We start from the raw sequence: 144,179 nt of genomic DNA, 5'->3' as shown, positions 1-144,179 counted from the left end.
GACCATGGCTTAAATACCATTAAACGGGTATATTCTTTTGCAAGGAAGATCAAGTGATTTTGAATAAGTGGGCTGCACTGAATCTGCAGATCAAACCAAAGAACACACACAGAGCTTTAGCATCATCCAGTGATCTTGAACAAACATGTGCAATGTTTGTATTGCTCGGCCCTGTTCTGAGGTTATAAATGGATTTCACCTAGTTGGCACAAGATAAAGTTAAAATACAAAGCTGCTTTTCAGTGGTCCAATATCGTGGAATGACTCATCAGATCAAGCTATCAAGCTAAGACAGTAGGAATAATGGTACACATCATGCTGTAAATATAGTGAACAGTGCCTCTATTGGATGATTACTGCCTCTCTGGGCTCTAGTTTCGCAGACCAGGCGAGGCGGGGGCGTAGCGCAGATGCTTCGCTAACTGGGTGTGGCCAGGCGGATTTTCCAAGTTTGGCACGCCGGTCTCGGTGGCGCAAGTACTCCGCCGTCCCTCCTACCGGCGGAGGGGTGGAGAGAAGGCATGGAGTGGGTTTGACACAGCCGATTCACATGTAGCCAATCAAATGAGCCCCTGTCCTTGCCTTTAAAATGCGCTCCGTGAAGGCGTAATGTAAGTTTACACAGCTGACATGGAGGTCTATTGCCGCAGGCGGAGCGGAGCTCAGGAGACAGGCGCGGAGCGGAGACCGGCGAGCAGTGCGGACACGTCACCAAAACCTCACAGGCAGGCTTCCGGAATGTCAGACACATGAACAATGCAATAAATACCGAAAAAAACACTATTCAATGCTACGATCACAATCAGCACATACATATATCTCCATATCAACTGTCCCGTCACAGCTGATGTCAGATCAAAGGAGATTGGCACCGTTTGTGCTGATTGTGAGGTTTTGGTGATGTGCGCCAGGCAGCCAAACTTCCACTGCGCCGGCTCCGCTCCGCCTTGCGCTGAAAGTAGACGTGGTTTCAGATGGCGAGCTTTTGGCGCACCTCGGCGAAGCCTTTTGGCACGAAACTGTCACTGCGCCAAGCCGAATCTGTCGGCACCTCCCCCCGCTGCGCCGCCACTCCCATCTCGGCGAACCTCCGCCTGCGAAACTTGGAACCTGTCCGCCTCTGCCGTTTCGCTGGTCGAAACTAGCTCTGCGCGGGGTTCGCCTCACTGCGCCACCCCGCGCTGCGCCGGGAAACTAGAGCCCTCTGTGTGTGCTGTGTTAGTTATAATGTTATTCTTTGCTTGATGTGTTGGTGCAATTTCTGGTTCTCCTGTCCAACCAGGTTCATACTGATAAATCTAACAAACACCTTCTTTAATATCTTTATATGAGTGTTAAGACCTGAATATATTTCCAAATTGGCTCTGTGCCAATGGATTAAGTGTTGCTATTACATTTTTATTTCAAGTAACAATGTACACACCTTTAATGGATTTTTATGACTGCCGTATAAAACAAAATAATACACCAACATTATCTTGGCCTTTGTTCTTACTGAGTTATCCTGAACTGACTTTACCTTTTTTTTTTTTTTTTTTTTTTTTTTTTTGGGCAATGGAATTGTATGCAATCACATTCGTTAATATCCTGTTTTGACAGTGAATGTCATTAAATTTGTAACCGTTCAGATTTCTTATTCTGAATATGGCCAAGAATATACTGTGAGGCAAGGTGTGAGAGGCGGAGGTGTGTGTGTTCAAGACGATATGATTAGCCCAGCCAGCTTTTAAAAGCAGCTAATTGGAGCTAAGATGAATGCCTAGTGGGGAGCAATCTCAGGTTAGGCCCCAGCTGGCCCTCTCTTACTCAGATAATAACCGCAACAGGGCTTTAGTCTTAACTAAAGATAGCAATGGCCTATACATACGTCTCCAAGGTCAAATCAATACAGCACACACCAACATTACACACATCACGCACAACAACATTACTTGATTTGGCAGTGGCTGTTTGTGGTTTATATTTGCAAATCCTATGCATTGGGTTTTGTTTCAAGGTCGCTAGGGTTAACATGGTTCTTGTTGAGGGTAATTGGCTTGCTTTGGTTGCTAATCTCAAAGGAATTTACATATGTTAAATGTCAGTTTGAACAATGTGTTTGTTCAAGGCGAAGCGGTAGATTTGCTGTTTTGCCTTCATGCTTAATTTGGAAACACTATATATACTCATTACCTAGGATTGGACTTGTAATCACTTGTAGTAGATTAACAGTGTGCCTAGATGTAATAACATAATTCTAGACAGAACACCGGAGAATGTTTGTGCTACATTCGAATGTCCCATTACTTTCTCATAAAAGGCCTCAGGTTTGAGCTGTGCTAAGATTTGTAAGGGGTGCTCTTTTATCTGAAAATTACAGTGATGCTCTATAAATGCCTGTCAAGCCAGGAGGAGTAAAATGAGACAGGCTGGCCATTTGACTGGCAGCTGGAATAAAGGACGACATCAAATCACTGAGACAGCGTCCAAGTGACCGTGACAAATTCACAATCTGTAAAACAAGAACAGCGGAGGTTTTATGGTGGGTGTTCGTACAGGGAGGGTGAAAACACGTCTGTGTTTCTGCCAACAGAGACTTCAGCTCTTGCAAAGCCAGATGGCCGGTGCTGGTGCTGTCTTGATATGCCTATCTGGGGCAGCTAAAATAGATAATTGCACACCTTCGTGCCAAAAACTGACTGCCACACATCCGCTTTGGTGAGTGGTACTGCTGCACTTAGGTAGCAGACTGAATGAGATATCCAGCTGAAATACAAAGTGCTTTGAGCACTTGGCAAACTGATGTGCACATTAGGCATTCCATCTGTGTTATTCCTACCACAGCTATCCATTACTGAAACTGGATGGTAAAATAATAATAATAATGCTAATAATGATGATGATATTAATAATATTAACTAGGACTACAACCAGTCATGAATGGGACTGGCCTGGGTATCTGGCTTCAGATCAGAGCAGATTGCAGGTGTAGATGACTTAATTAAGTAAGAACAAATAATTAAGACTGTGACTGACTAAGAGCCAGTGTAGAACTGGGATGATGTGGTCTGTTCTTTTGATGCTAGACTCTTGAGTTTTGTACAAATTACTCATGCTTCATGGTCTTTTTAGTAAGTCAGGAGCCCATAGCAGCAGTTAAGGTTACTGGAAATAAAAGCATGATTTGAAACAATTTTTTCATGTCATGTTTAGTTAGGCTTTTACATGACTGTTAAAACTTAGGTCAGAATTGATTAAAACACCGTGGTTCTTAACCTGGTCCTTTTGATTTTAGTCACTTGGGCTGTATGTGAGCAGCAACTTCGAGCTTCTCATCTTTGTTGGCAAATGAAATTACCTTTGTTTTATTTTTGCTTAATCAAAGGAAGTTTTGATGCATTGATTTATGTATTTGATCAATGCACTGGCATAGTGACTCTATGAGGCTGGAGTCATTGGATGAGAGAGTAACATAGATTTATGCATCATCAGCATAACTATGATAAGCAAAATTGTTGTTCTCAAGAATGTGGCTGAATGGGAGCATATACAGATTAAATAAAAGGGGCCAAGGACTGAGCCATCAGGGACACAACAAGTAAAGGCTATGTGTTACGAGTTGTGCTTCCCAGGGTTGAAACAATACACTAAGATAATCGCTTGCCTAAATTGGAATTAAAACGCATATCATTTAAAACCTTTGTAAGCACAGTCTTGGTGCTCTGCTTGGCACAAAAGCCAAATTGACGTTTGTCAAATGTAGCTTAAAATCAGGATTTGTGTTAGCTGATGAATTGACAGCAGGAGGATGAATTACAGTGCTGCAGTGTTTCTAGAAGTGTTCTATTAGTGAATCTGTTGATGGGACTGAACTCTGACCTTCTTGTTATTGGGAATGGTAAGTTTATAGTTTGTTTCGAATGTGAGACAACTTCTTGTCTGATTCTGGCAATTTTACTTTTGAAAAAGGATGCAGATTCATTGCAATTATATCAGCTGAAACAAATTCAGGGGATATTTGCAGAGAGGGATTTGTTAGCCTCTCTACTGTTGCAAATAACACACGGCCATTGTTTACAATACTGGAGGAGAATGATTGTCTTGCTTTGCAAATAGTATTGTTGTGGAAGTGGAGCTTATTTTTGTAGATGTCATAATGTATTTGAATTTTTTTTTTTTTTTTCCGCCATCTGTGTTTAGCTTTTTTGCATTCCCTTTTCCTAAGTTGTACAACTGGGTTTTGTATAACCAATAATCACAGTTACAGTCAAAGAGATTAACAACCCAAATATTTTGAAACAATAAATTAAAGCACCTAGGCATTTGACACCTTTATCCAGACTGAATACCAAAACAGTCATTCAAACTTACTATTTCTAATATCTCCTACATTCATTTTACAAAAAAAAAAAAAAAAAAAAAGTTTCATTGAAATAAAGTGTTAAAACAAAAGCATAGTGAGAAGAGGGATAGTGTTTTAAATAGTGGAGACATTTGCAGTAAGAATCTCATTTCACATCACATGAGATAGGAGAAAGTCTATTCTAAGAACCACTTTTTTCTTTCATTTCTCTTTTGTCAACTCTCAATATAGAGAGCAGGTGTGGTCAAAAAAGTAATACCTTGGATATGTAAAAAGGAAAAACATTTACAATATATCGCCTGAGGCAGGGAGAAAAGAGGATTGCGCCGCTCAACTCCACAATGCACTACTGCAAGAATAGTCTTCAATATAAAATGTATCTATGAGAGGAAATAACAGTGGTCCCATCTGTTTTTCCTACGACAAAGGGCTTGCAGCATTTTTTTTTCATATTTAAACACTATTCAGCACTGTGGCAGGAGCTGAGTTTATTTCAGCCACACTACTCTTCCCCAGTCTTTATACATACTTTAAAGGAAAAACTGGGCTGCAGGTCAGAAAGGTATTTCCTTGTCCCTGTGTGGGAAACAATAGTCTAATAAACGTCTCTCTGGTAGCGTGCAGCATCTCTGTTATGACTGAATGCACCTCTGACTCTTACAGTAGGCTATTGCGAACAAGGCAAGGAGAGCCCATAGAGCCAAAATGAGCTGCGGGTCAGGAGGTGTTTAGCTTACTTTCCCAGTGGGAGACAATACAGAGCCTAATAAATGACTTGTTAACCAGGAGAGGAATCTTATGAGCAGCAACAGTGCCTCACAAAGCCCCAGGGTTCACCACAGTGATTCTACAGAGATCAAGAGGTCTTTGGTTAACTCTCCCAGTGTGGTGCCATAATAAATGAGAGTCTACTGAGAAAAGGAGAAGAGATGGGCCAGAGGTCTGGGCCTGTTATATTGTGTCAGCTGTGGATTTAATAATAACTATATGTTATAGTGACTAGCACACACTTTACACTAGGATAGGAAAAAGTAAACTTTACACTCCTAATTCACCAAAATTCAAGGAACACCAATGAGCCACAACTTCCACAACTCTTCCCATGAGGCAAAAAATACATTTCCAAACAAATGACCAGCCAGTGAGATACTCCGTCTTTGTTATTACCACTTCTTTTGAACAATAGCACAGGGAGCACTAGACCAGGGCAAGCCAAAATGCAATACAACATTTCAGCTCAGGAGCACTACAAGGGAGCGACTTATGTTTCACTGAGTCCCATTCGGTGATACAGCAACTAACAAATCACCAGGCGACCTACATGCTCCATCTTGGATATGAGTATGTCTCAGAGGTGAAGTCATCACAGGAGGACAAAAAGGCTTCCAGAAAGTCCTCACCGAGACATCTGTCTTGCCAGGTGTGGCTCATAATGGCTCTTTATAAGGTGTCTCCGAGGAAATATCACAGCTAATTGATAAGGCTTCTGAGTTCAAATGCTTCTTACATCTCAGTGGGCTTTGGTATGAGCCCAGCTGCATTTTCACCCATTAGAATTGTGGGAAAGCACAGTGAGTGGTTAAAAATTAAATACTATCTCAATTATAGGAGGTAAGGATATAGCATCTTATTTTGATGTATGACTGTATGCTGTATGCTTGATCAAAGGCTCTTGGGATGATTACTGACTATAATGTTCAAGATGCATTTTTGTAATTACACTGGAATTCCTAATTATGCAGCACTTCACATAAAGATCAAATGGATATGATTTTACCAGTAGACTACCATAGTGCACATTGCCAGTTCAAACAGTCTTTTGTACTCTGCTGCAAAATTAATAGTATCCCTGGTTGTGTCAGTTTTTTCAAGTACGATTCAAGTACGATTGCACACTTTTGCTGGAATCTATGTTATTTATTTATTTATTTATTTTTATTTACTGATGTTGCTCACCCTGCTCAATTCTTCTTCTATTGTGCATGTTTTGTTTTTTGATCATAAAGTTTCATCTGTATCAGACACGAAACAGGTTTCTTCTTACCTTACATGTTTCGGCGGTAAGCTTCCGCCTTTATCAGAGGTGTCACTAGGTGGTGTGTGACGTGTCTTTATCAGCTGATGTTACGCTTAGAGGCGCTTAGCCTACCTGTCAAATTTGACAGGTCGGCCACGCCTCTTGCCGTCACTCCACTGCTTGAGTACGCTGTCCCAGGTTGTGGAAAGCATGTAGGCCCCCTCGTCCTCGTCCTCTCGTCGTTCGGCTTACCGCCGAACTGCTAGGAAACCACTGCTAAGGAGAGGCAACAAGCAGAAGAGATTTGTTTGGGCCAAGAAACACAAGGAATGGACATTAGACCAGAGGAAATCTGTGCTTTGGTCTGATGAGTCCAAATTTGAGATCTTTGGTTCCAACCGCCGTGTCTTTGTGAGATGCAGAAAAGGTGAACGGATGGATTCCACATGCCTGGTTCCCACTGTGAAGCATGGAGGAGGAGGTGTGATGGTGTGGGGGTGTTTTGCTGGTGACACTGTTGGGGATTTATTCAAAATTGAAGGCACACTGAACCAGCATGGCTACCACAGCATCCTGCAGCGACATGCCATCCCATCCGGTTTGCGTTTAGTTGGACCATCATTTATTTTTCAACAGGACAATGACCCCAAACACACCTCCAGGCTGTGTAAGGGCTATTTGACCAAGAAGGAGAGTGATGGAGTGCTGCGGCAGATGACCTGGCCTCCACAGTCACCGGACCTGAACCCAATCCAGATGGTTTGGGGTGAGCTGGACCGCAGAGTGAAGGCAAAGGGGCCAACAAGTGCTAAACACCTCTGGGAACTCCTTCAAGACTGTTGGAAAACCATTTCAGGTGACTACCTCTTGAAGCATGTTTGGCCAAAAACAATTTTTTCTCCCTGGGACAACTTTATTTTCTCCAGGGGGAAAATTGTACTCACCTTATACTATGGGCTCTGTTTTCTTTCTTTTTTTTTTTTTTTGTTTGTTTTTTACCAGCGTTAACTGGGCGTTATGCACCAAGTAGGCTTAACTAGGATTTTGGTATTTTTTACCTTTTACACCTTTTTGGGTCCAAATGACTGATAGGGACATTTTTTTGTTTGTTTGTTTTTTAGGTCCCTATCAGTCATTTAGGCCCCAAAAGGAGGAGAAATACGGTCCTAGATGAAGAATACCGGAATTATCCTTTAACACCGGCGAGTTGCAAATTTCACCATCTCTTAACCAGCTTTGACTGTTTGGCCCAGCAAAGAATGCCTAACCCCCTGCGATGAAAATAGGGCCTCATGTCCGTTCTAAACAGAAGAATTTCTAGCTAATAAGCGGTCATGTACTGCCCATTCCATTAATAAGAATAACCCTGACATATGTTTTCTATGATTCCCACTTTGAATATTAACCAAAACTGTGCATCTGGGGACTCTTAAGACTATTTATGTGTGCATCGTTATAATTAATAAATAAGAAAAGGATTTAGCACTGTAAAAATGTAACTTAACTGTAAGTGTAACAGTCAATCTTCACACCGTATCTGCAAATTTCCACACAACTCCCACAATACTCTTCCCATACTTAGGCAAGAATATACGTCATTGCCAAAATGCATTGTGGGACTGTACAGAATCTGCCCTTGTTTTCTACAAAGGCAGTTCATGAATGTTCCATTATTGTTATGTCAGTTCTTTTATGAGCTCTTTATAGATGGTTACCCAGTCGCTCCCATTACATTTGACAGGTGCTGAAGTCCACAGCTTGGTATCATTTGACGTTGTCTCCCTGAAGGTAGAATTTGTTTTGTGCAGGAATGAATCGAGAATCATGCTGTAGACCTGTTCCCCTTTTTCCAAACTTATTGGTGACATTTCTAATTCATGTACCTCGCTGCAGTCTCCCTGAGGACATCTCGCTTTCTCTCTTTTATTGATATTTATGGTGTGATGCTGTCTGGGTGCAGGCGCTGTGACAGCTCACTCTCCAAAGCAGCGCTTGGATTGTTTGCTGCTGTGCGCAAAGCAATAATGTATTTGTCATCCACTGCCAAACGAAATACACTCCGCCGTTCATCTTTTTGTGTTCCATTTTCTGTATAACAAAGCAAAAATATGTCCTACTTTTACATGGCAGGTATTGGAATATATGAGGATCCAATATCAAAAATCTTTGGTAAAACACTGAGCCATTATTATTGAAACAATTTGCTTCATATTTTCAGTCACAAATACTGGGGCTGTACTGTTAGAGAGACGTAATCTGATACAGCAAGAAATACAAGTGACAGAAAGCCAATGTCATCAGAAACCCCAGAAACCAGAGGCAGATTCAAGTTTCAGTCACATGTGCGATATGTTTTTTTTTTTTTTTTTTTTAAAGGGGGGAGGCAAACTAGGTAGGAAAACTGGAAAGAAATTACTATTTATGAAATGTTAAACTTCAGTTTGAGATGCAGTATCTGTCATCTCCACTTTTTCTCTGTCTGCAACATCAATTCAATGGAAAGCTGAGGAAAAAGGCTTTTAACAATGTAGAAACACAGCATGTGGTATTGTATCAATTCAGCAATCAATATACTACACTTGCCTCTCTTCACTGACCAGCTGTCAAAGAGGATTGGGCCAAATGTGACTGCTGATAAGATTCCATGAACTGCATGTATTTTCACTTTGTGTGTGTCCGTGTGTGTCCATGGAAGTGTACTTGCATGCAGTGCGTGCAGCGCCATTCGCTGCCTTTGATGTAATTCAATTGGTTGGAGGCAGATCTATCTAAAAGGAATCTGTGAATTCTTGGATAGATTAAGTAGAGGGCTATTTATAGAGAGCTACTTAAGAGGAGGCTATTCTGTGTGTGGCAGGGTGCATTAGGCTCTAACAATGGTTGAAAGGACTAGATTTGCTGGAGCAGAAAGATAGGGACTTTTGCAGGAAGGGCTTGCAATGGAGTGGGAGCCACGGCAATGATGTCATGACATTCAGATAGAGATCATGGGGTTGGGCCTTGTTAGAATATTTCTCTTGTAAAAATGAAGCCCTGTCAACAGAAATGCCCATTCCATCCATTTTTGCCTCTTCAGGGTATGGGCCTAATAACTGAATACATTAAATGTGATTGGTTGAATTTTGTGCAGATGCATCTCTCTTCTCGTGGATTCCATTCCTGTAATGACTGAGCCAATTAAATTGGATAGATGAAAGTGAGAGGTCTGCCACAGTTTCCCAGTAGTCAGAGCTATTATGTCAGTTTTTGTCACCGGTGGCAGGAAGAGAGAATATTGCATGGTTGAGGCATCAGTGGTTGGTTTGGTGCAATAAAATGCGTCCCTTTTTTCTGCTAGTGTCTTTAGTGTAATCACTGAATGGAGTAAACTTAATTGGTGAAGCCAAGGGCTGAGCTGTGTTAAAATGCAGCAATATATTCATGTCATATCTGTTTTCCAGTGGAACAAGAAGCCATTTTTAATGACAAAAACATTAAAACAGAGTTGTGGTGTGAAGATGTGAAGAGACAAAAGAAAAGGGAGTCTTCTGTTTTATTTATTTTTCCTGTTACATTTTCTGTCAAGCAGTGCAAAACTTTTAACAGCTCGAACAATTTTTTTCATTTCAAAGTTTAAACAACAAATAGCATTTTTGCTGAAAGCATTTCTTCCCAAGCAAATCGAACCTTTTCCATTTTCAATTCCAAGTGTTCTGTGGCTGAATGACCCTGTGATTCTATGAAGCGTTTCACACTTAGAATATTGCATGAAAATGCCTTTTTCTCTTTGGCTATTTTTTTTTTTTTTTTTGCCTGGTAATACCTCCCCACCACTGAGAGGATTTGACTGCCATCTCAAAGTAATCCTGCCACAGCTCTCTGTCCTCAGCCCTCTGTTGTGGCGACCCTGCCTGCTTTGGATATTGGGCTGGCTGCTTGTCTTTGTCTATATTTTGTGTTGCAGATGCCCCGCTGGTATGGCCGGCTCATCATCAGTTAGGAACGCCTGGGCCTGGTGTTCCCAACAGTATAAGAGCGTTCTCCATTTGGTTCCATGGGGCAGAGAGGGAATGACAACTCTGCTCCCCCTGCTCGCAAGTTTCATTTTTTTTCTTGCACCACACAACACACACTCACAATGCACTCATCCATGCACACACACTAACACTACTGATGTACTGACTGACATAACAGCCTTTTGACAGTTTCAGTTGTTTCGGTTCGGTATTTCTTTGCTTTAATTCCTTGTGTCACCTCCTGTTATTTGTCATGGTTTTCAGCCGGCCACGACTTTGTCCATAATTGAAAACATGCCAACGTTAAATAGCATTTGCAAATATTTCCTATTTTTTGTGAACTAAATAGATGGACATTAATACATGAGGACAATCCAGATAGTGTCAATTGAGTGCATTTTCATTCAATTATTGTTTAAAATATTTTTCTATCATTCCAAGACCTTTTTGCTGATAATAGTTCTATGTGACAACATTAAAGAAAGCAATTTTAATTATTTGCAAATACAGTTTTACTCATATCTAAACTACGTTTATAGATGATTGGCTAATACCCAAGTGCCTCTTGAAAATAAAAAAGATGCTGCTTTCTTATTCAGGTTAAATAGAGCCATTCCAAATACAATTAAAATATTTCTTGAATGAACGGGTAACCACATAAAAATTGAGGTGTAAATGCGCCCAAGATGCAGTGGAGAGAATTAAAATTTGATTGTTGGAACCACCTGAGGAGATGGTTTGAGATGCATTGTGGTTGCAAAGTAGCCAAGTGTAAATAGAAATATTTCTCAAAGGCACAGTATATGTGATCTCTACCCTCCTCCCCAAACAAGAGAAGCAACGTAAGTGGAACAGAGGAAGCAAACACTTTCAGGTCACACACAGAAACACACAGGATAAAGTGAGACTCGTGGCAAATGCAAAAAGAAATTCACTGTCACTGTACTCAGAATTTGCATAATGTGGGGGAAAGCATGTTAAAAAGGCCATTGGCTTTCTGTCTGGCAAAATATGCATTTTTGATAACAAATGTAAAAGTAACTTGAATAAAATAAACAGAGTAAGAGAGAGACAGAGAGAGAGAAAGCTTCCTTGATTTATGCAAAACATGAATATTTGGAAGTGCGGTACATTCACAACCTCCTTCTTAGAAATATGTATATCTTCAAAATAGTTAAACACTCCAACACAGAGAGTGTGAGGCATTTTAATCACACAGGTCTTCCTCAGGCGGTCTAAAGTAATTTGAATGAAATGCATCCAATATCATCTGGATGCAAGTTGCATTCCGTTCATTTCACTTGATTGAAGGTGTCTGTCATGGTTGTGTATTGACTTGTGTTTTTAGACTTTTTGCTTGGACTCTGTTTGCTTTCTGTTCCTCCTGGTGTTTGTGCTATTGGTTTTCTGAGCCTCCTCTGTGTCTGTCTGCTTTGCCCAGCCCAGCTTCCCACACTTGCCCTGAGTTCAACTCATTATCCCTGATGGTCCTGATCCCTCCCCAGTGTTTCCTTGTTAACCAATCCCCTGCCTTGTCTCCCGCGCCTCAGTTTGTATTTAAGTCGTGTTTTCAGTTCAGCTCTTTGTCAGTTGGTTGTCATTGTCTCCCAGACTTCCTAGTGTCTCTGCTCCAAGTGTTCCCAGTGTTTGCCTTCACCTGCCTGGTCCTGAGGTCTGTCTTCTACCTGCCTTCAGTCTCCATTAAATATTCTTCACCTCAAGCCTGTTTGCCTGTCTGGTCTCCTGCATATGGACTCTCCTTCTCCGCTACACACGACAGTATCATGTGGATTATCTAGGATACCAACCAAAACCAGAGCTGTAAACAAATCAGCGTGTTACTGCTTTGTTGTCAAACATAGACACATTTTTTTTATCAAAGTAATAAGTAAATAAGTTTAATGCCACAGGTATTGAGTTCAGAAGTACGTGATGGTGTGCATTTATGGAGGACAAACAATGCTATGTATTTTATTTTAATCACCACCCTTCAGTTCAGCATGCATAATACATATTACCACCCGACTGCATTTATTTTCATATAATTTAAATTTTTTAGACGAGATGCACCAGCTATTCCTACACTAGTCCTCCACCAAGTATATGCTGCTGAGCCAGTGGGGGGTGAAAAAATGCGAGCTGTCTGAGGGATTATACACATATCAAATTTACCAGAACACCCTTCCATACCGTACCCTAAAAAAAATAATAAAAATCAAATGAAATAAAATAAAAAAATAAAAAATTCTGGCTTTATTTTCTGAGGCATGAACTTTGCCAATAAGCAAGGCAGAAACAAACTGACAGATTTTTGAATGGACACTGGTCACAGAGAGCAGGAAAGACCTTGTTTGACTGACATTTATATACTTAAAGAGTGGCTGGATCAATGACTGATTTCAGTGCTGGATGGATACATGAATGGATGTATGGGCGGATGGATGGCTACCTGGCTACTGAGCTGCAAAAACATGTGATGAATGACTGGCAGGCTGGCTGGCTGACTGCTTGAATGGATTACTGCAATAAATGCCTGGTCAGTGAGATGCTGGCTGGTGGCATGTGCCAAAGCAAAAGGCTAGCATTTGTATTTCGGATATTTAATTTGACACTAAACACGGGGGCCTTATAATCTGAGGGAATCTACTGTAAAATAATGCATATATTATTTAGTGTGTGCTATAGGGCAGGAGAAGAACATTCTGCAGTCATTAGAAGAAATATCAAAAATATGACTAACAAGGCAAAATTGCCCAAGCCTTAGAAAAACCCCATGCTTGGATCTGAGTAAGATTTTAGGAAAATGTGTTCTCATGCTGTGAATACCATTTGGTGAAATCTGAGCTGACAACTTGATGTGGATTTCATAGCGCTGTATTATGGGTTGGCTGAACTGCTTGACTAATGAGCCCAACGCACGGAAAAGTAACTCATTTGTCTCCCAGCACCTGTCCGCCCTGAGCTGCTGACCCTGGCCTGATGCTTGGGGAGTTGATGGTCTCTTAATCTCAGCTGCTCTCACCTTGCCAACTCAACACAGGCCCCCGTGCTCTGCCCAGAGCCACACACAGAGCTTTCAGGCTTCACACACGGTAATCGCTGGACTGCCATGTTGGCTGCCTCTGGTGTTCTCCACAGTTAAAATCACTAGTGGCCTCCTTGGCAGCAGTTAACAGGTATCAACATAAAGAACAGGCTGCTTCCAGATCTCTGTAGTCAGACTTTGTTGCGGTAACGTGTTGGCTTTCAGCCTTCACACTTTGTAATCACTGGCTAGACTTAAATTCGCTGTTGCTGTCACTCTGCCCAGGAGGAGACATAAATAGTCTATTTTAGACGTGGTGTGCCATTTCTGGAACTGGGAGCTGAACAATGTGAGAGTACAAGCCCACTAATGAATAAGCTGCTATAAAATATTTTGCTGGTATGTGAAAATAGGAAACATGACAACATGTTGTCACATGTGATGTATTAATTTTTTAGACTAATCGTTTAAAATGATGTCGCCTAATGCTTGTATCATATAAGCAGAGCACGGTCTAATCTGTGAATGTGTGCTGCCAGACGTCAACCAAGCTCAACTCTAACCTGACAGCTGCTCATTTTTTTTTTCCAAACCCGGCCCACATGCAAGATCACACATGCACATACACAAAAAGAAACTAAGGAAAAGTGAATTAGATCAGAACAGCTTGCAGCCCTTCGTTTATATTTATACATGCATGATGTCAAAAATAAAAATACATAGCTAAAATCTAAAATGAATCCTTCAACAGGATCAAATCCCATTGGGCTTGGGTTGGGTTGCAGACCTCTACCTCTGATTAATTTTGACTGAACTTGTTGAATGGTCCATCTTGCTGCTGTGTTTGCCTTCATTAAGCCAGTCAGTTCGTGGGGATAGCAGCATTTCTTTAAGCAAATATTGTGAGTTGGACTTAGATTTTCAAATTCTGACTTTTAGTTATAGTACTTTTGCAGCACTTAATGCTTTTAAATTACAGAATGCATTACCAAAATATGTTATCCTATGTTTCATTAAAATATGAAAACGTGTCTGCTTTTGCCTCTTTTTGTCTTGTCTGTGTTATCCCATGAGGTAACAGTGGCAACAGCAGTGCATCAGTCTCCTACTTCCAAACATTGTGGCGGACAGTGAGGAACAAGAGAGCCCACATGTTACTTAAAAAATATATTCTGTAATGCAGTTTTTGTACACATGAAAGATATGAGTGTAGTGGATGCTTGCTCTAAAAATACAAAATAAAAAGACATATGTAATCTTGTTTCTTTGGCTGACATTTCACCCCCCCCCCCCCCCCCCCCCCCCCCCCCCCCCCCACACACACACACACACACACACACACACACACACACACAGAGATGACGTGTTAATATACAGATCACACTGCAGATCACACTAGAAACTTTGTTGTCATATTTTTTTGAAGTGGAACAGTAATTGCATTTTGAGAGGCATTTCAGTGAAAAATGTCTTACATCTAAAATAAATAAATAAATAAAATAAGACATAAAATTGCTATTAGTACAGTATGGCTCTAACATGATTTAGTATGCAGCAGAACCCTACTGATCTGTATGATTGTGAGATTCTTTATTTATTCGCCAGCTACATCATGCATATCACAATTAATTGCATGGCTCATATAAATGAGCATCCTCTATTAATCCGACAGGGTGTTATAAAAATAGTCACAGCCTAGTAGCTCAGCTAACAGGGTCTGATCACAGTGTGTAAAACTAACACCAAATTTATCATACATCGACGCACATGCACAGATATGGTTACGACCACACATACATACACACACACAAACAAAACTCCAGTATGCACAAACTTTGCTGACTTAAAGACTTAGAGGTGATTTTGTAGCGGGTCAGTGATGCATGTTGGAGTGTATTCCCACAGGGCACTTTAATTAACACTTTAAATATTATAACATGGCGCTTTGTTAGCGTCTCAGACGTAATGTGACCCCCTTTCTCAGAGTGTGTGCTTGAATGTGTGGGTTTGTGTATATGCGGCCAGATCTCCCTTGAAAATGAGATTTTGGATTTCAATGGGACTTCACCAGGTCAAATAAAGGGTAAGTACACACTAATACTAATAATGGATGAAGTAATGCCACTTAACTTCACACTACCAGCACTACCTGCTGGATCAGCCATCTTGAGTCACAGTATTGTCAACATTGTGGAATTTAATACTGAAGGAGGGCTGCACCCTGCAAATGAAAAGTTGAGCTGTTTGTCAAATTTGTCAAAACATTGATTTATTACTTCAATAAATCAGTGTTTTACCTGCTGAACATGAGTGTAGATGATGTTACCCACTTCATCAGTGCACCCCGAAGCATCTAGAAGAAGAAGAGAGGATGTGCCAAAATGGATTTACTGCAGCATAAATGGCTCAGCCAGCTCAGTATTGGTGTTACCGTCATGACAATAATTAATTAATTACTGGAAACTAATCACAGTGGTTTTGAAGGATTTTAAAACGGAGACAGTTTGTGGTGGCTAACGGCTAACATAGGCTAATGTAGTGAGCTTATGATAATGCAACTAGTTAGTGTTAGACATTAGTTTATTGTTGTTGTTGTTAGAGTTTATTGGCCAGCCACATTTTTATATATATGATCTGAATGCACTAGTGAGCACTGAAAAACGTGACAGAGACTAGAGACACCCTCCAGCCAATCAGATCGAAGTGTTCACAGTAGCCATGTGATGAATTTAAGTTCCTTAGAATATCCCACTCGTTTATCTCATTTGAACATATGAAGTGCTGGAAATATGTCAGCCGCAATTACAGCCAACTGCCAAATAGCACTGAGGAAATGGCACCTGAGTTTTTATTTCTTTATTTCTTTATTTATTTTGCCTTGGCACCTTTTGAATTTGGCATTGTGGTTTTGGGACGGAAAACAATAGAAGGTTCTGGAACACATTCTGTTGAGTTGCAATATGGTTAAATATCCAAGGCCTTCAAACGGCGCTATGATCACATGTTCTGCTGATTGAGCTTACGTGTCGAGTTGATCACTTATCAGGAGTACAGATACACAGTCTGTTGAAAGCAGGAGCAGCCAAATATGCATGACTCAACGTAGCTAAAAATAAGACAGGTCAGCAATGAGGCAAAAATACAAGCAGGAAACAACTGTCTATTTTTCCAGCTCAGTCCTGCTTCTCAGGTGTATCAGTATATAAATGTGTCAGATCTTAATTTTAAGATATCATTTCTTGCATGTCTTCCCTCTCATCTTTCAGTGTAACTTATTCAAACTAGATATATCAAGTCTTCGCCCTCCCATAGCAATAAAAGTTCACAGCATTACATACAATGCAGTACATATGCTTGCTTTTCATCAGCTTTTGTGCTGAGGGGTTTGTTAGGCTCCTCTAAACATCAGCTTTCCTAATGTGTGGCTCGCAAAAGGTTTCCACTGTAATGGACAAAGCAGCTGCATGCACTCTTCTTCCACAAACGTCAGAGGAAGTGTGTATACATACACACCTATAAGTGTGCACACTAGCACGTACCCATACAAACAGCCTTGAAATTCAATAAAGTTCCTTGTCCCATTTAAATTCCAATTGTAAGTTATCTATTGATTTTGTGTAAGTTCACAAACTACGAAACCACCCGAACAAGCTCCCATACGATGTATTGATAGATGACTGCATAGGGAAAAGAGGAAGAGAGCAAGAGAGTGAGATATATGAGCCTGTGGGATAGAAAGAAGAGAGAAACATAAAGAAAGAGATGCAGAGAGAGAGAGAGAGAGAAAGAGAGAGAGAGAGAGAGAGAGAGAGAGAGGCTGGGGCAATAACAAGAGAGAAAAGAGAAAATTAGATGATATATCTGGAAAAACAGAAGTTTAATGTGTCCCTTACCAGCTAACTCCGTGAATTTGGGAATTTCCCAGTTTGGGATCAATAAAGTATACCTGTCTATCTATTTATATGCATACATGCATGCTCATTATTATGCTGTGTATGTGTTTGTGTGTGTGTGTGTGTGTGTGAGGGTGCCTATATGTCTGTATGTCTGGGAATCTTTGTTTTCTCTTCTACTTTACAAGGCAAATAGTACAGATAGATAGCACAACCCTCAGCACCAGAGTAACAAAACATACACCAGAATGAAACTGAATGTAGACCAGCCAGCACTCATCATAAAATGTTCTGACTTAAAAAACTTTACTGGTTCCCATAACGATTCCCGGAATTTCTCATCTGCATTCATTTTGCTCAGTTGTGTGCACTGAAGCAACTGTGGTGACGTCATGTCACCTACAAGAGGGTGGATACGCCCCCACTGCACCGCTATGAAGAATGTCGGACTGTCATTATCAAGCGAAGCAGGAGGAGGAGTGCAGCCCCGCAGCGTAACCAAACAATGTCGAAGCCAGAAAAACGCAAACGCACTTAACTAGGGCCCTATAATTTCTGCGAACACAGAATCGCGGAATTAGAAAAACAACTGCACCGGCACCGTACGAGTCCAACAGGCAAAGAAACTTTCCAGGCTAGAGCAGCGCACTGACATGGATTGTCTAACAAAGTGAAGAGTTGCCACTCCGCTCTATTTTCACTGGCTAACAGCAGCACGCTGACAGCTTAGCTTGTCTATTCAGAGAAGCAGTATCACTTCGGCTTATTTTTCATATTCAATCTATGTTATCACAGGCATACTACTGCTCATTCATTGGTAGTTGAATTGTTAGGTCTGCTTGATAAGTAATTTACATTTTTAAAACAAATAATAATTTAACATATTGTTAAATTATTGGAGTCAAGCTTACTGGTAAACATCTACTCCTTCAAGATAATTTATTATGTTCTACAACTCATAAACATACACTAACACTACATTACTAACTCTACTTATTACTTGTTTGTTTCAAGTACAATGGTGTCATAAAAAAAAAAAAAAATACAAAAATGTATATATTTGGAACCGTTATCGGAACCGGTAGGAACCGGAATCGTTGAGAGGGAATCGTTTAGGAATCGGAATCGTTAAAATCCAAACGGGTCCCGACCCTACCTGCAGGTAAGTGCCTTGCACAGTCACATGCTTCCAGAGTGTGGTCCTCATATGTGTCAGTTTCGAAGTGAATTGGATGCTGATGGGGTCAAGAAACTGGTAGACTCAAGAGAGGCTTTGGTCAAGCAAGTGTCAGGAGAGTCTTTTATTCTCCAAACTGCTGCTACTATGCTTGCAGCTCAGTAGCCATTCAGTTGTGCTTGGCAGAATCAGAAGGCAATATTATTCCATGGGGAAACTGACGGGTCCAGCTCGTCCCAGGATTAATAAGTATTCCTAAGCACTGGGCTTGTTCCAGTGTGTGGCAGCACTAACAAGGTTAACAAAATATTTAATTCATGTGTAGCCTTAGCTATTACAGACCTGAGACTCAAAAAATGCACCTTGATATATTCGTGCACAAATATGGCACTATTCTTATGAGCATGGGGACCAGATAGAATGGGGTAAAATGGGGAATTTGTGTAAAAGTGTATCTTATCATTTTTTAAATATTGCATCTATTTTCATTTCAATCAAACACCATCTCATGACACAATGAGACATATGGGTCTAATGCTCATAAATGCAACCAAATTTTATACAATATGAAGGCCACACATAGCAAGACGCTGCTGTGGAAGTAATGCTTCAGGCGTTAGTAATGCCTCTTGTGTAAACAGAAATAGATTGTGATGACATGTAAGCGCCAGAGCTAACAACTTTGGCCCCAGGGATCTGAAAGGGTCAAGTAGAAGGGCTTGACCTGCTAGATAAGCCCAGATTTGGCTGAGGTCCTGCAGTGGAAAGGAGTCAGGAACTCTGGAACTAAGTTCAAGCTGGTTCCCTTCTGCGAGGCTGTAGGCATAGTGATGCCTAAAAAGTGGGTACTGCCCTGGGCAGTGTGTACCAGAAAGAGAAGGAAACAGCAAATAACTAAGCAAACGAATGACTAAAGAAAATGAAAAGCAAATGCCGAAAAGGTGGAAAGGTGGAAGTTATGTTATTGGAGCTATCACATTGGCCTCTCCTTTATGAATATTTCATTGGGTTAGTTCTATTGCACTTACCTAGGATTCAGCAGTAAATTATGGTATCCCAGAACCACCCATTTCCCTCGTTGCACTCAGCACTCGTCAGACCTAAATTCACCTCCTCTACATTTACAGTCCACCAACACTGCATCTACATTTGACTCACACTTGCACATTTCACCTTACAATTTCCACACTCAATATCAGTCTGAACAACAGCAGCCTAATGGACTGGGGTTCTCACCCCTGTGACTTAAAATGGCCTTCTTACCAGTGGAGATACTGCATAGTACAAACACACGTTAAATGGATGACTGATCCAGTGGGCTGGAAACTCTGTAGTCAAAATATTTGCAGTTGTATAGGCATCTCAAATCAATATAAATGTTTGAGTGCACCTGTTCGGCTATGGCTACAAGTGCACACAACACTCCATCTTACAATCCTTAGATGATTGCATTTCAAAACACTACTTGACTTAAACGGTTTTCTGGCTGAAGGATTCATTCATCAGACTCAAATCTACCACAATGTCCTTGCTGTGATTGCAAGCTTTTTTTCCCCCTGGATTTTGTTCAAGAAATGTGAGGAAAATGAATGTGTTTGTCTCGCTTGTTAATTTACAGCCCAATTACAGTATAATAAATTCCAGCATTTACATTAAATCGCTGGTGTCTCTTCACTTGTGAAATTTTTGGTCATATTTTGCCTGAGGGCAAGCTCTCTCTGTTCTCCCAATATTCACACTAATAAGTACATAAATATTGCGAGGAATGGATCTGTTTTGCTTTATTTTTTTCATATTGTAGTAAATCACTATACCACAATTTGAAAGACAGTTACTCTATCTTAAATAGATTTTTTGATTAGGGAAAATACACTGATTCTCAATGTCCTCACCTCAAATTATGGTTAAATACCAAACTCTGCTCTTATTGTCATTGTCAGCCTTCACTTTGGACCTGTCCATTCATTTTGTTAGGCCACGTCAGCCATAATAACAAGCTTGCTGCTGCTATTGTGTGACTTGCTCAGCACGGCGAGAGACAAAGTGATGTTTGGCTCAGTTGAGTTCACTGAGAGAAGAGATAACACATTAAATGTCCTTTTACTAATCTTGTTAAGGCGATAGTGGCTACAGGACACAATTGAAGCTGGATCAGCCTATTGTATACGAAAGCTTGTAGTATTGTTTGCTCCACAATGCCTGGCAGTGTGCATCATTCAGCTGTGTTGCTGAGAAAATCATCCCAGCTAGTGGCAACAATAGAGATACACATGGCTGATCTGATTGCAGTGCAGGAACGCTCGCTTTCAGACGTAATGCTGGAAAACAGATCATGTAGCTGGAGCTCTTATCTTGGTGATGGATGCTGACAGCCAACACAGTCCCAATGTGCCTCCTTTTTTCCCCCTCCCACCCTTTATTCTTTCATTTCCCTTTACGTGTGCCTCACCTTATACATCTCATCCCTTTTCCCACTGTTCTTCTTTCAGTCCTTTCATTCCTACTTTATTCCCTCACCTAGTTCCCCACCTGCTTTGCCTTTCTTCTCCCCATCATTTTGCTCCCCCTCTTTTCTCCTCTCCTCCTATCTCCATGCAAAGTTCCTCTTCATCATTTTTGACCTCTCTTATTAGTCCCTCAATTGATACTGCACCCCTTGCTTCCTTCTCCCCTGCTTACTTACTTTCCCATCCTCCAGTGTCTCACTCTATCTGTAACACTTGTAACACTATACCTGCTTTCTCAGCTCCTTTTTACCACCATCTTTTATCCTAATTCAATACCTTTCCTGCTGTCTACTCCGTTCATTATCTTTTTTACATCCCCACTCAGTGTCCTCCCCACCTTGTCCATCCATTTCTTGCTTTATCAGTTTTTTTATCACAAGCACGGGTCAGCTCTGAGAGCCACATACAGTATCCACAGTGCCTGATCTTGAGGAGATAGCTGATCCCACTGATGCTATTTTCAGCATCTCCCTCCTCCCAACCCTATTCACAGAGCTGGCAGCACAAAGAAGGACATGAAACATGCATTCTTCCCTCACGCACAGACTTTCTGTACCTGATTTTGACTTTGAAATCAGCATAATTATCCACATTGTCAGGGGAGAAGCCTCTCTGACAGAAATAGCCGGTTTATGTCCGTACTGCCATTGCTAAAGATAGATTTTTGCTCATTATTCCACTGTCTTGAAGTTTTTCTTTTTTTGGATCAGTTTGATTATGTGTCTTTGTATGTGTGTCATCCATTCAGAAAAAAAGACCAGTTCTATGTAAAGACAAACTATATGCACAAATCATGTCTATCAAGTCATTGTAGTGGAAGGACCCGAACACTGCCTGTGCATCACCATAATTTCTTTGTTTACTTTGTAACTGGTATTTACAGCATCTTGCAGCTCTATTTCTGACCCAACTTTTCCATCCTGACTGAATTTCCAAATTGGTCTGAGTTGATTTTCAACAGATATGGGGGGATTGGCTCTGACAGTCGGCCAAGACAATCTAAGCATCGTGTAAGCAGGGTTAAAGCCTCAGGCTCTCTTCTTCCAGTCAAGTAGCAGACCAGTCAAGGCCGCTGACAGAATTTCAGACTCGTTTGATTCCCAGGACTCTAACTAAATTTGTACAAAATAAATGAAATATCAGAGCTGGAGAAAAATACAAGCAGGACTTGACTGTTGATCTTGACTGATGGTCTCTAGGAGCTTCCTCTACAGCTTGAATGAGTAATCCTTTAGTGAATATACTAAAAATCCTCTTAAGAATACTTTTACACTTTTTGAGTTGTGGGCTTCCAATTATTATTTTTCAGAATGAGTCCAAATTGCCATAAAAAAGTTAGGTTCTAATCACACAACTGGCAAGTTTTAAAGAGATACCATTCAGAATTGATCCAGTTGGGTTACAGGCTCCCGATTGTTTTTTGACATGTCAAAGAAAACATTTGGGCACTGTCGGCTTGACTTCATCAACTGAGAGAGGTCATGCGAGCAGAAAATTCAATTTCACATTCAAGCAGAAGGCAGCTGAGGGCCAGCAGTAAGGTAAGAAAAAAATAATAAAGGCCATATCATATATACTGTGTTGCTCATGTGAAAGATGCAGTTATTATATTGCTTTCGGCCTGTCTTGGGGTTTTGAGGTGCTGAGCAGAAAGATCCTGTAGTGTCCAGTGTACTTACATGTGCTTGCAAAACTTGTATTCACTGTTGCTGTCAATGAAATTGTTATTTAATGCCATAGTAGTAGGCCTAAATAATAATAATGATCAGAAGACATCACTGACGTTGTTTTCTAATTTTTCCCTCCCTAACTCACTCACTCCCTCTATATAGGCCTATGTTGTTGTTGGTGGTGGTGGATGAATGGCATATATCACTGCATCTGTCATAGTTGTAATAAAGCATCATCATATCATATGTTTGCCAGTTGGCAATCAGTAGCCTGTGTACTGTATGCTAACATCTGATCAGCTGCCACAGTAGGACCTCATTACTGTAAAAGGACATCCAAACTCCCATAATGCCATAAACTGTGAGAAAATAAACACCAGGATACTATTTTAAAGTCAGTGTCCCATAATATGACCATTTACCACCTTTACATGTATTTATATTTGATAACAAACAAAATATTTTACTAATAGCATGAAGCAGGTTGAGGTGTAATTAGGGTACTGTTCATCACAAATTCAAATCTTCTCCATTTGACAGTGGGTCTCCTGAAAATATGTCACACAGCAGGTAATAAAAATCCTGTACAGGGGCTGTTTGGTGTTTGGATCCACAGAGCCCCCCTGGGATCAGCTAAAAAAAATAGTAAATCTGTACTCTCTGTTTAGGAATCTGTGTGCACGGTTTACAAACCATCCTCTTGGATTCATAATCCATGCACTCAGTTTACAAACCCACTGCCCACGGATTTGTAAACTGCGCCCTCATATTTCAAGGGCAAATCCGTGGGAATCCGAGAGCATGGTTTGTAAACCATACACACAGATTCCTAAACCAAGAGTGCAGATTTACTTGTTTTTTCTTAGCTGACCCCAGTGGGGAGCTCCATATGGATCTGTCTGCTCTACTTTGTACGGTATTTTTAGGATCCAGCACCTATCCTATCGGGCATTGGGATGTGCATGTCATTTCTGTCATTTCTTTCTTGAAAACAACCAGCTTTTAGAATAAGATGAGAATAATCATAACTCAAAGGTCGTTGTACAGAATGTCTTGTTTATTGGTTGTACTCATACATTTTTCAAAATTACTATATGCTTGGTATCTAAAGACTCTCAGATGAAGTGGTACTGTCTCTAAAGGCAGACTTAGTAACAGGACGTCACGCCTGGCGCACAGGGCAACTCTCACCACTGATGTTTTCTTAGAAACCAAAGATGTGTCATCCACAGATGTAGTCAGTTCATACTTCAGGAAATGTCAATATAGTTTACAAATAAGACCAATTGGACATACAGCTATCCCAATTAAATTATGTAATTAATAACCATTATATTATTCAATTAATATTGTTTGGATGATTAATAATGAAACAGTATATGTAAATGACCACAAGCAGTCTCATAAATTTAGTTTGATTTTTTCCATTTGTTTGTTTTGAAAATACGCCTGGTGAGTGTCACTGTGCTTTGCAGGAGCTCAGTCACATTACTGAGTCGACTTTTTTTTTTTTTTTTTTTTCTGAAATTTCATAATGCTATACACCTGTGGAGGAACAGCAGACACTATCAACACATTTGTGCTTATGTTTTTTTATGGTAAATATTTTCAGCTTTTGACATTACCTTTTTTTTCACAAGAACAGACTAGATTAATCTGTAATAAATTTTGTATACCAACATGCTCACAATGTTTCTGAACCCTTTTTTCTTTTTTTTTCTTTTTTTTTTTTTCTTTTTTTTTCTTTTTTTTTTTTTTTTTGCATCAAAACAACATACACCAAAACAGACACCCTTTTGTTTCAAACTGTATGTGCTGGGTCTACCATAGTGGTATCAGTCTAACGTGATTCTCTTTGTGGATCACAGATTCATAAAAGGCATGTAATAAGAGGAAAATAACAGGGCCTGCATTCATGTACAAGGACTTTAGTAGCTGAGCACTATAACAACTACTTCAGAAAAGAAAAAAAATAAAATCATAGACTGTAGTCGGGCACTCCAAATAACATAAAATGGCAAACTTTCATCTCTTTAGAGTCTCTCTTCCTTGCCATATCACACATTTGATTGAAAACACATTTGCAGTCATACTCTATTATCGGTTTCATTCATTTGAACATCACTTTTGATTCACTTCAGCTCAAAGAATCAAATATCAGACCATCTCACTTATTGTGAGGACAAAAACAGGTCAGCTCACAGTAGTTATCTACAATACAGCAATACTCATAAATAAAAATCTTTCTCTCTCATGACATACAGTTTCATATATTATTTGTGGCTGTGTTGTGCATGTGAGGTGGTGATTATTAACATATTCATCTTTTATTCAAATACTTTCCTGTTAGTGTTTCTTTGTTAACTTTATACATTGTGCAAAAACAGCTGCGGTCTAATCTAGAAGGCCACCATGTGTCTTGGTATTCAACTTCACTGTTCATCAGGCTTTTTTTTATATGAAAATCATCCCTTATAGTTTTGATGACTGATTTACCTTTGCGTTTAGTACCACAGGCACAATAGAAACATTTCAAAGTAAGCAAAAACATCTTGAAATGGCAGGCAGAGTCAAGCAAACACTTAAAAGCATCTGAGAGGATCTCAAATATTTTTGCTGACTGATCGGGTGAATGTGAACAAGCCTTAAACTTATCTGACTGATGAAAAATGCAGAAAAACGCTATGCAGCAATTCTGTTTTTACAGTCAGTGACTTAAAATTTAAGCCATGTTCACTACAAATATGTTTGGAACAATTCATTTAAAAACTGAGTTTACTTCTTAAATTTGTTTTTTGTTTGTTTGTTTGTTTGTGTTTTGTTTTGTTTTGTTTTGTTTTTTTGTTTGTTTGTTTGGGCAGTTCAGAATAACACTTTTGAATCCAGGTGGCAACAAATAACCTCACCGAAGATGCCTCAACTGCAAAAATCTTAAAAGGTTATTTAGTCTCATATTCAATAATATATATTTTTTTTGTTGTTGTTGTTGTTGAAATAAATGAAAAAAAAAAAAAAATAGCAAGAGGGATGAAATAATCTCACTTGTTTCCAATGTAGTTTCACACAACAAGTATAAATATGCTGAGACAAGGTAGAATAATACAGATCAGCCCACTAGTATCAACAAAATGTCACTAGATTCAAGAAAATTCCGGAAACAAGTTGACTAGCAGACAAATGGGACTATCTCAACCCTCTGGCTGATTTTTTTTCCCTTGGTTTTGAAAAAAGCAAGATTTTTAGACTCCTTAGCCGGCTTTCTCCTGTTGTGCCGCTGTGAGCTGGGCCACAACACAAGCTGGGCCTCAAACCGCAGCAACAAAAAACATCCACATTTCCACTGTTGCGCTGATTGCCCCATAGTCTTGCCCTATAACCTGCCGACCACATGCCGCCTCGATGTAAACGTCACACATGCATGAGTTGGAAGTAGGAAGCGAGTGGATAAAGTCTGCACACCATGGCACCAACTATCTACTGCAGAACGACATACCAGGGGATTTTTTTTTTTCTTTGGACACCACTTTGTGCGTTGTGTGCTTCAATAACTGCCATGTACTGAGATCTCAGTTTTTTCAGTTTTTGGCAGACCTGTCCTGTTGTGTGTGGGCCAGCTCTCTCACTACATATTGCATAACGTCCTCATTTCAGCAAACACCGTCGATTTGACGTTGGACATTATCCTCTGCCCAGATAGTGAGCAGAGCCCTGATGTCCTCATTTGACCAGGACTGCTACTTGTTCTACATTTGTCTTTTCTCTGTTATTTCTCTGCTACAGAAGCGAGCTCCTCTGCAGACACCCGTACTTACCAGCTGCATCGTCTCCCCACTTATCACCCCTAACTCCTCCTCAGACCTTGGTTAGCCCTCTCTGGCCCATGGGTATTCGGTGGGCCATTAGCACCTAGAAACTGGCCTCGACATAGCCCCACTGAAGTCCTATCAAAGGCTGGAAGTGACGGTGGAAATGTAACTGGCCTTGGCACACACTAGCATGACAGCGTTTGGCACAGCAGCGGAAAGCCGGCTACTATGAGACTTAAGCGCTTATTAAGATGGTGCACTTCATTCAGAGTGAGAACTTTTAACCGACTAAAGAAAACAACTCCAAAACAGGCTCAGTTTTATAAGTTTTATGTATAAGAAGACAGATGATCCTCAGGTCCTCATGCTTTGAAAGCCCAACATAACACAATGAACTCAAGACTATTAGCTCTTAACTCTTACGAACAACAGAGAGGGTGAATTACAGCAAAGAGTGACAAGCGCATCATACTTGTCCAGCTTCCCTCCCCCACGTCTCCCTATCCTCACGTAAACTCTCTTCCCCCGCAGAGCGACCAGTTCACCAAACTCTGTTCAGCTTCTACTGAACTACCACTACTACTGATGAATCCAGCTACTTGTGAATCCATTTGACTTTGGTTTACAAGAAATTGTTTTTCTGTAAATGGATAGTGAAATGAATATTATGATCTAAATGAATCAAAAACAAAACACAAGAAGATAAAAAAGTGGCTATATTTTGAACCAAAGAAAACAAACTAAAGATGTGGTCGCGCCGTAAATGTAGCTGCACAAATGTACAGTCTGTGACAGCATCAGCGTTTCTATATAATAGTTCCATAGTTGCGTTTGACCAGGCTGCATCTTTGCATCTTTGCTTTTGAGTTCTCAGCAAACCTTTCCATCAGTCATTGCATGTGATGGATAACCGTGTGGCCGTGTGTGAGACCTAACCAAAACTTTAATATCGATTGCACAATTGCTGCACTGATTGCTGAATTGTGGCAGCCTACAACGACTGTTTCTGAGGCAATGTCAGACAAAGGTGCTGACAAACCATTTGTGGCACGGCTTTCTGGCAAAAGAACCACCTTACTATTTGTTATGGTCATATGTTATATATGTTACAGGCAGTGTTGGGGAGTAACTTGTTACATGTAACTAGTAAATAAATTACAAAGTAAATGTAATTATAATCCATTACATGTAATGTAATTAAAGTACAGCTACAAAATCAAAATGGTGATTACTGAGGCCTTACATCAGGATATATTCTTTTCAGTAAAAAGCTTGTGTAGAATATGACATTAATTCTGTCACTTTGCATCTTTTCGCCGTGCAGGAATGTCAGCATATTTCCAGACAATGTTAGGACAAATCTGAGTGCAACACCATCAAGGGTAGGACGTTTTACAAGGAGCTACATGTAGACAGGCTCTGTTCATCCGGCAGCAGGCCATCAAATTTGAACGTCGTTTTTTTTAATAGTTCTCTTCTCTGTGGATTTGCTCCGCCTCTCGTCTGCCAATCAAATCGACGCTCTAAGCAGTTGATCTGCCATGCCGGCGACCGGCCGACCACGCCAAGGTGGTTTATTGTTTGTGATCTACATATTTGTCATTTGTTTTGGTGTTTGTGCTTTAAAATCAAATCATTCCAATCTTAATTCAAGCTCTGCTGTTCAGTACTGTTGTGATATATACACTGTCTGGCTTCAATTTATGCTTTTAGGACTTTCCAGCTTTATTGCCCAATTTAAACCATTAGTTAATAATAAAAAAAATGTAATAAGTTACATTGCTTTGATGATGTAATTTAAATAGTTACATTACTAATTACATTTTTATAGGGTAACTAGTAATTTGTAACATATTACATTTCAAAAGTAACCTTCCCAACACTGGTTATAGGTGTATACTACTTCCTCCCATAGCCCTATTGACCCAAACTCTAAATATTAAAAACATGAAAAGCCGTATTACATTAGCATCAGTCTACTGCATCACCAAGAAACAGCGTAGCAGCCACACCTTATGGATCTGCATTTTCTGTTACATACATACAATAGAGTATAATACATTATTGGGGTTATGTATGATGGATGACATCTATGTACATATGATATGTGGTCTGGTTTAACATATTTCAACCAATAAGATAGATGACTCTGAAAGAAATGGTAATATTCCAGCAATGTACAAAAATAAATCATATTCATTGTATTGACATGAACAAAATGGTTCATTTGTATGTAGCACCTATTGCAACTGACCATATATTATAATAAACCATAGCAGACATATGGGCACCGTTAAATATGTTCAGAAATCTATTATTTTCTTAGTACCATGCTCAATATTTAATTTGCATGAATTGATTCCCTGACAGGAAATATATTTTATGGGCAACATAAGGGGATTAGATAATCTCTATGAATTCATAAGCCTTTAGATAGAAAAATAAGTGTAATAAAACATACAGTATTTTTCTTAATTAAGCATTTCTATTAACATATCAAGGATATTTTACTAATAAACTGATCTGTTATTAATCTGGTGAATAAGATATTGTACATATGTTATACTTAAATGTGTGTGCTTTTGATTTAACTCTATTATTTGTGCTTTGCAGAAAGCTATGATTGTTTATTAAGCCCAGTCCTCTGCAATGATGCAGTTCAGTTAACAGTTTCTCCTTGAAAGTGCGATCCATCTCTTTTTCAATTTCATTGTCCTTCCACCAAACAGCTCTTTCTCAGCCTTCATCTACACCTGACAACTCATTAGGATTTATAACACTATTTACTATAACTATTTAAAACTTTTATCTATACCACAGCCCACTGCAAGTACTCAACAGCTTTCAGTCGTGCTCTTCACAAATACCTTGAGTTTTAACTGAAGCCATGATTATCAAACACATACATCTGTTACCAGTAGATTAACAATGCACAACTTTTGCAGCTACCCTGTACCTCAGCCCTAGATAACAAAAAAAAAAAAAAAAAAAGTCTTAGCAAGCCATATGTACATTAACCATGAGGAAGAGAGCATTTGGAGGCCTCCTTTTCTTGTATTTGTTGACAGGACATACTTTATTTCACAATTATTTTCTTTTTGTCTCTCATCATCGTCCAAATCTCACTATCACATCGGTGGTTTTATAATTAATAATAATAATGATATTTAAGCATGACATGTCTGTGTGCTTTTGTGTGGTCATTTGCATTCAGTATTCTCATGCCATTCATATATTACCAACCAGTCTTTTCTTATATATCTTTATGACAGGGGTGCCACTCTGCATTCACACGCTGCTTCCCGACGGGAGTGACCACCTGAACCCTCTCCCTTGCCGGGTGTCTCAATCAGAGAAGTCAGGATTCTGGAGGCAGCACAAAATTTTCCACTCGTGATGTAATGGCTATTTCCAACATGACCAAATAGAGCTTGGAAATGTTAATTCTATACAGTCAAGGTGAAAAATAACCACAAGGACTAATTTCAGATACATGGATTTTCCTTGATAAGTGATAATCAGCTTCCTGTGGTATTTATGTACTAACCCACAAGCAAGTGAATGCAGAGTCCAATAGTGCTGTGGACGACTGAGAGGCTGCAGGTCGTCCTTCCAGCCAAATGCCTCACCACTAAAGAATTTCACTGATTAGTCCTTACTCTCAGGTTAAAGCCGTGTTAATCAGTGAAATTACTGATTAAGGTGTTTGGCTGGAAGGAAAATGTGGCCCGTGTGTGACACCGCTGCTTTAAGGCACCGTGATATGATCCAACTAGTGCCTCGAATAAGAGTAAAACATCAAATTTCAATCAATTCCCCATCAGGGAAAAATACAGGGTGTTGTGGAGCTGCACTGCCTGCCATGTCTGTTTCATTACCACCATTGCAATACATCCTGACGCTGACACAGACAGTGTCAGGATTACATAAATGACTACATGAAAGATGGCTGATATATATTGAATACATGGTACAGTACATCTTTGTCGATAACCCACAGGCTTCATTAATAACTGTAAACACTGGACAAGAACCACATCTATCAGCTCTATTGCCAGACCTGATCGTCTGTAACTATTGATTACCGCGTCAACAGGGAGGGCAGAGAGCATCACTCTGTTATGGGAGGCTGAGAACACGCAGCTATCCTTACTCATTTTATCTGTTTTTATTACATGTGTCATATTGAGCTTGATTATAATGAGCTCATGATCGATTGCTGTGTGTGCATGTATCCCTCACTCCCTGCTCATGGTGTCGGTGCTGTAAGCGTGCCTGTGCATGTGTGCGTGTGCTAAGAGCACGCTTTATCTGTGTTACGCCTTAGTATTTCCCCCGTGGTTCTGCCACCAAATCAAATCCTTCGGTCCTTCGGTTATCCCTGACAGTTTAACCTGGACTTTGCTCTGCATCCAGCCAACACGGTGCAAATCTATTTAAGTCACTGCAGTTTGATCCACTTGGGGTAGGTCTGCGATACCAGTGATAATAGAAGGAGTAAATTAATTGTGGTGGTGATGAAATCATAGCTCCTCCTGCCTCTGAGGTCCCCCAGTGTTTCCAAAAGTGTTTGAATCGACCCAGCTGTTTATGCCACCCTGGCAGCAGAGAGCTGCGGGTGTATTTATAGTGAGAGCGCTGTCGGGACAGCATGAATTATTAATGGGTCCTGATGCAGATTTATCTGTGACCTCTAGGCCACCTGGGTGTGGACACACACACACACACACTTAATTTGTGTGATCTGTGTGGACTAAAATTGTGTGTGTTTGTTTTTTTTTCATGGATTTCAGTGGTGTGAAATGATGGTGGATGACACTGTGCAGCCAACTTGCAGTAACCCGCAGTGTACCCATTAGAAAGCCTTCGGTTGGTTGATTCATCAAGCTATGCAACTTTGATTGGTCCTCAGGGATAAATTTTTCAAAGTCTAAAGCATTCAGCAAAGTACAGCACATACTTACATACAGTAGGCTACATACACACACATACATACTGTACATACATCAATAAGAGAACAGTCTGGTCTTAATGCATCTTGCTAGCTTCTGTGTAGACTTTTGACCTACTAGCATTTAGGTGACTGTTCCCCCAGACTCTGGATTTGAACAAGAGTACTGTCATCTTCCTTTAGTTGCAAACATGGTCAAAAAGCATGTAAACTGATCCTTGGCCTCATATCGCTGTGAGACTTCAGTCCCTGTTTTCTGCTTTCTACTTCCTGTGTCCCGTTTCCTGGATCAGAGGCGATACTTTCTGAGCAGGTCGGCCTGCCACATGTACTTCCTCTCAGGGAACCTCTCGGGGATCTTGATCTTGCGGAAGTCTTGAATGCACTTTTCAAGCTCCTCCTCGACGGTCAGCTTCTCTTTCGCCGGCCTCTTCTTGGAGGTGCTAGTGTCACGTGAGCTTGCCGTTAGCGTGCGCAGCAAGTCACTCTTCCGCCGTTGTTCAGACTGTTGGAGCATCGCAACCGGGCCTTTCTTCAGCGGCCGGTCCAGAGTCTGGACGTGGGAGTGGGGGTGTGGCTGGCGGCTGACTGGCCCACAGATGACCGTTCCCTGGGGAGAGCTGGCCTCTGACTGGCTCTCGGAGCTGGAGGTGGAGAGCTCGTTGAAGGAGGTGACGCTCTCGCCCTCGCCATCACCCTTGTGGTTCTTGCAGCAGCAGTCGCATGGAGGGGAGGACCAACGTGATGGACCACCTGGAGAAAGAGAGGCAGAGAAACAATGAACATAAGAGAAAGCAATTGCTTCTCTCCACAGCACCTTTGCTTTCTAGGTCATCCAGACAGACGTGCAGGGAGAGAGAGAGAGAGAGAGAGAGAGGGCGAGAGGCAGAAATCAGTCAGACACAAGAATAAAACGAGGGTCAGAAAGCGTAAGGGCAGACAAAAGAGGGGAAGTCAGCTAATGCCAAAAGGCTATCACCTAGAACAAAGTGACACAACATAGAGGACAATTGGCTGGTGTCCAGTCTAATAATGGAGGTGAGCTGGCTGACTGGCTGACAGCCTGTATTGTTCAGAGAACTATCCTCATGAATCCTAACTCACACCATGTAAAGACTGCTCTGTCACTGCACATACTGTGCAAAAAATTTCCATCTCACCACATTATTTAGCCTCTTTCAGTGGTAAAAAGACTATTTTTCTTCCAACAAGTGAAAAAAATCCGCTAGTGCGATGAGATACCCCCACCTCAGCATCAATGTAGTTTCACTTGTTCCAGAAATCTGTGTGAAGAAGTATAAATTTGTTGAAACAAGTCAGAATACGGCAGATCTGCCCACCAGTATCAAGAAAATGATCCTCAATTCAAGGATATCCTGGGAAACAAGTTGATAAGCATTCGAAACAAGTCTGTCAATTTACAGATAAACTCTAAGGCGGTTAAGTAAAAACGTGTAGCTTGGATTATTTGCTATGCTGTCACCAGCCTACACACACAACCACAAACTCAGTGAAACAAAACACAGACACTTCCACTGCAGTACCAAGTGGGACTGATGAGGGCTAGGGTCAACTCAACACATCTGTTGAGATCAGAAGCATCAGTAATTGGAAATTATTGATAGAAAATTATCCAAATTTGTCTACATTTTCAAAAAGTTGTAAAGATAAAAGTCTTATGAGTAGTCAAACATTGTAAAAAAAAAAAGATTTTTTTCTGTCTCTTCATTTTTTTTAAGTGCTCTCTTTCAGTCTCCAAAATATGCTAAATCTTATGTAATCATGATGTAATTTTTCTGCAAAGGTTGTGAAGTGCCAGTGTTTGGCAGGGCTTAGATGGAGCTGCTTGCCTCTCACACATTCATCCATTCAATCCTGACCCCATTTAAACTGGACGACTGATTCCACCTGACCTTGATATTATACAGTGAGTTCTTATCGAATCAGTTACAGAGAATTCAGTTGACAAGCGCAGTTATCAGGAAAAAAAAAAATGTTGGCATTTTATGATTCCGCAGATGAAGGATAAGTTGAAATATCTTATTGTAAAGGTTTGTTACATAAGTATAAGGTCACATGACATTAGCACAGGGTCTAAATGTTTCAGTGCAACGTATTATTTCTTCAGAAATCTTGACATTTCAGTGTATTTGTTAGTTTGCAAAAATGTAAAACGCTAATATTTTATCCTGGTGATTGGGGTGGATGAGGACAAGGAGGCCGACTGCTAGCTGTGGTCTTGACAATATCACAGCAAAAGCAACAATCCTGATCCACTGTAATAAGGAATCAATTGTACAACCTAACGATGTCAACGTTACACAGCACTGCAGGCCAAAAGACACAGAGGAGCCAGAGCAGCACCACACCTTTCACTGCAGGAAGCGGCCATTTATTTTTCATGCTAACCTCTTGAATAATTGAAGGGATATCTATTGCTGATGGATTCCTCTCTGTTTAGTGAGGAGGAAGATCAAAACCCATGAAGTACACAGGCAAATGCGCCCCCCCACCCCCTTCAACAAACACAAACCACACACACAGAAGCACAAACACCAGCTTCCACTTTCCACCCATCTTCTTTTCATCAAGTTCAATAGCGCCGCATGTTTCTTTTCATGTGCAGCTTAGCATTTCACTTCAAACAGATAATATGTGACCATAAATAACGCAGCTTAAAATAAATGCCCGTGCTTTTAATTCTGCTTATCGTCAACAGCATACTTATCTTGTTTTGTTTCGAAACAGCAGAACAGAAATCAATTCATCCACCCAATATTTGTTTCCATGTCTAACTGTTATAAACAAGTCTCAGGCCACCACATATCGTGGCACAGTGGTAACTATGTTTATGTGTGTGTGTGTGTGTAAGTGGATGAAATATTTCACGGACAGCTTTTACACAGACCTTTTCACTGTCGGAGTATGAATGGCAGGAGGTGTACAACAGTGCATGGAACTACCTTGGAACATGAACACACACACACACACACACACATTTGCATGCACACATTCTGCCATCAAAGGGACTGACAGAAATAGAACACGGTGGCGCCCCTACTAGCTCTGGATCGCTTTAATTACCGGTGGCGTCTACAACTTCTATCAAGCACAAATGCAAACGTGCCTCCACACACGCACGCACACACACACACACACACACACACACACACACACACACACACACACACACACACACACACACACACACACACACACACACATTTGCATACACTCAAAAGCCTCACAAAAGTACAGGCAATAGGTAGTATTTATAGCTGGATAATGTGCAGGTAAACACAAGCCTTTGCAGCTGCACACATGTATGAGACTGAAACAAGAAAAGAAAATAGGTACACTTCAGCTAAACGGTGAATGCAATCCCCCGACGAGTGCTGTGGTGTCTCCTCCCTCCTTTGTTTAGGAATGCAGGAATTAATTTGTGTCACTCTGAGTGAATAGGGGACCCCTTGATCGATGAGATGCAGGCTCATAATTGGTGTTGTGAAAAATGGCCTCGCTACCTGCTGAATTGTTAAAGCTGCCAGTAACCAATCTGCCTGTCCAAATAACATTAACACAATGGGACACAGTAAAGCTGCAGTGATAAATATCATAACTTACAGAAGCTTTGTGTAAATGTGTGTGTGTGTGTGTGTGTGTGTTCATGTGAGGGAGAGAGAAAGATGATGTGTATGGACATTTGTACTGATGATATATTAGATTCTGTTCAAATTCCTGTGTTTAGTAATTACAAACGCCTCTTAGCTCTTCATATGTCTTGACAGGGACACGCTATTATAATTTACAGGTACTGTGTGCGGCTATTAGCCTCACTGACAGTGATGACTACCAAAGAGGGATTTGATCTGCCATTTTTGCCAGCTGGATTTTCTTTCAAAGCTTAGGCCTCATGACTAATTGGCTGGTAAATAATTGACTGTGAAAACCACTTACACTGAGGTGCCTATTTCTACTTAGCAACCCAATCATCGATAGCTGGGATTTGTTAAATAAGTCTTTCTAATTGAGTGGTGTCTGTTCTCACCTACGCAGCGATAAATATGCTCTTTGTTTAGTTTTCCCAACTGGAGGTATCATTATGCAATGATGATATTTTGTAGTGCATCAACCAGTGTCAGTTGCAAATTCATTATCTCTCACTAATTGTAGTGAGAAACAAAGTGTGCAGACCTGCAATCGCTCCTTTGCATTTCTACTCTAGGGTTATAATTTCTCGCTAATTATGGTGAAAACTAAACCATTGTTTTTGTCTTTTCAATTCAAACAAGTTTTTTTTTTCCTTTTTTTTAAACTCTGCAATGCCTCTCTTTCCTGTAATCCCAATCACTTAACTCACATCACAAAGATTTGTCACACCTCAACTTCTGAGTTTGTGACCCCAACACAATAAAAAAAATAAATAAATAAAAAAGGCAGGGAGAAATGAAGATGAGCCTGTACACGCCCGCCCATGTGTCCATCCATGAAATCTCAATTAAAATCTCAAGAAGTACCACTCTGGTTTCGATGAAACTTGGAGGGTTGATGCATCTTGGCACTGAGTTCCAGTGTTTCAAAAAATTGGCACCAAAATTATAGGTCAAAATATTTAACTTGAAAATGATATCTCATACATCACTGGTGCGATTTTGATCAAACTTGGAGGGATGATGCATTTTGGCACCATGCTCAGGTTTTTAAAATCCACACTGATGGAGGTGCTATAATTTAAAGAGCACAATTTTAAGCTCTGGCAGGCCAAGACTCCTACATCACAGGTCTGATCTTGATGAAACTTGGAGAGGTGATGCATCTTGTTACTGACTGGCCCAAGGGATGCCTGCACAATTCGAGAGGGACGACATGTCTACATGTAACTTTGCCTGTTTTCCCTCTACATTAATGATCTCTGTCTCTCGCTCTCCCTCTCGCTGTCACCTTCCCATGCCAGGCTAATATTATTTAAATTGCACATACTGTGATGCATATCACTGCATCTTGCCTCTATACCCAAAATAATGAGCTAAATATCCTTTCCAACCAGTTCTGCAATTCACCGAGTGGTTTGATGTAATGTATATGTGCTGTGTGTGTTAAAAGACAGCATGTATATAAACACGCATCCTTTGATGTGTGTATATATATATGCATCCTTTGAAAAATATTCCCATTTGGCTATGTGTAATTGCACTGCATTTTTTCTCTAAAACGTAAGCATGCATGGTGATGGAGAAAACAAACATTATTTTTAAATAAGACCACTCCCACAAAGTGCTCTAACATTAAAATGTCTCAATATAGTTCACATATTTCTAGCCTTCATGAGTAAGATTGTCAGCATTAAATATTAATAATTGTTTGAATATGATAATATTGTTCCTTATGGTTTAATAATTATGAGAGTTCCAGGAGTCGGTCTTTTCTTTTCTGATGAAAAAAAAAGTACTCAATGCTCACTGTTCATATTAAACAGTAGAGTTCTTGAGGAGAAGGCATCCTCCTACTTATCGGTCATGTCCTCTGTGTCATGTTAAAATTTCTGAAGGATGTCAGGTCAGAGGCAGGAGAAAGGAGGGACAGCAAGCAAAGGAGTGGTTTTAAATTTTAACTCAGCTCTAATGTCGTTTTTTTGTGATTTTTGCCAGCTTCAACATTTAAAACATAGACTCCTGCTGAGTTTTTGGCCACATTTTTTGGCACAGAGGGGCTATAATCCACATTTTGAACGATTTTTTGGAATGATAGGGATTGCACACAGTTCCAGATTGTTTTTATCTTTTTGCTTAATGACCCTATCGGCAGAAGAAAGAGGCACAGCTAAAGTTGGACAACGAAACAAACCTGACAGTGATGCTGAGTGCAGAAAACTCACGGAAAAGCAGACACCAAAGGGATCATAAAAGGAGACAACATATTAAAGGGATACTTCACCTAACAGTTATTTATTTTATATGATGCTCAGCCCGAGCTGTCTCGAATATCTGGTTAAAAAAAAGTTTTTGATCCCATGGCTCACTGAGAGCAAAGGTTCCAAAATCTGGAGCCACTGAAGTCTGACTCAGTGCACTGGCCGAAGTGTCAGAGCAGCCAGTGAGTGAATACAGCAGCACTCCTCGCTGGAGGCAGGCCTTCAGTTCTGGGAAGGTGCAGGCCAGCTGTGCACAGGAGCTCCTGTATGAGGCATGTCCCAGTAGTGGTTTACTCAGCAGTTTATTTTGCCATAATTACATTGGTGTAGGGCATACTACACATATACTGTAAATGGAGAGACCACACAGTACACCACGGGTTTGAGAATTTGAAAGGAAGTTTTCATATCCTTAAGCTGCTTAGCTGTGTAGGCCCTAGTAATATATTGTTTTTAGTTTGTACCTTTTTAGTCAATTTAAGTTATGGTTCCTTTTTTATAACCAGCTCAACTAATGAATTATTGCTAATTTCTGTGGTTAAACTCATGATGAACTCTCTTACTGTACATATGACCAAACTAAACTCAGCTGAACTAATACTGTTGGATACAAATGCATGAGATTAAAAACCTTTTCTTGTCAGACATTCAGAGGCACTGGTGGTGAGTACATGATGAAAACTGAAAATAATTTCTTCAATTATGGAGCTTTTGAAGACAGTACATAGAGAATCGATTTTACAGATCCTGGATGCTGAGGTAGGTTGGCCTCATCCAGTGACCTGTAATCTTATGAAATATTGTTTTGCTTCAGCAATACAGAGGCAGAGGAGCTTAAAGGCACTACACTGTAACCATAACATCATGACTTGTCAAAGGACACTTGACTGCTCACTTATCATAGCATGTTCATTAGGCCATAGCTACAATGTAATGCAAATGCAACATCTTCAACCATAAGTGTCACAGTCACCTCCTGCTATTCTAAGCCTACTGACTGATCGGTGGAATCTGTGTGTGTATGCATGTGTGAATTTATCTGCGTGTATATGTAGAATCCCTATGTTTACACTCGCATGTGGGCAAGGACAAACTCCCCTTCAGGGCTGGAAGCGCATGTGTGTATGTGTGTGTAGCTGCGTTTCTGTGCATATCCATACTTCTCGCCTTACATGTTTGTATGTGTTCACATGTGCATGTGATTTATTTGTGTGCACCCATGGCTATGTTTGTGCATATGTCTGTGCACCAATGTAGGTCAGTGTGCATGTATGTGTGCATGTGCATTTCTCAATATGTGTGTAGGTGGATGTGTACAAGGGGTGAGCGTGTGAATGTGTTTAGGTGCTTATGTACAGCCTCCTCTCATATTCGTTACATGCATGTTTTTGAGGGTGCATGTGTGTGTGTGTGTGTGTGTGTGCGCCTGTGGTCATCGCGCTGTGTGTAAGTGACATTGGCCTTGGAAGTATTATCTGTTTGCCGCTGGGCAGAGAAAAGGAGGCTGGTGTCAGGTGGGGTTCCCCCTCCGTGTCATCAGAGGTGTCAGACTGTCGGCCGTGCCCCTGGTGAGCATCACTCAGCACACACACACACTTGTTTTGTATGTGTGTGTGTGTGTGTGTGTGTGTGTGTGTGTGTGTGTGTAGGGGGTTGATTCATGTGTTCTTATGTCGTTCCTCTTCCAAGGAGGTAGGAGGAAGTCTGACAGAAGTCTAATGACTGTCACATGCTATTACCACACCACACACACACACACACACACACAACACACACACACAAGCACACACACAGTGCTCCTTGGCAGGGGCTTCAGGCTCTGATGTATTGATCTCAGCATGGACCTCCACAGTTTCAGTTAGCCCCAGCCAGTAAAGTGACCTGGCTGCCACACACTGGACTCACACGAACACACATGCACACACATGCAGACAGACAGACACACACACACACACACACACACACTGCCACAAACACCGCCACACACACATATACCTCATTTTTCATCCATCTTTCTCACCCCTCCATCATTCCCTCACACTGGCCATCATTTATTTCTGTCATCATCCACTCATCCTCATGTCAGTGGGAACATCACTGATCAAACAGAGCAGAGAACCAACAAAGGCATTAAATGACCATCACTTTTCTCATGCAGCAGCATAGAGATAACAACCAGCTGGCTCTACATTATCCCACCTATTACACATCTACTTATGAAAGATAAAAAATAATGAGACACACATATTGTTGTTTTTCATGTTTAAAGATGAAGGTGTCATTGTTGGCTAGGTTCACTGACAGCAGTAAATGGACTGGACAAAACAAACCCGCTTGAGGCAAGTGTCCGTATATGGTCAGCTATGACAATGACAAGTGATTATGCCGAAATACTGGAGCATAGAATGCAGAAATGAGAATTGCACTAAGCCATGTAATAAAGGTAAATATGAGTCTTTGGAATTGTGAGTACAGAAGATCTATATTTACATATTCATAACATGTAGGATTATTCTAGGTAGAGTAAATGGTAATTTCTTCTTGTGTAGTCTGGCAAGCAAAACAAAGGAATGGGCTATTCCTGTGTACAACCTGACTGTGTTTGATGGTAAATAAAAAAAAAAAAAAAAAAAAAAATCAGTGGAGTTTTTCCTCTCCTCTCCATCGATGTTTGCACAAGTGTCTACCGTCATTAGCATATATGTAGCACTGTAGAGTGCACTAGAAGCATGTACTATTCCAAAATATACAGAAAAATCTGAAAACAAAGCGGAAGCGAAGAAATGAATGGTCGTCGCCTGACAGCACAGGATGACATTAGCGTCGTTTTGGAAGTGCTAAAGCAGAATTTAGTTGTGCGTGCTGTGTGTGCTTATGCCAATGTGACAGTGTAATGTGTCACTACGCTCTAATGTTTGTCGGACACATGGGCCTGCAGATTTGTTCTGTGTGCAGTTGAGATTTTTGGGATGTGCCCATCAGCTGCTGTGTGAGTTATAGCCACTCAAAAACCTCTGACATGCGTCTGTCCGCAGAGACGTTTATACACCCCTCTGCAGAAGAATGTTTCCAGCTCCAGGCTCCTCCCCCTCCTCTTCTTTCTGCTCTTCCTCTGTCTTGTCCTTTCGACTCCACTCCTGTATTTTTTTGTCCCTTCTGCTCCTCCTCCATCTCTGCCAGACTTCACCTATCTCCGTACCTCCCCGGCCACCCATTCATCTCCACTTCTCCATCCTTCTCCTAATGCCTGTATCGATGCGTCGGTGCATCAGTGGAGGTGTATGGACGATTGCCCTCTGATTGATTTCTGTCATACAGCCTCTCAGCACTGGGAGGCCGTTCAGTGGAGATAAATGATGTTGGCACAACAAAAGCAAATAAACCTCTACTATCTATCACTCCCTCCGTGTCTGTTTTTTTTTTTTTTCTGTCTTCTAGCTCTGTGCGTCTTTCTCTGTTTCTTACTCCTTCCCCCCTCCTCGCTCTGTCTCTCTCCCTCTCTCTCTCTCTTTCTCTCTCTCTCACCCTTGGTCTTTCTTCCCTCTCGTTTGCTCATCCTCTCTCTTCCTTAGTCTCTCTCATCTCTCTTTCATCTAATTCTGGCTTTTTCTCTCCCTCTGCCTGTGGCTCTCTCACTTTCCGCCCGTCTCTTCCCATTGCTCTTTTAACCTGTATCTCTATCAGTCTGTCTTATCTTTTCTCAACTCATCCTCTCTCCCCCCTTTGTCTCCCACTTATTTCATTTTGCATTTTGATTAGGAAAACAATATGTTTCCTCTGCCCGATGAGGTTGATGACAGCTCTTGTTGCTCAGTCATTTTAGCAGAGCAGCACTATTCTGAGAGACACAGAATAGATAAATAAGACATACCCAATTATTGATCACTGGGAATAATACAGACTAGCTTGACGAGCGTACTGTATAAGTGGACCGGCAAACACCAGGATTTACTGATCCTACATAATGAAGAAAACAAGACGTTAAGCTCACTGATTGAAAATAAATTTTAATTAATTTCTGCTCTATGTAGCATAGAAAATCATATTATTCCAGAAAATTCCGTAAGGAGAAATCCAGCCTCAGATACTCTTACACTGTCACATATCATAAAGCTCTTACATTGGGTTTGTTGCAACAGTTATTTTGTGATGACGTGTTATAATTTACTTTTTTGTAGCGCTTGCTTTCCTTTAACCTGCGTCATTTGCCTCTGCTTCAATTAGTGATTTCCTACATTTCCCAGAATGCCCTCCGATAATGCTCGGTAAATGTGTGTGACCTTGTGGACATATGTGGACAGAGCAGTAATGATGGCAATAGCATACCGAAAGCGAGAAAGAAGGTTTTCCAGATAAGAAAAACTGAGAATAAGGCAACATGTCTTCTGACTGCAGTACATTCTGGTCTATTGAAGCCTCTTTGGGTGGAGAAGTGGGTGTCTGTTTCAGGCTCTGATGTATTAATGGATTTCTCCCTGTATAATTATTAAACAGTGGTGCAAAACTGAAGTTCTACAAAGAAGAGACACCCAAAAGCTGACGTTTGCTGTTGATGTTTTAGATCTTTGACACATTTTCTGCAGTTAAACTCCACTGTAGCTGTGAAATACCTCAAAGTGATTCTGCATCATCTGCATTTGACCAGGAAAATTAAAAAGGAAAGGAAAGGAAAGGAAAGCAGAGAGGAAAAGAAAGCAAAAAGAAAATATTCCAAACAACAAAATGGACCCAGAAATGTGAGGTATATCACCAATAGCTGTTATTTTTGACACTTGTAGTGTTTTAGAGTGGATTTTTCTTGACTTCTCTACACAGTCCAGTGGGTGGAAACTGTTGGATTACAGTACAGTGAATTAGGGCTTTGTAAAAGGACACTATAATAACATAATGCCACAGGCAAAGTGTAAGCCATAAGGCGTTCTCCGATGTATATATTACATAAGCTTCAAATACACTCTTTTAATACCAGAATATGGTTGTATAGTGTGCATCCACAATTTAAAAGGAATTACTGATGGATCTAAAACCTTATAATATTCAGTCTTATGCAGCCAAAAACAAGAAAGAGGGAAAAAAGAGAGAGAGAGAGAACTTGCTCTTCCCTTGTGCATCAGACCAATGTGCAGCACCACAGAGAATCAATCAGTAAAGAGAGAAAAGAGACGTTGGCAGTCCTCTGGATGATTTTCTGGGCATATGAGCCTATTTTCTGGTTCAGAGTTTATATCACTGCTCTGAAATGGAGTTTATTTTACTTCTAAAGCTTCTACAAACATCCTGTTGGTCCACAAAGCGTGTCCCAAAGGTGTACTGCATACTAATACTAAAGAATATTCATCTTCATTGTGTACTGTATTGGTAATGAGTATGACAGAAATTCAACATACTGCACTGTTTTATACTAACTGGAAATTATGCAAGACATCTGCTGACAGCAGCATCATGTGACCTATGTCTTGACATCTTCTGATGCACACCAAATTAAATTTGAAAAACATCAAACAAACAGCCAACACATAGTAGGCTGTCTACACATGTAGCCTATTATAGATCTAGATTTTTTTTGTTTTGTTTTTTTTCATACTGTTACTGTTGTCATTCTGAGATGATAGAGATGCTCCTGTTGATGAGAACTGACCTGTTTACTTAAATTTTTCAAATCATAAGTAGCTCCTCCTCTACTGTTACATGCTGCACTGTGGGACAACAGCACACAGTACCCAACAAAATACAAATTGAGTCTGTATGATCACATTTTTTTATCATGTTGCATTTTCATATTTTTATAGTGTGAACACCCTACATACTCAAAACTGAAGTCAGTCTTCTTGTTCTTTGCCAGGTGGAGCAGCTGCAGATGCTAGAGTAGGCTACCTCCTGATGTGATAATAATGAAATATTTTATTTTATCTGATGATAAAAAATCTTTCTCTTTCCAATTGCCCGCCTCTACGAGCAAGTCATAGAGCTGGTAAGGATTCAGTGCCTTGCTCAGGCAGTGGTGGACAGTAACAAGTTACATTTACTTTAGTATTGTACTTGTACATTTTTTGAGCAACTGTACATGAGAATTTGTTGGGGTTTTTTTGGAGACTCATGCTCCACTTTTAACTTTTGATTCCATTAATTTTCTATTAAAGTTGACGTTACTCTTTACTTTCAAGCATAGCTTTGAAGTCAGCTGTTGATTTTTTTTTTTTTTTTTTTTTAATTTTCTAAAATTCGATTGGCCACACTCTGTTCCTCACAGGAGGAAAAATATTCACTCTTATCTGGATTTGATGTAAAAGCAGAAACATGTCATCCAGCTCTGTGAAACAAGCGTAAGCAAGACGCATCTATTCCATTACAGGATAGCGTGAACGACTAACCCGGCGGTGGTGAGTGCATTTGTGTAGCAGAGTGGTTCTACAAGGAAGTCAGTGCATTCATTAAATGGTTTCAGAGTTACCAGGTTCTGTAAATGCATTGTGAAAGCAATACACGATTGCATTGATATTAAAAAGAATATGGACTTTTGAATACTTTTTAAAAGCAAGTACCCCGGTACTTTAACTCAAGTAAAAAACTGACTGAGCAACTTTCACTTGCATTTGACCAGGAGTATCTCTATTTTGACTCAAGTGATGGGGTTGTGTTTTGTCCACCACTGTGCTTAGGGATACTCCAGCAGGGAAGATGCTTGCCAGCACATAAACCTGAGCCGACTCCTCCAGTTGAAAGTCAGTTTTGCTGCTCACTCCTCCATCCTTGTGCTTTATGTTTCAGCTCTGTGGTGTCCAGCTCTGGGAACCAGTTTGGCTGGAAAAATATGGATCAGACTGCCCTCAGCCATGGGAATGAATTCTAAGACTGAGACTGGACTTTCTGTGAAACAAAGACATCAGCTGTCAAATGAATCCACATATTAGAACTTGATAAGAGCGCATTTCTACTGAGCTTGCCGGTTTGAGCTACATATTTGTGTGGTTGGCATAAAGAACAACAAGAATGATGCATTCCTCTCGCCTGGTCCCACTGCCTCTCTCTTCTGTCTCTTCCTCCTGTCTTTCTTCTGATGCAGCATAATTAGGCCCCGCCAAGCAGCGTGAGATGATGTGTTTGACTGCTCATCTTTTTTAAACAACTACCAGCACCCCTTCTCCCCTATATTTAAATTTGCCTATGTAAATGTCTGTGTGTACGTGCGCATGTTCTTGTGTGTGTTAGACGAGTGGAAATGCCTCTTTTTTGCATGAGTAGGTGTTACATTTTTCTTCAAAAAGTGGCACGACTTCTCATTTCCAGAGGCACTTTTCCCTCCGTCTTTCTGTTTCTGTCTCTAACTTAGCTGACCCCTGCATCAGTTCATCTTATTTCTTTAGTCTCTGTACACCCCACATGTATCAGTTATTGATGACATGATCAATATGTTATCATCAGATGCTGCAGCAGTTAGCGAATATATATTACAATTTTGTGCTGACTGAGTATCTGTTTGTGCTCCAGCAGATCTGAAAATGCATACTATGCACCCCAAATGCCCACAAAATTCACCATATCTGATGAAAATGCTATGGTAAACATTCTGGTGGGCTCTTCCTTGTGGATTGCTGGAGGTGCTCTGGCAAGCTGACACAACATCTCAGGAACATGATGGCATTGGAATAGGCTTACATTTTCATTTCATTTCACAGAAATATAGGATACAAGTGGAGGTGGAGAAGAAGAAAAAGAAGAACAAGAGGAGGAAGAAAAAGAAGAACAAGAGGAAGACGAACAAGAAGAAGAAGAAGAAGAAGAAGAGGAAGAAGATTTTCTAAACTTTGGACAGTTCCACATAAAGGAATACGACCAATTAGTATCTGGCACATCCCACACTGTTTATTCCCACTGAGGTTACCGCTACAGTAATTGCACTGATAGGGGCTCAAGTGTAGTTTGAAACCCCTCATATCTGAGTATCCGTACCAAGCAGTGATCACTGAAACTTTCCTCCAAAGGAGCCTGTCCTACTGATTACTAATCAAGCCTCATCTCACAGGATTCAAAAAGCGTCGGTGCCAGAGATTTGTGACTGAGAATTCGGCACCAAACGCCTGTTAGCATTAGTTAGCGATGCCAGTGCAAATCGACATGTGCGAGCCACATTATCTCAACTGCCCTCTTAAAGCACTCTTCATAATGTGGATTAGCACTCCTATTCTGAGAACCTCCAGCTCTGAGAGTCTAAGTCTGCGCCCGTTCACACTGAATGCCAGGCCATCAGTGAATAGAAGAAATTGGCTTAAAATTGATTGCTTAAATAAATATGTATGAGATAAATATTGTAAATACATGATGTACTATTCTCTCTCTCTCTCTCTCTCTCTCTCTCTCTCTCTCTCTCTCTCTCTCTCTCTCTCTCTATAATTCTCTTACTTTGTCTCTTTCTTTCACTCAGTTTTGACCTTACACAATATATTCTTTTGTTAATACCCAATCAATATGGCAGTGTTGGAGCAATTGCATATACTGGCTCAGGTTTCAATTCAGTTGCCTCACAGATAGTGTGTTTAATAAGACTCTCAAATGCATGTGCTGTATGAATGCGAATGTGCCAAATATTTACTTAATATCATCACCATTAGTCATCTTCAACAGAGTCATCCATCAGTCCAAAGAGCTAACAGCCAGTCCACCAATTTATCTAGTCATTCATACAGTCATCCATGCATTCAGTCCCTTATTTTATAGGTATTTATTTATTTCCAACACATCAGTGTGTCTAGTTTGGGTGTTACTTTTTCAAAAAAACAACAAAAAAAAAACATTTTAGTCCCTTTAGTCCCCAAAAACTGAATTATAGTTAAAGAAGAAATGCAAATGAAATTCAAAATGGGGAAGCAAATACATACCTGTTCACAATTTTCTCTCTCTCACTGAGTTGTCAAAAAATCATGCATGAAAGCAATTACTGTCCCCCATGGGCCATTGTAGGTGATTCATGGGAGCCTATGGCCTGGCAATTCTTTCCAGTACATTTTGGTTGAGAACAAATAGAGCGGTTTTTGATCAGAAAACAACTGAGCATGCAGCCCCAAGCTGTAGAAAATCTTGGCACCATACAGCCAGAAATGTAATAAATAAATAAATAAATAAATAATAAAAAATACTGATCCAAAACAAAGCACTGCTTTAACAAAAAAAAGTTCAACAGTTCAATGAAATCGCCCCCATAAGGGACTTAAATATCCCTACAAATCAGTTCAGGCTGGACAAAGCTGTCCTCTGAAAAAGCTGATTGCTGACCCTGCTGCATTAAAAAGCAACACCAAATACGACAAACTAAAGTCAAGTTTATTTTTATAGCCCTTTATCAGAAGTATAGCTCAAAAGACTTTACATACCAATTCATCATATAAATATTACATACACATCATACACTACATCAATTAGATCATATAGCATACTACATCATACACACCATATACCATACTAAAGTAAATGCATTCACTCACTTTCATGCCCAGTGTTGAGGAATATTACAATGGTACTGCCATTAAAATTAATTCATAACATTGCCTATTGGGAAAAAATAAATTATTAGAGTATTTTAGCTTTTTCAAAAACAGAAGCCCACTGTAACACCTTGCACATGCTAGTCATTTTTGATACCTGTGTCTTAACACTACAGTTGATGTATTCCGCCACCATACACTTCCACAGTTAACTTGGCAAGGTACTGACAGACTCGTTCTTTTCACCCACAAATTCAAAACAGTGGCAAATGCTAAGGATGTTTTTGTCTCTTTCATTAGGGTTTTCTGGCTGAGCGAAACACAGCTAGAATCCACAGTAAAGTGACACAACAGTTAGGGATTTTTTCATCCTCCATGATCATAGAACTATAGATCGAGCTCAGCCTGTCAGCCCATCCATCCGTCTGTCCGTCCAGGCACAGTTTCTCAGTTTCTGTGAACCTCCTTCAGACAAAACTTGGGGGAAGGACGGATTTTGACACAGAGGTCCGGCATGTTGAATGTAAACCTGATGAACCTGCCCTTTCAAGCTTCAAGCAGCAATGCATCAGTGATTGCACATTATATAGCTACTAAATAAATAAATAAATAAAACAGTTACATCCATGGTGACTTGCACAAGTCAAGTTATAGCATTTGCCTGAAAAAAGTAACTAAGTATTAAGATTACATGACTTGAAAAACTAACATGTTAGGTGAGTAGATACCACAAAATCTGAGTACGGTAACACATTTGTTTTTAACATGGTACCTCCAACAGTGTTCATGCCACTAAGCAGTTTAGAGTCTCCTGACCTGCTTGTCTTTGGACTTTGGTAGGAAACTGGAGCACAAGGAGGCAAGTCACGCAAAATCCACACTAAGAGGACCAGGGATGAGATTTGAACCCACAGTTTGCTAACCACCAAGCCGCCGTGCCGCCCAAATGCTTATGAAAAAATAAAACTACACACAGAGATGACAGTTACAATGTGTGCAGACACATGTACAGACACACACTGTTTATGATTATGTGTATTGATAAATTGGTGGTAATGAAATTGCACACTGTGTATTGTTCGTGACAAAACAGAAACACTCTGGCATAGTGTCCAGTGATGAATTATCTGCAGATGATGTCAGCACAAACAAACAGGCTGTAATCTGCAAACAATTGCATGGCCATTATCACTGCCCAGCAGAGCGCTCACTACCCACTATCTCTGTGCCTCCGTCAGCCGCTCTTTCAGTCTCTCTCCTGCTCCCATTATCCATCTGCTCCAGAAAGAAGGTTGGAAAAGGTTACTTTCTAATCATAATTAGTTACAGATTACCGAGCGTCTCTTCGAAAAAGTTATCAGTTGTAATCCTGAGATACTAAATTACACTGATGTAATGTGATGATTTTCAATTACATCTGTCACTTTGCCAGCGACATATACAAAAGTAATGGCATTGTATTCCAATCATTCCAATCAACTATTATTTTTTGCAAGAATATTCCACCATTCTGTCAGGTTTTATAAAATGATATTGGTCTTTTTCCATTACATGGTATCAGCTCTACTCATTTTTGGCGCCAGTTATGTCTCTGGATTTCGCTTTCCATCGCAGATAGTGTCCCCTCTCGGTGAGTCCCCACCAGTCACATGTGCACCTCCCTTCCCTACTAGAGCTATTATTACTATTTATTTTAAATCAAAAGACCAACCTGAAATGGCTTCTTCACATGCACACGTAAATGAAAAAAATGCAAAAAAAAAAAAAAAAAAAAAAAAATATATATATATATATATATATATATATATATATATATATATCATTATTACTAGACTATGTAATATGTCACAAATTTCATAAGCCTTTTGGAAGTATTTCAGCAAACAGGGATTTGCTGTTCAATGTCCCTCTGACCAATGAGCGGTTTGCAGTGTTTTCACGTTTATCTTTTACCAAACTTTTGCTGTAATTGTTACTGCAATCTTACTATTCTTAATCTTTCAATTCTTATGTTATTATTATTATTATTATTATTATTAGTATTACTGATCTGCCATTTTATCTTTGCTCTATTTCTCCCCCTTCTCTTCATTATGACTCTGTTTACACCTGGTTTTAACATGTCTTTCAGGTGATTCAAACACAAGTGGGCAGCTGAGACACATCGCCGTTCATACCTGTCTTTATTATGTGTCTTGTATCTGCCCTCATCACTTCATTCACAACATCCTTGTCAGGGATACATCAGCATGCATTAGCGTTTACACTACAAATGATATGTGGTCAAATGCATCCCACTGTGTCTCTGCAGTCGTTTACACTTGTATTTAGCGACATCAACTTGTGATCCAATCCTCCTCAGTTTCTGTGCACCTGTCTGCTCAGCCCTCCGGCATCGCACTCAGTCTCCTATCTTTGTCTATCCATCTGTCATCTAACCCCACTTACCCCCTTTCTGCCCACATAATGGAGTGGCTATACAGACTCCTTCTTTCTCTTTTTTTTCCTCTCCCTCTTTGCTCTTTTTCTCTCACTCTCTCTCTCTCTCTGTCTCTCTCTCTCTTTCTCTGTAGTCTAGCTGCTGGTCCTTTCATCACTGATGTGACAGGCAAACGGCTTCAGGACGGCCATAATGAAGACTGTCAGCTTTGCTCTGCCACTTAGGCCCATAGCCAACATCTAACACTGTCTCATCATGTGACCTAACCTACATACGACACTGATGCTTTCGTCTATGCTCATAGGCTGCAGTATTCATTTCACCAGTTAGCACCATTTGGGATCCTCTTGATGGCAGAACATGGACTGAACAAGGTGCAGAAAGCATCTGCTGTAGTTCATCCACTTCAAGGTTTGACTTGTTGCACACTCTCTCTTCACTTGTTGCCTGCTAGCTATCATAGAACAAGCTTTGTGACTGTCCACTGAGCTCTCTCCTTGAACTGTTTCAGCTCACAGGGCTGCTGCTGACTGGATGTGTTTTGTGGTAACTATAGGCAGTGGTGCATGAACATTCCAGGGTGCCGACTGTTTCTGAGCAGGAATAATAAGAGCTTAATTTATTTGTTTGTTTGTTTTGGTTTGTTTTTTTATTTGTTTACCCGGCAATCCAATCGAAAAGAGAGACCTGGCCAAGGTAACAGCCATACAAAATCCCCCCCCCCAAAAAAAAACAAAACAAAAAAAAAACACCATGTTTACAGCCAGTGGTAAATGTCTACCTACAGAAGCTGGAAAGGAGCAAAAAGTCATTCCCAGGTAGATGTCTTCTACCCATTCTAAAAAAACATCTTTGAATCTTTGAATAATTTAAAGTGCTGCACAAAAATTATAGTATCTCTGAAGACGTTCTTTCCTGTCATTAACTGCAGTTATGCTGATGGCTTGTATCACATTCCAGGAGTTCATCAATGGTAAAAAAAAAAAAAAAAAAAAAAAAAAAAACCCAAGCTGGCTGCTCCATTTGGCCACTTGAATTTCACAGTTCATGGGCTGGCAATGGTTTCCCCTCAGGAGGCAGCAGCAAGACAGCTTGAGGGCTCTATTTTCGAGCCGGTGTTAACCCGGTGTTAGGCACTAACCAGGCCTAGAGTTGCAAATTTCATCTGGCGTTTTGGCAGGGGTTTTTTTTACCAGTTTGGGATTTTCATGGTCTAAACTGAACTCACCAGCGCTGAGATGGGTGTGGTGGTGCATCTGGGTGTTTTTTTTACACAGATCAGCAGCACCGTGCAACTTTGGTGTCACTTTGGTGTTATATAGTGCCTTCGCCACCTGAAAGTAGGTGTTAGTGCTTTGCTATTTTGCTATTTTTTATAGTTTTTTGTATTACAGCCCTCTCTTATGGCTGATTTCTATAGCCAGCAGAAAGCAACAGGACCAGTCTTCCCAGATTGAAGGAAGTGGTGCATCTCATGTTAGCTAATGTGGATACCTACTGTAGCTTAAATCTAGGCAAAGCTAGGAAAATCTGCATCAGCTCTTTCAGAAGTACATTTTTGTTTTCTGGACACACAAAGCAGGTTGGCTTTAACTCAAAGTCATAAACGTACAGTGGAAAACATCATCAGTGGTCACATCCTCATCTGTCAGGTTGCCGGGAGCAGCTGTCTCTCAGTGTTCTCTAACAACAGCAGCACCTGGTGCCTGGAGTTTTTATTTCCAGTAGATAAAGGCCCATAACTCTGATGAAAATGGTGTAGCAGCACAGAAGTGTGGCTGTAATTGTTTTGGTGAAATCTAATAGTGGCAAGCCAGGAAACGTCAGCATTTGTGTGTGTGTGTGTGTGTGTGTGTGTGTGTGTGTGTGTGTGTGTGTGTGTTTTGAGTAAATTCCTATTTCCACATTTCTTTCTGGAAAAAGAAATAATAGGTTACTTCATTCTGCATTATTATCGGGAGTTATCAATTTATTCCACCATCATATAAACATGTAAATCATGTAAAAGCACTATTGTTTTTGTCACATTTGGTAATTGCCACACTATTGTGCCCATTTTAATACAATAATGACAAACTGAAAGCAAGTCTTTCATTAAGGAAACCAACAAACAAATTGATGGAATCAGCGTTTATGATTCTGCAAAGTTTGCTGTAATGGCACTGTTATTGTGAGAATGTTCGTCCTCAAATTTATGACATTAGCATCACTACAAAGAAAACACGGTGACCCAGTTAAAATCATCTCCAGAAACGGGAATTCACATTAAAAAGGGACATACTGTTGACATATTTGTGCAATATGTATTCATATTTGGGTGCTGTATGGTCACGCAGGTCATTCTGCACAGACTGTGCATTCAGACCAGAGAAGCCGGTCTGTTCTTTTCCATGAGAACATAGCTGTGTGTCGTATAGTGGGGAGTGTGCTGTTTTTAAAGGGAAAAAGAGAAGCTGATTTGATTGGCCTTTGTTGAAGTCCACCCAAACTCCACCTGTTGATAACATATTCCTCCCACTCCTACTAGATGACGTCAAGATACTGCTTATCGCCAAGACATCGCCGGTGTTGAAAATTGCAAAAAAAAAAAAAAAAACACAAACCACACCCCAGAGAGGATCCCACCGGGTTTTAATGCCTAAAACTATGCTGTTAAAATTTAGCCCTCTGAGTGTGTTACCACTACTGCCCCAGTTGCTGTCCGTGGTCCTGATGCCCGTTCCTCTAGTCGATGCAGAACAGGAGCACATTTGACAGTTTTTATTTATTGGTTTGCCTTTCTAATCTAATTTTGTATTTTACTACTTGTACGTTCTAGTAGCGTGCTTATAGTTTCAGGAAACATTTAACCTGCTGTGTTGGTAGTGGATTTGCTGTCTTGTTTTCTTATCTGGTTATTCCATCATTTTCCTGGACTTATTCTGGTCCTCTCTGCGTTTGGTTCCATAAACACACACAACCTTGGGTATAGGTAGTGAGAATATTGTACAGGTTTGTGGCCTGTAGGCTGTTAGCCTTTACTTAGACTGTTTTCAGCAGTGAGAATCTGTGAACTATGTGATGGCCTTGAAACAAATCTTTTGTTTGGTTGGTTGTTGGGATCTGGGAGTGGTTCGTTGGGAGGGAGGGCTGATACCTGGTTTACCTGATTTGTTTGGACTTCGGTTTATTTTTGTTTTCTTACATCCATACACATTCACACATCCATAGACCACACACATTACTGATGAACTGACTGCAGATAAAAATATCTTTGGTGCAGACACTGATCAGTTCTAGAAATGAATTGCTAAGGCAGCTGAACCAGTCCTGTGAACCATGAAATTCGAATAGCCACATGAAACAAACAAGTAATGCTGAAAACAAAACCAAAAAAACAGTCATTCCTGAGGCTGGATCCAGGTGGAGTCTATGTGGCTGTCCAGAGACAGTGGACAACTGGAGTGATGAAAGGACTGAAGAAATAATGGCTGGACTGAAAAGGTTAAGATGGGCTTCTGCTGGCTCTAAAAACGTATATAGACTGATAGGTGTCAAATCAATACAACCCTACCAGGCTGTTTAAATGTTTTCACATCATGGCAGGACTCTCTGTACTCACCCTCTCTATCTCTGTTTCAATCATGTTCTTTTTTTTTCCAATCCGTGTCATTCTTTTTAAGTTGAAGGCCATAAGCCTTAGAATGTTGTTTTCTTTAAGAGCAAAAAAGCTAAGAGAGGAAACACAGATGCAACAGCTTGGGTGAGATTTGGGCAAAGATCAGCAAGGATTCTTTTGAATTCAGGCATTTAGGCAGAGCTTCCACCTCTGAAAATCTCTCATTTTTCAATATACATAACTTTTCTCTATGTGCAGGTGCTTGTGAGAGTATACATGTATGATAATGTAGCATCTCAACCCCAGGTACACTGCAAAAACAAAACAGTAGATGAACTTGAGGACTACTTTTCCTCTTTTTTTTTTCTTCTACTCTAAGTACCTCTCCATGTCAGGTCCCTCAGTCTGGAGTATCATCTGTAAATGGTTCATCAGTTGTCACATTTCACAGTGAGTATTCCCAACAGGGAAGATGTAAAGAAAACAGCATAGGAGAGGCATCTGCAGGAGAGGCATGCTTGGTGAACCAAAAAGAATAAGCGATTCCCTGCGGGTAAATGACACACTGTAACATAACCCACTGTAAGGCTGTACAATTTAGTGCTTTCTCTCTCTTTCTCTCTCTCTCTCTCTCTCCACCTCCTTAGCTTTGCATTTTGTTGCCTCCCACTTGCTTTCTTTCAGTTTCTCACGTTGAGGTTCATTTTGCTCATCTCTCTCTCTCTGCTTGAAAACAAGACCCACATTGTGTTGGTCAGGTTTATTTTCTCCCTCTGTATCTCCTGTTAAAGATCCTATTGATTTGGATGCAAGTGATGCTAATGATGAGATGACAGAGAAATGGGATGAGAGGGAGATGGTGAGCAATAATAAGAAAAAAAGGAACATGAAACAGCCAGAAATGCACCAGATTTGCATCATGCATGTGGCTGTGCATAAATATATATTTATGCGTAACACATGCAAGCAGGCAACTGTTAGCCTGCCTATCTGTGCAGTTTCTCTGTTTGTGCAACGGTGTGAGTGAGCAAATGGGTGTACAACAGCATTTCCAACGTCATCCGGCTATATAGGCCAATACTGATGAGCAATGGCGATGTTGTTTATATCAATGACGACAATGGCAACCCCGGCCAGACAGTCTGTTTTCCGCCAACCACAGCATCAGAAAAGCGGCACAGCCTTGAAGGCATCAAGCTTTGAAATGGAGTTGGAACAGGAGAGGTTTTGGAGAATCACAAGCACTGGACGGCTTCCCAGGGGCCTCATTAAGAGCTATGCATGATGGGTAGATGGGGGAAACGGGGCACGGCTACCAAACACAGACACAACACACAATGGCACCACACACACACACAAACACACACACACACACACACACACATACACATACACATACATACATACATACATGCACATGCACAGAAAGAGAGGGAGCGTCTTAGACCATGACAGAGTGCTGTAGTAATTGGCAGTAAGGCGGTGTGTCAGGACTGCTGTGTATACTGAGCCTCATGCATATGGCAGAAACAAGTTTAGACAGACCAGGAAAAAAAAAAAAAAAAAAAAAAAAAAGCTTGGTGGTCTCACTTGAACTTCCCTGCAAAAGCTAATTGACCTAATTGAAATCTCAGTGTTTAGAATGTGCTATGTTTTTTTTCTTCTCAGGTTACTTAATGAATTTATACTCTTGTGTGTGTGTTTGTGGATGTACACAAGCATGTGTCTGTAAAATATATGTCTTTGTGCCTGTGTGAGTGTGTTTGGGTGCGTGTGATGGAGAGAATCTGTGTGTTGGGTCATTAGCTGCAACAGCCTTGGCTCATTGTGACTTTTAGAGCGTCTCTGGAGTTGATCTCACACTGAGTGTCATTAAGCCAGTCAGCTTTTCTCACAGCTGGTGTGTGTGTGTGTGTGTGTGTGTGTGTGTAGAAGGTACTGGGAGCAGGTTGTGTTCCGACACCCTACATTTAGCTCCTCTACAGCTGACTGAGAGACCTCCATATGGTGTCTTTCAGTTTCTACCTCATACACCCATCACAATGTGTGATTTATGCTTTTTTAATAGGCAGCCACCCCCTCACACACACACACACACCGATGCACACATCTTCACACATGCAGACACACACTCAACACAAGTTACTCCAGTTGAAGTAAAAAAAAAAAATCTCCAATGGATATCTTTATTATCTAATTCTCAAGTCATGGGTTTCCTATGGAGATGTTATAGTGACTGGCTTGGCTCAAATATGAGGAACAGATGAAAAAGAGTACACATGCATATCAAAGTCTGCATACAGGCCTTTCAAGCTGGTGAAGACAAATTTAAGTGCCTACTTGTATTCTTATATAGTATTTATTATAGTATTTAACAGCATTCCTATTTTAATATTTTGATACGTCTCATGGGATTCTGGTGGCTCAGCAACTTGAAGCATGCACCAAGTGCCTGCAATGCCAGAGTGTAAATCCGACCCACAGATTTATTTGCATGTCAACCATTTTCTCTCGTCTATAATCCCTGTCACTCTTCTCTTTCAGCTAAAGCAGAGTGTCATGGAAAATAAGCTTTAATAGAATATTTGCATAGCCATGTGGAACTCAGTTTCCCATGTGGATGCCATGAAGTCTTTCTAATGAAACCTGCCTTTTTATGACTTTTCATATTGGTACAACAACAGCAACACCACCACCACCAACAACAATAATAATAGATGGAACCATGGTCAAAAGATGTGTGGAAAGAGGAGACTTTGTTATTTCATATTCTATAAAGCTTTTTAAGAATAATCGATAAAGTAACCAGACTCTAACCAGAATAAATCTGGGAAATCTGATGAATTACAGTATTTTATTACTATTGCATTTTTGTCTTCTTTTTTTTTCATTCAAGCAAAATATGTTCTGTGAAGTTCATCGCTTGATATTTTAAATTTGAAAATGATGGTATTATCTAAACTGTCACTATTTTGTAAGTTAACAATGAGCTCCATGCCAGCAGGCAGCAAGCAGGAAACAGCTGCAGGAATATTTTTCAAACGGTAGATATCTCAGTTTGGGGTGAAACATTTCAAATTTTAAGCAGATAATCTATGAAGAATGGATTACATTTTAAAATCAGGCTTGCCAGCCCAGGTCTTCCTCATGGACAACCAGACATTTAAGCAGTTAACCAGGAGTTATGTGCTGACCAAGGTTAGTATTTACATCTGCAATGCACTCAAGCCTTGCTTTGCACGGAGACTGAGCATCATGAATCTTCAACCTAAATATGTATTACTGGAGCAGAAGGAGGGCATTGTTACACCACAGTGGTAAATATGCTTTCGGGTTACTCCTCAACAGGATGTTGCATACAAACACATGCACACACACACTTGTACAGAATGCTTTGGTGTATCAATGCAAAACCATGCTAATGCACATGCAGAAGCACAGTTATTCCTCCTTTATACACCAACACATACAGACCTACATCTGTCAGCTTCCCTCAGGTAAACTTCAACTGTCCAATAACAAAATTGTCCTGTAATAAGCCCAGATGGCGCAGTAGAAAGATGTGTATTCCGCGGCTTCTTTTCCCACCAGGAGAGGAGACAATATGATATCACTCCTGGAAGGAACAACATATGGGAAGCAGTCGAACAAAACAGTGTCTCTCTACAGTTGTCCAGTGGAAGCCTGGACTTAATCACCAAAACTGTTTCTTTTTTTTTTTTTCGTGTTGTTTTTCTAACTCAATATGCAAGAAATGAACAATCAGGCTTGATTTTAATTGACACTTAACACTGAAAAAATCATTTTAAGGAGTTGTGTGGCCTTAGTTTGCACCTTGGTTAAAAATTATTGGACTAACATTCATCTGTCAAGACCAATTTTCTCTCCACATCCTTGAAATTAGACTGAGGATATTAGCAACTGTCTGTAGTCCTAACCTTAGTGCACCACTGGTCATAATGACAATTTACAGGTATTCAGCTCTGAGAATTTTCCTTATTTCTACAATTTCTTTCTGAATCCCTTTTAATTTGGACTTAATACAGAAGGTAAAATGCCTGATTCCTTCTTTCCAAGACTAATAGTATCTTGGAGATTAATAAAATCCCTATGGTAACTCATTACTGTGCCAGTGCACATATCAGTGGTGAATTTACTTATACATGTCTATCCCCCCCAGGCGCTTTATGGTTTTCCATATGCGATAGCAGATAAAGTATAAGCCCACTAAGGCCTGTCAAAGCATTGCGGCGCGCATGGTGATTGCAGGAGGCAGATGTTGGCGAGTCGTAAAGTTAGAGCAAGTCTGTGTGTATATGTGTGTGTGAGTATGCATATGTGTTTGAGGGATGTCATGTGCCAGATGTCACTTCCCTGTAGCGATACATTTGACTCAGCAGGGTAACACTGGTAACGGAAATCTCTCTGACTTACTCGTGTCTTTCTCTTTTACGCTCTGTCAACCATATGTTGCCTTTCCCATTGTATTGAATTTTGAAGGGCTCTTATTGGTCTTTTTCAGCACCCCCCCCCCCACCCCACCCCCACCCCCCTCATGCCTTCCCAATCTCCAACCATCCAGCTGTCTGTATGAGATAGACCACATCCCTAATCTCCTAATTGGTAAATAGTCTCCGCCATTATCTAAGCGATGACGGAGGGGGGGATCGATAGAGCCACAATCCTAAACGGTGTGTCCCGCAGTCGCTCTCGTTCTCTCTCTTTCTCTTTTTCTCTCTGCCTATTTCTCCATCTCTGTCCATTTCACTCCGTCTATCTAACTCTCTGTTTAAAACACAGAGTATCCAAGGCAACAGCTATCCAGTCTCAGCATGGGAAATAAACACACCATTAATTTGCTGTTATTATTACTCCTCTGCCTTTCTTCCCTGCATCTTCTTTGCATCATCCATATTTCACACTTGTCCCATAGGAAACGGGGTGACAAGATTTCCAAAATGTGTCCCTGTGCTCCATCAGCTTAGAGGTAATCAATGGAAACCTGGTTCTCAATCAATGCTACTAATTTACCCGCCCACACCCCCCACCAGTCTCAAATGATACATTATTCACCGTGAGTCACTGCATGGCATAGCGTGGTGTGTTTGATGAACAGCACTTTAATGAACTTTGATGACATGTAAATGGAGATAACATCATGCTGGAGAAGCAGAGACAGACAGAGAAAGAGAGAGAGAGAGAGAGAGAGAGAGAGATTCAGATGGTAGATGTCAATTTAGCAAAATGAGAATGGCTGTCTTTTAATGTTTTACCAGCCACAGACAGAGAGACAAACAGACGGCCAGAGAGAAAATGAAAGAACGAATGAGGCTATCTAATGAGAGAAAGAAACATCTCACAAGATACATGGGAACTAACAAGCAAACAATCTGGGGAAAAAAAGTACATCTGTGCTGATTTTACACAGTTGCTTCCTATTTTCCCGTCTCCCATACTTTAGCGGAATGAATGGGTATAGTAATCATCACCATCATCATTATAAACATCATCATCAGGAATCAACATGGTGACACATCAACAGCAAAAAAAAAAAGAAAAAAATTACTCTTCCTGCAGTAACTCATTATTTTCAAACATTTATCCTTTATTTTCCTTGACAATACCGCGCTTCATACACACAATTGAAATAATGACAACTGTGTTCCGTTGTAAAGGAGAGTGAATAGAAAGGACGTCATGCACCATTGTTATTTCTGAGCTTCTTGAACAAGTGCATGCATATCAAGCAGGAAATGAATCAATTCCCCAAAGAGAATTATGCAGCACTGAAAATCTTATTTGAAGCCAGGGACTGAGCTATCCCACCAGATTATTCCCTGAATCAGAGCCAGAAAATGGTGAAGATCAGTGATCTGTCTGGCACAGAGCAGAGCTTCATAAAGCCACGTCATGCTCGGCCAAATAGCAATAAAGGACAGACGCAGAAGAGAAAAGAAGACAGATGTTTTCTTTCATGTCAGTAAATGAAAAAACACACGTTAGCACAGAGATGTAAAGAGAGAGAGAGAGCAAGAAATTAATAAGGTTGTTCCTCAAATTGCTTTCACCAGGTGTGATCGAGGTCTGTCGCAAAGGCTTTGACAACTCTTGACAAAAGTTTGTGGACTCTCCACATCACGATTTCTGTTATGCAGTATCAACATCGCTCTATGCTTAAGGAAGTGTTTCTCTCTTTTCAAACTGTTGTTGACGACAGTGTTGATGATGATGATGATGATGAAAATGTCAGTACTGTACATCACAGCATAAAAGACACAATCATCTAAATGCCAAAAATGACATGAATATAAATTGAAATGGGCATGTAGTGGCGTCGGATGATGGGAATAAGAAACACGATTTAGTGGCTGCTTCCTATTTAGTAAACATTAAATTGTGTCCATCAATCTCTTGGCGTGAAACAAGCCAACCCTTCATTACAGATTGTATTCTATATGCTGAAAAAAGACACTTTGCATATTCCATGGTTGATGTAGGCTTGACATTCTGTCAGGCGTTTTAGACAAGGTATTATGCTTTCATAAATTACATAAACTTTCTAATAATGTAAGGGCAAGATAACCAGAATGGCAGATCATTTGAGAAATGGAAAGTAAAAGACTGCTAAAATGAGCAGATACGGTATGAAATATAATAGGTACTGTCCAATGCTGCATATAAACTGTGCAGACTACCTCTCCATACTAAGAGTACCGCTCCTTTATTAGGACAGAAATCATAAAAACTGTCTTACATGCACAGTCTTACTGGAAAAGTCAATTTGAGCAGGTTACTGAAATTCCTGCTTGTATGGCTTTAATCCTGGATGTTTTCAGAGTTTCAGTACTAATCTGTGAATATTCCTGAAAAACCCTTACAGTCCTCCAAACCAATTAAAATAGAGCCTAGAAAACTGCCATCAGGGCCTTCTTAGGTAGTCTCGTCTAGTGCCCAACAGACTTCCTGTCAAGACTTGTTGGAGCAGAGGATATTAACATAAATAGCACAATGCTAGATATTAACATGCTGATACACAGACAGTGGTGCTGCATTAAAACTGTGTTACTGGGCAGGGGATGAAGGGGGGGGGTACTTATAGTACATGACCCAGCTAATCACAGCTGGATCAGCAAAGACTCCAGAGTATAGCTCTTGTAATCTGCACAAGCCCTCGCTTCATCTTCAAAGTAATATCACTTTTAGACAATGACGCACGGGGGATTTTGTAACAGAGGCACTTTTGATTTTTATTAGCATCGGTGTTAAGAATATGTTGCATGAATGTGGTGTCTAGTCTTCAAGGCTTATGTTAATTCAGCTCTAATCACCCTGTCAAAGCGGTGGATATGAATTCAGAGAAAAGCCACGAGGTGACGTGTACATGCCACATTCTGGATTCAAAATCCCTCTTTTTGTCTGAATTACAGTCGCTACATCCGGGGCAGGGAACCTCCGACCTCCGAGCTGCGTGCAGCCCACAAGACCGTTTGGTCCAGTTCATGAGGCAATTCATACAAAATAATACAATTCAAAATAAAGCATACAAAATAAATGCACAGTAATTATTTTTTGTGAGATAAAATAAAATAACATAAATTAGTAAGCAGACTAACTCGTCCTTCTGGGTGGTCCCTTCTGGCTGTATGCCTGTCAGGGTCAAGGTCAGGGTGAATACAAATGTACATGTCACCACGCACATGCATCAGAGCAACCCGAACCCTAACCCTGTCAAGAAAAGTAGTTGAATCGCATGCTTTCCTAGAGGAATGCACAAACAATTTTTTTTTATATGTGGGGGCGGCGTGGTTCAGAAGGTAGAGCGGTCATCTGGTAACAGGTGGGTTCCCGGTTCGATCCCCAGCTTCCCCAGAGTGTGTCGAAGTGTCCTTGAGCAAGATACTGAACCCCTCACTGCTCCTGATGGACAGCTTGGCACCTTGTATGGTAGCCTCTGCCATCGGTGTGTGAATGTGAGGCAAACATTGTAAAGCGCTTAGAGTGGTCAGTAGACTAGAAAAGGGCTATAGAAATGCAGCCCATTTGTTGTTGTTGTTGTTGTTGTTGTTGTTTAGGTAAAAGGCAAGCCAGTGTGCCTACGTTTGTGGGCATGCACTCCCAATGAAGGAAAAGGCCAAGCTCAAGCACCATTACAGCTTCAAATATGCTACACTAGATGAGCTGCAAGGACAAATGCGTTTGGATAAAGCTAATGCTCCTCAGTGGAGTTCAGGTGAGCAGCAAGCAGCTTTCACAAATCCACATTCTGACCGAGACAATGTCACGTAGGCAAGTTTTGTGGTGAGAGAGCTGCTAAGAAGCTGAAACCCCATTCAGATGGAGAATATGTGAATGAGTGCATCTCTGATTTGCAAAGACCGGATTCCTCTCTGGACTTACTGACCCAAATTAAATTATAAATATGCTTACAACATTATAAATTCTAGTTCCTACATTCTACTTTGAAAATTTTAAATTCGACTCGCACATTCTATTTTCAATAAAATATAGTTTAGGCTCTACATTCTATTTTCCACATTCTATAAATCTGAAGTTTGCATTCTGCATTCCACACAGTCCCCTCTAATGTTTTCAACATTAGCATTGTTTCTATCTAAATTCTGTTGCCAGCCTTCTAAATTATGTATTCTAAAGTCTGCTGTCTACATTGTATATTTTTACATGTTGAATTGTGCCCTCTCTCAATTCTACATTCAAGGCTCTACATTTTAGAATGACTTCCTTTTTTCTACATTTCCACATACGTGCATTCTGCAAAGTACACTCTAGATTCTAAATTTGATATTTTGCATGGTATTTTTCAAAATGCTAAATTTTACTTTCAGCATGATGAATTCTGCTAAGTGTCAACGTGTATGTATACATACATACACGTTATACTTTCTACCCTCTAGTTTCAACAGTCCAACCTCTGCTCTCCACATTCCGCTTTTCTTATTGTGCATTTAATGCTCCACAATCTATTTTCTGTATTCTACATCCCACATTGTACATGCCACATACTCCATTCTTGGTTCCAAATTTGAGTTTTTACCCCATCTGTGTTTCTGCATGCTGAACTTTTCTACTAGCTAAAAGAGCCACTTTCACCGCTCTAAACTCTTTCTATTCCAAAGTCCACTGTCAACACTCTGAATTCTACTGTCTACACTGTAAATTCACTCTGTATGTCGCCGTGTTTTCTTTGTACACTCCTCTCTACTCTACAGTACAGCCTGTTTCCCTTTTTTCCACAAATTTTTCTTTTTGATTTTCGAGTGCCTCCACAAGTTTTGCTGTATCGGTATCCGTGACGTGATTCCCAGAAAGCTCTGATCTACACCAGGATTTAGCAGAGGCGGATTTGAGTTTCACGTCTCAGAATAGGTAAGTAGCCTGCGTCTGCGGTCTGCACACAGCCTGGCACTGGCCGGGCCTTCCAGGCTGATGGATGAAATGGCTTACAGAGGACACAGATGCTGTGACATTGATGGACAGTCTGATATTGCCTCCCTAATCTTGCCTCCACTCACAGAAAGACACACACACACACACACACACACACACACACACACACACTTTCTCTGTCTCCCTCTTTCTCCCAAATGCTTCATTGTCTCCCTCTTTCTTGTGTTTTGCCGGTTTCACTCTCTTTTTCTCTCCCTCCCACTCTCATACTTTCATCTGTTCTCCCTCACTTCACTCTCCTCCTCTCTTCTGCCTGTCTCATTTTTTTTTGTCTGGGCTCTCCCTCTCTCTAGCTCTCTCTCACTTCTTTTTTTTTCTTTCGCTCTGTCATCTCTCTTGTGCCCTTATGGTCTTTGAGTTTTTCTCCTTTCTTTGGTTTTGGTCTCTCTCTCTCTCGCTCTCTCTCCCTCTCTTTCTGCCTTTCTCTTTGACTCTGCTTGTCTCCGTCCTTGTTTGTGCACACCAACACACACTCACAAATACACAGATTCCTATAATCATTTCACAAGATCAAACAACCAGTGCTCAGAGTGAAGGACAGAGGGGAGGAACAGTAGCGAGCAACATAAGAATTCAAGACACACACATACACACACATACACACGCAAACACAAACGCACGTACCTACACACACAAGATGTATTCTCCTAAGGTGTAACGAATGATGAAATGCAATATGATTTAAGTCCACCCTGTTGTCTGTCTGTACTAAAAAGTAACGTGTCCCGTCTCTGTCTCTCGCCTGTTGCCATGCTGTTGCCATGCTGCCTGCACACGTCCTCGCCTTTCCTGCTGTTTTCCAAACAGAAGCACGTGAAGCCTGGGTTTTATTTTTAATAAAAGTCCCAGGACACTAGGGCTGGAAAGATATGCTTATATCCTGATTCGATACTGTCAAAATGCCTTGGTGCCAATTCAATATGTATGGTGATCCTACAAGTATTTTGATTTGACATTGATGATTGATTTTTGTTTTTCTGAATTATCCTGTAGTTTCTGGATATAAAGTTTCATGAGGCTCTGATTATCCTAAAGGTCACAATGAGTCATTTTATACAGAGATGCCAAGTTTCAAAAAATGGTCTCAGTACAGTGAAATAGCCACTATGGAGGCTGTCATCTTCACACATGGATAAAAAGTGGCTCATTGAATCCACAAGAGTCTCAGCTTTCCCATCATACCCAGTTTATGCCACTGTTTAGGCCCCAGTCTGCACAAATTCACCATTTTTTTGCAGCAACGGCCAATTTTTCAGCCTTTTCAGTGTAGCCGGAAACAGTCCAGACACATATACACGTGTGTATGTCTGCATTATTCATTACTTGCCAAACATGAATTTGGCAAGCCCTTTATTTCAAAGTAGCATTAACACAGAAATTACAGCTCATCCAGCATAGCGGATGGGCCAAAAGAATACACTATAACAGTCGTGATGCACAAATAATAATGTGAATAATATTATATCTATTTTGATTTGCAGAATACATCATCATTAGAGTGGTTTTTCTAAACGTATATAATTTCAATAAGCAGGAATTGCAGTCATTTTCTGATTATTTGTGGTTAAAATCCAACGATTAAAAACATAATCTCTTTTCCCTGAATCCAAATCCGAATTATTTTGTCCCAAAACAAATGCAAAGATATAAATAAATAAAAATAGATAGATAGATAGATAGATAGATAGATAGATAGATAGATTACTAGTACTGTGTACAGAATATGTAACTGGAATGTGTTTATAGAGATTAAAACTTCAACGGGCCTTTGCATCCTGCTCAAAGTCTTTCATTCTGCATGAATCAAAACAATCTAATTATCATATTTATCTCATGAGGGTCAGACAGAATTAAGTTTGCCTCCTCCAAATAAAGCCAATACATTCACTAATTTAGTTCAGACTATAAAAATCCTACTCCAAAAAATGGCATTCATGCTGCACTCCTGAATGGAAAAGTGAACCTTTTTTGTTTGTTTGTTTGTTTGTTTTTGGTGCATCTCCTCTGCTGATATGCCACCATAGAAAAATGACTGAGTATTAAAGTTATAAACAGCGGTGCTCTTTTTGGACAAAACGTGTAGCTAGCTATTTCTTCACTTCAGTCAACTTGGATCAGATCTGGATTTGCAAGATTTTGTTGTCGAATGATCATCCTAGTGACTATTTTACACCTGTGGTTTCATTATTATTCTTATGTCAGGACATTTTTTGTGTGTGTTGTGGAAGTATGGTTGGTGTGTTTCTGCCATCAGTTCTGACTCCAACTTCCAACTAGAAAATGCATCTGCTGTCTGTGTGAGACACGTGTCCTGAATTGAAATAGTCCAACTCTTCCATTGTTTTTTGGCCAGTCAGCAGTCGATGAAAGTTGTGTCTTTTAGAGTCTGATGTGCAACACAATGCAAAACAATTTACTTTCGGCATTTCACCAGCTGGAAGCCTCTGAGTTTAGCCTAGTCTACACACACACACACACACACACACACACACACACACACACACACACACACGCACATCAGCCTCATAGTATTTTTACATCAGTACTAGGATGTAAAATTGACCTCGGGTGAATCTGAGAGTGTTTCCTGACATGTGACACGAGGCCTGAGTGAACAACAAGAAGTTGTCCACATAGATGTGTGATAACAGCTCCCGCGGCATGCCACCTACATTGTATCTAAACATTTTAATTTTGGAATTTGTCAGTGTTGCCATGACGATAGGCAAATCTTGCACCATTCACCTGAAACAACGACGCACACTGTTACCCAAAACGTGTTTGCGACGCACGGGAGCAGGAGCATCGGTACAAAGACGTGACGTGTTTTGCTGTTGTTACTCATGCCAGCGTACATGCCTTTTCAGCGCCGCTGTCAGTTCACGTCGGTATCAGATATGCGTTGCATCCTGGAATAGACGTGAACCGTCGTGACAAATGTCAGTTATGAGCAGCGGTATGGATGTGAGCCTGAAGGTCTGTGGCGTGAACGTAGCCTTTGTCTGCCTCCACTGTGAAGCAAGTTGTCTTGTCTGTCTTCCTACCGGTTGCCTGTCTGCCAGTTTGACTTCCTGCCAGACGATTAACCTGTGCGCACTCTGTCACTTGTCTTTCCTCATGCCAAAAAATACACAAGTACGTTCTCCCTTCAAAAGGAAGGAAAAAAAAAAACAAAACATAGCATTATGCGGCAGAACAAAATAAATAAACAAACAAACAGCGAGGCCCAATCATTTTCACAGTTCTCATCTTTTTTTATTCGCCTCACCATGTCATTTTCTCTGCCACCCACATATTCTTTAACCAAACATATCTTCTCTTTCCTCCTAGTCTTTACCAGCGTATTCAGTGTCTTTTAACCAGCAGAGTTGCCGTGTACGCCTTTTTGTTTCCCTTTATCTTGCGGCCTCATTCACTGTGTGACCTGGTTGTGTGGAAAATGAGAGTCTTCCAGCCAGCACGGCATATTGAATAGAAATGAGTCGGAGAAGTGGAAAATAGCACTGCACTCTCATCCTACCTGGCTGGAGCCTGCTGTTTGATTACAGCAATCAATTGAGAGAGGACAGAGAGAGAGTGAGAGAGTGTGTGTGTGTGTGTGTGAGAGAGAGAGAGAGAGAGAGAAAGAGAGAAAGTATCTACAAGCATGTGTTGGTCTCCATGTCGGTGTGTGTGCACGTGTGGGATGTGAGACAAAGCAGAACAGACAATCGCAGAGGACCCTCGAAAACTCCCCACTCCACTCCTCTGTTCATCTGAAGAAGAGGTGGGATGAATATGAAAGAGAACATTGGTTTCTCCTGAAGGGCAGATAAAAGAAGAAGAGAAATACAGCATATTCCTGCTGATCCACAGTTCAGTTCATCGCCTTTCTGTTCCGCGCTGTCTGGGGTCAGGCTGTGTGGGTGGTTTCGGTAAGACGTTAAAATGCTTCAGTGCTCTCTGTCGACTTATCATTGGTTTTCAGTGATGCATTGCCGGCCCACTCCAATAACAGCTCTAATGTGAAATACAGGTCAGCTAAACCATTTGGGGATTGAACTCACGTCTCATATTGACGGGCCATGATTGTAAGTTGTTATCATATACATTTTTTCTCAATTGAAAATATGAATAAATGAATGACTGATGTACACTTCAGAATGCTTTCAGCATGAATATTACACAAGCCGCATCTGTCTTTCACTTCTCTTCGGCGACTGTTGCTGCAGTCCGGTTAACAGCACTGCTTGTTAATTTGGATATTATGCAACGTTTTCTTCAAAGGCTATCCTTAGACACCCACGTGGCAAGACCAAAAATAAATCAGCAGACTCATTTGAAATGTGTTAATGGGAACAAAATGACTTTTTGAAGTAGGATAATGCAAATAAGTATCAGAGGTGTGATGAGTTGCACACTTCTCCGAGCAATAGTCTGTGTGGTGGCAGCACCGGAATCAAAATGACTGGATAATGATCTCAGGGACAGAGAGATTGATCCAGTCTACCATCAGCGTAATGAGATGCTAAGACACCCAACACACTCTGATTGGGCTCGTTGAGAATGCAATGACAGCTGACTTTGGGCATTTTCTCATGCCGGCTACAGTCGTAGGGACTTTCAGGATCCCAGCAGGCTTTGGAAACAGAGAGCAAGTCACATAAAACGACAGGTCTTTACATAATCTCTGCACATTCTGTCAGGATGGTGTGCACAGCTGCTGATGAGGCAAGGGCTATGTTTCTCACATCAAACAGCTGGATCCACAGGGATCGGGGATACCGCCTCTAAACACAATTTTGTTGTTGCAAGGCTGCCATAAACAAACATAAATGAGCTGGAGAGCTTCTGATTATCAGGCTAAATTAGCTGAAACAATCAGGGATCACTGAAAGATGATGAATTGTATCTGATCGTAAGGCGTTTCTGTCAAAGTCGACTCGCTCGGCATTAAACTTGTTTGCGAGCGCTGAATTACAATGTAGACGTCCTTGTGTTTATGCGTTCTGACAGGCAAAATAGAAAAAATAGCGATGATTTATATACCTCAGCGCCCTACTTAACACTCTTATTACTATTGTTCCTCAAGCTGTCAAGGTTTTTTTTTTTTTCTTTTTTGCAAGCTCAATTCTCATTCGCTATTGCCTCTCCTCCTTGTCAGATTTGTGTCTTTTTTCCCCTTTCCAGATTCTGTCCAGACTTGTTTGAAAATGAAACTTTTGAAGTAATGTTAATTAGATCCACTGGGTCAGGGGGAAAAAAGGGTCTTTCTTGTAGGTTTTTGGATCCTCTGTGAAACATGATATCTCATGGTTGGGAGTTTACTTGTGAAATGAGGACGGGTTGAATGGTAGCTTGGGTGAAGGGGACAAACAGGAAGTCCCAAGATTCATTGTGAGAAGGACACATTTTGTCTAAACAGTCAGTACAGAGCCAGTGGAGACAGTTGGGAAAATGACCGGCTGTGTATTTTAATTTATCGCTAACATCGGGCACACAGACCATGTCAAGCATCTCTGTGTTCATGCTCTCACAGGTTTGTTCTCAAAGTTGGGGAAAAGCAACAAGCTCCACTTAGATAAAAGTGCCATTTTGGCATTCATGTATTTGATTTAGCCTTAATTGCAATCATATACTTATAGGTTTAGGTGATAATGAATTCATTTTACTGCTTTTTTTCTGGTAACAAATAGTAAAGCAAATTACTATTCCAGTTTTACCAGTTTTATTACAATTACCTAGCCGTAAATATTCGTGACTTCTTAATCACAAGCCTCTAAATGTAAGGCTGATGATGAATTATCCAAAACCTATGATTATCACTGTTCTCCAAATTGTTTTCCTACATAATTAGTTGTTTCCCTATTTCAGTTGATGCAGGCATACGCTGAGCCAATTATTTTTTTTCTATTTTTTTTTTTTTTTTTTAAAAAAGGCAGTGAAGTTTGCTTTCTCTGTTCCTACGCTCCTTGCAAAACTATGGCAGGTACTTTGGGAATCATTAGTTTTTGAGTTTTCCTGATATTTGAGATGACACAGGATGCAGTAGCATATTCTGGAGCAGTCGGGCACCTGAAAGTGAGCTGATATTAAGTTATCAGTTCCACCAGCGCCTAGACTTCAATTTAAGATGCTCTCTAAAAGGAAAGGAGTCACTTGCTGCATAACTTTGCTCACTATTTAGCTGAGACAAATATGATCGAGCCCCACCAGCCATTCAAACAATAACAACTTAAAGAACCACTTTGACTTTTGGAGAGTTTGATCCAGTGGTCATATCACAGATTATACCTAATCCACATGCTTTTGTACTTTGGATAGTGCTGATTTAGTACACAAGCCAAAGGAAACTCAGGTCATTTTGATAACAATCCTCCTGTCAGATATCGGTGAACAAAACGTCAGAAAAGCTTGGTGCAGTCCTCCAGAGTCAACCTGTGGCTGTGTTTTGGGACATTATACTGAGGCTGTGTTATGCATTTAAACTCCTGCATGCCATACTTTGGTGCCTTGTTTGGTGATTACACAAAATATTGTGTTGCACACACCGTATCTACTGCAGTCTGCTGGATCTATTTAAAATGCAAATTGTTTTCTCCTTTTACACTCAGTAGGGTAGAAGGGAGATATTTGACATCAAAGAGATGTCAAAAGCGTTAGAACCATTCAGTTCACTTGAAAGTCATTTTTCAAGCTAGACTGCATGGTTTAGCTTTCCTTTCCTTTGTTTTTTTTCCCCTTTTCTTTCTTCTGCTCATGATGACTGTCTTTTCAGTAGAGTCTTCATTAAAATTACTGAGCTTAAAAAAAAATCACTAATAGGCTTCATCTGCCTAACTTGCATCCCCTTTTATTCACTTTTCTCGCTACTCCTCCCATCACCTCCCTCACCTCAGCCATCCTTGCACAAGCCAGATGTTCATATGCATAAATATTTTGCACCCTCACCACATGCATAACTGTTTCACAAAGCCCTCAGAAGCACAACTTCCCAAAGCAGGTAGCTAGAGGCAAATATTGAAATTACCACAAGCATGGACAAAATATATCAGAAAGCCGGATTCATTATACCATCTGTCCATAGTATTGAAATACAGTCCATAAAAATCCTGTTAGGTTAAAGCTGATCACTTTATGTATCACAAATTGAGTATAGGATATGCAAATATCATGCTGTTTTGAATCCATTTTTCCTTCGCTCAGTATGTTTTCACCACATTTTCTTTTCTTCGCATTTCTGTGAGGATCTGAATAAACTGTCTTTGCCCCTTGAACCAAACACTTTTCAACATTAAATGATGTTGTAGATACAGTAATTACCAGGCTCAGTGAGTGGACCTTGGGAAATAAGGTTAAACCGATCTTGACATGTACAGTAAATTGCCGTGTATATATATTGTTCTATAGATAGAGCTCTCGACAGTCCCTTCCCAGTCTCACTCCATCTTTCATGCTCTTTTCTATTTCTCACATCGCTTTCAACGCTCTCCTCCTCATATTGTTACCTTTTATATTCTCCATCTTCCTTTCCCTCACACCAGCCCCACCATGTTTCATTTAATTCACTCCCTTACCCACCTATTCTTCCTCCAGCAACAGCTTTTTTCCCTCCCTTCACATTTTACTTGCTCCTCTACACACTCTCCCCAATGTATGACTAATCATACTACAGTCACTAATGACATGCAGAACCTCACACCCATGGCAAAACTTTACCACAATTGCAAAGGGGTGAGAATTGCTGATCTTTTTTTTTTTTTTCCTCCAATAAAGAATAAGGGATTTTAGTTGCCATGTTCTCCCTTTCCTCTAACTGGTTCTGCTACATCTGTTGTTGAACTGCTGCTTTACTTTAAAGTACTGTTCAAATCAGTAATTTATATGTGAGTCAACTCATTACTATGGGGTCAGTTAATTGACAAGATTCACAAATGTCCTGTTAAGATAAAAGCTGTGAAATAGAAGTGTGTTCACAGATATTTCACACAAATATGTGAGCTAACATGTGAGCCAAATCCCCCCAAAAATCCACAAAAATCCACAAATATGTCATTTTAAAAGACACAGTTGTGGTCATTGAGAAGAATTTCTAGAATACCAGATTTGTGCGGACTCCACTGCATTTTTTATGTGCATTTTTGAGACTTAGTTGAAATTCACAAATGCATTACTTAATTAAAATAATAGAATTGAATAGATGTCGTTATAGTTAACACAGCCTGTACTAACATTAAAAACCTGAGTAAATACTATTTAGCACCTGAATGAAAGTTCAGACAACATAAGTAGTTGTCCACAGCTGTTACCTGCCTTGTAATGTGAAATCAGGACCTAAATATGCAACACTTCAGAAATTAGATTAAAAACATTTCCAAAGCTGTTTTGAATTGCCATAGTATCATATAATGAAAATCCATACAGCTCATTTGGGTTGTCACTGAATCTGATCATACATTGCCATGCATCAAATGCTCCTGGCTGGTTCATAATGGTTGTAGATGATCTGGCTATTTCAGTTCAATGCAGACTGTTAACCTCATATTTTTTTGGGCTGTGATAGAAACTAAATCCAATTAGCCTTAGTATGTCTGTTTAGTTCAATAGATTAAGTTAGAGACTGGGAGTCTGTTCAGGCAATCAGTAGCAGACTGACAAACAGCGACCACACTCAATACACCGCCCTCTCCTCTCCCCCAACCCGCACTGACCTCCTTTCCTTCCTCTATTCCATCTCCCATCTTTGCCACTATCCTATTCCCACTCCTCTCCATCACTCCAGCATGCCTGCTTGTCACCTATTCACAACTCTCCACTTCTGCAATGGATTATTTATTCAGAGGGAACTCTATAAATCATGTCAACCTGACCAGGATGTGATGCCAAGCTGAGGGAGAAAGGAAAAAAAAAATGTTTATGCATGCATGTGCGTGTGTGTGCTGGGAGGGGGATTGCTGTTGTTGGGTGTGTGTAATAGCAAGAGGGGGAACTTGTTCCCTCTGGAATATTCTGACACAGAATATTAGCCTCAGTGTGGAGCTGGATTCTGAAAAGTTGAAAATGGCCAAATATGAAAGTTTTATGGTTTACTTTCACCCTGATGAAACCAGGCTGACATACATACAACCTGCTCAAAGTATTATAATAAGTTGATGGCTTCAGAGGTGGATTTAAAGGGACAGTTCACCCAAAATGCACATGCCCCCTAGTGAAATGTATGCATGCAGATTCTGTTTTTTGTATTATTGTGGTGAGATATCCAGTCTGCCGTGGCCTTCCCTGTTTTCCAGTTTCCCAGCACAACACGGCTGGACGGGTTTTCTTTTGTAGATCTCAAAACATGAAAGACCTCCGTGTGAAAAATGCAACAGCAACAGCTCCTTCCAAAAACAGTGACACATATACTCGACATAACCCACAGCCCTCAGGGGTTAAGAATTTTTCAGGAAACTATTTCCAGCAGCACAATGGAAACACTGCCAAACCACACAGAAGCTATCCAGTTAGAAGGACTGGACCAAGAGTAAGTGCTTTTTTCAGTGAACTGTTCCTTTAAATATATGTAATAGTGTCAAATACTTAATCAACATAAGAAACACTTTATAAGCCTTTAAAAGTGGAAACCTTTCTTGGAAAATTTCAAATGTTGGCTGCCCTAAATTACAGAATCAGGTAACTTTGGAAATTGCAATACCCAGAAATCATGTAGGGTGAGGCGTTTCACTAAACAGCAAACAGCAAACTCATACTCAACAAAGGATACCAAAGGATAAAAGAGACAAAAGAAGTTTTCATTTGTTCTTCCCTGCGGGAGAATATTCCTCACTAGTGACTAACCCTGACACTAAATTTCATTTGTTTTTATTTGTTAGTTTTTTCTTACCTCAACCACCTCACTCCCTTGTGCTCCAAGTGATTCCCTATACTTGATTATCTTACTGCTGCTGAGGACTGAGACTGATTCAGTTGGACTTGAGCTGGACAAAATAAATAGGTTACTGGTGGCTTTTGGAGCTGTTCTAATCTATTGTTGTATTATTTTAAGGCAGGGTTTATTCCTTACTTGATTACATCTTACGTCACTTGTTTATGTCTCTTTTATGTTGCCTCTATGGATCGCTGCGAAATTGGGAGTCTGTTGTACTTTCAGTGATAATGGAGATCTATCTCTCTCTGGGTAAACAGGGCAAATCACTTATAGTGTGGGGGTATGGCTATACGCTTTCCTTGGCTGCACCTCCACTTTTTGAGTATGGAAGATGAGTGTGTTTTTATGTAGTAGTCTTGCCTAGTGCATCTTTAAAGTCCAACTCTGGTTAAACTTTTCACTGTGAAATTAAGTGGCTGTGACAAGTTGAGAATGTTTGTGTCTCCAGAGTGCCTTTTTTTTTTTTTTTTTTTTACTAAAGATGTCAAACGTTGAGCCGGGTGATGGTTGATGACAGTGCAGCTCCATCTGATTGGTGTCACGCACTTGGGGATTTTTGCCAGTGCAACAGCAGTGTCACTGTGGCTATAGATAGGTGAGCAGAATCGAGATAACTTACAGCTCTCTCATCTTACCTGCCTGCACAGACACAGAGAGAGAGAGAGAGAGAGAGAGAGAGAGAGAGAGAGAGAGAGAGAGAGAGAGAGAGAGAGAAGGAAAGAGAAAAATGTAGAGAAACTGTTGGGGGAAAAAGAGAGAAAGGGTGTAGCAATAACGTGGCTGTCTTTCAAAGCGAGTTAGAGATAAAAGCAGATAGGAATGAAGAGAGACGGGAAAGGCAGTGACTTTGTTAGCCAACTGAGAACAGGGCCATATATATAATTGCAGCCATTACCATCATTAGTCTTGTACTCAGACTCACTTGGCTCACACTCTGCTCACACTCCTGCCAGCCTGCACAATGCCCCTGAAATAGCCCTGTGCTTTAAATTATGCATAATGATGGAAATAGATAAATTGCAGCAGGACAACTCCCTCCCTTCTCATTGGAATAAGCCACTATACACTTAACTGCTTTAAGCTGGGCAGAACAGTAGTTCAGTGTGTCCAAAATATTTGGTGAAACATGGGAAGTATTTGATTTACTTTTTGCTGAAAGCAGTATTTGCCTTTTTGACACTGTTTCACTGTTTGTCCACTTGAATAAACTGCTGGATTTAACTTAAAATATAAATCCTGTGCCACTGTGCCACTGTGAATGTCAAGCCCATTTTCTGGCATTCCGTCTCTGCCCTCTACAAATTAATCTGGATTTAACATGTCATCATTAGAGAAACAGGTATGTCTCAAAACGCCATTTACTCTTATTCAGTTGCACAATATCAAAACTAAATCTGCAAGATCGCAAACTCACTGGATGAAAACTCTGCAAAACATTTTTTGTCCCATATTCAGTGTTAAAAGCCAATGTGATGTGCTAATTTGGCTTGTTTCCAATGCTAATTAACATGTTTCCAGAATTGTCTTGAATAAAGTGTCATTGTGGGCTCATCTGCCTTATTCTGTCTTGTTTCAAGATATTGAAAACAGAAGAGATTATCTCATCATTGGCATAGTCTTTATCCTGTTTTAAAAAAACAAACAATATTTTAAGACTGAAGAGTGGACTAAATCACTTGGTAAGGCAGAGATTTTTTGCAATGAAGTAATTACTGTCAAAATACATCTGAACATTTTCCAATTAGTGTGTGCATTCACAATGCATAAGTAGCAATAATCATACCCACATTGACTTAATCAGGTGCAGGGCTCAAGAGGTGCCAATTCAAAAGAACAGAGCCCACATGCTGTGATGTTTGGTACACACCTTTATTGTGTGACAAACAACGTTTCGATCTGTGCTGGATGTTTGTCAGATTCAGGATCACAGTGTGCAGGCTTTATTCTTCTTTTTGCATTCACAAAGCTCTCATTGGACAAACAAGCGAGCAGGCAAATCACTGTGGCCGGATCGTTGTAACATTTGAGCAATGCTGGACTCTGAGAATAAAAGTCATAAAATATGTATACCAATTTTTAGTATTTTTACGTAAAGTTTTCACAGTGGAGGAACGAATGGTTTTCACAATTGGTGTCTACAACACCAAATGTATGTTACAGTGCCTCATGCTCATTTCACAAAATGTCATGAGACTGTCTTGGTGAGCCTCTTCACCAAAGAAGACTTTTTCAGCCCAAAATTATTCCCTATAGAACGGTAGCCAGGTTTAACTTTTTGACATGCAGACACACAAAATGGTTTAGACCCAATAATAATAAAAGGTTTGCTTCTTAGACTCATTTGAAAAAATAGATTAAATTTAGGACATCAAAAATCTATATAAGCCATGAGCTAGAAGTTGCCACGAATCAACTACAAGAATTTTGTAAAGCAGAGAGGGCAGTGTGGAAAATGGGCTTAACTTTCACCATGTCTGGAGTAATCCTGTAAGCTTAGCAGAGGGATGGCATTACACAACTGAAATTTCAGCCCGTTGTTTACTACTAAGCATGGTGTATGTTGTTTATTGTTGTGTCTGTCTCACAGTGTTGGCACTGCTGGGTTTGAAACCTGAATTTCCCTCAGGACAATATGAAAGTTTTGTATCTTGTAAGCTGGCCACCTTGTTCTGCTGAGCTGTGTAGCTTTGAAAGTCACAGAGTGCGGTGATGTTAATGACGTGTTTGGTGACTTTTAATTCAAGGGTAGACATGGATTTACATTAAATTGTATGCAGTGTAGTGAAACAAAAGTGCTATAATTATGTTTAAACATAAGGATAAAATCATCTTTCCGTGGTTATGACATCGCACAGTAAATACTAAACTCCCTCCCTCCCCTTTAGTGACTCTTTAGAGTGGACTGATGAAAAGTGCAGGCTATGCATATTTTTGTTTACAATTTTATTTATTTTATTATTTATTATTTTTTTTTTTTTTACTGCCCCAGCCTGTGCAGTTACAGCAGAGTGCCTTTCAAAGTGCGCTCATTAAGAATGCAAATAATGTTAAGTTCACTTCACCAGCCACACAGAGGCCCTACAGCAAGAGGGAGGGAGAGGAAGAAAGGTTTTACGTTCATTCAAAGTTGAATGTATGAAAAAAGAGAGATAGAGAGGGAAGCAGAGAGAGCGAGAGAGAGAGAAAGTGAGAGAGAGAACAAACAACAGAAAAGGGGAGAGAAAAAAGAGGATCCAGATAATGAGAGGAAAAGAGATAGAGGAAGAAAGAAAAACTGTGTGAGAGAGAGAGAGAGAAAGAGAGAGAGAGAGAGAGAGAGAAAGAGAGAGAGAGAGAGAGAGAGAGAGAGAGAGAGATGGAAGGCGACTTTAACACACCATTGAAATTGCTCATTTACACAGAGGAAGTGGCTCAGAGGCAAAGCACAGATATTATTATGTTTCTCGAGATACGGTGGCGGTCGGTTAAATCGCTCAAGGTATTTTCCATTTAAATGTATTGTGTATTCATGTGCCTCGTGAAACAGCCCGTTCTGTAATAGTGTGATTCAAGCCACGGTCTCCTCCACTCTGCACTGCAGCACTCTCACTGTATCCATAGGGGATGGCACAGCCGGGGAACAAATTAGCACACAACATTCACCGAGTCACACACACATAACATTAATCGTTATGATGATGATGATGATGGTATTGTTTATTGTGGTGCTGACACCAGCATTTCATTGCCTATGCACTGAACTTTAGTTGGCCATTTTTTGTCCTATTTGTCACTGCAAATAAGTTTATTACAGTTGAACTTTTGCGCATGTTTACGTGCATATTAATATTCTGGTTATGAGCCTTATCCTGGCTATAGTCATATGCAGGATATGCTGTTTATATGGAACTAACCCATTGATTCAAATGTCTGTTTGTCTGTTTACCAAAAGTTTTATTGTAGTAGCATCTTACTTTTTTTCAGTTGGGGTGACAACAGCATTGTGCATAATAAGGGGTTAGCAACTTTCCTCATCCAATTCTGTACCCTTAATTTCTCTTTGTAATATCTTCCATTGCGACCTGACATGCTCAGCTGTCCTCTCTTTCTCTACCTGTTCATTTATTTTATTAATATCAAGAACTCTTCCCAAAAGTGCGAAACCATTCTTTGTTTTTCAGTTGTAACGGCAAGCTGATGCCAAGTGAATGAATGGATAGCAAATATAGAATGTGTGCTGTTGCTGTGAAAACCATAGTGACCTGTTATAAATCCCAACAGCAGACAACATACGGTGTTTACATGCTTCAGTATCCCACATAATATCAGAATATCCCACGTGGCATATTCGGGTTCCACATAATTGGAATATAAGCTTATCCCAGTTACTGTAGATGGGATATGGTGTTTACAGGTGCCAGAACGTGGACAAAATATTGGATACCAATCATAACAGGAATATTAATGTGTATTAATATTGCCATGCTCACTCGAAGGAAGAAACACACTAGTACTTTTACATGTTTCAACAATCATTGAGGTGATGCTCAAGAATGGATTTAACGGTTGCAAGTCTATGTATGGACTAATAAAACATGTCACCGAATCTCCACCAGAGGATTCTCCGGGAAGGAATATTAGTGTCAGTTTATTAGAAAAGATTATCATCCACAGTTGTTTGGGCCTGTCTGGACCACTAGATGAATAGCGCTCCCAGCTTCAGGACAATCTTGGTTGTTTTCGTCGCACCAGACAAGTTCAATCAATCATCAAGCTGTATTTGATGGATCTGCTTGTTGATATGTTTCAACTGCTGATTAGAAAACACAGTGAAAAGACTAAGGCTATCCTTCAAATTGATGCTTGGCTGAGTATTTATGACATTTCCACCAACACTGCTGTTCATCTGCTGGCAGGAACTCCAAAACTGAAATGCCAGCTTCACCTCCCCATGCTGTTTTCTCTATTGAGGTCAAGCCTGTTCCCTAAATTCTGGTGGTACGAGAACTAATGGTGTCAATGATGTGACTCCTCCATATGTGATGATGACCCAACTCATCACCACGTATGGAAACCGCAGTATTTTAAAGGCGTTCTGTATAGCATTTTAGCATCAGTATGTAATTGAAACATTAGTGTAACTACCATAAACAAACAAAACCAAGAAAATTAAAATCATCTGCACTCCATTCTAAGGTGATGCTTGGTTGGATTTTGAGGGAAATCTGCTGGATTGCCTGATGGCACAAAGCAGAAAGAGGGCGCCACTCTTCCGGTGAAAACAAAGCTAAAGCCTGCGGAGTTTCTCACAATGGCAAATAGGGGAGGTGCAACATCAGTGGAAAAATCACTCCCAACATATTTGCCTTTGGTGAACAAAACAGAAAAAAAAAACAGAAAACCCTCAACAACAGATTCTCCTTGTAAGAGGAAGTGATAGGGTTAAAAACAAGCATTAACATTATCAATACAGAAGCTTATAGCTGTCTCAGCTTTGCTCTCATTTGTTTATGTTTGTAATGCCAATTTTTATTAGGCTGTCCTGATTTCCATTTCCACTTGCCACTACTACAATAAAGTTTTTGCAGACCAAATTGATGAAACCTAATGTCAATTCCATTGCTTGCAGCTGATCTTAGTGCTGCTTTATTGGAAATGAAAGACCAAATGAATTGAATGTAGCACTTTTGTATCAGCTTGTTTTTATCTGTGCCTTGGTAAGTTTCTGTCTGATGAAAACAGCCACCTGTGCCCCCTCATTTCCTGTGCAATTACCCTTGACATACATAACCCCATGTCACTAATTACCACCATTAAGTGTGCAAGTGTGTCAAAATGATATGCAAAATATTTAAACAAAGTAATGTAAAATGCCAACAAGAACTGGATCCTATACACTAAAAAAAAAAAAAAAACTCTTTTGTAACAAATGTGTATAACTTATATTAAATACTTAATATGGGATGACATTATTTCTTAAGATGAAGATTTTTGCTGTGTAACTATACCAATGTGTCAAAAGTGATTTATATACAGTGTACTAATGTGCAACATTAGTCAAAGCTGATGTTCTCAGGTATTCTGGTATCATAATAAAATAAAGTTTAAAAGTAAAATAATTTAGAGTGTTTTGAAAGAAAGATAGAAACAAACAAACAAGAAAAAAAAAGAAATGGCATTTCTCATGCTAATTATATTACCAGTTCTTGAATACATGCATAAAACTGCCATAAGAGCCAATAAACAAAATGCACACTCAGTAAATGGGACTAAATAAATCCCACCATTACAGTGTGTGTGTGTGTGTGTGTGTGTGTGTGTGTGTGTGTGTGTGTGTGTGTGTGTGTGTGTGTGTGTGTGTGTGTGTGTGTGTGTGCATCCTACAAACTTAGGCCATTCATCAGAAAGGAGTTAAGGCTCAGATCAATGACCAGGACATTTAGGAAATAGAGTGAACAATTCCTTCCCCGGGCTTCAACAGGAAAATTGCCTCTCGTGAAACAAATGCTGCTGGTAATAATGATATTTTCACTTTGGTAAAGAAGTACAGGCACTGAGTGTACGTGTGTGCCATGCAGGCGTGTGTATCTGTGTGTCTGCGGGTACATCAGTGTGTGAGAGGCCATTGACTGGCTGCATGACACTGAGTAAACCTGCCACTGTGATAGTGCCTCCCCTGGGTCTGCTTCTTGCTTACTTCTCCGCCGCCCTGCCAAGAGCTGAACCCTGAGCTCATCTCCAGCCCAGCTCTCCTGGGGTTCGGCGGCAGACACAGCCTCCACTGTGGGTACATCATCCTCCCTGACCCCGATACACTGCCCTTGGGAAACTATTGGTTGGCCTGGAGAAGGGCGGAGGTGGCAATAATGGCAAGAGTTACAATGTCACCCCTGCAGGTGGGCTGTGGACACCGAAATGACCCATGTGCCTCTTTAATTCAATTTGTGTTTTCCTCTGTCCTTCGTCTGCCCCTCTTTTTCTCTCTGCCTTCTCTTTTTAGGCTGCACACACATTGCAAAAAATATCCATCTGAACAAGTCCTTTAGCTTCATCTTGTTTTTCTTAAAACAAATGAAAAAAAAAAAAAAAAATCTGCCAGTGGGATCATATAATCCCACTTGTTTCCAGTGCAGTTTGACTAGTTTCAGGCTTTTCTGGGAAACAAGTTGATTTGTGTTGGAAACAAATGGGATTACCTCATCCCACTAGCAGATCTTTTTTTTTTTTTTTCACTTTAGGAAAATCAAGATGTCAACACTGAATATGAGAGTAAATGACTTGTTAAAATGGAGATGTTTTCAAGTGTAGTCTCTTCTTTCATTCCCTGCTGCATTCTTTCATCCATCCATTCATTAATTCCTTCCTTCCCTTCATTGCCTCTGTCTATTCCTTCATTCTATCCCTTCCTTCCTTTCTTACTTCCTTCTCTCCTTTCCCTCCTTTTCTCCTTTCCCTCCTTTTATCTCTCCATCCCAGGACTCAGCTGTATAATTTCTTGCCAGTGACTTTCCAGTGAGGGAGGTTATTTTTGGGAGGCACTTGACCTTCTTAATTTCTTGTTTTCTGAGGAGGCAATTAGCGAAGAGAGGAACGAAACAACGGGCTGAGCATCGCAAGAACACCATTCAACCAGCTGCCGCTGCAAAGCTCACGTAGGCCTACATATCACCGTTAATCTAATTGGAGCTGTTCTCCTTTGTAATTGGCTTGCTTTTCTCAGAAACTAACAGGGGAATGGGAATACTGACTAAAATACAAAGTGAAAGTAATAGGACTGTCCATAGTAATCAGGTCTGTGCATAATCCACAAGCGTACACACACATGCAGTCGTATGCTTTTGCATGCAAGTATAAACACAAACAGGCTAATATCTGCATACTCTCAGCAGACATGCATCCAGTAAGAAGTGTTAAACATCACCTACAGTATACAAGCAGGCATAAATGGGTCAAACGGCAGTTGAAATGATGTACAGAAATAAACAACATCACCCGGAGCTCTTGCCCTGTGTTACACCAAGTTACCTTAACTCCTCTCCTGTGCTTCATGCTGGCTCTCTGTAGATGAAAAGAGCTGCTGACTCCTTCGGCATGCATTAGCATTCAGACATCCACCTTCCACCTTATCTGCTGTCAAAACAGCCACCTCTACCTTCCATAGAGGAGCACTTTGACCACACATCAATGCCAAGCCTTCTTATCAACTGCCTAAACAAGCTCAGATTTACACAGTACATGTCAAACTCGAGCACAGCAGGAACCGGGGAGCCGGAGGAGAGAGTGGGAATGTGCGACTGCAAATGTGTGTTTGAGAGAGAGACGGACAGAAAGAGTGAGAGAAGCCGGGAGAGAGAGAAAGAGAGAGAGAGAGAGAGAGAGAGAGAGCAGTCGGTGTGTCTGACATTTCTGGTGCTGGTATTTTGCTGTATGAGGAGACCGAGGGGAGTGGAACTGAAGGACCTCCTCCTCCTCCTCCTCCTCCCCCCTCCTCCCCCTGCTCGTCCTTCCACCCACACATCTCTCCCTATCCTTTGTTTGGGGCATCTTCACAGTGACTTGCCTGGGATGATAAAGCAAGCAGGGGGCTGAAGACTTGTCATACAGCGACTCAGAAACACAGAGCGAGCATGCGAGCAGGAGAAACAAAGAAAGAGTGAGGGAAGGGGGAGGAGGGAGGAAAGGAGAGGGACAGAGAGGCACAAAGAGCAAGGCAGAGACTGAGAAAGTAAAAGTGATGGCAGGGCGACTGCGAGGGGCTAAGGGCTCGTCATGATGTTGCTCATATCTCGTGTCCCCGGGAGACACTGCATGGCCTCAGAATTAGTCCGCAGTCCGGCCGTAGCGTTACGGCGAGATCGGGTCAGGACACTAATGTATGTGGCAGCCAGACAGCATGCTGACGGCACGGCAATCTCGCTATTAGAGCAACTCCCACGGTGCTTAAAAAGCTGTTAGTGTCTCTCCATTGTTTTCAGGAAGGTGCTGTTCTTCATCTTCCATATGGTGACCATGAATTTTCAGACACTCTTCCAGGAAACCAAGAGCTAAACATACATTCAGACCTCAGTGTTGCTGTGCTATTTTTTTTTTTCACACCCTTTATTCCTGTGACTCCTAAGATGTTTGTAATGTTTTCATCCTACACACAGTTTGGAAAGTGTGTCACCAATACCAGTTTTGTCAAAGCAGTTACCTGAGCTGCTTGTGTGTTAACATAGCATGCTAAAACAATCATGACACTGATACCTTTTTCCTGGATCTTGACTGCAAGCATAGTTTTTCTTTGTAGATGTTTTGTTTTGTTTTGTTTTGCTTTGGCACAGTTTTCCTAGAGGTGGTCTTTCTCTTAGTCATCATCTATTTATTTATTCATTTATTTATCATTCTTCCTCTCATATTTCAGTAGGACGTGTGTTTACGGCATTATCACTGAATTGGCATACCATCAGCAGTGTGGTTTGTTGTTGTTTTACATGGATTTAGCACGCTTACATCAGGAGGGTTTCTGCCCAAAATGTCTGTGCACTCTAAATATATATCCTGAATATAAGTTGTGGCGTGCGGACTTTCATTCATAACCCATTTACACAACAGAAATTAAAACAAACAAATAAACAAAAAAAAAAAAAAAGAGAGAGAGTGATTTTGAACTAGGGATTTTGAACAAACTAAGAAGCATCAGCCGATTTCAGTCTCGGCCCCTCCCCTAATCCTTTCACTGCAAAACAAGAAACAAAAATTGCAACTGAAACAAAAATTTTTGGGTGGGGTGCACCTTGGGGGCCACACAAGCGTTTGCTTTTGTACACGTCCCGCCTGTCAGTGCTGCACCAAAATTGCCACAGCTACAGTAGCAATCAGCCGGTCCACACCAGTCATCAGACAGTATCATGGCAATGTGTGTGAACACAGAGCAAGAGCTAACATGTTGCCCATCTGCTAAGTGAACAACAGCTTTGTGCCAGCCAGAGATGATCCATGGATTGTCACTCTGGAGCGGGCTGGGCGATACACACTGAGAGTATCGACGACACACACTCCGAGAGTATAGAGATCATGTTGCGCTCTGGGGGTCGCTAAAGGTCTTTAGCCTGGGATCCAAATTGAATAAATGTACTGCGCCATTGCCTGGGGAGCGAGGCTAATACTAATGTTCTTCCCACACCAGGACAGAAAGCAAACAAGGTCAAAGCCATATCTATCTATCTATCTCTCTATCCATCTATGGAGCCTTGATTTTTAAAGAAAATATTCACCCGGTCTATCTATCTATCTATCCCTGAAGCCTAATGGTGATCCGATCTGATAGCCACAGAATTTATGCTTACTTCTGTAATACTTGATGCAAATTTGTTTTGAGCACTTCATGTCAGTTCTGTTGATGCCTTGCTGTCGGACTCTATCACGTCAGCACACCGCTGGCAGTGATCAATGACCAAGACATGAACTTGCCCTGGCTTGTAAACCCTCACCTGATGTATTTAGTCAGCATAATCTCGCTTCCCTTCATCTCCATCGTCCCTCGGCTTCTCTCCATGCATGCGTTGTATGAGCAGAGTAAATATGCTGGTAGTGATTGAGAGTTTAAAGGTCATCTACAAGAGAGGGAGAAGGGAGGGGGGAAGGAAAGAAAAAAAGTCTGAGGGGGTAAATGTCATTCACAGCGCTGGCAGATCTGTGCATGGCCGGAGGGGAGGTCACAAGGTCTGATGAAAACAAATCCATCACTTTGCTGCCTGGGTAACAGGCCAGAGAGTTGAAGGGCTACAGGGCCATAGGAGGGCTTTAGGTTACGGAGGCAGAAGGACGGATGGACCGGGACTGAAAGGAGGATGTGTGTGTGTGTGTGTGTGTGTGTGTAAGGGGAAGGGGGAGGAGGAAGCTGAGCAATGCTGAGCAGACTGGAGAGGGCAGGAGACCAGACCGAGGAGGTTAGAAATGAGGATGAAGGGGGATGGAGATTATCACTGTCACACGAGGCCCGCCTGGCTGTGATAATACATAAAGTCCCTCATAATCCACAGTCTGGGAATGACAAAACACTGCCAAAAACTCTCTTTGAAACACTCTTCCAACACACATCACACTTTTTTGTCGTGCTGTAGTTGTACTACAAGAAACAAGCCTTTGCAAGAATATTATGTCACAGATGAAACACTCTTACACACTTTCACATAAAATCTGCCATGCACGTTAAACGCCTGTTAATGTTTCATGCATGGGGCTTCTTTGCAGTAACAGGCACTGAAGAGTTGGAGTGTGGGTCTCGGACCACCGTTTCACCTGCTAAAAACCCAAAAGACAAAGCTGACTTCTTATCAGTACTCTTAGCGTTATGTGTTTACTAAATGTCAGCAGGAGCTAAACGTCAACGAAAACTATAATTTAACCTTTTAGGTATGTTTAAAGTACATTTATTCCTCAGTTAAAATGTAACCCACTCCATCATCTAAATTAGATCCTTTAAATACTGGTGGGCGGAATATAACAGAGTGTATTTGGAGGTGTTTGGCAGCTTTACAGAGTATGATTAAGCCGTACGCCACATACCTGTATGGACTTTATTTTTTCGTTGGTCTGAACCAAAGTGGAATAGTTTATTTTGTCTTTTTGTGCTTGGTTTGGTTCATGTTGCCCAATCACAGCCAAGCCAGGGCTTGTAAACAGTCACATGGACTCAGAGACAGCTTGTTTTCGGGCAGGGGTTTGGTAATCTGTCATCCTGCAGGAATAAATATGAGCATCAGTCGAGAGACCACGGTTTGCCCTCAGTTCATTTTGTTATGCCAGGCCTCCCAAGCGTGAGTACGGTAACTGCTGGCTATGAGACATCAACATCCATCTCCTTACACTCACAAAATTCTATGTTTTGGCTTGTTTGCTGCAGTCGGATTGGATTAAGTTTTAATTTCTAACAAAACACAATGAAAGTGGGTTAGAAGAGGACTGAATCCTGCATTTTCAGATAATCTTAGAGCAGTTAACTGATGCCACCCAATTTTAAATAGCATTGTTCTCGCCTGTCCAGACAAACCAAACTAATAAACTATATAGTTATTATATAATTATCTGTTTTTTAATCTACAGGACTTATGCAGCTCCAGAGTTTTTTTTTTTTTTTTTTTCTGGGGTGGTTTTTACTTACTTGTTAGACAACTATATTGATATTTACATTGCGCTTTTTAGATCTTCAGCTTAAATCATCGATATATGTATGTATATATGTATGTATGGAATATATGTATGTAACACAGGCCTGTGGGCATTTTGTATGTAGGTTGTCTGTGTGTGTGTGTGTGTGTGTGTGTAAATGTGTGACTGACTTCCCTTGTGGGACCAACAAGGTTCTATGTAATGTTTGCTGTAAACACATTTGAGGCTAATTGAGGCTAATTTATACCCTGAAAAAAAAAAAAAAAAAAAACGTCCTATGACTCATTTTCTGTTGTTTTAATGTAATTTCGAACTTTGAATTAGCGAGACATAAGACACTCACCATGCACATATTAAAAACCAAAACAGCACAGGCTCACATTACGATCCTAAAACTGGTACTATTGCCAAACTTTGGCAACACTTATATTATATTGAAGACAATGGACATGTGTAGAAAATCCAACTTGACAGGACAAAGATTCAATTATATAGCAGAATGTTTTTTGTTGTTGTTGTTTGTTTGTTTGTTTGTTTGTTTGTTTGTTTTTTTAGGCCCAGCTCTAGCTAATGATTACAACAAGATGGTATTTTTACCACAACCAAAAATAAATGTATATCAGTCAATATCTCAAATGTGAGCTAATAAAGAATGCAAAAACTATCAATAATTATGGCACCTGGCTGGGGAAATAGCCTGCTCAACAAGCTTGTAAACGGCAGAGTGGCGAACTTATTCACCACATGTTGATGCCAGTGCATGGGCTCATACACTCCACAGTGACATGGGCCTTGTTCAGACTGCAGGCAAATCAGATTTGTTTCTCAAATCGTATCTGCACAAGTTGCTTTGTTAACAATGTAGGCGTCAGTTTCTACACGCTGAAGCTGCAGTTTATCAACACGGAGGCATGAGAAATGAAGATCCATCATCTCGCCCTCCGAACAATCGCGCTGTCAAGTCGCGATGCAGAACATCTCTGTCGCATTAGACAAATTCAGCAATGGAATAAGCTGATATTAATTAACATATCCATGTTATCAGCAGCCGTGATTATGCACTTCCGTCACTTTGAACTGATGCTGTCATTGTGTGTCACATTGCAAGTGACACTGGGCGTCCAGAGCGTCCGGACCGAGACACATCTATACAAAACCATTTGGAATGGCATTTCAACCCACCTCCTGATATGGTTTGAATCTGATTTGCAGAATCACCTTCTGTGTAGTTTTTTGCTGTCCAGACTTTCTAAAATCAATCTGGATATGACAAAAAATGGATTTGGCCCGATAGTCTGAACAAGGCCATATTGTCCTTTCCTTCATTTATATGTTGTTTGGCTGAAACAGTCAAAGCTGTGGGTACAGCTATGGCACAGGACAAATCACAAAGAAATCAAGCCTTGCACGCCTCTGTGTTTCCAAAGACACAGGCCAGGTCAGGTGCAGTGAGTATAAATGCCCTTGGTGGTCAGATGTTGTATGATTTTGCTGGATGACATTTGTCTTATGAAGTAGAAACCAGCCTTTAGTGGTTAAAGAGCCAGTCAGAGAAATAGAGCTGGACCTGGTATTAAAACCTTGTGTCAGCCAGGATCCGTCCTGCTGAGGTGCCCTTGAGCAAGTCACTGAACGCTTGGCAGATGGGTGGTGTTCTGCAGCTGATGTTGTCTTCTGGCCTCCCTGAAGGGGGCAAAGCAAGCAAGTGCAGAAGATTACTGATTACATTTATAGTGACTCATTTTCAGTTTTGTTTTGTTTTTTTTTTCTCTGAAACCATTAACACTTGTTAATGGTTGGCCGATGCATTCACCAAATGTGCCAAACAGAATGCACGTTCTCTGCTTTACACTTAGTTTGTGATTTTATAACACACTTTTGCAAAAACTGTAAACACAGCTCACTGCTTTATACTCAGTTTGCGATTTAATAACACACTTCTAGCAAAACTGTAAACGCTGGTTTCTACATCGCTACACTATTTTGCCAATCGTCTTTCCACATTTAGAATTGTGAAAACCACAGATGAATATCTGGTTTGGACAGCAATGGAGGCCAGTGTTGGACAGAGAGGAAGAGGGGTGAGAACTAGAGGAGGAAGTGGGCAAGGAGGTGAAGAAGTAAGATGAAGTCTTATGGCCAGACCCACAATGAAGGCGAGATGTTTTTCCTGTTCTTTTTTTTTTTCTAGCACAAATGTTTTTGCTGTCTAGAGTCTTACAGCAGAACATTTGAGAAAAAAAAAAATGTTTCCCCTTATTTGTACTGATAATGTGTTATGTTCAGAATACACATCAAAACTTGATACCTGTATGTGTGTTCACTACATGTATGACCAAACTTTACTGCAACCCACTGCCCTGCATAGAGAAAAAGCTATACCATCATTGTGTATTTAGTGCTTCAAGTACTGATTCAAATTATGGCTGGAAAGAGATTGAAGAGTTTCACAAGTATTGTTTGCTTTTGCAAGAGATGTAGAATGTTTTGCTGCTTTGATGCACGGTTTAGTGGTTAGTGTGTAGAGTTTTCTGCCCTCTAGTTTCAAAGATAGTGCCTAAGCAGTCAGAATAAACTGTAATGTATATCACGTCCCTTTGTGCTTTCTCCCGTTACTTCCTGCATATTGTCAGATAAAGTAGAAATACCTTGAAAATAGTCATTAAAAAGTGTGTATTTCACCAAGAAATTGTGTATTTAGATGCAACACTTCACTTGTTTCACATGGAGGCGAAAGGAATTTATAATAAACCTCATAAGATGCAAAGTGACAGTTCTGTCTAATCACTGATGATGACTATTACACCTGTGTTGTGGTTCTGTACCACTGAATTAAAATCAGTCCTGATGAGAATTAGCATAAGGACTGCAAGGACAAGCATTACACCGCCTTGGGCAAAAGCAACAGTGCATATTGCCGCGTTATAAACAATCAATTGAATCTTTACCAACAGAAAACAGTGTGCATAATCTGATCTTGGACATGCCCTTAGATGAAAGGAAGCCTGTCACAGCGAGCGCTTAGTCATTCTGGAACTAAAAACAGCTTCGTTCAGATATTTGATTGGACAAGAGTGCTGACTCCATCAAGTCCTTAGAAGTTTAGTCAGACAGTGTAATTGCTAATCGTTCAAGCTTGAGACACACCTAACAAGGCGTGCCGGGCCCCTCGCCTTGACTACATGCCATTCTCTATGGCTCTCTGGCAGTAGTGAAAGTGATAGGCTGTCCCCTGGGACTAGAATAATGTACATCTAGCAGCAGCTTCTAATGGGCTAATGGGGTGAGTGTGGAAAGAATGGAGAGCAGCTTCCTCCCTGACTGGAGAGGACAAGGAAAAAGTCAAAGAAACAGAGATGGGGGAGAAAAAAAAGATGAGAGGAGAGCGAGACAAAGTGAGGCAGATGCAGTGACAACCGCAAAAAAAAAAAAGTGAAAGATTCAAAGAGATATACAGCAGTATAAGCGACAGTGCAGTAATGGTGAGAGAGTGGGAGCGATAAAGACAGCAAGAGAAAGGCGGGGAGATGGAGGGAGTGAAAGGAGAATGGTAATGAGAAAGATAGGAAGACAGTGAGACAGACAGAGAAAGGGAGAAGGTGTAGACTGAGATAGGGTGCTGGCGGATGAAGACGCTGTGAAAGAGTGAAGAGATTGAGCGGGGAAGCAATTTAGAGCTCTAATCAGATTGCTATTGAATGTGCAGGAATTAGACTCTGGCCCTGAAGCCGTCTTGGCTACCACCAGCTGCACTCAGCATCCAACACCCAGCCGCTGTTGGACCCGCCTCAACCAGACAACACCGGTGCTCAGAACAGCCAGGAAATCAGCCCTGTGTGTGTGTGTGTATGTGTGTGTGTGTGTGTGTGTGTGTACATAAAGTTTGTGTGGTGGGTGTCCAACTGGCAGACGTCTGCGCCTCTGTATGTTTGCGTATCTGTACGTGCAATGCTCATTTGCCTCTGTGTGTGTTTGCATGTGTGTGTGTGTGTGTGTGTGTGTGTGTGTGCCTCTGCGTGCATGTGTGTGTGTAGATGAGAATGCTGCCGAGAAGATTAGCGGATTATATAAATGAGTTTAGAGTATTTGTAATGCCTGTGTCGAAAAGGAGATAAGATGCTAGTTATGGGCTACATTGTTCTTAAATGCTCAGCAAACAGCTACAGTAACTTGGAATTCAATTTATTCATTCCTAGATGTTATTAATATTACAAAAGGGAGCCATGTACAGTATGTGTTTTAATTCAAGATTCAGTGGAAAGCCTAAATTAATTTATTATGCGTTTTCTCCCTTTTCAATAAACACATCTTGCATTAAAGCTCATTATATACAGTTGCAGTTGATATATTGGAGTTGTTTTTGTTTTGTTTTTTAAAGAAAAGCTCTGAATAAATAATTAAACATACTGCTTTGTAGTGTAAATCTGTGTTATTTTAACATCAGAAGTAAGCTGTGCAAGTTGCTTTGATTGGAAAGAGTTGGGATTCAATGGGAAATAGGTGTAAATTGACTTGACCTAAATGACCCAATTGAGCTAAAATACTAACTGCCTAATTAACCCCTTGAACACTAATTTTCCCTTAATTTCCCTTACCTAGCCTCAAAGTTACAAAAACTCATTATGTAAAATTATATTACATAATGTATTTTTCTATATAGACATGTCCCTGTAATTCAACTGAATATATTTAGTATTTTTGCAAAACCTGGGGTCTCCAGTTAAATTTGAAATAAAGTCCTGAGGATGTGAACAAAGCTTGGCAGGGGATTATGCATTTGTAATAATGAATCCACCAATGGGATTGAAATTAAGGCGTTGGTACAACAGCTGAAGCAATATTTTTTCTTCCTTCATTTATCTTTTTTCTTTCTTTTTATTATTATCAGTAGCTATATCAGGGTACTGTATTTAGTTGGCTTTGCGCACTGCGATGGGAACTTATTTTGAGCACAGTTCACTGTCAGGGCAAATTGGTGCAGCGGGCAGAACTTAAGCATCATGGGTGATAGAGAAGGAGGAGGGGATAATGAGGAGAGAGAGAGAGACAGACAGAGAGATAGATGAGAGAATAAAGGGATGATGGAGATATGGAGATGGGTTTGCGCGATAGGAGAAGATAGGGAGAGAAAAGGGTGACAGAGAAAACTTGATGAAAGAGGGAGAGGAGCTGCAGCAGATAGGATCAGTGGACCTGATGGAGAGATGGGAAGCAAAAGAGAGAAAAAAAAGGGAAATTAACAGAAGTTGGAAAACAAACGAGACCAGAACTCTTCTCGTTTGCAGCCTTGTTGATCCTCGTTATCAGGATTAGCTTGTTTGTCTTGAATCACTGTAGACAGTTGGGGATTTTGGAGTCTCTGTCTGCCTCTGAGTCACACTTCCTTATGTAGAGTATTGCCTTTCCTCTCTCTACTGCTGATGGGGCTTCCTGCTTTAATGCTGCAAAGTGAGTGTGTGTTTGTCTGTAACTGTGTGTATGTGTGTGTGTGTGAGAGAGAGACAGTGGGTAAGTGGATGGCGCAGTATGAACAGGCGTTGTGCTGCTGCTCAGCATGTGAGTGAATGTGGAAGCAGAATTATGTCCAACTGATGTGATCTACATCCTCTGTCTCTCTTTCTCCGTCTCTCCCCCCTGTCTTTCTCCCCTTCCATCCACGTGAAACCTGACTACACTTTGATGTGTGAGAGACTCCGAGGAAAAACTTCATCTCCCTCCAAAGGCTTCAAACAGGGGAAGAAGCGTTTGAAGAGTGAAGGCAAACTTGCCTAATGGCGTGTGGGCGTGTGGAGGAAGAGGAAGGATACTGCCTATAAAAGTGAAATGATTTTGTGATTTAGCCTGTAATATAAACTCACTGGAATCCATGATAAAATTTCATTGCTTGCCGAGTGCTCTTTCCTAAATGTTCAGCAGGTTTAAAACAAACACACACACACACAAACATACAAGCACACCAAATGAGATGGGAGGAGGTGCCGCTCATTCTACAAAAATGACTAATGGCTCAAAATTGACACAAATTATGTTTTTAATAACTGTAGGTAAGCCCCCACCCGACAAAATAATGAAGCACCTTTACAGACAGGATCATCTACTGTATATTTCAGAGATGCTGAATAATGAATCTCAGGCAATGATTTCTCGACAGGACCTGAATGGAGAAAAAACGGTTATTGCACTGTTTGTTAATACAGAATAAAATGGTTATTATACTTCTTTGGTATGGTGACAAGCTAGAGTGGCCTTAAGTGTGTCACACGTACTTGAGAACTGTTCGGATATGTCATGCTGTGTACCTTGAAATTAAAAATTATCAGAAGAGCTGGGAACATTTAAATCTGTGTTTCCTGGTGTGTTAAAATTCAGCTGAAATCTGATATTAGTGACACAGTACAAAAGTGTCTGTTAATCTTAATAGGGCTATGAGATACCAAATGAAACACACACACACACACACAAAAAAAAAACCTCTTTCCACCTCAGAGAGTCAACAAGTCGCCAGAAATTTATATAGTTTATATGGACTCTAGCCCCAATACGATAAAAACACCCACCACTCTGACCATCTCAGTATGTTGATTTGAATGGGAAGGTCTGTTCTACTCCATTTTGGCATTGTCTATTTATAAATGCAGCTAAAAACATGTTGTGGAGGAACAGAAAAAACACAGGTAATACAATATGATTTAACATTTCAGCATTGCAACAATGAAGCAACTGAAATCTCTTTGCTTATGGAAAGAAAGCCTGTGCTGTCCTTTTATTAATGCTGCTTGACCACTGCATTTTCATTTTTGGAGAACAACAGAATCTTTCAGATAAACACATCAATTAGAAACACCCAATTAAACAATTAGCCCTAAATGCATGGTCGAGCTCAGCGGGAAGAGCATTATACTGGCACTGGCAACCTACATGGCGTGATTATCCTTGGGCAAACCCTCATAAGAACTCTGTGTACTCTCAGTGCTGTTATACGTATTTATTATTAATGCCTTTATCTATATCCACTACCTACAACAATGATGGATGTTAGTCACTCGTGCAGTGATGCAATGAAGCTTTTTGGTCCTTATGGGAGCCTCTGTCTCCTTGCTTTCCGCTATGAGTCAGAAATAAATGAACAAGGACAATAGCTGCCGAAGGATAACACTTGAACTTTGAGTGCATCTTCTTCATGCTTTCAATTGTTTTTTGCCAAATTTTTTCTCTCTTGTAGTGAATTGGTTCCATTTCAAGATCTGTCCCTCTGAGGTATACATGATCGAGTGGCAAGTTCAAGTTTTATGTTTTGCCAGGTTGCGTATGGGGAAGTTCATTATCCCCTCATTCTGCACAAAGAATGAGTTAAGGAGCTTGTCCCTCTGGGGAGTCAGTGAACTCTCCCCCGTTCAGTTCAGTTCAGCTCAGTTCAGTTTGGGTCAGCTTAGTGTTTTTTGTTTCATGTTCCCGTCCCCTTTGCCTTGCTGGACATCCGCTTGGAGGCAGCGTTTCAGAGAGCACTGAGCTGTCACTGAGGGATGCTCTACGTGATTTGCATCCCTGTCGATCAGAAAGGGTCTTTAGGGCCATGGCAACCCAACCTGGTGACCAGCCCTGGCAACTCATCCTGGCAACGCGCTCTGGAGACTAACTCGGATGAGAACCAGAGGGGCCTCATATTCACTTATGGCGCAGTGATCCAGCATCCATCAACATATAATAGAAGGAAAGTTTGGGGACCTCGAGAAAATGTTGCTTTCTTCAGTGAAAACTGGTAATAATAATAATAATACTAATAATAATAATAAAAGATTTATTTATGCTACTTCACCCATGAGCTTGATGCTCGAGTGGTGAGCAATTTAGGCAAAGAATGATTTACTCAGATGAGTTGATTCCTTGGAAGTGTTTTGGTGAACAGTCTTCTTCAGGCTTCAACCATCTACCAGTTATGCAAAAGAAAAAAGATAACATGCATGAGACAACTACAAAACCAGTGCTTTCTGCACACCAGGTTCAAAATAAAAGCTCTAAACACTAAGATTTTACAACCACACACTCAAACAGACAATCTAAAAAGAAATTACCTTGTTCCACTTGAATAACTGGTAGACCATGCTGTGGAGTACGCACACTTTCATTCATTTGAGCAATGACAACATGTTGGGTTACTAAAGTTAGAATCTGTCTGCTGAATCGACTTGTGCTGCTTCAGTGAAAACTGGCCAAAGGAATTAATTCAGGGTCACGTGTTGTTTTTGGAGAACATGGAATAAGCACTACAATCGACAAGCGCTATAATCTCAGGTGAGACAGATCAGAACGTGTCTCAAACATGGTTGATTTCTGAAAACAGTCTGAGCCACTGTTTGAGCTTTTGAAGCACACACACTTCAATACAGATACAGCTTGTGAACATCTATGTTTAGGCTGGCAGGTAAGAAGGCAAGTAGGTTAGATAGATAGATAGATAGATAGATAGATAGATAGATAGATAGATAGATAGATAGATAGATAGATAGATAGATAGATAGATAGAGAGGTCTTTTTTGCAGTGTATTTCTTTGTTGGTGCTGCTCCTTTGCAAATGTCGCCACCAGTTTGTTGACTGAGGCGAATTCTCACAAAGCAGAGAGAGGGGGAAATGCACGCTCATTCATCTACACCCTAATCTAGCAAACATTTGACTTCAAAAGTTCCTTCTTTGCACTGAGTACAAAGCAAATAAGTTCAAAGATGCGATATAGGGCATAATAACATTCTAGCCTGGGAGATCTCTTGCAGTGTTTCAAGTCAAGTCTTTCAAGTTTCATAATTTTGAGTTTTTTGAGTTTGTCTGTAAACAGGAGTTAGCAGAAAAAGTTCCATCTTTGTCTGATTCAATGTGGAAGTGAGAACAGTCTGAGAATAGTCAAGAAACGAACGCTACTGCGGTTAGTGGTGGTATTACCTCTGGTACTACCAACACTAAAACTGCATGTAGATGTGGTACTGTAGGACACTTGAGAATAACGCATTCAACACAATAATCCATACCTATTCAGTTTTACATCTGCCATTTAAAAATTTACGTCACATATTGTTAAACAGTACCAATGCCACTCCCTGCTGGCTGTACTGTATTACACCGCTACTACTGAAAGAAAGCATAAAATATTACTTTTGAAATAAATACTATAAATCGCTCAGGGACTGGATCATCACACAATTTATGGATTTTAAGTAGCGTATACAAAAATAGGTTGCACTGGGTTTTCCCGCAACATGAAATCAAATCATTTCTTCGTCATCAGCTGATTAGCCATAGTTTTACTCAAATATTGTAATCTCTTGGGGAATTGTAAGGATAGGGTCACAACTTTGGGGGGCTGTAAAACTCACGTTTCCAAGTTGTTGCAAAAATTTCAGCTCTACAAGCGTCCATATTCTGTACAATCACTGCACCACCTTTGTCAGCGTTCCTAGAGGTATCATGACACAAACTAACAAGTGCCTGACACTCTTTAAAGGATAGATTAGAGAAACTTCTATTGCTATTGGCCGTAGGTTTTAAACAAGGAAGAAGAATACTGGTCGACTAGCCTAGAGAAAGTGACCACTGAGGGGTTAATGGCTGGGGGAATGAATATACTGTGGGGTTTTGGATTGGGCATATCACTTCAGACAGATTCAGCAGGTACAGGAGGGATATGCTGTGTGTCAGGAAGTGCCAGCTGTAATTAAAATATGCAACAGAATGCCATAAAAACTGATACGCTCAAGTATACATCAAATAACTTGATTAAGGATAACACAGTAAAGCTCAAAAGCTAATCTCCGTCGTGTTCAAGTTTCCATCAGTGGGTCACTGTCTGAACCCCTCTATAGTTAAAATTCACCTTTCTGACCCCTAACTTGGCCCAACTACAGTTGGCATTTATGATCTTTTTAAATGGGGCGGCTGTAGCCTAAAGCCTGAGACAAGTTGGGTTTGTTATAGTCAAGGTGCCCTTGAGCAAGGCACACAGCCTCCAATTACTCCAGTGGAGCTGCTCAGTTGCCAATAGCAGAGAGCTAGAAAAGTCCCTGGGGTGACTGCATGAATGTAAAGCAGAATGTTGCTGGGAAAAAAAAGCATGCACAAGGAAAATTAAGATTAATTTCCTGGATAAATGAAGGTTGGGTGATTATAAAGGGACAACAGAGTCATTCACTCTTCGCTGTGCTAGAGAGAAGATTACCCTGTAGTCACAAAGGCTATCAGTGGCATTTGGCTTAAAAGAAAATTGAAAAATTTCTCTCTCACTCTCTCCCTCTCTCCTCCCCTCTCTCTCTCTTTGTCCCTTTTTCTTTCCCTCTCTCTCTTTCCCTCTCTCTCCCTTTCCTTTCCTTTCCTTCATGTTGAGAGCAGCCTCTAATTAATTAATAGCATGCAACTGGAAAATTGCTTCCACCCAGAGTTCTCTATTGTGTGCAATGCCAAGTCTCTATCGCAATTACGTTTTCTGTGGTGTTGTCAAAGAAATGATTGAGCATTAGTCACACTGTTATTATGTTAACTATTTCCTTTTATGTTTTATGATACATTCCAAAATTCATTTTCAGAACTTATGTACATTATTTTAAGTGTGTGTGTGTGTGTGTGTGTGTGTGTGTGTGTGTGAGAGTGTGTGTGTCTGCCAGTCTGTCTGTGTGTGCATTTGTGACTACATATATGTTTATGTACATGTGAGTTTGTGCAGTGGAGGCTCAATTAATTTCCAAAGCTGAAGCTCTAATGCAAGAAAAAATATTTTACTGGAGCTGTATTGAAAACAGCAGACGGCTCACATCCTTTGAAATCATCATTGCACGTAATTGTCGTGACCGGCCCAGAGTCTCACTTAGTCTGCTTCTCTATCACACATCACCAGTAACAGAGTTTAATATCACTATCATCTGTCATTTTCTCTTTGATCGTTCAAAGGCAGTGTTTGCCTATTAGAAGATCTGACGACTGGTGTGTCAAGAAAATCAACTGTTTTCACATTATCATCATGATTTCACATTCCAAAATGATCTATATATCATAATACGTCTCTCTCTGGCTCATCAATCGTACAGATAATGACATAATGATATATCTACGCTTTTATTGTGTTTATCTGTTGTCTACATCTTATGAAAACCCAGTTTTTACTGACGGTGCATTAAAATGCCTCAGCCCAAATCCCTATAGATCATTTATGTCTTACTCTGACTGGAATATTAACCTGAGTGACACTTCTTGATAATTCAGCAGTCTGTAGTTTGATAACAAGCAAAGGGAGCGTGCAGATGAGGGAATACATGCAGCAGTGGGCTAAGGTTAGAAAAGCAGACTTATGTCCACAAGGTTACTGTTAGTGGTTCCTCGAAAAATCCGTGTAGAGGCTTTGAAATCAAATATCACAATTGACCGAATACTTCAATATCAATATTGCTATTTTTCAGAATGATTATTGTTGGTTTCAAAAACTATGTATACACAAGATTTTTTGATAAACAGTCAGTACTGGATATGATGATCAGGCAGGTAAAGGCAAATATCAGAGCAACTACAACAGTCTAATAAATTCAGAAAATTGCATCCTTTTACTGTACTGCAGCTTTTAAAACCAGGAATAGACAACACTTCTGCCAACACTTTTGTTGTGAAATTATAATATCCAAAATCCAGGTAACTAGTCTTATATCAGCATATCAGTATAATAGTGATATACTGTATCAACCAGTCCTTTGTATGCTATGATATGGTACTGTGTGGTATGATATAGTTTTCATTGTTGTTTGAGAATGTGGTCCAAGTCCTACGTCAATATAGCTATACATACTGTATGTAGCTATATATAAACATGACTTGATGATTGAAATAATGTTTAGTTCATACTGTGATTCATTATCAACTGAATCACGATATAAAATTACATTATACCATGTTAAATATAAATACAGCACAGTTTAGTACTGTATAACCATCTCTGGTATTAAATAGTACAGTATAGGACAGTACAACATAATATAGCATACTATAGTATAGTATAGTACAGTACAATATAGTATAGTATAGTATAGTATAGTACAGTACAGCATAGTATAGTATAGTATAGTATAGTACAGTACAGTATAGCACAGTACAGTACAGTATAGTATAGTATGGTATAGTATTGTATAGCACAGTGCAGTGCAGTACAGTATAGTACAGTTCAGTATAGTATAGTGCAGTATAGTATAGTACAGTACAGTGTAACATAGTACAGTATAGTATAGCACAGTATAGTGCAGTATAGTATACGCATCACGCAGACTTATGCTGCAAGCACAAGTCTGAAAAGGCCAACATCCATACAGAATATTCAGTATTAGTGCAGACTGAGAGGGTATACAAGATATTCTTGTGCACCTCAAGTTTAATTACCAGGGCTGAATTTGTTTAAATTGCTAAAAATAAAACAGAGTACACTGGAGATCAAGGATCTGTGGTCAGATCCCATGAGCAGAAAAAAGTTCAGATGGTAAAACAGCATCTAAGATCAGAGCTCTTTCAGTTTTGCAGTCTGCCAACAAGTCCTCAGAGGAAGGAGCGATTGTTTCTCAAGTCACAATCACTGCTGACAAAGTCTCAAACATGCCATGGTGCCATTCCCTGAAATTAATTAAATCAGCTGACTGAATTAAGCCGTGGACATATTTAATGAAGTAAGTGAGAAGGAAAGAGGGAGAGAGGGAAAGAGTGAGAGAGGAGAAGATGAGGATTTTAATTGCAGCTGGTTAAATTACCATGGGCTTGCAGCATAAGTCTTTCATGGTTTGTGCTTTGTGACATGGTGTTGGTCACGGTTAGTGAAAAAAGGAAAGGAGGGGACTGAAAGGAAAGGGAAGGGAAGGGAAGGAAAGATGTGGACATATGAGAAAGAGGAGCATTGAAAACAACATGGCATCAATTAAATGCCCACTGCTATTTACATGTTAGCATTAAGCTGTTTGGAGTGATTATGCAACACGGTCAGCAGTAAATAAAACATGACCTGCAGCAAGTATCATGCAAATAAGCCAATCCACAACAGAGAGCATGCACCTTTGAGGCAGCTTGAGCCGCTGTAGCACATTCTCACTTTTTTCCCTTTAAATCATGGTGACAGGGTGGCAGGACAGTTAGAGAGGCTGCTCCTTAATCGAACTGTCACAGTTTTGACACTTGCAACAGCCTTGTATCCTGTCCAAGTGTCCTTGAGCAAGACACCGAACACCTAGCTGCTCACTCATTAGAAAGTTCTCTGGCTAAGGCTGTCAGCTAAATGTACAAAATGTCTCAATCATGGTGTTTTTACTTTAACACGGCTGACCCTTTTATCTACAATGAAAAAAGAGAGAGAGAAAAATATATATATATGTATAGGCAATAATTATTTTGCACATCTGAAGTAGTAAGATGTAATAGGGCTCTCTCTCTCTCTCTCTCTCTCTCTCTCTCTCTCTCTCTCTCTCTCTCTCTCTCTCTCTCTCTCTCTCTCTCTCTCTCTCTCTCTCTCTCTCCTGCTCTCCTTACAAACCTCCATACATTCAATTATACAAAACCACATGGGTAAAACATTGCATTTACAGGTCCAGAAGAGTCTTTGCTATTCAAATAAATTTTGAATGACCATATAGCTGACCCTGTTAAGATGACAGTCACAAACCACTTTCTGATGCTGAAACAAAGTATTCCATAACAACTTTATACACCAAGCACACTAAAGGGGCAGGACTATGATTTGATATATGGCAGAGGTTCAAATACATATTTCATCAGACTCAACCATGGTTCATACAATCTCAGGACATGAACATGCGCCCTAAAATGCAAATATGCTCCTTGCATGAAAGGTGTGAGAAATCCCTTTCCCCACCACAAAAGGACTACAGTTTGACATAGAAAAACCACGGTAGAGAAGTTTTGCAGCCATCGTGGTGAAAATATTTCATGTTCAGTTCCAAACTTGCTATGAATTTGTATACCACAAATAAACTTTTCATTTTCAGCAGTTTTTTAATTCTGTTGATTATGACCAAAACCTTACCTTGAATTTAACCAAAACCTTTACATGCCTAAACATAGCCAATATAATCCTAGCTTTATGCAACATATGCTGTTGTTGCTGTTGTTATTATTACTGTTGGCTAATTTTATTCCTGTTCCTTTATCATACACAACACACAAAATTCAAGAGGGAAAGGGTAGAAAGGCAAATAAACATTTGAAAGTGGGAATACAATATGATGTAAGCTTAAGAAAAGTTGTTTTAGTTGCCTAAACTTACCCATTAGCTAACTCTTTTAAGTGCAAAACCTTGAAAATGGCATCTCTAATTTGTGCTACTGTCACCTTGTATTCTTCTGGTCATTTGTGTCCAGAACAAAAGCTGCAATACAGAGGTTTTTACATATTCACAGTCCACACTGACCCACATGGCACAAGGACAACTGAGCCTCTTGCACAGTGCAAGGAGATGATGCAAGACATGTAACATAATAGTGTATTCATATCAGTGAAAACCTAAAGTCATTCCCTCTCTGCATTCAGGCAGCAGTGCATCGTTATAGGTGAGTGTCCAGCTTTAAATGGAACTAACGATCTTGAAGTGAAGTGATACAATTTTCTTAGGCGCTTCACGGTCACAAAACAATGCTCAGATTTACGACGACATTAAAACATGTAAGCCAAGCTCTTGACTTGACAGCAATCTTTGTTATATTGTTATAGAAGAGCGCTGTTGTCAGAGAGAGTGAGAGTAAATTAGCTTGAGATGTCAAATCCGACTGCAAATTCAGAATTCTCAGTGTATGTGAGGAGCGCTAACCACGTACTTCACTGCATGTAGTAGGCCCATGTGTCACGGCTGTTACGGGTAATTACGGTGCTTCAAACGCATCTACAACCTGCCTGGCACTTGATTTATCAGTTACCAACACGAATTGCAGCCTTAAGCCTCCCTTAGCAGATGGTTGCGTTGCGCCAAGAAATTTGTTTACGTTCAGAAGTGCTGTCTAAGCAGGTACCTTGCATCTGCTGTCAAAATACCTGACTTCACTTACTGAGACTATCCTCCGTAAAAAAAAAAAAAAAATAAAATAAAAAAAACGACTCCCTAGGTCGTTTGTACAGCAGCCCATTCCGACCTATAGTTATGTTGTCAAGTTTAAAAGTGACCTCTAGTGGTCCTGTAAATAACGACGCTGTGGTGTGGTATTAAAGGAGCGACAAAGGCCACGTAAGCGGGTTGGAGGGGCAGTGGACAAGCCAAGCAACATGCCTCTCACCAGCTCACCCTGCTTCAAATCTAATTAGGAGCAGTGTTTTAAGTAGCTAACTGATATCAGTAAATATTTCCTGACCTGAACGCTGACCTTTTCCTAACCTTAACCATTACAACAAACTAAGCTTAACAGTAACCTAACCATAACCAAATATTTTCAGTGGCTAGGGAGTTTGCAAGGCCAACTTGCTCAGGAAACGGTCCTTTTGGTTGTATTAGAGGCGCTCCTGTGGGTCATATTAGTGAGTTGGAACAAACTTCGCACTATTCAGGGCGTGGCCGGATGTGTTCCATACTTAAAACTTTCAACACGCAAACAGCACTGCAGCAGCAATTTTCTACCCTATGTGATTTAGGGTTGATTTCCTCTTTATAACATTGCTTCCACTTATACACCATGAAATCTCCTTTTTATTCATTTTCATTTCAGGCCCCAAGCTGGGTGCTGCAAAATCAGGATGAAACATCCATAGCATCTATCTGTTTTTCTGTATGCTGTGAAGCTTGTGGTCCCCAGAGCACACCGAGGCACACATAAATTGAATTCAATAGAGAATTCCATTTGGGATCAGACATTTCCCAGAGCCATCAGCATTGGTATCATAACGCACAAAAGACACCCAGTGTGTTTCAGCCAGAACAATCAGGACTTCAAAGGCCCCCACCCTGAGAGGGACTGTGGAAAGTCATTTTCAGGCAAACCTCAAGGTCATGTCTCTCTGTGAAAGGCTCTCTACTGAAGAGTTTCTTTCGGACGCTTTCATACTGCTTTAAAATGAACACTGGTGAAAACAAGACACATCATGTACTATTTTTATCTTTGATGTTGCCTGCTGCTCTTTTTCTGACAGAGGCACCCATCGTTGAAAACCGTCGTCATGCACTGTCCTGCACTTATTCTGCATTACTACAGCCACCGCTGGCTATGCTTTCACACATTATGAAGCCAAACTGACTAAGCATATTAGAAAAAAAAAACATTCAAGAGAATGAAATGTAAAATTTAAATTCATGAACAATCTTTCATAATGTTGGTGGGATGATGAGGCAGTAAATGACTCCACCTGTAACCTGCCCCCCACCCACCCCCACCCATCTCTACCTCTATCTCTTCTCTCTCTATTACCCTTCCAGACAATTACCTTGGCGTCTCATATCAGAGGTCACAGTTGTAAAGGTCATGTCACTCTAGCTATAGCTGGCATCTCAGGATGCCTACATTTTATGGCACAGACACACACCCACACACAAACAAACACACACGCAAACACACACACCTACACACTCAGAGACTCAGGGCTCTCATGGTATGTTAAGGATTACACTCTCTAAAACAGGCTGATGCAAGGATTAATCTTTCTTGTCTTGACATGGGGGCAGAAGCATAACTAAAATAAGTATATATGTTGCACACACACACACACACACACACACACACACACATCTCCCCTTTGCGCCTCAGTTTCATTTCACCGGGTGTTTGTGATTTTGTGCATTTGTTGCATGTAATGCATTCAGTAACATCAAGGCTGTACATTACCAATGCTACATTAAACCTGTATCTTTTACACCACTTAGGAATCATATGATTATGACTACATTGTATAAAAAATATATCCATCTTAACAAGTTACTCTGCCTCATATTCTGCCTTCTTTCAACATATAGATTAAAAATAAATTAAAAAGGGAAAAAATATCGGAAACTATCGGGTCTGTCTTATCCAACTGGCAGATTTTTTTTCTCACTCTTTTTAAGAAGAACAAGATTTGGAACACTGAATATGATACTAAATATCTTGTTAAAGGGGATTTTTTTCAGTGTGTCTCGAATTATAGTGCTCTCCGTTAGGAACAGCTTCTCCAACAATGAAGAGCACAAACCAAAGAGCTGCACTGCTGTCTTTTGTTTGAGGTGACTGCAGGTGACAGAAATCTTTATGAAAGGTCAATTGTCCAGTATCATTCTAGATACTTAACTTCATTTCACACCCATTCAGATTCCAAAATGAGGTCTATAAATGTCTAATAGCCCTTTATACGTTATAGAAATGGAACTTGAGGGGGAAGTCAGTTGCATGTGGATTCTGATTTTTTTTTTTTGTTAATAGGAAATTGTATTAGGAAGGCAAGGGGTGTATCTTCTATTATATCTCTATTTTTTCCTTATTTTTTACAAGCAAGTAATCATACTAATAACAGATCATTTAATCTGGAAAAAATAAAAATAAAAAATAAAAAAAGCTAAATTCAGGTTACATTTTTTTTTTTTAAATAACCCTGGGCTGATTGTTGTTGCTCATGTAATTAAAGGAATGTAGCTACAGTTGTTCCACAACATTGTCTGTCTCTGTTTGTGCCTATCCATCTGTGTCTGAATGTCTTGTTTCATACACGTGAATGCTTATGTATGTGTTTGTGTGCATGCATGCATTCAGTATGTGTGCCGTTTCCTCTGCTGCGTGGGCTCCGGGGTGGTGGAGGCTTCAGAGGCCCCGCCAGCCAACAGCTTCCCTGTCAGAGTCCTGCCTTATCTGATGATCCATGAACGTGCGAAGAGGCAGAGAAGGCCAACCCATAGAGGGGAAATATAACTTGATAATAGCAGATCAGATCTCTTCCTCTTTCATAACGTGCGACCTTGCAATTTATGGTGCATATAAGGTTATGGATGCATGAGGAAGATTTCCAGGAGGGATACAGATTATATAGGCGGATGTGGACTGGGAGACCGTGGGTATAATTTCCCAGGAAAAACAGAGGAGCGGAAGTGAATGAGTAATGCTCTCTCCTGCTGCTGAGGTGCCTTTGAGAGAGGTTTGTAACCCATAATTGCTCCAGTGGAGTGGCTTACTTTCCAACAGTAGAGGACTGTTTTTACCCAGCGGCTGATGAAACAGGGTAATGCCAAGGAAGAGCTCTTCCCTGAGTAAATAAAGGTTAAAAATAAACAACAAAGCATGTTCTCATCTCCAATGAATCACCTGCCCACTCAAGACTCAATCATGCAGCCTTAAATCAGGGTGAAAGATTCCTCAAGCTAAATTTAAAGCTGCTCAGCACCATTTTACTGCTGGCCAGAATAAAATATCACAAAATCTCAAAATGAAAGACCAGGTCTGTGTTATTGCGTTGATTGATTTGTGTTCTTGTGAACTTCTAGGGCCATGGGTGTACGTGGCAAAACATAAGATATTTTTCCACACCAAGAAACAACAGCATTTGTGAGGCCTATAAGCTCAAAATGTTATAAATTTCTAAAGTTATAAAGCATTTCATAACTGCACTATGATTCAAGACATTTTATTGCTTTTTAGGATCCACAGACATCCATCCAAATGAATGCCCAAAAGCAGACATCGTTCTGCTTTGGTGTTTGGCTTAAATTGATATTTGAGACAATGCCCATCTAAGTTTAAAAAAGCCATTTGGCAACGCTTTGCAACACTTTAAAACCTCAAGCACCTCTTCCTAAACAACAGCATCCCATCATGCACTCTGAGTGGTGTTGCTAAGTGACACTGTTGAAAAGTTGTTGGCCAAGTGCCGGACAGGGTCAGTGGTATCACAGGTTGACGGCGGGACAGTGGACCACAGTTAGCTATGCACTTAGAAGTGAGGAGTCCACTCCAACACCAATCACAACACTGTTCATCCATTAGGAAAACAGTCAAGCTCTGCATTATTGCAAGAATAACCTTAATTGAAAAATCCAACCTGAAACACTTTAAAACACATTTAAAACAGAGATTTGCTACTTACATTGAGTTTCTGGAACTGTTTTTGCTTTTTTAGGGTTTGTGTCTCCCGTTGGTAAACATGCCAAATGCTCACTGAGAGCAGCTGCAGCTACAATGGAGCTGAATGGGTGAAAGAAGTGAGCTGTCCTTTTGTGCTGGATTTCTCTTTGTATTTTTCTTAAACATTGCTGCAAAAAAAAAAAGCGAGTCTACAAAGAACATTGAAATCTGACAGCTAATTTCTCTGCTTTAAATTGTTGATTTTTTTTTTCTTTTTCCTATTAAATGCCATCATAAGCATGCTGAAAATATTTCCCAGTGTCATAAGTGGTTTAGCTTTGGCCACAGACAAACAAAAATACAATATCAAACAAGATTACTGCACCAAAAACAAGCATAAAGTAAATCTGGTTTCCACAGTTAAAAAAAAAAAAAAAGAAAGGAAAGAAAAGAAAAGAAAACATGTGCTCTCATTCATTTCCATAAGTCTGTGCTATCTGTCATGTTGTTGAGTTTGACAGGTGGAGCATTGTGTTTACAAATGGTGGCTGTATGATTTTGGAGCCAAATTCCTTTGTACCACATATGGTCACAAAAACAGGCAAATCAAGACTTCAAGCGGCTGAGTGGGGAGTTGGAGGTGGTCTGGTGGCCTCTCTATCCACCAGGTTGAACTCACTGTTCACCATCACTCACTCATCACGTATGAGTGAATGAAATGTGTGTGGTGTGGTGTGGTGAACGCAGCAGCCTGTTGCTAACCACACTGCAGGATGGCTGAATCCCTGAATATGTGCCTTCTTCTTAAATTGGTTCAAAATGTTTTGTAAATGATGTTGAAACACTGAATAATGATCTGTGACCATGAAACCAGCTGAAGGGGAAATACATCAGAGCCACACAGCCGTCAAAATGCATCCATATCACGCATCCACTCAGAGTCAAGCACCCACCCGGGCCACAGTACAACACAAAAGATATTATTATATGGATCTTTAATATGCCCGCTACAGTATGACACGTCTCCACAGAGGTGAATCAAAATGAGAACCGGCTGCCAGTCTGTCAGCTTCAAAACCGATTTCCAGCTAAATTCCAAAACAAAGTCATCACATCCCGCCACAGAGGCCTCAGCACCTCGCCTCCCCAAAATGAATTCCTACTGAGCCGCATTCATCACAGTGTAACTGAGCTGGTTGCAGGAAGTCCACCGCTCAGCGTGAATGCACAAAGTCATCACTTCAGTCTGCTGGTAGCCACATATATGAGAGGCATCCATTCACATTAGCACCCCACCCACTCAACCCACATCACTCACACTCTCCCTGGACTACTCCATATTGATAATAGATTCCTGTCTTACCGTAAGCATTAGGGGAGTGTGTGTGCCTGCTTCTGTGTGTGTGTGTGTGTGTGTGTATCCCCAGTAAACCACTGTGTGCCCCACCCAGCCCTGGCCTGCCCCATCTGGATATTTGGATTGCAGTCTAATGTGTTTTGATTTCTGGAGGTCATCATGACACATCCTGCACTCACATTCAGTATTTGAAACACACCTACACACACACACACACACATAAACACAAATGCATGAGCATACACATGACTGCACACAGAAATGTACAGAAGAGACACTGTAAATGGGAGCAGACTGAACTGGAAGATACATTCTTCCAGTCAGTCATTCGGTGTACAGTATGATTCAGATGCGCACACACACACACACACACACACACAGACACACAAACACACACGCACACATAGGTAGACAATTTCCCTCTGTGACAATAAGCGGCTTCCCACTACCACTTTCCATCGTAGTGAGGGGTCACGAAAAAATAACCGCCATGGGCACAGAGACGAGGACAGAGCCACACAGAGAGAGAGAGAGAGAAAGAGAGAGGGAGAGAGAGAGAGAGAGAGAGAGAGAGAGAGAGATTTTTAATTCCATTCTCATTGTTGCATTCAGAAAACAAGTGACAATACACACAATAACAACATAAACCCTTGTGCTAAAGCCCACAAAACCACCAGTAAAAAAAAAAAAAAAAAAAAACATAAATGATGGGGCGCTGAAGGAAAGAAAGCCCCAGTGAGTGTTTGGCCACCCAGACTGAACCACTGTACACACACCACCACAATGCAACTTTCTTTTTTTTTTTTTTATCAGCACATAATAACGTAGAAGACAGAAAAATAAAGAGCCAAAAAGCTGTATTGGTTCTACTGTATGTGTGGTGTGTTTTTGCAGTGTGCGTATGTGTGTGTGTGTGTGTGTGTGTGTGTGTGTGTGTGTGTGTGTGTGAGAGAGAGAGAGAGAGAGAGAGAGAGAGAGCATTTGTGTGCATCTATAGTTGCTTGTGGAAAGACAAGCTGCTTACCTACAATATTAAACCCACCAGTGATTTGCTGTGTTTTTGATCACTATAACCTCAGCCCGGGCAATATAGAGCTAAAGGTCAAAGGTCAAGCTGGTTCATTAAGTTTCGGTGTCAGAGGTCTCTCTCCACTGGTAGAAAATTGCTTTGTGTAACAGAATCTCCGCTGGGGAGAAGACGTTTTACAGCATAATGAGAGTCTGCAGACTGAATTTCTTGTATTTTATTTTTTGTTTTTCGCTTCACTGCATTTCATTGTTGCAAGTCGGTAGGGTGTTTACGAACAGTGGTGAGTTCCCAAGGGACTTAGTATTGCCTTGTGGCCCAAACTCTGACTCTCCCTTTAGATGATAAGAGGTCAGAGGTCTGGCAGAGGTTGCTGCAAAGTCAGGCGGTTCTCTCTCCCGTAACAATCACCTCGTACAATAGAAACTGCAGCAGAAAAGAAAGAGTTCTCAGGTCTAAAGTGCCTGCAACTGCAAGTTAAAATCCAATGAGATGAAACTTTAACAATCCCCATGGGGGAGCTGGGCAACAGTTCACAATATGGCGATTTTTTTTTGTTTTGTTTTGTTTTTTTCCCCTTGCATTTCTGTTTTCACACTTGGCCAGTGGTGCCTTCTAATTGAGTGCAAAAATACACCTAACAAGGCACCCGGCCTCACTTACAAATGGCTCCAGTCCCACTCATCCTTCTTGTGCTGACCTTTAGAGGGTTATTTTACGGTTTTGTGGACGGCCGGCTTGTATGGTCGGTTGGGTCGAGTATTTATGTTTTATAGGTTTAATAGCAAGAGCAGCCAACAGCCAAGAAGTGCAGCTTCACTATACTGAGGGCAGCTCTCTTCATCGCTCTCACTTTCTTGCCTGTCTGTCTCTCGGCGTCTCTCTCCCTGTGGAAGTGGGGTGGATTTGACGACTAATAAAGAAACAGCCGACAAAAGGATGAAAACAAAAACAGCAGGGAGCTACAGAGGAGCCGCAAAAAGAGAGCGACAAGCAACGGTGTGGTTGCTGTTTTGGCTGCTGCTGTTAATTTCACTCCTTTGTCTCTCACTATTGTTGGAGTGAAAGAGAGATAGAAAGATTGATGGAGCGAGAGGGGGAGAGAGACAACGGTGACAACAATAGTAACAACTGTTGGAGAAAAGGAGGGAGAAAAATAAAAAGAACAGCGACCAAACAGGAGACAATTCCAGCTCTTGCGGGGAGAGGAAAGGCAAGACAGGGAGAGAGATGGACTGGCAGGGAAACAGAAATAGAGAGTGAGAGAGAGAGAGAGAGAGAGAGAGAGAGAGAGAGAGAGACATAGAAAGAGATACTGAGACAAGCCTAGAGCAATGAAAACCACACGAAACAAACAACAACCAACTCCAGCTCTCACAGGGAGACAGAGAGAGACAGAGAGAGCAAGAGAGAGAGAGAGAGAAAGAAAGAGAGAAATGGAAGGAGAATCAGGGAAAAAGCTCTACTAGAGGCCTGGAGAAGCAGAAAAACAGCAGCGAAACCAAAAACATCCGCCAGCAGCTCTTGCACTGGCAGCGATAGCACTCTGCGAGCTCCAGGTGAGATGTTTGAAATCAGTGAAACACCAGCCGGAGATTGTTTATGGAAGACAGAAGGCTGAGCTCTCGGCACAATACCTTGATGCTTTAAATGCTCCAGAGAAAAGCAAAAAAAAAAAAACCTGATCTGCACAACTGGCAGAAAATCAAATGCTCAAAGCAGCAAAGCCCACGAATACAAAACAGGAAGGTGAGACCTGAGCTGAAAAGAAAACAAAAAAGAAAGGGAAAAACAAGCTCGTGGGGTACGTACTCGACGCCCACTTGTAGATGTCAATCCAAAACGTATTTTTATTTTGCCAGCAAGCCGAATCTAAGCATCTTATTTTGTGTTTTTGCAAGCCTGTTTGTTCTCCATGATGGCTCTCACGCATTCAGCTGTCTCCACTGCCCATTGGTTTTGTAAAATTGTAAAAACCGATAACGCTGCAGCGCTAACAGGCACAAAGATACACCGATAGCATCATCAGAGAGTTGGCTATGCCCCACAGCTACTGGAAGGCCGGCATGTTTGTGCAGAGTAGTGGGAGGAAGAAATGCTCTTTTCATCTCCTCTTCACTTCTTTCTGCTCTCCTCTTACCTCTGCCGTGTCCTCACATCTCCCTATCTCTCTTAATTCATTCATCACCATCTCCTGCTCTTTTTTTTCTGTCGTATTCGCATGTTTTACAGCATATGTCATTTGATGGCATATAATAGATCAGGGTTTCTCGGGCGTCATCACCTCTAGGCTTGTTTTCTTCCCACAGAGATGACATTATTATTATTGCATTATTGCACTCACATGCACTCATAAATACTGAAATAGTTCTTTTTCAAAACACTTGTCTTGCACTCGTCTTTTCAGCATGACTTTTTTGATTGAACTCAGCTTTGTCCGCATCTGTGTCCAGACTTGACACTAAAATGTGACCTACCTGATCAGATAGTGATCAGATATATTCCTGCGCAAAGAGGTATTGATAAAATATCCGGATTATGTCGACATCTGTGCACACCGCACTGAAATCCAATCAATCATCCGATCATCCAGATGAGAGCAGGATTTGATCTCAGGGTGCACAGACTTGATAGTTATTGCATCCTGGCATAACCGGATGCCAAAATGTCATGGTTGTGAGTTTTTTTTGTGTGTGTTTTTGGACTTGCTGAACTCTTTGTCTTTTGAGTTGTCTGCTCCCTCCCCAGTGTTTCCCTCAGCCAATCCTCTGTGTTCCCCTGTCTTGTGTTCCAGCCCCTTCTCCAGGTGTGTCTTGTTTCCCCAATTACATCCGAGTGAATATAAGCCTTGTTTCAGTTCAGCTCTTTGTCTGGTTGTTGTCTCTGCTGTGTGGCATGCTCATGTCTCCAGTGTTTCCTGTGTTCTTGGCATTCCCAGTGTTTGCTAGTGCTTCCAGTGTTCCAAGTGTTTTGAGTTTTGGTTATTAAATAGTTTTGCATTCTTCAGTGAAACCTGCCTCCGCTCCTGCATTTGGGCCCACTTTCTCTCTTCCTCATGTGATACAAAAATTGCACTGAAAAGATAAGCATCGTTTCTGTTACATATTTATGAAAAACACCAACAACCACTGGCGTTTTCATGATGTTGGGCTGGTGGAGCTCTAAGATGCGCTCAAGGCCCACTGCTGGGCCACGACCCATTGGTTGAGAAACTGTTACAGATTATGTACAGGATAATCACCAAGTAGATGGCGTTTAACGGTTTTAAGGCAGATGGTTATGCCGTAATTTGCCTTGAAACCGTTTAACGCACACCTACAAATCGATTATCCCGGTTATACCATGGCCATTTGACAATTGATATAAAGGCAAGAGGAGGAAGCAATATAAATATTCCACTGGTGTGTTCCCCTTCCCTGTCGTTACTTTATCAAGTCAATAACTCAGCTGTGCTGCCGCAGTTGATAACAAGTAGGCTTTGACAGCTGTGCTTGTTATGTTGCTATGGTTACAAGTCAGATAGCGGATGACTTTAGAAAGGTGATTAAAGTTGAGCCAAACTTCGTCCACAATACACGATTTGCACGCACACCTGCCAGCCAATCAGAAGAGAGTATTCACCCAGACCATGCTAGAAACGGTTTTGGTGGAAGCTTTAATCCAAAGCACCCTACAGCTAACCAGAATACCCAGAAGGCCCGTGCGCTGTAGCTACCAGTGCAGCATTTTTGATGCTCAAACTGTTACAGAGAAAACAAGAAACACCTGATCTGAAGAGCCAGACAAGAATCAAATGGCAAATGCCGCTAAGCCCCCCAGTGCCCTCGAGGACTAAACGTGTAAACAGATGATCCGCAAAACTTTGAAAAGATTTGAACTTCCAAAGCAACTCACCCTCTAACAAACCTGCTCTGAATATTTATCTCTGTTTGGGCTCATTGGTTGATCCCAAGACTCATATTTTCCTTTCTTTTTGTTTGTTTTTTTGCACCTATTTTTGGTTTGTTTGCCTGCACAATCTGCCACATCTCTCCAGCCGTACCCTCTTGTCTAAGAATAAAACAAGCATAACTAATGGTATATTCATGAAGCGATTTCAAACGCGTAACGTGTTAAAGAGCAGTGGAGCTCTATGAGGTGGGGAAGGAGAAGAGGAGCTTCTCCAGAGGAAAGGCAGTGTTTGAGAGTGGGAAAGTGAAAGGAGAGGCAAAGTGACACTCATTATTGGGTGTTGCATGAAGAGAGAAGAGTGAGAGCTGCAAAGGCCAGTGTCCTCTATTCCACCTCAGACACTCACCCACACACACACATGCACACACACACACACGCACACACGCACACATACAGTACACGCTAAGTCCTAATCAGGATGAATGAGATTTGCTCTTCAACAAGGACAGATCATTATATTATGAGACAGCTACATTATTACTCTGATCCCACTGTTTTAACAGCTTAAAGTGCCGTGTGTGTGTGTGTGTGTGTGTGTGTGTGTGTGTGAAAGAGTGAACCTTAATGATTAAAAGGGAGCATTGCACCCAAATGTCATCCTGTAACAGCGTTAATTGGCTACAATGAGTTTATGAGGTGATGGATGTTGATAATTGTCTTGCTCCATTTGCTTGTTCCTCATCCCAGCACACATGAGCCCATGCACATACAAATGAGGCCCACCGCACTCCAAAGATCACGGCTAAGCTGGCATGCATTATGCGAATGGTCTTGCCTGCACACAGACACACACACACACACACACACACACACACACACACAAACACAACATGAGTCTGCACTCAGGATGTCAGATTATTCATTGTTTGTGTGGACAGCAGAACACACGTGTGCAATGAATCACAAGCACACACACACACACACACACACACACACACATACATACACACATCCATGCACGCACATGTGCACACACACCTACAGACATACCCTTCTTACTAATCCCCCTAAAGCTTTAGCTTGGTTAATCTCGTAGTAAACAATGTGAATCTAGGCTAGGGCTTGCTGTCCAGTCTTATCTTTTTGTGTGTGTGTGTGTGTGTGTGTGTGTGTGTGTGTGCACGCTCTCCTCAGAACCAATTCATAAACAGACTTCTTGTCTGCAGACCATAATCACACAGCTAACACGGGTTCCTGGCCAGCAAATCATTATCTACACACAGCTAATGTAGGCTTACGGTTAGCAAGCCATTACACATGTTTGTGTGCACAGGACCCCAGGTAGCAAGGCATTACTTCTGCAAACAAACAGCCTGACAGCCTGGCCCTCTATAGATGGCTGCCAGTGACTGTGCAATACTCTGTAAACAGCACTCAATAATTCAATACACTGTGAATAGCACACAGGAGTGCAGGCTAGATGGGAGGATATCGGCTGCTCTCATATTCTATAAATCATCATTGATATGAGACAGGGAAAACGTAAAGGCATTGACCACAAGCGCATCAAGTCTTCTGGACGTGTTGTCATTTACAACCAACCGCAATGTTTTAGAAAAGCTGTCTGATCAAAGATGCTCCCATCCATGTTGATGGCTCTCATAAAATGCTATAATTTATGGATTATAATCCCAGCTGTTGTTGTAACCAGGTACCCGATCCACTATCTGTTGTCTTCCTCTTTTTTTTTACTCTGATGCGTAGTATGTATCACTTTTCCTTCAGACAGCACCTGTGGTACCAGTTGCATCACAGTCCCACCTATGCCCAATGTACAGAGCTTCTTCTCAGGTCATATTGCTGTAATGTACAATAGGATCTGCTCTTTCGAGGAAAAGAGGAGGTCTGAACAGGTAAATCCAGGTGAAAACAATGATCCCTCTTTGATTTCAAGGAGTAAATCCACTTCAGTCGTAAAGGGGGTTACACATGAAAGGAAGGAGAGAATTTAAGGGCTTTGGGATGGCTTGAGGTGCAGCTGAGCATTAGGATGGTGTTCCTAATATTTCATACACTCAGTGTACATCACATTACCATTAAGCCAATAGCATTAAAACTAAAGCCCAGCTTATCCATCAAGGTAATGTGGGTTGCCACAGTTAAATATCTCCCTCTCTCCCATCTCTCCCTGCTCCAGGTTAATAAGCTGAAGTGATTCTGCACAACAACAAGAGATATTGCAGATGTTAAGTAAGTGTGTTTAAGTGAGCGGGCTGATCTATAATTTCTTCCCTAATGAGAGTCATTTTTCATTGGTGAGCTGTTTGGATAAGCTAACCTCCAAATGTACGTGCGTGCATGTGTGTGTGTGTGTGTGTGTGTGTGTGTGTGTGTGTGTGTGTGTTGTGCTCCCTGCATGCTTATGGCTATGATTTTTTTTTTTTTTTTTTTTTTTATGGACAGAGAGCTTCACAGCCACTTAGGAGTGAAATGGCAATAACAGCATGCTCTAGTAAGCAGTTGAGTTCTCTGAAATGACACCGAGGGATTACTAATGCAACGCAGTATTGGAGTTTGGAACGATCCTCTGCAGTGGCATAAGATGTGGAACCATGTGATATTTATGCTGAAGACTATTTAACTATTTTAACAAGCTAAACTCTCCTCTCTCGTGATTAAACTCTGTTATGCTGGTTAAGATGCTCTCCTCTGGATTAATTAATACCTGTGCTGACTGAAAATCACATCTGTGCATCCTGCTTGCTTTATTCTTCATTGAAAATATAATGTGTGTGTGTGTGTAAACCAACGCAATTTGACACATATTTGGAGTTGGAAAGAGTGTAGGCATCATGGACTTCCCTAACAATCTCAATTTCCACCCAAGGTAAAGCACTCTGATTGGTTTATCCTTGGGGGATACCAGGGATTCAACCACACACACATCAGAGAAGTATAAAAGCTTCAAAGGAATCCAGTGTAGTCTATGACCCTTAGTGGCACTATAGGGTCCCCATTTTGGGACAATATATTCCACACACTAATATAAACTTGGCAACTGTCAAAATATTCCCAAACAAAGCTTGTCGATGTTTTTTGAAGTAAGGAAATACATTCAGCATGTTTATCTGGCCTCAAGGACACAAAGAATGTGTTTTGGTTAAAAAATTTCAATGTAAATGTTTATACTAGGAAAAAATTAGTAGCTCTAATGTAAGTGCTGCCATATTGTTAACATCTGTGCTTTGCATTATGTTTCTGTTACATAAACATAAATGAAAAATACACACAAGATGCAAACCACGTCAATGTAATGTCCTGGGTTCAGCATTTGATATGTTTCCCCATTCTCTCAACTTTCCCTTTTTTCTCCACTTTGATCTTGTAAGTAAATAAATACATTTATTTAAAAAAAAAAAAAAAAAAAGGTTTAAAAAATAAAGGCACACAAAAAATCTGATCTAATCTAAATTTCAAATCCTGACAGAGCTTCCTCTTCCTCCTCTGCCTCTTCTCTGGCTATATAATGGAAAAAGACTGCAGATGAGAAACAAGGAAATAAGGAACTGTGCCAAGACATTTTAATGCACACCACATCATGACATGGGTCTCTTTGCACACGCTAATTTCCTCCTGAGTCGCTGTATTCTTGTCTCTGGCTTTCTTAATGGACATAAAGACTTCATGGCCACTTACAAATGAAGTGCCACTGACTTTCTGCCCCAGGAAGCTATAAAGCAGTCAGGAATGAAATTACAGCAGTATGACCATAAGCTCCACCAAGCTGTGGTGCACTGCTGGGTGAGTGACACGACGTGATTACTAATGAGGCACAATGGAATTAGGAACAATCCCAAACAGTATCAAACTGAGAAATTTCATCATGATGTTTAAGTACTAATGGGGGTTTGCATATTGAGTGACGATTTCATCATGAAAGACTTGTATGAAAGCCTTTTCTGCACAGACGCTGGAGAAGATAGATGAGAGACAAGTAGAGGCAAGCTGGTGAGCAGCAGTTTAGATATAGATGAGAGGCGGAGCTCAGTGGAGAGAAAAGTGAGAATAAAACACATCAGTGGAGTACAAAGCCAATTTCAGTGATTTCAGTGCACCAAGTGTTTTTGTAAGCTTGACGTGATGGCAGCAAATGTGTCGTTTCTGCTCTCTGGGGACTAAAATTAGCAGCACTGTGACAACTGGAGGATCAGGGTTCAAGGGCCTCTTGAGTCTTTGAGGAAGACACTGAGCCAACATCCGCACCAAAGTTATTACAGTCAACTAAAACTACCCAGATTTGAAAAAAACATTTCAGAAATAAAAAAAAAATAAAAAGCTAGACTTAAGAAAAAAGGCTGAAACTAACTGAAATGATATTGTGTACTTACAAAAGTAACTAAAATAAAATAAAATTGCACAAAATGTCTTTGATTTTAGTCTGTCGATTTGGTCAAATTTATCAACACAAAAGGCATGGGGAGTTTTTTTGTGCTGATGTTTATTGAGACAGGGGCTTCTGCATGACTGGGAGTCAACTGCCTAAATACATAAATACAAACTAAAGTGAAATTATCAGATCCATTCTGGAGACTAACTGAAACTAAGCTGAATTCAAAACAGAAATTAAAAATGATATGAAAATAAAAACTAATGAAAAATATAAAACTCTAACGCTGGTCCACACTAAGCTCGGTACATTTTAAAACGGCATATTTGTGTCTTTTACCTTTCGCCGACACAAGGCCTTTTTCGAATACTTTTCCATGCACACTGATACTCTCAACACAACATGAAAACAGTGACATCCGCTCTACTGGGTCTATTCACACCTCTGACCTCTGACCCCTGAACCATGACCTGATCTCCAACACCCGTGGAAACAGGGCAAGCAAGGATTAAAAATAATTGCCCCTCATGATCAATAATATATCACATTATGTGTAATTCTTACAGACAGGTGGACATCTTCCAGCATTGTTACCAACAGCGTAGATGGCTTTCGGGCAGTCCCTTTGTCTGTGTATCACATTTTGGCTGCTGTAATAAATACTAAATATTGATAAACTGTTCCAAAAAGGCTCTTAGTTTGGGGTTCTCAGAGAGGGAACGTGAAAAACATTCACGTAGAAGGGATGTCCTTTTGGAAGAAGCTTGAATTCATAGCATATTGGTTCATAGTGGTCACACATTCACAGAAAAAAATAAAGTTGATTCACAGTAGACAGAAGTTTTTTTTTTTTTTTTTTTTAGACTCAACTTTTGGGTCAAATTCACTGTTTGAAGAGCTAATCTAGCACATGGTCGGCTCCAGTCTGGACTCAGTCACACAACAGAAACATCTGCCGGTATGATAATGTCGCATGATGACCGATGTGATGGGCTGTCTGCGCACCCTTTACGTTGTGTTTCCAATCAAGCTGGCCTTGTCCCTAGCAACGTTATTAAAGCGCTGATGCACTGCAGCAGCCAGCCGGTGGGTTGAGTGAGTGAAGAGCCTCTCCAGCTGCTGTCTCTGTCATTATAGCAACGCTGCACACCTCGTCGCACCGCAGAGCACTTATTCCAACACAACAGGGGAAGAGCATCAGCATTATATCAACTGTGCCTACCACAGCAGAGAGAATAGAGTGTCAAGAGTCACAGAGGAGGAGAAAATGGGTTGATAGATGGAAAGAGAGAAGGGGGTCGCCGAGGGCTTCGGGGAGCTGGCTGTTGACTTTCTACCGTTCACTCTCTCACTATTGTCTTTTTCTCTCACTTCCTCTCTCTCTCGTTCTCTCTCTCTTCCTCCACCTCCCTCTTGCTCTCTTATTGCAGAGCTCTATAGTTCCCTGTATCCTCCAGAGGCCGGGGACTGCGAGAATTGGAGATGCTAGAGGAGAAGGTCAAGGGGAGGCCAGGCACACCAGAAAGTCTATCTTCTCCCAGTATGACCTGCTTGCCCTCCATCCATTCGTACATCATTCCTTTCTTCCCGTCCTGCCTCTCCTTATCTTCCTATACCCTCTTACCTTGTGAGCTCGGGTCACCAATCACAATCAGGCCAATAACCACCAACATAAGCACAAAAAATACAATATTTAGTGCTACTTTATATTTAATCGTCGTGAGAGGACCATATTTCCGTGCAGCTCGGCGTGCTAATGTGCAAAATGCAGGTTTCTCTATCTGGAAAAAGGAGTGAGGAAACTCTATTTCTCAAATAAAATGCATCGGCACTGAAGGGAGCTGTGTGCACCGAGTTCAGTTCTGTTTACTCTCCACTACATTCAGGTTTCCACTCCGCTGGTCAGTTTTTCTGTTGCTCTCAGCCCCAGATCTTGCGCCCTTTCAGCCCTCCTGTCCTCCTCCTTTAACTTGGGTGTCATTTTTTTATGCTAATTTGAGCTTTGACAAACAGGTTCAATCTTGTTTCATCAGACTGAAAAAAAAAAAATCCAAAGTTAGGCGTTTTTTATCCTTTTTGGTGAGGAAAAGGTCATCTGTGCTTTCATGTCTTCTTAGACATGAAACTTTATATAGTCCTTTTATATTCTTGCCTCAGTCAAAAGTCTGTCTGTCTCTTGCCTGCAGCTTCCACAAAACACAGCAGCTAGGTTTCTTACTGGGAAAAAAAAAAAAAGAGAGGCTCACGTCGCCCCAATTTTTGCTACAGCAAGCTATGTTAGTGGTTCAGAACGATATGACTGTAAGAAAGGTGATACTGAAGCAGTGAAAAATAACTGATTTTCCTGTTCAAGACTTTGTAGCTGCATGAGACTGTGACAGAGATGCAATCAGAGCCTCTTGTATCGCCCACAGTCAATCAGAATAGAGGGAACCATTAAAAAGCTGCTCATTTTGTAAAACACAGTCAAGACAGCTAAATCAGCATCATCTTTTCAATCACTTATTAATAGTCATTTTTTTTTTTACAGCTTTAATGTAATATGCATTAATTTATTGTTTTGGTCTCTGTTTTATGATTCTGACCAGGACTCAGGAAATTGTCATTTGCTGTTGCTCTGGCAGATCTTTGCAGCTTTGCAGTCGTCCTCACAAAAACAAACTGTAACAACAGAGGCTACGATCACTCAACACCAACTGTGCTGCTTCAGGAGAGTCTGCCATGACAAATCCTATATGGTCAACTTCACCTTGGCTGGAGATTTGCAGAGGGTCAAATGAAATGCTACCGATCCCGACTGGAAACTTCACTAAGAAGTGCCATACTGACCCCACATGACTGCGGCTGTTGATCGTTCCACCCGGCAGCCGCTCTGCCACACTTGAGCGGAGTGTGAAGAGCAAAAAAAACAGCTCAGGAGACACACACACACACAGCCATGCCTGCCCTGCTCACTCGGATTTTACAAGCGCAGCCTGCAATAAAGTTTGTGGATTGCGAATTGGACCAGAGAGCGCACCATTAAGGCTGAGGAGCAAGTCAATTTAAGCGTCCCTTTCAGAGATACATCATCCCTCCCCGCGCTCTCGCTTGCATCGTTCCAACATCTCCTCACCCTGACGTGTGAGTAAGGAGAAGAAAAGATGAGGAAAGAAATCAAATCCTGCCAGAACTTTCTCTTTTGTGTCAATTATATCTGTATCCCGGTGAGTCTCTCCCCTGTTTCTATAAATAAATAAACAAATAAACAAATAAATAAATAAAAATCATCAAAGCAGCCTGCCTATTCTGTGCTCTCTCACACACACTGCAACAAACTCACCATTTTATCAAGTCATTCAGTCTCACAATCAGTGTTAAAATCTTGTGTTGTTGTTGAAACGCCGTCAAAAGCTTTTCCTTAAAAACAAGTGAAAAACAGACAACCCCACTTTTGTTGCAGGAATTTTTCCGGTATCAACTAGAAAATGACACTTTATTCTGGAAACTAGGTGATTAGCCTTGAAACAAGTGGGATTATCTCATCCCACTGGCAGTTTTTTTTTTTTTTCCCCACTTTCAAACAAGTTTTTTAACACTAATAGTAAATGACTTGTTGTTTACATTTTTTATTGAAAACACTCTGGAGAAATGGTAACAGTAGCAGCAGTAATAGTAGTAGCAGTGTAGTCTTTATAGTAGCCTATTGTACGGCTATGAGCAGTTTAACAGCGGCAGTGGTTATAGTAGGTCTGTCTCTTTGTCCAGCCGTCCCTGCTCCCTCCTCTCCCTGCTGCCTCCATGTCTCAGTCTGAATAATGCAGAGTTGAGGTGTGTGGTGCTGAGTCCCCTGTGGAGCTGAGGCCAGGGTAGCAGCTGTCCCTATCAAGACTCTCCTCAGAGCTGTCACGGCCTGTCTGCTCTGCGGCTAATCACTTCCTACAGGCCTGCAGCATGGGACCGCCGCTACCAATGTCGTCACTGGCCGGGCTGGGAGAGGCTTGCAGGATGACTCTAATGGAGTTTGGGCGTTAGTGTGGCCATGCGTGTGTGTGTTTTTGCATGTGTGAGTTTGGTCGACACCAGGTATGTATTTACCTAGCGGCTCAAAAGATGGGCAAATCCCTCGGGAAGTGTAATGTGGGTCACGAATACACACATACCACAATCATTACTGTTACGATAACCCCCTCTCTCCCACCTGCCACACACACACACACACACACACACACTTGTGACACACGGAGTTACACATCTGTGTAAAATAAGCTAAAGTTTGGGCAGGTCACACATCAGCACACATGGTCATATGACAGCATCATTTGTAGCCAGACACGCATCATTCGGCCGTGTTTGGATAATATAAACAGTAAAGCCTGGAGAAATGTGTCCTGAGGCAAAAAACCTGCCATCCCTCGACTCTCAGTGGACTGTGGAGATTTTTTTTTTTTTTTTTTTTCAGTCAGAGGATGTTGTGTCGTTGTTTTGATGGTACTGTTGTGGTCGTTGGCATTGTTGGGCCCTGCAGTGAATTCCTCTGAACCAACTGTCAACAAAGATGATTAATTATCAGTCACTCCAGCCATGCGACAAATTGGTAAATAAATTTGCCTTCTGGGGTTTCAGAGGCTGGCCCTCACGCGAATAGTCACAAACAGAAAAGAGACAGTTAGGGACGATCAGAGCGAGGTGTGTACAGAGACAGATAGCAAAACGAAGGATGGAAGAGAAAAAGGCGGTCAGCCGTTGCTAAGAGAAATGAGCTTGTGAGTGGAGAAACACTTGGTCTGAGTGTGGGTCAGTTGAAAAAGTGAATCGGCCGATAAGGTGGACTTGTTTTTAAGATTTAGGTTACTGTGACACAGTCAACAGTCTTGCCTTTCTCAGGTTTACTCCTAGCCTCCACTTTCTGAGTCAGAGCTCCAGACTCAGCTCAGTCAACCTAAAAAAAAAAAAAAAAAAAAAAAAACCCTGCTTTTTGGTTTTGCTAGCTAGCTAACTGGCCCGGAGGACAATTTAACAATTTAGGCAACTGATGCTAATGCACCATTAACAGCATATGACAAGCAATTACCAACAACAATGTGGATTCAGGGGGAGGGAAGAGGTGCAAATGAGACACAAGTTAGTTGTTTCCCAGAGTAGACATCATGTACAAAGCCGGTTCTGTTACTTTCTATAAATTCAATAGCAGCTGATGTGCATTAATGTTATGACAAGGTAATACCTTTCATTCATGACACAGAAGACAGTTTTGCACCAAAATGTTTGCTATATATTTTTATATATCTTATATATCTTCTGAATGACAGACTAAGTTAAACACGCCACAATTTTTTCCGAGATCACACATATTTGTATATGTTACTCAAATAAGCCTCATGTACATCATTGGTTGCAGAAGAAATACTTCCAACCCAATTAAGTTTTGGTGCTGAGATGACAGAAGTAGACAGCAAGTAAATCATCTCCATTCTTCCCCGTCTCTGCTAACATCTTCTACTAGATATGTTTTCTGAGATTATGTTCAGAGGACAAGACAGACAGCCGGCTGCAACAGCTTAAGATGCATCAGTGGGAAGTGATGACCTTCATGTCAAAATCAGCACAGATATCAAGCATGTCTATTCAGTTCACAGAGTAAACCAAATCATACTTTTAGAAGTACATTTGGTTGGTCTAACTGTTGCCTAAGAGCTTAAAGACCTCCAACATGGCCGCCAGAGGGTGTGTTACATCACCTGAAAAACCCACTCTTGTTCCAGTTGAGTTATTCAGCTGCAAACAGTGGAAGACTTTGTAGTTACGGGCAGCTCCCAGGTATAAATGTCAGCAGCCGAATATGTGTGAAGCAAGGATTTAATGAAAAAGTACAAATGCTCAAGAAGTAAAGGTTTAAAAGAAAAATCATCAGACAGTCTGAGAGAGAAGAAGCACAGCACCATATAGTCAGTGACAGACGCAGACACATTAGAAAGGTGTGAGACAAAGAGGCACTAAAAGTGAAGAGGCAGATAGAATAAGAAGGCATAGAAATAAAGACAGAGAAAGATTCAGGTGGATAAACTGTCAGGGAGATGGACAGGAAGACAGACAGAGATATGAATAGGAAGTGAGACAGGAGGCGTGACAGTGCAGCGAGGCATGTAAAGGCGAGTGGTGCCGCCATGCTGCTCCTTGCCCCCACAGAGCACAGGGGGGATGGGAAGGTGGGAAATGGAGGAAAGAGAGAAAATGACTGACTAGAGCAAAATGAGAAGAAGAATAGAAAGTGAAAGAAGAGAAACAAAGTGAAAAAAAAGAGACAGGAAGATGAGCAAGAGGGAGGATCAGGAGAGTTTAGACAGAGCAGGGGCGAGGGGAAGGCTCAGCGTGCCAAGAAGGCAACAGGCAGCTAAACAAGAGGCTGTCACTGACAAAATTTATTCCACTGGGCGAATTTCAACCGCTAACAAACTCCCATGATTGTGTGAATGTGCCTGTGTGTGTGTGTGTGTGTGTGTGTGTGTGTGTGTGTGTGTGTGTGTGTGCAGGCTTGAGAGCATGTGTGCCTGCATGTGTGTGTGCCTGGTTACCTGTGTTTGTGTGCATACTCTTGGCTGTGGGCGGGTGTGAGTATATGTGTGCGCCTGCTGCATGTGTGTGTTTAGCCGAGCACACTACCTCTGTGTGTGTGTGTGTGTGTGCGTGTGCCCTCATCTTTGAGTGTATGCCCTCTAACAAGCTGAACATTTGTCAACAAAGGCAGGAAGCAGTTGTTGTTTGTCAGTAAGCAACAACCAACCACCACTTGATGTGGCTTGTTAATGCCAGGGGCTTCTGGGGGTTAGGAAAGCCGAGAGCCATCCAGTCATCACTGCAGCTTCATGCAGGCGATTAATGCATAGCTCATTTAGCCTGGCCCCAGCACAGAGAATCACTCATATGTGTTTTTTACTCGTATTTGCTCTTCAACCATGTGATCATTTGACTTTTGTGATTTACGGGGCTGGCAGTGGTTTTGCCTGAGGTGGTGAATGCACGGCTCAGTGGTTTCTAACCACTGGTCCTGGCCCCATCCCAGAGTCATAAACAGGAAAGCTTGGAACAAGATAAATAGAAAATTATAGTTAGGGTATTAACTATTCTGCGGATCTGGTTGCATTTGGAGTGGAATAATTATTGAATGTCATTAAAAAGCCATGTTCATTGACTTTTAGTTGCATGACAGACTTGTAATAAGCATTTGAAAGATATTTGCACATAGCGGAAAAGTGCATTTCCATGCTTCACATCTAGAGTAGGGACAGTAATTTTATCAGTGCTAGAGAAGAATTACTAGTACTAAGAGCAGAGTCAGGTGTTGCTACAGATGCCAGCTGCCCTTGAGCTAAGGAATGGTTCCTATAAATATGAAAGAATGTCCACCACTATATCATAATGGTAAGATGCCAAATACGTTCCAAAAATATCTGTCCTGTAATCACAAATTACTTGGCTGTGGCCATGAAACAGGAACAAGGAGCTAAAACAGCTGCAGCTTAGGGCTAAAATAGCCAGAAATATGTTTACTTATGGTTGTGGGAGTGAAGAAATGTTTGGTACAGTAATTAGGTTTGGGACCACAAACCAGGGGAATGCTGCAAACACAGTCTCCATATATAAACACTGAGGATGTTTATGCAATATGTAAAAACTACAGCTTTATCAACATACTGTGCAGTATGTGTCTGCCCATTCAAGTGAGCTGTCAGTTTGTTGTCTCTACTTCACTCCGAACACCTGCCAAAGACAGAAGGAGTCGTGCTACAACTGTCAGCAGAGAGACGCGTCGGTTCGACTAAGATTTGCAAAAGAACTTTTTAAACTTAAACTTTTCTTTGAAGACAAGAAAAAAAAGAATTTTCACATCAAATGTGCCCATTAAAGCAGAAACTATTGCACTACATTGTTAGTGCCTGTCATGACAGCCGCATTGATCTCAGTGTTGTTGGCAGCTTCTTCAAGAACATTTTAAACATTAGACAGCACATGTGGAGTTGTATCCCAAGACCTTTTCTCACTTTGTTGTATTTTAATAAAATCTACCTTCCTGCCACCAGTGCAGCTTTCCACATGATCCAGCTGTCTACCTTAAAATGTTATTTTTTCTGCTGTCGCTATAGGAAGACTGATTACATTATAAGGTGGCACACGGAGCTCTATAGCTGTGCTGCACAACAGCAAAGCCTTTTTTAAAAGTTTCAAGTCTTATAGATGACAAACCTATAGTGAACACAAGAGGAATCAACATATTAACGAACAAAACAGAGCACAATAGTACTTGCAAATAATGGTGTACTTGCTACAGAAGCAAATTTCAGCAGGCCTGTGTGGAGAAAAGGACATTTGGGGGGGAAAGAAATGGCCACACTGGTTTCAGACTCGGCAGTCTGCACAGGCTTGCTGGCCAATCTGCTCGAATTCTTTCCACTCCGGCCCCTTGTTACGCAACCATCTGCAATCCAAAGCATGAAGTTATTGGCTATGAAAAAACATCTCCATATCTTTTTTTTGGCTGGACCGAAGCAGCTGGAGAAGCCCTACAAACACAAATGTCCATCACTGACTCCCTGACTGAGCGATGACGCCGAGTGTCGGAGTTTCCCCATTGGCCAAAATGAATCAACACGAACAGTTTTCTATTACATGCTTAGAGGGGTTTACAGCAGTTCCACTCATTGACTGCAGCTCATTCCAAGTTTTTCACAGGCTAAGAACATAATATTTTGCTTCTCTTAGATACTACTGAATGCTAAAGACTTCTGTGCCAAGAGTCATGAGGGAGAGTGTACAGTTAAAGCACTGCAAATCACTCTGGCAAAACATTCAATACAGAGTGAGGCTTAAAGACCAAACTAGAGACATTCACAGATAGAAACAGATGAAAGAGCTGGGAGAGTTAACAGATAATTATAAGTATACATTCTCTTTCAAATCAAAATACCACTGAATATTCCTGAAATATCTTGCCCACAATGTTGCACACTGACCATAAATGGTTGAGCCATGTACTAGGTTTTGATCTAGACCTGTGATTGATTCCCTTTGTTAAGATCTCGATGCAAACATCTGGTGGTCAGCTCTTTCCAGACTGAGCTTACTGAGCATGTTAATTGAAAGATAGCTGCACGTTTATGTCTCATCAAACAACTTCTAAATCTGCATGGTCCCTTAACCTTTTTCATCCCCTGCAGCTTTTGTTGTTTTGGTTTTAATGTTTTTTCTCACCATTATATCCGGTTTCCCACCATTGCAGCTACCTCTTTAATCCTCATGCACCCCTACTGGCATGGTGTGTTTCTATTTTTTGCGAATTTTACTTTGTTGTCTGAATATTGCAGCCATTCGTATTCACTGCAACTGTCTTTGAGCGCCAGATGGGTTGGATTTGCAGATAAGTTGTGAATCACAGAAAAGCAGACTTTCAAATAGAAACTAGAATAGTGAAACATTCCCAGCTCTTATTATATTGTCCTCTGTGACAGTCCAACCATTTGGTCCCTCATGTAAGTTAAAACAGACACTATTAGCAATTACAATTTAATCAGTATAGATCAATAGGCCTACAGCTTCACCCTACGCATGAGAATGCCTTTAGCCTGACACTCAGATCCAGACTGGATCTCCGTCAAAGAACAACAAAAGATAAAGTGCAGTGTAAAAGGCTCAAAAACTTAAAAAAAAAAAAAAAAAAAAAAAATCCGGAAATTAACAGTTAACAGTTGATTCCTTTTTCAAGAGTACTGGTTGTTCATTTCAGTTTTCACCAAACACTCATTATATGCATTTTTAAAGTGGGCATGGCTAGTGGTTAAAGACTTTGTTCTATGCTGGTGAAAATCTTGTTTTATGCATTTAGCACTAATTAGAGCTACACAGCCACCAAGAACTGCAGCGCTTCCACAATATCATTTAGAGTATGTTTCTGTCTACCTTATGGCAGCTTCTCTGCAGCAGCTATCCAGGAGCTGGAGATTGATTATGCATTGTCAGATCTGGGAATATGGACTGTTTTGTTGGGTCATAAAATATTACGAGAGCCATTATAAAAGCCATCATCATCTCTTCACTACCACTTTACCTGTTTCATCTCAGACTCCCACTGCATAGGAGGAATGGCAAGGAGGGAGAAAGGGGAGGAGAGCAATAGGAGAGCCAGAAGGACACACAGGAAATTGAAAGAAGGGAAAAGATGGAAGCAGTCAGTGGAGGAAGTGTAGGAAAATGCTCCAGATGATAAATAACAAGAGTTGGAAGTAATGATTCTCTGTGCTGACGAGTGACACAGCATTTTGGAGAAAGGATGAGAAGGAGAAGATGGAGAGACTCAGGATGAGTGTAAATTCTGTCAAACATTTGTCTCTACAAGGATGCAAGTGCACTGCATTGCAAATGACTCCACTCACTCACTCACACACTTGCTCACTGTGCCTCTTCCACTCCCTCACTCTCATTATAATGCACATGTAAGCAGCCATCTCAGAAATTTGATTAAATGCAGCTGACAAAAAACTAAACTATGATGCCACAAGTTTCTGCTGAGTGAAACATTTTAAGAAAAAAAAAAAAACTAAGTAAAGATTTAAGTGAGTGAAATTACTGAAATGTGACTAAATCTAATGAAATCTAAAAGAGCATGCTGAATGCTGCAACATGCTGTAATATATTTGAACACAGTGAGATCAAAACATGATCCAACTTGTCAGATATGCATTGGAGCTAAGGTTTCCTTGCTCCAAGGGAAAGATTACAACACCCTGACTTAGCCCCAATTACCAGGAGTGATCTCTAATTGGGTTTGTTCCACAGGGCTCAGACAAAATTTCAGATGCTAAGTTTGACATTTTTTCTTGTGCCGTTGTTTTCACCAAGGTGATGCAGGGTAACTACAGGCCGTGAAATTTATTGTGTAATTTTTATAGCTTCTCATGCAGTGAATGTCAGGGCATCTAATAAGCTCTCTGTCAATCATGATATTAATTCAGTCAATCATTCAGTCATGAATGCACCACTTATGGGGAAAAAAATCTTGAACAGAATGTATATTTCAGCTTTTTCAATACAAGCTGCAGTTTACTGCATCTTATGTTGGGTTGTGCATTCATTCATCTTTTCTCAGTCAAAACCCAACAGCAGGAATATGTCAGGAATGTCAGGATTAAATTACTTAAAATCATGAAAAAGCTAGCCATGATCCAGTTGTGCAAACTCATAGAATAATAAGGGAATTTCATAGTTGTCTGAAGGTGGAAACCTAACTGTGATCATACTGTACAGTCATGCAAGGACCTGCACCACATTCAAATGTGGTGGGAAGCCTCGCCTTCTCATTACACCCACATCATTCAAAAGAGGGGTCTTCCTTTTCCAGATACAAGAAGGCCCGACCATCCCCACCCCTCTCTCTCTCTCTCTCTCTCTCTCTCTCTCTCTCTCTCTCTCTCTCTCTCTCTTTTGTGGAGGGGGACGTGTAAACCAAGTGTGCCTTCTAGCGGTGGCTCGGTGTTGGTGTGTGTGTGTGTGTGTGTGTGTGTGTGTGTGTGTGTGTGTGTGCGTGCGTGCGTGCGTGCATGTGTGTGTGTGTGTGTGTGTGTGTGTGTGTGTGTGTGTGTGCGTGTGTGTGCGTGTGTGTGCGTGTGTGTGTGTGTGTGTGTGTGTGTGTGTGTGTGTGTGTGTGTGTGTGTGTGTGTACGCGCGTGCGCGCGTCAACATGCTGTAACAGTCCAAGGTGCCACTTACGGTAAAACACGTATTCTGTGTAGCTGGACCAGATCTTGTCCTCTGTGTGCTGGTTGACAAACGAGGCTGTGACTGAGGAGTTGCAGGCCACCATCTGGAAACCACACTCCGACAGCATGTCAAAAGCTCTCTCCAGGTGCTTGAACTTGAGGTAAAACCGAGAGGTGTACCGATCCGGGGTCCTGTCCGGGTCCCTGCTCTCGTTCAGGGTCTCCCCGAAAACTTCTTTGGCCAGGGCCACCCTCCCGCATATCAGTATCCGAGGTACCCTCCTAAACTTGGCGTCGGTTTGGCTCTCCCGGCCCATGGTGCATGACCCCCTGTACCCCACCGTGATGAAGCCGCTTTTTCTGTCAGCAGGCACAAGGGAGGGCGGCGGGCACACCCGGTGGTCGCTGCCCTGGGACCCGTCTTCATAGTCGCTGTGGAAGAAGTCGTCCGGGCTGTGCTTGAAATCCTCAGGGGTCAGGAGCTTCACCAAGTCGGGCAGCTGGAAGTACTCCGCTTCTTTCCTGAGCCTGCCTTTCTCTGGGAAGTGGTCAGGGAGGACGACTTGCTTGTCTCGGAGGTAGTCCAACACGTACCGGAACAAAAACCCATCTCTGTCGATGAAGTAGCGGCCCTTGGGGTCCCGCGCTAAGTCGTTAGACGCATCTTTTTTGGCGGAGAATATTTTGCCCAGTAGTGAATTCGGGGTGCCTACCAGAGTTGAGTGACGCGTGTAATAAACCTGCCCTCCTACGTTTAATTCAACAACATCTGGGAAACTGTTCTGAACTGATGCCTGCTCTTTGGGGTTAGTCCTACAGTTTCCACTTAGCGCCATCGTCTCCGTCATGAACAACTACAAAACACTCTCCTATTTGTATACTAAGAAACCAAAAAAAGAGGGATAAGCGTCCAAAAGTTGCCTAAGCTGTGTTCTCGGTAATAGCGCGTAAACGCAGGGCCTCCAGTTCAGCACTCATCTCACAATAATATGAATAAGCATTAATCATCGATACATGGCCATCACCTACCAGTCTTTTAGCAGTTGTCGAAAATGAAAACAATGGCAGTCCGGTGCCCCTCAGTAAATGTTAAATTTAAATAAATAAATAAATAAATAAATGATAAAATAAAAATAAATTCTAGGGGATTAAATGAGAACCAAATCAATGCCGCGAGAGAAGAGAAATGTACCCAGGCGCATGAAAAGCTTGCATCAGTGACTGTAGGACTCCCATCGCCCCTGGGAAAAGAGCATTAGGCGAGGGAACCAATAGAGGTTATGAGTAGCCTATTTCACCAGATGAAAAAGAAACTTGTCTTGCTGCCCTGTTTGCTTCCCGGAGCAATAGCCCACAGATAGAAATCCTTCTGCAAAATGAAAAACACCAACCAAAAAATGCGCAGTTCAACGGGATTACTAAAAAACTCCACCAACAACTTCTGTAAGGGTATAGTCCAAAGGGAGGAAGTCGCTTATATGATATTGTCACTTTCGTTTTATCTCCAACTTCCCTTCAACATCAGCACATTTGCCCAGGCTTAGGTGCCTTTTTGGTGGCGAGAAACTTCACAGAGATTGCACACACGCAAAAACCCCGGGAGTCCTGTATTTGCTCCGTCTGTAGTCTGTCACTACGGATACATTCGTTTGCTCAGGACTGAATTAAAATAAATCCCCCCAAAAAATCTTATTCGCTATCCTCGAGAGGCTTTAAAAATCAATCCTGGGCTTGCAGGAAAGCGGAGGACCGACCGGCGGCTGGCTGGGTTTACCGGGAGCTGTCCGCGGTGCTGAAACGAGCATCTCACCCCGCTCCACCACCACCACCCTCCTCTCCTCCCCTCCAGAGCAGGGTGGTGCCGCCGCCGCTGATGCCTCCCCCACCGCCTCAAAGAAACGGGGAAAATATACTATAGAGTCAAGGGACGATTCCTGACTGGAAGCAGCGATTGACTAGTAAATTAAAAAGTGGGTAAAATAATACCTCCTGTCACTGATCATCACAAGGCAAGAAACTAATATGACTATATTATTAGCTACATAACATATAAATTAATACTAATTGCCAAAATGTACACTATAATTTATGCTATACCGATGTATATCAGTATAAATAAAAAGTGGGTCGACTATGATCTGTAAATATAAAGATCGGCAAACTGAATTTAGACAGATTTACACTGCTTTATAACCTTCCTATATGGGAAGGTAAACAGTTAAAAGCTGCACGACGTGGTTAAGGTTTAGGCATTCACACTACCATGATAGGTAGAGGTACATACAAAGAAACTGGCCGATGTACGACGTGTGCATTCAGCTTTGTAGGTACACACTCAAAATGCCACGATTCGACCCACAAGTTGAATGGATTTGTGTTACATTTTTCATGCATGCAAAAATAGAGGAAGTGGCCTATTATGTTGCTTAGCTCGGTGCAAAATGTTTGTGTCAATCAACACTCAGTTACAAATAATGAAGGGAAGGGAGGGAAATATAATGCAAACGTGCATTAATTGCAGTAAACTTATATAGTCACTAATACTTGCAGGTTGTGTTTCACATTTTGACTAACAAATAGGTACGTGTTTTTTGTTTGTGGTGTAATGTTACCCTATCAGGAATGAAAATCACCCCTTAAACATATAATCTATGTGTATACAGTTTCATAATGGCTGGATAACTGCCACTGAAGTCTTTATTCTGTGAGATTTCTAGCATGTATTTTGTGAATGAGCAACAGCGCCCCCCTCTGTTTGTCTGCTGTTGTGTTCAAGATGTTTCAGCACCATGGACAGCCACTCAGACAGCAAGGTGAATGAATGTGATGCATGACAGCAGTTTTGTTCAGCTGATTTACATCTCACCAAGGCAGTGTGTGTGTGTGTGTGTGTGTGTGCACGCATGTTTAGTCATTTGAATGTCTGTGAGCTTGTCCTCGAAACAGAGCCATTAAAGAAGCCATTATTTTTATTTTTATTTTATACTTTGACCTTTGTTTTTTCAGGAATTTTACTTCTCCAACAACATCTTGTTTTGCATCCGCACAAAAATATTAAATATTAAAAATGCTTATTAAAGCCATTAAAGAACAGTGACTCCATGACATTGAATTGTAAAGTAAAAGACACTAGGTAGGCTTTAGTTTTTCACAAAATATTTTCTTTTCCAGGAGCAAGACAACAAAAAAAAGACTAATAGTGTGAGCTGTCCTCACATCACCCACACACCAAATGATGTAAAACTCACACACAACGTCCTGCACACACAAACACACATGCTTATATGCAGGGCTAAGGCTTGCATTAAATTCAAATAGAATAAAATAAGGTACAAAACACACAACGTCAGCTGGCTCTCATAAATCATATGAGGATTTCACATCATTTTCACATTAAAAAGTATTCTTTTTTATTACTGCCCTCTGGCTATCTTGGTGCTTTTTTTTTATTTTCCTTTGGCTTTCATCTGCTGAGCAGTCCACTTTTCTCTACTAACTGACCTTGCCCTGAGAAATCTGCGAGAAGAGCAGACCTGTGTTTCTCTATATTCCTTTACCTTGCTTCTTTTATTGCCAAATAATGTGATGTCACTCTTTCTTATTTGTTTAAAAAATAAATTTAGTTTCCTGATAGGGGCATTAAATCAGCTATGTGCATTTTTATCACACAATGAAATTAATGCTAGTTTCCAGCACGTCTTTGCAGCACATCGGTGAATGAATCAATTGGAATTACACAGGGTGTCCTTGCCTAGGGCCATTTTGGCGGCACTTGGACTTCATTGATACTGGGGAATGAGCAAGCAAGACTTTAACTCCTCCCAGCTTCCTAGACTGCCCTGCCTGTTTAAATTGTGGTTTATGAACAGCTGCCACAGTAATCAGAGTAATAAAGATGTCATGATCGCCATTTAGTGTTATAATTATGCATTTGCAATGATGTAATAAGTCATCTGGTTCATTTCTGAAGCAAGTGGTAATAAGAGTACCACTGAATTTATCATTTAAAATGTAAATACACCTTTAATTTGAGAAACTTTAGCCCTTACGGTTCCTCAAAATCAATCCCTGGATATGAGCATTTCCTTAGTTCCACCTCAAGGAAATTGAATCAGGTCAACTGGACTTAGTTATATATCTTAGAAGACGTTTTGCCCCAGTTCATGCTGTTCACTAGACTAAAGTGGTTAGTCTTCCTTATTTCCAGTTTCCAACCATTCATTTACTATGACTGAAATAACAACTATTTTCCCTCACAGTCCAAAGACATGCACCTCAGGTGAATTGGTGACTCTACATTGCTCATGGGTGTGACTGTGAGTGTGTTTGTCTGTGTGTAAGCCCTTCGATGGAATAAGGGCATGTCCAGGGTGCTTACCTTCTACCCAATGTCTGTCATTGTGATCTCAACAAATGTTGTGACAGTGACAAACTAGAGAAACAATGCACAATAGGGATCAACTGTTAAATAGTGCTGCTAACATGGTGCAATAATGCTTTTCTATTTAATCATGTCAAGTAATGCTTTTAATCATGCTTAATGCTTTTAATAATGTTTTTTTAAGTTTCTCATACTTCATAAATCCAATGATTTTATTTATACGTATTTATTCTTCTTATGTGTATGTTTATGATTGCCACTGTGATGAGCTACTGCAATTTCGTTGTATTGAGTATACAATGACAATAAAAGGCATATTATCTTATCTGCATCTTATGCATGCTGGGATAGACTCCAGTGTGAAATACTCAGCCACTAAAAAACATCAAGCACATTTTGTAAAGATGTCAGTGAACTGAGGGGAGGCTAGAATCAAATTAATAAAAGTGGGTTGTGATGTGATTTTTTTTTTTTTTTTTTTGTCTCCCTTGCCACAGTATAATTAAAATTAAGGTTTAAGTTTATACTGCAAACCTTTTCATCATAACAGTCTGGTTAGATTGGCTTTGTGTATTGGTGTGGTCAGCCCAGGATTATCAATAATGACCCATAAACTGAAACAGTGCTTTGAAATAAGAAACTTAAAAAACATGCTGAGAGGAGTAAGAGAGAGAGGGAGTGAAAGAGTGTATAGGGATAGATAGAGCAAGTGAAAGAGAGCAAGAGGTTGAGAATTAAAGAGGAGATGAGAGAAAGAGAAAAAATAGGGTGAGAGTCTGTGTAAAGAAGACAAAGAGTGAGTAAGAGGGAGAGAGAGGAGGTGTGCCTGGCTGAGACCTGTGCAGTCACTCAGAAGTAGGCCATGGCGGTGGCTTCATCATAAATACATGTAACTACTACATCGCTCCCTGGTGTGCTGCTATTTAAAGAACATGATGATTGACCACCTGTATGGAGTGAATGTGTTCACGCTGACACCATTCACTTCAATTCAGCTTTATCCCCAATGAGCAGTTTGTTTGATGACCTAAAATTATGGGGATAAAAAAAAGCACAAATTCAGACACCTTCCCCCATGGTTTGTATTCATCAAGCATCGAGCTGAATGTTGTTCGAGGCTTGTAACATGCAGACTTGGGTTAAATTTGTAGTCTTAGCATACAGTTCAAGGTAAATGGGACAGTATTAGTGCAGTTCACATGTTGCGATACACAGAAAAGGACTTTTATACACATTTCCAGTGACTTTGTCATTTTTTTGGCACTCATTATATTATCCTGTGAGGCAAATAACACAAGCTCTGACACCTGCTCAAGCAAAAGAATAATTCAGTCCACTTCAATTGATTATTAACACTGGTTCATGGACTCTGAGGGCCACCAGGGAAACATTGTCAGTCAATAGTGTGGTAGCCTATTCTAAGATTGATTTTCAAAAGAATATACACACTGTGTTGCATTGTAATTTAATGCTTGTTCGATTGAAAAATTTAATTATTAAATTAAAAAGTCCACTTGAAGTTTGAAGAATCCATTTAAAGTTTAAAGTTGAGAATACTGGGAACACACATTTAAAACAAACTTTAGCACTTTTTAAAGTATAGCACTAGTTTACTGGAATAGATTCCCACTTGTCAAGCAGAAAAAGAAACATCCTTCAACTAATGGACCCAGGTTTGCAAGTTAGCAAGCATCTCACCTGGTGAAGTGTCCTTGAGGAAGGAACTGGATCCCTAAAAGCTCCAAGCGCTGCTGAAAGGAGATGAGGGAAGAGGGAAATCCCCTAAGGTATCATAAAAGTGTCATCATGTTATTATTATCTAAAATAGGAAATGATGAACTATGGATGAAGTTATTTGTGCCAAAATGGACATAAAGATTTTTTTTTAAATCAGCTCTTCAATTTTAATTCATGATATTCAGTTGTTGGGATAAAGAAGATCTCAGGGATATATTGACAAATTGTGCTGAAATGCATTATGGCATCTGTTCTATTGTTTTCAGCTTGTTTTTCTGTCCTGCGTCCTGAGGGACTCATTTCAATTTCATTTTAGTCAATACAATATATATGATGAAATAGGTGTTCCACAAGCACAGCGACAACATCCATTATAAATAATCTCTCCGATAGAGATAAAATATCGGTGATATTTTGCGTCTTCGATTTGCAAAGCGTTCCACTCCCTTAACTGAAAGCAAAATCAAGAGTCGTCCACCTCCTTCGTGCAGATCAACCGGAGGCACAGTCATTTTCTTTCTGTGGGGTGCAGAAAAGTATTAAATGGTGTTTTCAGGCCAGCCACAGATGGCTGAAATAAACAGCATATTCCTTCCATTTCAATCTCTCATTACAGCCAGGCTGAATGATGCCAAGCCTTAAAGATAGATGGGAAATCTGCAAGTACAGCAGGCAAACATTCGATGCATGACTTCAGCAGACTCAAAGAGGATCAGTGTTTACCAAAATTAGTTCACAAATAAGCTTCACTTTTGCTTTAAACTTGGATTTTTTTTTTTTTTTCAACTCATTCCGCTAAGCTTAACTCACAAAAGTTTCAGTGGGCAGCAGCTTTGAATTTTAAGTTTGAAAGAAGTAAGGGGGGGAAACTGAACAAAATATTTGATACTGAAGTGAGAAAAGCACAACAGTCTCCCTTTGTCTGTGTTGACTGTGTGAGCATGTTGATGTCCTCTCTTTCCTCTCTTCTCTTCAGCATAAGACTGCTAGAGGAAACCTACCTAGTGTAAAGTCATGTGGAATAAGGAGTAAGCATGTGTGTGGTGTGGTACTGATTATAGATGTCAGAGGAAGATACTGCAGATGGCATCATGTCCCTTTATTTTGCACTTGCCAGCACTGCTGATGGGGAGCCAATCGAGCAGGGTGGGCTGACTGGAAACCAGTGAGGGGTGATGGAATGAGTCACTGGATGATGGGATAAACCATTTGAAAAGAACGGCATGAGGGCAAGCCACAAGGGGTGTGTGATTGTGTATGCTCATAGAGCATGCATGGGAGCACGTATGAGCATAAGCAAGGGGGATGCTGGGGGGGGCAGTGAGGTGAGATCTTTCTAAAGACAGAGAAAGAGGGAGATGGAGGGAGGGAGAGAGGGAGAGAGAGGTTGTTTCCATGCTCTGAGCTGGTTGTCCAGTCAGCCATAAAGAATTACAAAAGCTGTGTATCTATCTGAGTGTGCTAGGTGTGATGGAATATGTTTTGTACTGCAGCAGCTGATAAAGCATTGTTATTGTGAGGACCAAGAAATCATTCAGAATAGTAATTAATTGCCATTTACACCATTACAATGCATAATCAATCTGCATTGTTGCCTGTTATCCTGAAACGCCTTCAAATGTGTTTTAGACTAGTTAAAATAGTTTTAAATGAATTCCAAAGCTTAATAATTGAAAAACATCATACCTTGCGTTCAGCCTTTGAGTTGATGCAGATCCTTTATTTGTAAGGGATAAATAGGAAGATTGACACTTTTGTTTTTCTTTTTTTTTCAGTGTCAGATTATGCTTTGTGTACAATATTCCTGTTCATTCCACTATAAATAAACATAAAACACCATGAAACCTATATGCTCTGACGCACCAATATGCGTCGAGTCGAGACAAACCCAGTTTGAGCACGACACCCATGAGATCAGCTAAGCAGATAGGTGTCAGGTTTGAACTCCTGTCCCACTGAGCAGACAGGCTCCAGCACCCCTGGCTACTACGGAATGAGTCATCAATCTGAAATATGTCTTCAAAGACTGCTCGGATAGGTTTTCAGCTTATTATAGAAGTCTGGCAATGAACTCACTCTCATTAAGAAATGTCTCATCTTGGCAATATTGATCTTCAAATACAAACTCCCTGAAGCCTTTTGGGGAATAAGCAACAAGTCCGCATGCCCCAGTTTTTTTTTTTTTTTTTTTTTTTTTTCTAATCAAAACAACTTATTTTTGGCTGATTCCAGCAAACATAGAGCCTCTTATCACTTGCAGCTAGATGAACTGAGCAAGTGATGGTCAAAATGTTATCAGTCTTACCTGAAGTGGAGGCATCAATATTAGAATTTAAAAACACCAAATCTCTCTTGTTGAGGAATCAGTAATTTCCCTTCTGACTGAATACACAGGTGACAGAGAGTGACTAGACAATGGAATGGCATTTTCTATCAAACATAACAGTCTGATGTTCTTTTGGGTACTGAGAAACAACCCATCAAACCTCAGAAATGAATTCCATGTTGCTCTGCATTGCTTGCTGCTCTGCCTTCTATTCACTCCACCCTCTGCTCTCTGCATAGGCTGGGGCAGCTTCCCCTGCTAAACTAGGTCCTCTGCTCTCCCTGGAGACAAGGCTATTTAACAGGAAACCCACTGAACATTAAGGGCTTTGGCAGCCAGAGCAGTGTGGTGAGGGGCAGACAAGGGACTCCTGGAGCCAGAGCAAGTGGAAGCCTATGAGACTGAGCTAAGGGAGGGGAATTTGAGTGTTTCAGCCTGTCCTCTGGCCAGCGGCACAGCAGTAGCAGAGATGTCATCTCACTCAATAGCATTGCAACTGTGCAGGTGGATGTGTGTGTGGGGGTGTGTGTATAAAATACACATTTTTATGTATATGGCTATAGATATAGATATCACACACATACACACACACACACACACACACACACACACACACATTGTACAGTCATTGAGATTAAATGTAATGCAGAAAGATGGCCATACATCTTTGAAGAGAAGTAGAGACGGAGCAGGGGAATGTTGCAGATGTTGCCAGGCTCCACACACACACAAATGGCACAGACGCAGTGCTATCTTGGACACAGCTTGCTGAGCCAGGAGTGACTCTCGTGTTAATATATTACTTCTAATTGGTGGAGCTGACTACAGCGTTGACGCTAGCATTACATTATTTCTGATTAGTGGAGCTGACTGCAGGCTCTTGACTTCCAAACCCAAAACGTGACTGATACGGTGAGGGAAAATTACAGTAGAGTGGTGGATGTCGTGACAAAATTGGCTTTGGGGAATGCTTTAGGAATGAACAACAAAGGCAGTATCTATTTTTCTTGTGAACATAGCAGTGGTAATGGTCTTTGAGCTTTGTCTTTGAAATAGACTGACCAGAACTATTGAAGTGAAAGGTTTCATTCCTTACTCGTTTTTCTGTTAAATCCACTTTAGTCAGGAACAGGAGATGTAAACGAAGGAGAAGAGACCAGTAAAAGAAATAAGATTGAGATTAAGATGAGATTCATTTGACTGAGAAATGAATTGTTGTGCAATTCAGCATGCACGTGGCATTTCTACACTCAGCATATGACCTTATCCACAATCCTCACAGTCCACACCTGCGTGTGTGTTTGCATTCATGGGTGAGAACGAGTTCCAGCTGCAAGCTGAAAACCAAAATGACTGGGGATTACAGAAAAGCAATAGGAAAACCAAATGATTATATGCCCACGGCAGATGTATTGGGATGCAGCATTCATTGCCTGTGTGATTTTACGTTTGAGGCTCTGAGTGTTGCCTTCCAAAGGTCATAATATCTGCAATCAGCCAAATGTTATAATAACTGACATTAGATTTATCAGTTGCTCAGGCTTTGGGAGCTGTCTCCTAGATCTTCCTCTTGCTTTCTGCAATTTATCAAGCCTGAAGTGCAAAAATAATTCTGGATTTTAGGAGATAATGTGCAACTGGTTAACCAGCAATTATCGCCAATTATCACCACTTTTCATTTCCAGCTGGAGACATCATGTTGGTGAGGGTAAAAACACATAGACCCTCATAGCAAAACATTTCTTTTCACTTTCTTCTTCACTTTGTTTAGCGTAGGAAATAGTCAATCTGATGCCATGAAGTGAAAGTAAAGACAATCATGCTCCTCTGCTCAGACTGACAGGGTTGATAAGCATCATTTTGAGAGTATCTTAGATAGCATTTGATTCCATTTGCACCATGTGGGACACAGGAGGCAACTGGCCAGGATGTGAGAATCAAGTTGTGGGTGTAGTGAAAGGATGGGGGTGGGGGCGGAGGGGGGCATCTGCCAGCTCCAGAGCGAAGGAAGAAATCTCTATTTGTGTGTGAAACATCCGTTGAGTCAGACTAAGTGTATACTGACTCATATTTCTATCTGGATTGCATCAGAAGACGAGTTACTTGAAAGCCGTGGTGAGCATACATGGAATAACCATTCAGTCAGTTCCAAGTACAATCATATATGCGGCTGACCCCGTAGACTGAGGAGGCAATGTATCATCGAAAAATAAAAATGGTGTCTGCAATGGTTGACAGTTCATCGTAAAGAATGAAAGATACATTGTTTCATATGCCCCCATAAAAGTAAAACATAGTGTACATGCATTTATATTGCAGTGGATGCAAACAGTGCCATAAAAACATATGAATTCTGAAAATGCTGCTCTGTGGGCATCATGGCATTTACACTAACCCTTGGCATTTAATTGCACATATATAGGCACAGTGTTTATACTATGCATATGGTTTATTATATTCAAAAGATGTGAGACACATGCTTTTGTTAGACCTGTTATCTGTTCACTAGCTTGTTTCATTATGTATTCTCTCTCAGTGGTTGCCTTGTTTGTATTTTATTTGAAATGTCAGATCAACATTGTTGAGGAGCTGCACATCTTTCAGCAGACCACCGGTGCTGTGATTCAGCTGACAGAGTGGAAAAGTTTGTGTAATGCATTTTCAAACCTGATGATAGTGTAAAAAAATGTGCTTTTCCACTACACACTGCAAAAGATCTGCTTCTTAACATGTCATTTAGTCTCATGTTTAGCGTCACTTCACTTGTTTGTCCTCAAACAAGGGAAAGAAATCTGCCATTGGGATGAGATAATCCCACTTGTTTCCAACGCAAATCAACTTGAATTTTCATTTTCTTAATACTAGTGAGCTGTTTTGCCTTATTCTGCCTCTTTTCAACATATTTATACTTGCTCCCAGGAAAAAAATCTGAAATAAGTGAAATTGCATTGGTATTATCTCATCCGATTAGAAGATTTGTTCACTTATTTGAAGAAAAAAAAAATAACACTGAATGGCCGACAAAATTACTACAAAGATTTTTTGCAGTGTAGTTTTGGGTTCATCCCTGTATCTCTAATTCAACCATTCATTTTGGTGACATCAAGCAATCTATTACTTTAGTTTACCTCTATTAGTGACCACGGAATTGCAACAATACTGACACAGTATTGCCTGTAATGACATAATAATAGGGCACATTTTCACAGTAAGGACAAGTAAGCTGAGTGAAACATCTAACGAAGAGGTAGGATATCATCATGCTAAATATTGCACCAGTAATAGAGCTTTGTTAGTTGTTGTTTGGCTTGAAAAGTCTTATGACGCCATTCGCTCACTCCATTCTCATAGCACCATCCTCTGTCACTGAGCAGTGAAAATGCCAGTGGGTTGGAGAGGTTTTTGCTCTAAAGTACTGGCTGGAGAGTGAGCTTTGAAAGCCAGAAATCTCAGCACCTGGCAAAATAATCAGTGAGTCACTGATATTGGTACTGGTGCATCAGCAACCCAATCAAACCCCCGCAGATCTATTACAATCATTTTGTGCTATGGGATGGCAAAGTGGTTACTTACTGAAGAGAGTCAGTCTGTGGGTCTGTGTTCCCGCTCTCTAAGAGGCCACTCCTTGGCAGAGCGCAGCACAGCGGAGTTCTCCAAGCCTAAGGGATCTTAACCCTGTTGATTTGGCAAACCATGCAGATGAGATGTTGCTAAGCACCCGCTCTCCCTCTGCCAGCAGAAAGGCCATGTGGGAACACAGAGGAGGGGAGGCGAGGTGGGGGGAGACAGAGAAACGACGTGGGTAGCTGTGCTAGTTTGCTGCGTCGTCAGCCCTCCTGCTGTGTGTGTTTGTGTCTCTGTGAGTGTGTAACTATAAGAGTGTATGAGAGTGAGTGTGTGATTCTCTCTCTCTCTCTCTCTCTCTCTCTCTCTCTCTCTCTCTCTCTCTCTCTCTCTCTCTCTCTCTCTCTCTCTCTCTCTCACGCTCTCACACACACACTATTTTCATTGCCTGGCTTTGGGGATTATGGGGTGGCTTCCACAGGTCCTTAACGTGTGACAAATCTCTCGATGGGGCCAAATTTGAAGTCCCTTGGACTGTAAAACTCCTTTAAAGGTGTAGTATCCAATTTTCCTCCTGAGCTCCTGCCATCACAAGTCTGCTGTAGATGATGTAGACAATGGTACAGTACACATTCACTGCTGCAAATCTGCAAGCTCATCTATTTTAACATGTATATTAACTTTCCCTCTCCTCGGTTAGGAACCTTTTTGTCAAACAGATAATCTGTGCTGAAATGCTGAAATTATTTTAGGTACAGGGCTTTCAGGATGTAGAGCTGCGGGGTTAACAATCTGAGATACAATAGACTAATAATACAGATGAAAGAGAATATCATACACCAATTCCTGTGAAGCTTTTCTGCACCCATGTTAAACACAGGGAGCCACAGAATAAATACAGTATAAATAATTTCTAGTAGTGTGTCTGGAAGTGAAAGGAAGAGATAGTATCAAAGTGATGAATCATTTTTAAGATGGATAATTGAAGTCGATCTCTGTTTGCTTCTGCCATCAGTGATTTAAATCAGGAAATTAAACTGTCCAGTGGGGTGTCACTACACTACTGAATAAAGAGAGTCGGCACAAGCGCCAAGCCTTAGTGCTTTAAAGTCTCCGACTGCTTATGTCAGAGTTTCATGTGAACTCTCATAAAAGGTGTACTCATAATTTCTCCCACCCTCTGGACGCATATTTAAAGGATGAATCCAGCCCAGAACACTGTGTAAAAACAGTTATTGGCATACTACATTGCATTTCTTGGCCTGTTTTCTTGCTTGGTGGACAATTTTTCTTATTTCAGTGGACAACTGGCCAAACATACGTAGACTATCTGATGTCACGAAGAGGCATTTCCAGCACAACAGAGTTTTAATAACAGGAAAAAAAAATGTTCAGCTGTCAAAAACATCAACAGCAAATAATCAAGTTTTGGTGTCAGTCAACGAGAAGAGGCTTCCTTGCAAACTCACAATTTTTCACTGGCATTCAATGATCATACAAGGAGAAATCCATCACAGAGGAGGCAAAGATACTGATTTCTCCACCAGCAGTAAACCTATAGTGCAGAACGCAACACAGTAACAAGGCATGCTGTGTTTTTGAACAAAGTGTGCGAATCTCACTTTTCCCTCAACTGGAAAGCTTTCACTCTGCTATCACTATGGCTGTCTCCATCTACACTTACAGCCCACAACTGAATGCAATAACTTCACACCTGTTCTCTGGGGGGTTTTGAAACGCATCCTGAGAAGTGTAGGAAGTTGCAAACTGAAATACAACTACACGAGGCTGAGGGAAAATGGATACACCCAAAAAGAACTGCATCACGTCATCACAAAATAAATCCTGAAACACACTAAATATGATAAATTGATCACATATAATGGCATAAGAGTATTTGGACAAATAATCATTTTGTTCAAGTTGGACCCAAGTCCAGTGAAATCTTGCCTGTTGTAATCTTGGATTTTTTTTTTTTTTTTTTTTTTTTTTTTTTGTAGCCTCATTATATTTATTTTGCCAGTGACAGGGCTGCAGACATGAAGACGAAGGGCCAGGTAAATATTTAGATCTATACTAGAGAGTTAGAGTTCATCATGTTAGTTTGTTACTCATTTATTGTACATTTAAGCATGAATGAATATGTATTTGTATTCTTTTTTTTTTTTTTTTTTTTTTTTTTTTTGCAATAGTGGTGGTATCCAAACTTTCAGTAGAGCGTTTTAGTTTCCCATTGTCCAAATGCTGTTTCAGGGAAATGCTTAGTCACTATATTTTTTGAAAAGTTTTTGGACATTAAATGGTCAGAATTTAATTTTATATCCAAAATATTGGTGCTTACTGTAAAAAAAAAAAAAAAAAATCCAACACCAGTTGGCTCCAAGTATCAGCAACAGAACTTGAATTGTATTTGACTCTATTGGTGCACAGGAAGCCCCGGGATGTTGCACCGAGGAAGAAATCACAGCGGTTTTCCTTGTTTTGCTCTGCAGTGACCTGCCTTAAACTTGTGGGTTAAAGCAATTTTCCATCCAGACTGACCTATCACCAGTCGCCCTTGCAAGAGTTAAGCAAACTGGTGAGTGAAAATTTGCAAAGGGAGCTGAGGGTGAGAGAGAGACAGGGAGGAGCGAGGCCACGCCACTGTTTATCATGTGAGACCTATTTTCAAAGCCACTATATCTGTTTTGACAGGTAGAACACTAGCGGGTCGACCGGCGCTGTCCCCAGTGTCAGCCAGAGACAGATAAGAATAGGACAGAAAAAGTGCACAGCCCACTCCATCATCACGTGTCAACCTAGTGGCTCACCTACCACACCGGAAAGATAGAGAGAAACCTTGATCAGTGCGTGATAAAAGCCACTGAGGCTTACATGCAGCTCAGTGAGATGACACAGTGGCTTACAGTGTGAGTGATGGCCAGCAAGAGGGCCAGGCTGATTCACTCAAGCGTAATTTTATCACTTGCTTTACACATTATACTGTACATTTATATAAACTGTGTAGGTTTTTTTCATTTGATTGTCTCCTTGTTTGTGTTTTTTTTTTTTTTTTGTCTGCTTTTAGTGAGGTCATGATTTTGGGATAAAATTTTAAGGATAAAATATATTTTAAATGAATTGTTTAAAAAAAATAAAGGAAAATAAAATAAAAATAAAATAAAATAAAATATGGGGTCATTACTAAATCTTTATAAATGCAGGTGGTCACATCCTAAGAAATCTTATATTATTCTTGTTTTGTATGTAATGTATTAAGATTGCTAATATCTCTCTTAATATCTTTCTTTAAAATTCATGAGGAAGTCTACTTTTTACGCTGATATCAAACTGGCAGAAATGTCATTAATCAACAAAAGTCCTCTGTCACTGAGTGACGTTTCAGCAAAGTCTGACAGATCTATGTTCTGCTGCTCAATTTGGCCAGGCCTGCCTTGCAAATGGGACTGTCCTAGTAAAAGACAGGTTAAATAGAATAGTGCTCTGTAACCCAGTCAGAGTGAAGAGAGAGAGAGAGAGAGAGAGAGAGAGAGAGAGAGAGAGACTCACGTGTACCAGGTATTTACTAATTCATCACCTACAGTATGCAGCAGCCATACCATGACAGGGTGGCTGAAATCGGTTAAAGGCTTTTAACCTTGTAAATGTGTAGGGAAAACGCACAGGTTCAGCTCTGTTAAAGATGTATGTGTGTGTGAGTTGGTATTTGTGTGTGTTCACATGCTCTGTTGGTGTTCGTACGTGTGTAAAGAACAATCTGATCTCATGTGTGCTTTATTTTTTCCTGAAGAACATATGAAAGAAATACATTGATCCTTTGCCATTCCTTGTCACCTAGATCTTGGAGAAAGCCACAGATACAAACAGAAAAAGAAAGGCACAGAGGGGGAGAGAGAGAGAGAGAGAGAGAGAGAGAGAGAGAGAGAGAGAGAGAGAGAGAGAGAGAGAGAGAGAATCTTAAATGATAGCAGAATGAGGGTGCAGTAGGTGGGTGGAGATGAGGGGTTGCAGCAACAGAGGAAATTTAGTAGTTTTAATCCACTCATCCACCCAGGCAATGACAGCAGGATTACAGCTGAGACTTTGTAAAAGAAGGCAATTATAACAGCATATGGCAATACACTGACCTAAATTCAATTACCCTCTCTGGTTCTTTTCAATTTTCTTTTATTAAGTGGATTAAGAGGAGCGACATGTTCTTCAAGTTTAGAAATGATTAAAAGTATAGGAAGAAATGAGCGGCAGCAGAAGAGTGTGAGTGTGTGTGTGTGTGTGTGTGTGTGTTGGGGGGGGCTTCATTCTTCATTTCTAGTTGTGATTAGTCATGGGTGTTTGCTGTAAGACTTCATGTTTGGTGTATCAAATTGATTTTGCTCATCCTGAGGGAGAGAAATGATCCGTGTCGGGCCTGCACAGTCGAGGGGTTTGTTAATGACATCTGATTAATTGTTTTTCACCCCGACCCCTAACTCTTCCTGTGTTAGAGTTCTTTAGAGAGGCTAGTTCTTCAGAGTAAGAAGAAACCTTGCCTACCTTCTGGAACCGAGCTGTTTTGAAATCTTTGCAAGAGATCTGCTGGCTGCAATCTAAAGGCTGTGACACATTAGGGACTCCTCTGAGCTATGAGTATGCCAGCATTCCCCACAACAGGAAACACAATGTGACACAAGGTTGAAAAGTTTCCTGGCAGTAAAACATTCATCTGTAATCGATGCCACATTGCCGAGGCAACTCATTTGTGCCGCATTATCCAAAAAATTGTCCCGCGCACCCCTGCCTTGAGACTCATAACTCCATCAGAGTTGCTCTGTCAGCAACTGGAGAAGTGTAATATGTCTCCTTTGACCAAGGGGGAATTTTATTTTACTGTGTTATGTATATTTTCTTCCCATGGAGTAATCTATAACCCTAGCCTAGGATTTGTACCAAGTATAATTAAACTCCTTTCCACAGTGCATCCTTTAATCCAAGGCTAAATTTGAGCATTTTATTGCTACCAATGCACGGTTAGAGGTAACTGTGTTCCAGCACAGGGTTGGCAAGCCAAGGGATGAAGTCAGAGTCGGTCCAGTTTTATTTAGTCCAGGGCAGAGGCCAAGTCAGTGGGCCAGTGAGCCAAGTGTTTAAAGGTTTAGAACTACATGTTTTATGAAAACAGCCTCAACGGGCTTGCATGAGTAAGAATGGTTAACCTCTGTTTTGATTCATACAGACACGCCGGTTGCTTCACAGGAATTTCATAGTTTTGTGGTGATATATGTTCAAAAAAGCCGTGTTTTGATATTTTTTTATGTTTACCTGCAGTCTGTGTTATTTGAATTCATATCAATTTGGGCTTTCCTTTATTCCTTTAATACCATCAGTGACCCTCCAGATAAAATATTATATAAAGATGAAAGATAGAGGAGGCAAAGCAGTAGTTTTTTTTTTTTTTTTTTTTTTTTACTGCTCTGTGCTCCTAATTTGTTTTCTTTGTTCCCTCCTATTCATTTTGAACAGATCAAACCTACATCTGTGATACTATCTCCCACCCTTGTTTCCTCTCTTTGCGTCCCCTCCCTGTTTCCTCTCTTTTCCTCCCCTCCCTGTTTCCTCTCAGCAGAAGGTATCAGCCCATTATTTTACATTATCTTTCATTATCAAGAGGATGGGTCCACCCACAGCATTTGGTCGCAGTGCAGTCCTCCCCTGTCAGTGTACCTATGATACATGTGAACATATATACACATGCAGTTGTTCTCTCTCTCTCTCTCTCTCTTTTTCTCTCACCGACAAAATCCCCTGTCCCTCTAATCACGCCCCACTCTCCTCCTTCCCATTTCTCCTGCACAGACAGAGTGATTGATTCGCTCCTCTGCCTGCTGATGAGAGACACTAGTTTGTTCGTGCCGGAGAGCCCTGAGATTGTCCTGTTGAATTATCTTTTACCCCCTGTCTCCATTTGTTACCATTAAACCTCGATTTCCTCAATACAGGTCAGGGCTCAACACAGCCTCAGGACCATTTTGCAGGGCCCACAACAAAAGAAGAAGCACATTTGTCATTTGTGACCTCTAATTGATCCTATGATACTTCTAACCTTCTTTTTTTATGCTTCTGCTACTGCTTCTTCAATCTTGTGTTTGTTTAACAATGTTAAAACTTTTTTTTTTTTTTGTAAAATAAGTCATCTACTTGGGAAGCGGGCAAGTTGCACTGATGGTTCAAACTCTAATTGAACTTCCTGCTGTTTCTGGCAGGGTGAGAGATGAAAACTTCAACTCAGACTTTTACCAGTCCAGCTACAGTGTGGAGGGCCAAGGCCAGGGCGGCTATGGCTACAGCAACATCCAAGACACCTACATACTACCTCCAGTTTTCCTTTTTTCATGCTCCTAATGCCATCCTTCCAAAACTCGTGTTTGTCTGTCAATGTTAAATAAATAAATAAATAAATAAATTAAAA

General features: G+C 40.8%; 1 protein-coding gene across 2 annotated transcripts; it reads right to left on the bottom strand.

The window, feature by feature from the left end:
• Positions 1-31,672: 31,672 nt before the first annotated feature.
• On the bottom strand, positions 31,673-126,574 carry kctd16b (potassium channel tetramerization domain containing 16b). Of its 2 annotated transcripts, XM_030069143.1 has the most exons (5): positions 125,737-126,562; positions 97,438-97,467; positions 59,087-59,094; positions 53,157-53,180; positions 31,673-32,080 (listed from the first exon to the last, which is right to left on the bottom strand). In XM_030069143.1, exons 1-5 carry the CDS (start codon positions 126,560-126,562, stop codon positions 31,673-31,675), a joined length of 1,296 nt encoding a protein of 431 aa, XP_029925003.1. The 2 variants fall into 2 exon arrangements, with proteins under 2 accessions (XP_029925003.1, XP_029925001.1); XM_030069141.1 differs by lacking the exons at positions 53,157-53,180; positions 59,087-59,094; positions 97,438-97,467 and having other exon boundaries at positions 31,673-32,136; positions 125,737-126,574.
• Positions 126,575-144,179: the final 17,605 nt, after the last annotated feature.

Source organism: Myripristis murdjan, chromosome 14 (assembly GCF_902150065.1).
Source record: "Myripristis murdjan chromosome 14, fMyrMur1.1, whole genome shotgun sequence".
Lineage (NCBI taxonomy): Eukaryota > Metazoa > Chordata > Actinopteri > Holocentriformes > Holocentridae > Myripristis > Myripristis murdjan.
This window is presented reverse-complemented; position numbering and strand designations above follow the sequence as displayed.

Bases quoted from the DNA above. Each gene is read 5' to 3' on its own strand.
- kctd16b (XM_030069141.1), bottom strand. From the start codon at position 126,574: ATGACGGAGACGATGGCGCTAAGTGGAAACTGTAGGACTAACCCCAAA. The intron at 32,137-125,736 runs GTAAGTGGCACC...CTCTTTCTCCAG, and splicing joins CACAGAATACGTGTTTTACC to GTGGTCCATCACGTTGGTCC.